At 35.9% G+C, this 144,179-nt stretch overlaps 1 pseudogene; it reads left to right on the top strand.

Moving 5' to 3' along the window:
- The first annotated feature begins 31,483 nt into the window (after positions 1–31,483).
- On the top strand, positions 31,484–138,325 carry LOC138398038 (tigger transposable element-derived protein 1-like; annotated as a pseudogene).
- The last annotated feature ends 5,854 nt before the right edge of the window (positions 138,326–144,179 follow it).

Here is a 144,179-nt window from a genome sequence, read left to right as displayed (position 1 = left end):
TAGCATTGCTTTTGAAATCATTCATGATCTTCTCTATTCAGACTGATATGAGGAAAAGAGGTAAAACCAAACTCATTCAATGTGAAGTAGAGAATTATAAACTCAGATTCTACTCTTTTCTTCTCCAATGAATAGGTCTACAGACTAGCCGTTCCAAGCCTCATTTTTCTGACTCATAAAATGTAATGAATTGATGTGAATATCAAAGAAGATGACATATACAAATGTGTACAGCATAAGAGCAAAACATTATTCCAGTGTGAAGCTTATTATCCATACATGCCTATTCATTATGAAATCTGGACCCCTAGAGAGATAGAATAAAATAAATGTTAATAAGTATTACTGATAAAGGAATATTATTCCATTCTGAACATTTTACTCTCCTCCCCTTTATTATTTCTTCAGGAAGGTCACATCAATCACTCATCTTTTTTTTTTTTTTCCTCCATCTTCCCCAACACATTTAGATCTTCTAGAGTTCCTCCCCACACACCTCCATAGCATGATACAATTGTGGTTCTCTCTTTCTACATGACCCTGAAACAAATGCACAGGAACCTTTTGTTTTGGGCTTTTACTGCTAGGTACTACCTGGAAATAAACACTAAGGACAAACATAATTCATATTGGAGAAGTCAGCAATTCTCAAGATATAGCAATACCTTTTCAGGACATATGGCCCTGGACTATATGGAAGTATTTGTGTGGCTAGCACTTCATCATTTCCCATGATCTCCTCCCTAACTTTAGAAGGTCTTGGGGGATATTATTATACCTTTAGTACTTTAGTCTCTTATCTCTGGGCCTGTGTCTCCTAAAGATCTCAATACAATTTCTCCAACTCTAGGAGAGAAGTTCCTGGTTTGAGGAACCTCCTGCTTGCTGTCCCAACATCCTTTTTGTCTCTAGTGTAGAACCTTCTCATTATAGAAGATGATCTGAAAAACCTATTAGGACAAAACTAAGACACCTCAGTGCACTCAAACAGACCATTTTCAAATTAATCAAATTCCTGGCAAGTACCTGCAACTTTTTTTTTTCTCACAGGAAAAAAAAAATCATCTTAGGTAACTTCTGACAGAAATAATTTGGGTCTCCTATATATAGCAGATGAAAAGAAACATGGATGAGTTTGTTTATACTACACTCCATATTGCAAAAAGATTATAGCTTTCCATAAACTTAACTCATAAAATGACATTCGATACAAATTATTTCTTTCTAGAGAGATTCCCATGGAATGCCTGTAGTTTTAAAATAGTACTCATTGTTTATTGAACTACTTAAAAGAAATCAAAAGTGATTATGTTTATGTTTTCTTAAAGAAGGAAAAAAGTTAGTTTTTAATCTATTCATGTTCCCTCTATGAGAATATGTTCCAACTGAGAAATGGGACAAAACAGGAAATACTTTATGATTTTTAATGTGAAAGGGGGACTACAACCATCACTTTTGTTTAGCTTATAATTTTTCAAGTTTTGCCAGCCTTTTATCCCCTCCTGATGGGGCACTTCTTAACTTTCATCATACACAGTTTTATAAATGGGTATTAACAAAGGAAAAATTACATAAATTATTTAGAAAACCCAAATGCTTTAAGCATTACTGTGAAAAGAAATATTTCAACATTATCATTATCATCCTTTGTGGATAAAAATCCAACATTTTCTTACTGTGGGAAAAAATGAAATATGTCCTTATGCCAAAGTTGTTGAAAAAGTTGTATACATATATATTTCTAATAAAGTGAATTTTTATGAAATATTATATCTCTAAATGTTATATGTGTAAGTGGTGTTTAAGGACTATTTATTTAATTCCTCCATAGTAATTCCTTTCATTTAATGTAAATTGGTTGAATCACAATTATTAAAGTGCTTTTAAATAATAAAGTTCTATAAAAGTAGGCAGTATTACTATTACTTCTGTGGTTTATTTATACCCCTGTGCACTGCTTTCTGCATTCTATGTAAGTTTTTATTTTTGAAAATCATTGACAACAGAATCAAGTTTCTAAATACCACCAACTATGAATTTCACAAGCACTCTGAGAGAATCACTTAGAGCTTATGTATAATAAAAAATGAAATTAATGTCCATTTGTACAAGACCCTAGAATGTTATGAATGCAATGCAATCTTGGTATTTGCTTATCAAAGGAATGCACTAAAATATTGCAGAAAAGGCCATGGGGCATGACAAACTCCATTTTATTATTTCATTTTCTTTTGCCTATGAATTCCACATTCCTTCCTCTTCCATTGGTCTTATTAAGACTTCAACAATGAGATAAAGTTCTTCAGTCTAGTATTTAGCAAAAAGTGGTAGCATTTCAACATGAATGAGACTTCATTTTATAGAAGATATTGTGGTTAATGAATAACCTGCATTTTGATGTTTACAGACCTTATTAGGAAAGTCTAACTCAATAAATAGTTTCCTTAGTTGGTGATTATTTTATGTTCTTAGGTACTCTTGTTGAGTATTAATTCAACAGATATTGATTAAATTCCTATATGTTTCTGAGGTAGGCCTTTAAAATGACTGTTTCTTCTCTTTTCTTCTGGGCTTGTTCTTGTATTACTCTGCTCAAGATTCAAAGTCCCTGTAAAAGGCTTCAATGCGCCAAGATTAAGTGAAGAGCTGTAATGGGATTATGAGAGAAAGGTTTTGAAAATGGAGGCTGCAGGAACCCCTGATTTTCTCATGGGTAAGACAGACACCTGGGTTTATTCCCTGAAGACTGCACTCATGAGGGAAAAAGCAATCCCTAAAAGTAAGGTAGAGTGTGGTAAGAAAAGGGGGATAGGTAGTGGGCTCTATAATTAGGAGGAAATAGAAATATGGCATAGTCTTGAAGAAAGGGTGAGTTTCAGATTGGCTTAGAAAGGGAACAAAAAGCATTTCAGTGATGAATAAATTTGGATTATTGATGGTCAGCTGTTCATTTTCTTGTAGTCTACTGGGAAAAACAGGCGTGAATCAAACAATCACAGAGACAACAACAGCATTAAGAACTATGAGAAGTGCTCTGAGTCCAGTAAGTGAAGCCACTTTGTAACATGTCTTTGCCAAAGCTCCTAGTTTACTCTACCTTTACCTGAATTTCACTTGGTCATTACTAGCTTTATTGTGAAATAGTAACATATGTACAACTTTTCACCTTCCTCACAAGGGAATTGAGACTACTATGAGTTTATTAATGACTCTGATGCCCTCAGAGGGAGGTTCAAAGTATTGCAAATAAGGAATGTGAGAAAATTATTTTCCCAATTGTTTTTCAAGTTTCAGTTGTACCCTTTACTTATTATGCGACCTTGCGCAAATGTCTTAAATTTTCTGAGTCTTCAATTCCACACATGAACATATAATATTCATATCATTGATTGATGTTTATATTGAATAAAATAGATTTAAACATATTTATAGGACTATAATATATATTGCTAATTCCGTTGCTTACATTAAACTTAAGCAGAGAAATAAATGCATTCTGGAATAAAAACCCCCAATTTTGAAAATGTTATGCCATTTTCTAGAGGAAAAAAAACAACCAAACTGTCTAATATAAAATAGCCATACATAGTATATGAATGATGTTGAAGCATGAATGTCTCAAAAAATAGCTTTTAATATTCTCTTTTTAAAACTAAAACTATATTCTTAGAACTTTGTATAAATACCATGTCTACTTTTCCCGGTGTTTTGTAAGCCAATAAAAAGACAACTCATTTTCCATCATCAATAATATCACATTTCTTAGTCTAAAAAATTAATGAGACCAAATAAATATATAGCTCTTTCTCAATTATCTGCACTAAGGAAGCAATGATGTGGATTCTCCAAAACAGATAATGTAAGCAATGCTAACATCACTGGCTTGGCAAATCTTGCCTTAAGTACATTTTAATTCAGGTATTTCTGATCTTTGGGAAATTATTGGTCAGATCCAGCCTTCCATAATTTGGATCAGTAGCTGATAGCTTGGTTATGTGATATAATTTGAGCAGGCAAATCCAAAAGTACCTCTCAAGTGTTCAAAGTACCTGAATATTTCACCAAACTCATTAAAATGCCTACCTGGTTAAGAATTAAAACCTTATCTGAAAAGAAAAGAAAATTAAATTATTAGTGGCCAGAAAATGTTTGTCTTCCACCTTCCTGGCTCCAACTCCATTTCCTTTTGCTCCTCTACAGAAGAAAGACGACTTTCATTCTTTCCCAAATATTCTTATAACTATCCAACTTTTATTTCTTCTTATTCTGGAATTGGCTCCCCTTTTCTCTCTACTTGTTATAATTCTACATCAGCCTTTAAAGTTCAGCTTCCATAAAACCTTTATTACTAATTCAAGTTGAAAGGCACTGTTCTTTCTCTGAACACGTATAAGCTTTGTGGTCTGTATGATTCATCTGGTATTTAATCATTTGGTTTTGCCTTGTGACATCTACTCCATCATATGTTTGGATTTTTTTTTTAATTATTCATTTTTTCTTTTTCTTTTAAAAATTTTCCCCTCATTTCTCATATTCAATTCATTCTTCACGCAGCTTCCCAAAGGATTCTTCTAAATATCACTCTTTTGCTTAAAACCCACTGCATACCCAATTAAGTCTAAATCCCTTACCTTGACTCATGAAGTCACATAGGTCTTCTTTCAAATCACATAACACAATGACTCTTTCCTGCCTTAGGCACATTGCCAGTACTGCTCTTTCAGCCTAGAATTTTCTCTGTCTGTTTACATGGTTGACTCCTTCTCTTTCTTTAATGTTCCACCTATGTGTTACCTCCTCCATAATTTTGCTCTGACTTTATTACCAAAATATGTTATCTGGGTTATCTTATGACCTATTCCTTTCTTTTGTATCTATGCTGGTATTTTCCATTTATCCTTCAAAATATACTCTTTGCCCTTCACTTTGCTCTCTGCCATAGAGACTTGCCCTTTGAACTATATCACTGGGTTCCCTGCCCTCCAGACTGGGGTTGGGTTTGTACCATGCGAGGGGAGATACCGAGAGTGGGGTGTGAGGGCTGGGCACTTGTTCTCCTGGCTCCTTCCCTTCCGGGTCCTCCAGTGTTGGCTTTTTCCTCTAAAGTAGTTATTGCTTATTTCCACTTTACAGATAAAAAACTGAAAACAGAATGGTTAAGAGATTTACACAATTGGACAGTTACTGAGTGATGCTGTCAGAATTTATATTTGTGCATTCTTTCCATCGCTCTGCCTCATTTAATAATTGAACAATCATACTTGATCCAAATTTTATTTCTCAGACCAGTTGAAAGCACTAGTCTGAGCTTCATTTTTCTATCTCTTTATCTTTAAATTCATTCTTTTTTACTTATGGTTACAATAAAGGATGGGAGAAAAGCCACCATAGTATTCATACTCTATGTGTTGAACTATGGAATCCTACAGAATTTGTTATCCCATGTGTTAAAAATCATCTAGATCTATCAAAAAACAATCAAAAGTTGAGCCCATTAATAAAAAAGAGTAATAACCATCTTGAAATATATCCTGAAGACAAGTATAATAGGATGTTGTAAGAGTAATAACTTATTTTTATTTTTTACTTCATGATATTACAGAGGTACAGACATTTTGATTTTTTTACATAAATAATTTACTTTTAAAAATTATTTAAACTTAGTTTTTAGATTAAGTAAAAATAAATGGTTAAAGATCTTGACAATATTGAATTACATATATTGTCTACCCAAACAATATTGACCAAACTCTTAATGAGAGATTTTTTAAATCATCATGTGACAAACTCTTAACAGTAGCATTTCTGTGTTATGTTTGTTAACTGGAAAAAAATTGCTTCTTATACTTTATTAATTCAGAGAACAAACACAAAACATAGAAGGTAAATTTAGGCAGAATGCAAAATCTTCAGAGGTTTTAAATCTCAGAAATAGTCTCATGGGGAATAATTGTTTAGGTCTTGAAAGTTTGAATCTTTTACATGTTTTGCTAAAGCATTATATGTCCAATATCTCCACTCTTCACTCAAACATGAAGAGCTGTATAAAATGGCTTTGATTCTCTTAAGGACATCCATGAGTTTCCTTCAACACAGAAAAGGCAAAAAACATGAAAGATGAGAATGAATTCCAGTGTAAATACAGATAAATATGGCGACAGCTGTAGCTGAATAGTTACAGAATTGGCTTGAGAAATGAAACCTCTGTAGTTCACACACATACAAGCACACACACACACTTTGGATTTATTTATGAAACAGCGTCTTCTAAACACAGAACCTTGCATTGCAGAAAAGGCAATTAAATAGAACAGCATGAGGTTGTCAATCACTTCAACAACTAACAAAAGCATCTACTATCAAAGCAAATAATGTAAATGTGCAAAAAGGTACCTTACTATCAAAGCAAATAATGTAAACATGCAAAGGCAAAGAATTCTCTGTATCAAATGTCACCATTTTAATGTTCACCATTTTTGTGTATGTTTTTGCATATGCATGATACTGTATCAGTTATTCTGAAATTTGATATGGAATTGGCCATTATCATTTCTTAGAAGATTTGGTCATCCTGTGATATTTTTGAAAGAGGCTGGGACTTTCTTTTTTGCTTCTTTTCTTTCTTTTTTTGTTGCTAGTGTTGTACAAATAAATGGACAGTCACAGCTTATCATCACTTAAAGATGCATGTGCATGCTGCAGTTTACTGAAACATGATTGGCTGCTACATAAATCAATCTGATAGAGATCGCTTCCATGAAGAAGAGATAAATCATTAGCCAGAGCTTTTAGAATGTAATTCATTTTAGATAGTGATTATTGATGATTTAATTTTAGTGGTACATGTACATGTCTAGACCATGATTTTATATAAAATGTTAACACAGAAGAATATATTCATTTTAAAAGTGAGTATAAAGAAACCAATTAGAGGTTTACATGCAAAACATTTTAATGAAGTGGCAGAGTTGAGAAGTCCATGAGATTCTATTTATTAAATAACTTAGAGTGCTAGAGTATTTCTCAGGAAAAATTTTTTTAAGTATTTCCTTAAGGCACAGTGGCACAGAGAAGAGTCCCCAAACTTCATTTGACATATCACACCCCCAAATGACTGAAGCTCAGGAACATTCTGAATATAGATCCTCTGCATCTTGGCTTCCAATTCTACTGTACTTCATGCCCTTAGACCCAACACTTCTATTCATTTCAATTCAACAATGTTTAGTGGGGTCCACACAAGGAAACATCTTATGCTTTGAAATGTACTTTTTGTTTTCTGTCATGTGAGTAAGCAGGGAAGAAGGGACATGTTTGAATGCTGCTAACACCAATAACTCCAGGTGGCAGGGGCATGAGACTGGCTGAGTCAAATGGACAGGTGGACAAACTGGGAGATACCCATCTCTGGGGGAAATTAGGACATTATTGGAAAATTAACAAGATGGAAGAATTACATTTATTAGAAAATTTGCAAAGAAAATTATATACCCTGTTGTGTAAAATATCTTGAAAGGCCACTTGGAGTGAGGATGAACGGGTCAAATAACGATAGCTGGTCACCAGAATATTTTCTCAGAAATGTCTTTGATTTACTAAGTAGGGTATTTGAGTTTGGGTCAGAGGTGAAAACTGCCACCAACAAGAATAATCCTTCTTAATCTTGTCCTCATGAAGTCCTGTGCTGAATAAATGTGAACAAGTATTTTAACTATACTGGTTTGGAGGGACACCAAATTATTGGCCTGGCCAAATGCCTGCATATTTAATTGCCTGCAGAATAGGGCAGGTAAAAGCATAATGACCTCAGAGAAATTTTTTATTTCACGTCTCTGGTCTTTATCCTTCAGAGTTAGCCATCCCTGGTTTTTTTAATCGACCTCCAGCTTTTAAAAAGGAAATGCCATTTCACTGAGGAGACAGAGTATGTTAAAAATCCTAGTTTCTGATCAGTTTTGCAGTTTTGTTTTCCATTTCCTGCCTCTCCATACACAGTCTAGCCTTTATTTTTCTCCCAGAAGGGTTGCCATCCTGAGTCTACACTGTCTAAGACCTGAATTGAAGGACCTGCCAGCCTCCAGCCCCCAGTTCTTGCTTTATCCTTTTACACTTGTGACTTCACTATTCACACATTTCCTTTGATTAGGACTGATCCCAAGATGCCAGGATCTCTCCTTAAATCACACTGGCTGCTTCATCTCAGACCCCAACTCACCAGTGGAACAGGGTGCCCAGGTCGACACTATTATTTGTTTGAAAATTAATGACTAGAAGCAAGGAACATCCTGTCCTTTAAATTGTACAGCTTTTCCTTCCATCTTGATTAAAGTAAAATAAAGCAAAGATTTTATTCTGAATGAGAAAGTTTGAGATATTGGAGAAAGAAGCTACCATATATAGTAATATGAATGGGTATATTCTTTGCAGATTACATCATGTTTCCTTTCACCAAAATACATTTTCCTTTCTGTGGAGATCACAAAAAATTTGAGGGTCTTGATTCCAGATGAGAGAGATGTAAGCTAGCCAGTGCAACATGAAGAAAGGTGCATGCATGTGTGTATGCATATGTATGTGTGTGTGTGTGTATGTGTGTAAAGGGGAGAAACATTTAGTAGGGAACCCCTATGGAGGTGTACACACTCTGGGGAAGTGATAAAAATTTACTATCTCATTCTATATTTCTTTTCTTGTTCTCAATTTTTTTCTTATAATTTTTTTTTCCTACTGTTACCCCTAAGCCTTCAGCAAAGTTTTAACTATCTCAGCCTGCTATTGACTGTGCTGTGGGGAACGATGAGACAGATTCATGTCCACACTTAGCACACACGGCATGAGGGGAGCAGAAATGGCTTGAGGGAAGTCACAGTCAGGCAGTGAGAGGGTGCTGGCAGAGGGTGACGTCGATAGACAGAGACAGGTGGCTGGGGAGGGGGAAAGCGACCACCGGTACAGGTTCTGGGACATACAAAGCAATCTCTGTGATTCTCAGATTTACCAGGGCACAAGAAATCCCTAAAAGACTGAAGTCCCTCAGGGTGGGGGTCTCAGACTATTGTTGTATAATCATTAAAGGGAAGGGTGACCCCTGGAGGCCAGAGCAGCCTACAGCGCGGGCTGCCTTCAGTCACAGATTCCTTCAAGATGCATTCCTTAGTAAATAATACAAATGCCCACTCTCTCCCCAAATGCCAGCTAAGCATTTTGAAAATGCATTATTTTATTAGACCACCTTATTGAATTAATGTACAGTTAGAGCTAAAGGAATAAATGCAGACTTAGCAATGTTTAGCCTCCCAGGCACCACCTGCTTCTCGATTCTCCTGAGCCAGGGATTCAAGAGACCTTGCTCTTCCTGAAGACAGCACATAACATTTCCAGTGGCACAACTGGCCTCTCACCTCCTCTTCAGCCCTTGTCCACCACCCGAAAGCCATCTGTTTACTAATGCAGTGCACTTGCTAGAGTTAAATGCTGTCGTTTTTTTCCCCCCTCTCATAGTCTAGTGAATAAGCTTCTTAACAAGATTTGAAGATATTACATACTTTGGCTTCGCCATCAAGCCTATTGGAGGGAATTCTGAGTGCAGTGGCGAGACGTTCCGTACTGAAACTGCAGAGCTAGAAAGTTATATTTTCAGCTTGATTCCAAAGTTTATAAACTGGTCTGTTCACACTGAAGCAGAGGCGTTTGCAGTAGCTCTAGTGAATATAGAGCTATATCCAGGCACAATGGATCATCTTTGAAGCTTTGACAAATGCATTAGTCTCTTTCTGATAACTTTCTCAATTTCACCAGTTCAAAAACAGCTTTTGTGGCCTTAAGTGCGAGTTATGATCCCCAACTGCCTCACAGTTCAGGTTCTGTTCAAAGGTAGATTTGTTCTATAACCTGACTACTGAAAAGGTCTGCTTTCTCTATCCTAATTCAAAACTTAAATAGTGTAAGTGTTCTGAAGGGCAAAACTCAAGAATTATTTGATTAGTTTTTAATTACAGTTGTCAAAGACATTCTAACTGAAGTAAAATAAATTATATATAGATCACAGGGACTGTTCTAATCTAATAACTTTATTTTTAACATGTTGGTCAGGGCAGTTGTTTAGGAACCAAATGATCAGGTAGTGGTGATTGTCTCAAACTTTAAAAATCAGAGCAAGAAGTTGTCATTCACTGTGTTCTGCCTTTATGGAAGTCTCTATGAATGCTACAAACTTTTTCCAAGTGATGTTTTACAGAATTGCTTCTAAAAACCCCAGAGGGTAAATAGTATTCTCAGAATAAACAGAAAAATGCTGACCTTGTCAGATTTAGCTGCTGAAAGCCAAGCTGTTTTAAGACTTGGAAGATCAAGGGTCATGGTTATAAACAACACAGATTTAAAAAAAAAAAAAAAAAAAAAGGTGGGGGAGAAAAAAAGTAGAAAGCTGGAAGGGAAAAAAAAGTAGAGTGAGTTACACCATGAACATAAGTAATAAATATGTTGACCTTGACAAGAAGGGAATGAGATATTTATGTAAAAATATAAAATCAAAAAATCAAAAAACCCGAGGCCCAAAACTACTTGAAAAAGATGTTTCTTAGAGCATATTTAGAGCCGGAGATGAGTCACTTTAACTTCATCTGTTTTTGGTTTCAGAAGGGGAGAAAGGTCAAAGCTTCTTTGTTTTAAGTAAGCTGGTCACTCCTTCTGAAGTGTAACAGGATAGGGGTCAGGAGCCCTAATGAAACAGGCATTTCCCAGGTGCCCAGAGCTGTAGAAGAGGTCCTCCGCAGTTGCAGGACAAACGCAGGGCTTCAAAACGGTGTTTTAAACAAAGGCAAGGCGGTGCTTGACCCTTTCTTGACTTTCCCATATGGATGGTAAGATGCAGAAATCGGCCACTCCTTTCTATATTTTCATAAATTATCACACATATAGCCCCACAACCAAATCATTATACTGCCATTCACACCTAGGCTCTGGACACAGAGTTATGCATGTCATATGTTGCTCTGATACAAGGGATGTTTTCTGTTAAGCCTAGATTAACTGAAAAAAGTAAGTTGGGAAGAAATTCTCAAAAACTAGACTGTCCTTAAACCTACTGGATTTAGCATCCATCTAATGGGAATGTTAAAGTACAATGTGTCCAAAACAGTGGTGGGTTAATGCTGATTGAGAAGATAGATTCTAAGAAGGGAGCCCAGTCCCTACCCTGAGCCTGAGAGGCCAAAACAAAATCCCTTCTTCAGCAGGAAAGAGAGACTATGTCCCTTTCCATGCCTGCGCCAGATTTGTCAAGTGAGGTGATCTGGACTGTGGAGAAGAGGGAGTTTGGGAGGAAGGAGACAGTTAGACACTAAGGATTTCCATAGCCCCTCCTTTGTGTTGGGGGCTGGCCTCTTCTTTGCTGGTCTCTTTTGTTCCATCCAGAATGTTCTGTTCATATATACCTCTGAACTCTAGGCTGGCTCTTCCTAACTTGGACTCGGCAACCTTTTTTCAGGCCAGCTGTATTCCTGACCTTGCTTTCCCTGTGCAATATATTTACTCTGGGTCGTCACTACCATGCCTGTCACCATTTTGCTTAATGGTTGGGGTTTGATGTTTTTGACCTTGGATTGAACCCAGTAATGAATAACTTCTCTATACTGGCTCAGTGGCTGAATTATCAGGGTCTTTCCCTGACAATGTGCATGTTTTCAATGATTAGAAATGCAGCTTCTAAATAAGGGAAGGGGATGATATTTCCACAGACTGGCCTTAGTTGCAGGTTCTGGAGCTGGAGCTAGTCCAACATAGGTACCTGCTCATAGCAGTGCTCCAAAATTGTGTTTAGTATAAGGACAGATCTTCTCTGAATCTCTGCATAACCTTCTTCCACCCACACTCTTAGGAAGGCAGACAAATATTTCTCAGCTATTATATGCAACTCTTTATAGCTTATCAAGGTTTTTCATATACATTATCTCATTGGATTTACCACAACCTTGGGAATTTAACAAAGAAATTATTGTCTCCCAAAATTACACCACTGGCAGGTAGCAGCAGGTCTGGAACAAAAAATCTATGCCATGTTGTCTCCAACACCAGCACTTTTGCTATTGTGCTGTGACTGTCTCCCATTATTATTATGAGAATAATGAACTCATAGCTGCAGAGTTATGGAGCTGTATGAAATCTCGAATGTCATCTAACTTACCCACATTATTATTACAAAAGAAAGAATTTGGATCTGAAGAAAAGAATTGACTTACCCAGAATTATTGGTTAAAAACATTACATCTTGTGACTTAAAATCTCTCTCTCTCTCTCTCTCTCACACACACACACACACACACACACACAAACACATACACACAAAGAGAAGACAAAAGGAAGGGAGATTGAGACAGAAACTAATATGGTTTAGGAAACAGTTAAGAAAATTTTCAATATGATCACTGGTTTCATGATTAGTAAAATTCAGCAAAGGCTAGATTCTGATATGAAAAACTTCAAAATAATTAGTTTAGTTTTTCTTAACTACAGGGAATATGAACAAAGGCTAAGTTTTTAATCCATTTCTTAAAAAAGTTTTTGCCTTATATCTCTTTTAAAAATGTATTTATTGACTATCTCCTGATCTATAAGACACATTGATGATGTAAATATGACCAGTCCAAAGTCTCTTCTCTCAGGGGCCTATTTATGTCATAGGGGATGATGGTGGTTTTAAACCATGGCCATAATTCTTTGATACTCCTCCCATCAAAAGGTGGGATCTATGTCCCCTATCCATGAATTTGGGTGGGCCTGTGAGTGTTTCAGCCAGTAATGGTGATGCTACACAACCCCTGAGGCTACGTCAGATAAGGCCATGCACTCGGTGACCTGAGCTGGCAGGTAAGAAGCCCAATTGTCCATACTGGATAGACAGTGCACATACTCCATGTGTGGGCACTGGCACTCTTGTTGACAGTCCCAGCTGAGTTGAATCTTCCCACTAGCCCTGCCAAAGCACAGACATGTGAGCAAAGTCTTCCTTGACTCTCCCTAGCAGTCCATCTGAATGCCACCAAATAACTCTCATTGGTGAGTGACCCAGAACAGAAGAATCACTCAGCCAAGTTCTGTCCAAATTCCTGACCCACAAAAATCATGAGACAAAATAAGATGGTGGTTGTTTTAAGTTACTAAGTTTTGGGGTAGTTTATTATGTAGCAATAATCAACTAGAAAGATGAGATAATAAATACGTTTTAAGGAATTCAGATATAATAGAAGACATGATGCTTTTTTAAAAAAGATATATAAAAGTAAAAAAAAGTTTATTTTATTGTTTTAGAGGAGGGAGAGAGAGAGAAAAAGAGACAAGGGAAAGTAGGAGAATAATGCTTGATCTCTATGAATTTAAAATTCATTTGGGGTAAGAGGTAAGAAACACTAATGAAGCAAATAGACCAAGAGAAATAGAAAGCCAAAAAAGTTAAGGAAGTCTTAGGAAAAAATCAAAATTAAAATGGATCTTACAGGTGCAACACACCTTAGTGAGGAGCATTTCAAGGGAGGAGAACTATGTGATATTCAGTGAGCTTTAAAACTGATATTGTTAATAGTAATAATCATAATAACCATTTATTTAGTGCTTATTATGAGCCAAGAACTCTGCAAAGTCCTTTATATATTATTTCAGTTATCTTCTAATGAACTTTCAAGATGTGGATTATTATGCTTTTTGTATGCAGTTTGTCTAGGTAACATAGGTAGTATGTGGCAAGACTGGCAAGTATGTGGCAAGTCAAATGGACTATGTCTGACTCTCAAGCCCATGATTTTAACCACTGTTCTACACTACGCTTCTGAAACCACCTTTTTACCAAAGTGAGAAATATAACTGTATTATACCCATAGCTTATACAGAAATTGGATTATATTAATAAAATTAAAAATAAATCCTTTAAATTTTTAGATCTTCAGTCAGTTAAAAAAAAGGCACATATTTTACCTTCTGTTGAGTCAGCAATATAAATCTGGTGAATAAAATTCTTTTATCAATATTTTTGAAACCTCATATAAACGTGATTTATTTTATAGGACTTTAAATAGTATCCAGTTTTTCAATATCATCTCTCTCTCTCAAGTGCCTCATTTTAGTTTTTTTTTGAAAAATTGTTTTGTTTTAATTGAGACATACTCATATGTCTAAAAGGTCTTCTTTTGGGGATTTTTCTGTAGGAGTTTAAGAAAATACCTTCTCTTATGTACCAGAATTGATTTTTTCATTGAAAGTATTTTAACTCTTACATACGATTCTACAAACATGAAATAAGTTGAAGGAGCTCAAACTTTAACACTCTAAACTAAAAGAATAATCAAAATCATATTCTTAGTTTTAACTAAAAGAAAATCCATGTGAAACAGTGCAAAGATCTGCAGAAAAATAGAGTTTAAGTGGTCACCTGCTCTGGAAAGGATATCAGTAGGTTGGGCAGTGTTGAGCTCTGTGATTTAAATTGTCACTAAAAACAGTCTCAGTTCTGAAGTGATAATCACAAACTTTAAATCACTTACTCTAAAATGTCTCAGAAAGTAGAAACCTCCTCTCTCAGGAGAAAAAAGGAAAGCATACAATGTGCTCACCAAAGAAGGCAGCTCTGTGCATGCAGAAGGAAGAGTAGGTGCCTGTGCATCTTCATTTTAGTGTAGACTAAAGTGCATGGCATTATTGGTGAGAAAATTTCCACGAACAGAGATAACATTTTATTCAGCAGAAATAAAGACAACTCACAACATAGCCAGCATAGAAGTGATTCAAAAGTAGAAATCTGTGATACACACACACACACACACACACACACACACTGCCAATAGTCTAGTCCTAATTAAATAATTGAATTAAAAGTATTTGAAAATAGCTGAAATGTTTGTCAAAAGAAATAAAATGGTTATAGTTGTGTTACTGTTTGACAGCATGTATATTATAAACATTTTTTTCTTTCATTATTTATTCTGTTACAAAACCTAACTGGGTCCATTTGCCCAAATGCAATAGAAGGCCAAATACCAAAATACCATGTTTTTGTAGAGAGAAAAGTATATTGCAAGGGAGTCAAGCAAGGAGACAGATGTGTACCTCAAACTTGTCTCCCTGAGCTGGGAGCTGAGGCAGGTTTTATAGTCAGAGGTGTGACCCTATTGGATCTTGCAGTGAGGTAATGCTGGGAGGCATGATCTGACTGGATCATGCCATGGGGTGCTGCCAAGGCTCAATCTGATTGGATTATGGATTTTGCCATATGGTGTCTGCTTCTTAATTCAGTCCCCCTTCATCGGTCTAAGCATTTAGGTTCCACCTGTGGTTGCAGGCTTGGTTCATCTGGGCATGTTTAGGTTATATAACTTGCAACCCAGGAGTCCATGGAAACTGAAAAATAACTCATCATTTTATGACACAAAGTCGAATCAGATTTGGCTGGTTCTGCAGTTATAATTCTATTACATGGCAATACTAAAATTTACTAATTTAATCCTGTATTAGTTGGGCATCAGATTATTTTTCTTTCTTTCATTGTTAGAAAGAACTTACTTAAATGTAAATCTTGTGTGCATTTATAATACTTTCCTTAAATACATTCTTATAAATTAACTTACTGGGTCTTTCCCTAGAGGAAACTTGTGCCGATTTATATGCCCATAGCCTAGGAGAATGCTTGTTTTGTTTTGTTTTTTCCCCCATGGAGTATAACAATTTACGTTTTCCCCCCCAAATGTGAAAAAAATATCTCATTTAAAAAAATGTGTAAATTTACTAAACCTCTTTCTTCCAAACATGTTGTTTTTTAATTTTTCAAGTGCATTTTTCTGATGTATTTTTAACCAATCATTTCAATATCTTTCTTAAATGTTCGCATTTTGTTATGAAAAGTCAGCTATAATTTCTCTAGATTTCTGTGGTTTAATTTTAAAAAAATACATTTTTAGTTTACCTAGAATTCATTTTGATGTATAGGGTGAGAAAAATAATTTCTTTCTACTTTGAAAAAAAGTATATTAAAAGCTATATATCCAAATGTAACTTTTCTTCAAAGTTATTATCTTGGGTAGTTAATCACATATTCCAGTGATACTCCAGAACATATTTGTAACTTTTATCTAAAATTGTCTTCTGTTCCAATAGAAACTTATAAAGCCACATAAACACGCCACTCTGGGGTTTATAACCACGCTTTGATTTTGATCAGAAGGGAAAAGACTCAGCTTGATCACTTATCTCATTCCGCAGACTTGGCTTTGATTGGCTTTTTGCTCTCTCTAAAAATAAAATCTGACTTCTATTGATGAAGATGGGCCTACACCAAAGATACCTAAGAACTCCCAAAAGAGGACTGAGAAAAAATATTCCCAACAGCAGAATAAAAGACTATTTTCTTAAAGTGACTAATTTGAAATTGGCAATACTCATTTTGTTGTATCAATTTTGGTCTGGTTGTGTAAACTTTGTTTTCATTACTTAATAATTTTACTCTTTGTGCTTTCTCTTAGAATTAACTTGCTACATGACCAGTCATAGGCATTAAATATCCTTGTGTGACTTTAAGATGTTAATGTGCTTGTGGGGAAAAAAAAAAAAGAAAAAATATTCATATCAAAGCAGAATAGTGTGTGTGTATGTGTGTGTGTGTTTTAACCAGACTAACTGTTGGGCATATATAGCATTGTAGCTCACAGAGAGAAATAGAATTATGAACAACATTCTTTTTTTTTTTTTTTTTTTTTTTGAGACAGAGTCTCACTTCTGTTGCCCAGGCTAGAGTGAGTGCCGTGGCATTAGCCTAGCTCACAGCAACCTCAGACTCCTGAGCTCAAGCGATCCTCCTGTCTCAGCCTCCCGAGTAGCTGGGACTACAGGCATGCGCCACCATGCCCGGCTAATTTTTTCTATATATATTTTTAGCTGTCCATATAATTTCTTTCTATTTTTAGTAGAGGTGGGGTCTCGTTCTTGCTCAGGCTGGTCTCGAACTCCTGAGCTCAAACGATCCGCCCACCTCGGCCTCCCAGAGTGCTAGGATTACAGGCGTGAGCCACCGCGCCCGGCCAATGAACAACATTCTTATAAACATATGTTCTTCTTCTGGTAGATTTAGTAATGAGAAGCAACAGCAAACTTAGGACACACATAATGCACTATGCCAGCTAATAAAATGTATATTCTTTTTTTCTTTTTTGGGTAGAGATTAGGTCTCTACCAGGTTGCCCAGGCTGGCCTCAAACTCCTCCTGGCCTTAAGTGATCTTCCTCAGCCTCCCAAACTACTAAGATTACAGGCATGACCTATCACTTCTGATCAAAATATATATTCTAATAACACTTCTTTGGGGACAGAAACTTCATTTCCAGAAATACCAAAGAAAGCATAAAGATTTATTCTAGGAATTCAAAAAAGGAGAAGAAAAGTTTTACTCAAAGGAGACAAACTAGTGCACCTAAATTCTTCCTGTTCACTTACTTTTTTTCTCTTCAATGCAAATGCCACTGGATGAGCTCTGTACCCTGAAGCCACAACAGACTCCTGTCACTCCTGGGCCCTAATGTATTTGAGTTTGCAATCCCCAAATTGGAATTTTAAAAAAACATTAAACACTAATTAAACAAGTAAATTACTTTTGAGAAATCTTTTTATTCTTTTAAGAAAGAGGCTATTATTAAAAAAGGGAGTGGGGGATTTATCCTTTAGGTATGAAGGGAAGAGTAATGTGATGATTTATGGATTCTTTACAGTCATAATCTGCTCACCTTGTGACCTATAACTGCTTAATTTCTACCTGTAGGTTCAAGGGTATCTCAGGCTTTGGGATCAATTTTCTCTCTGGTTGGGGGAGTTTCAGGTGCACCAGGCCAAGAGAACAAGTGGGATCTCCCTGGCCATCCTTTCTTCTCTTCCCAGTCCCAGCTTCATTCTGCACCTTGAGGGGCCTTGTGTACCTGTGGGAGAATATTATAGCTACATATCCAAATTCAAGTGCTGCCCATCTTTCCCTTTTCTCCAACAGCCACCTCACAGCTATAGCTCAGGATGAGTGGTGCCCGTAGAGGTGGTGCTGTCAGCTACTGACAGAACAGAGCTACTTAGGCCACAGAAGTGGGTTCATGGTGAGATTTGAGCAGAATCTAGAAGGATGGGTGCAGGCTATAAATGGGCATGTCTTCTTAGCACAATCTAGAAGACTAGGCACAGGCCCCAGATGACTTGTCTTGGCATAATGTACTCCTTGCTCCATGGAAAGCAGCGTGGCTGGAGGAAAGGGCCAGAAGAGTTCTCTAAAGCCCAGGAACCATAGCAGGGACCCTTCTAGACTCAGTCCAAGACTTTTTGTCATCGTGAACTAGAATCTTGATGATTCTTCTAGTCTTGGTTCTTAAATCAGCACTCTCATTCTGCCATGTTCTCCCCAAAGGCCAGGCATTACCTGGGACCTAAATTGTGAAGGTTATGTGTCCACTTCATTCTGCTGATGACTTGGGTTTAACAGGGTCTAACAGCATCTTCTGAACCCATTCTCCCTAAGTGATTAAAAGGTCATTTTAATGAGAGGCCCTTTGACCCTTAGGTTAATATGCAATTAACCTAAAAATCCAGCAAATTTACCTTCAGTATAGGCCTTACCTCTTATCTCTATTTTTGGAGGTGCCTAAATACCTCTACTGGGGATACAGTCTTTCATTTGATAATTAGTGACAAAAGGCTTAACATATATGGACCTGCCTATAGTTAGACACCCATAGAAACCCATTCACACTCAAGTGTCATTAGTCTATCAACCTGTTAAGACCTATTAATATAAATGGCAGATACTAGATCCTTTTCTGTTTTGGTTGGTTGAGAGGACAGTAGAAAGAAACTTAGAAAATTACTGTGTCTTTATGTGTAGCCAGAATAACCACTGAGATGGGGAAGGAGGAACTTAAATGGAAGGTAGGGGACCCAGAAGACAACATTGAAAACTTCACTGGGTTTTCTTACCTTGGATTGCCAGCCTGAGTGTGGATGGGCAACACAATCTCACTCTTAGGACATAGATTCAAAGAACATAATCTACAGATGATTAATCAGCGATGCAATCATGTTTGAAGAACAGAATATCACATGACAGATTCTGCAAAGCAGAGGCAATGGGGATCTTTAATTTACATTTTAAAGCCTGAATGCCAAGATGTAAAGCACCTTTCACAAGTGTAGAGTGTGTGGGTGAGTCACAAGTCAAAGCAGGGGGTCTGGACTGTGGTACGATGACTGAGGATCTTGTGGCTGCTCTTTGAATAGTTACTTTCATACACCATTATCTGATTTTATCATTACTTTGCATCTTAGGGCAAACAAGTGTCATAACAATAAAAATAATAGTACCTAACATGTTTTGAACAAAGTACTAGGTTAAACAAGCTATTTGGATTACATTATTTAATCCTTACAGCAACCCTGGGAAACCAATTTGAAGATATCAAGGGGTAGAAAGTTTACTAATTTTCAAAAGTCCTAGAGAGAGCCTGACAGTGCCAGGATTTTAAATCAGGCAATTTGATGAAAGTGCATGGAAATTTTCATTGTTCCCTGTTAAGTATCACAGTAAGATTTACACTTGGTGGTTTCTTCTGTGTATTTTTGTGTTCAGATCATTGTTTGTTTCAGGACTTTTGGGTGGGAGGGAGTATTTTGCCACAGTAAAGGGATGACTAGATAAGTGTCATTATTACCTATGTTTTAACTGTTTCCAGCATAACATGTTTTCAACTGATGTGATTTTTCAGTAAATGGAATAGAAATAAGTGGTACAAAGCTATCCTTTAAAGTAGCTAGCAATAAATGAATACAGTAAAAAGCTCAATGTTGCCTTCCCATAGGAAATCAAGCAGAACCATTTACTTGAAATGCCTACTTTGGAAGATGCAAAAACGTTTGATGTAAATCTGCTTTTTACAGGATTTCTCCATAAGATTTTATTCTTCTTGAGTAAACAAGCTGGAAAGCTTTGATTAGGAGTAGGCTGGACTTCTGATAGAATTTTGGGGGGAAGAAACGTTTTGCTACAAAATACCTCACTCTTAGAACTTCAGCTAATACTAGAGTTACAGTGGGCATTAAAAGATTATTGAAAAACAACCATCAATTCATTAATTTTGTTATTAATAAAACAAACATCTATTAAACATCAATGTGCGATAATGTACAAGGTACTATACTTTGTTCTATGGAAGACACAAATATTGGCCATATAAAAGCTAGGGTTTCTCGGTTGTATTAATAGAAACCAGCTGAAACTAACATTGAATTAAGGGGATTTATTATAAGGATATATGGAAGTCTAAGAAAGGGAGTGTACAAGACCCGAGGAAGGAATATTCTAAGAAGGCAGGGAACTTATTCTTTTATCATTGTAGCCATGGCTACCAACCCAATGCCTTGGTCCTAGATTTACAGTTGCAGAATAAATTAAGGACTGCACCAGGAACAGAAAAGTCTGCCACAGGAAACCCCATAAAATGGTCAAATTTTATGTCTCATGTCTTTGAATTTGTTGCTCACTTTGCTCACTTTACAGAGAATATGGCTGCTTTACCATCTTGCAGTTTGAAAATATGATCCACCTACACTTCTTAACTATATGTAATTCTAATAGACTCAAAGTTAATGTCCTGTCATAAGATTTGGCTTCCCTCTCATGGCCAGGAGTAAGATTATGTGGAAAAAATGTGGCTGCTGTAGGACCAGCCTAGAGAGAAGGAAGCAGTTCTGAGGGTGATGTTTATTGCAGATTTGAAAAATAACTCAGAAGTGTTTATTTCAAACTAAAAATGGACCCTGCAGTAACAGGGTCTTTATATATATATATATATATATATATATATATGTATGTGTGTGTGTATATATATATATATATATATATAGTTTCTCAGTGTTCTACACTTGAACCATTCACCTCCCTGAAAATATGCTACTTACAACTATGTTTTCAATAATTTATAAGTTGATGATTTCCAAATCTATATTTTCAGCATAGAGCTCTCTCCTGAGCTTCAGATCCATATATCCAACTTTTAAACAATTTCCTATGCAATGCTCTTAATTTCATATGCTGAAAACTGAAATCACCTTCCCACCAAAATTTGCACCTCTCCCAGTAGTCTCTCTCTTTAGCATGCAAAAATGAATATTTTTTGAACACACAGCAAAGTTGTGGTAAATGTTGGAAAGTAAATCTCATTAGAAGCAAAAATATGAGGGTATGAAAAGGGCATCTTGGAAGTTGGGACAGAAAAACTATAATTTAAAAACTGCCAGTAATATTACACATTAATAAAATGTATGTCCACACATAGTCTGATAATGGTGTGTGATTTCAGAGTTCAAATCAATTAATTTGGCCATTGGAGTAAGACTTAATAGTAGGATGACTATACATCTTAGTTTTCCTGAAACAGTTCCAATTTATTCCTGTTGGCTCAGCTTCCTGTCTTGTTTCATATTTGTTTCCAATGTTTTATTTTTAATGAAATATTATAATAGTTGAATTAAAGTAGTCTTGGATAGGCTTAATAGAACTCCACTTTTTTCTCCAAGCTTCTACTTTGGGCTTGTCCACTAATGTGAGATGTACATACAGTGAACAGAGTTCTCACTTTGATAAGATAAGCACCACGGCTAGTGATTATTCATTTCTCTTTTCTAAACTTTTTTTCAGACACTATACGGCTAAACTCCCATTTCATCCGAGGGCGCTAACTCCCATGTGATATCAAGTGGTAATGGGAGGGAGTATTCTACCCTGATGACTACAGTGACACTTGGTATATTAGCCAGTTGTGCTAGGGTCCACGCACTGGTCAGTGTCATGCAAAAATACATTAATCAGTGCAAGCAATGGGAAATGTAGGAAATTATAAGCTGAGTATACATGAAACATAGATAGGTAATAAAGGCTGAGCAGCCCAGACATGGAAGACACAAAGAATAATTTAAATTCTGTTGCTGGAATGATTTTGGTATTCATTGTATGGTGCCAATCTATAACTATTCAGTTGTTTTATTTTTGGTAATATCTTTAAATTTTGCAATATATTCCCTTTAAAGCAAAAAAATTAAATTAAAAAACAAAATTGCATGTTTATTGAATGAATGAAGTACTGGCTTTCCACATCTCATTTTGATGTTTAATATATAACTTGCACAAAATGTTTGTTGACATTTGCCATCCATTATCATCAGAGACAAAATTATTGGTTTGTACTACAAAAGTTAATAGATCTCTTTTGAAGATTGAGTCCAGAAACAAGTATCTAACACTAGCAGATGTAGTCAAGTGTGCTTATAAATTGCTCCTTGAAACATGACAATTCATTTAGGTCACATGACTGCTCATCTCAATTAATTTCACTTATTAAATATTTTGAATCCAACATTTCTTTTGTATGTAAAAATAAAGTGATATCTATTATCTTTGACCCATCAGTAGAAGAAAAATTCCATAAGCAATTAAATTATGTCAATTTTATGTCAGTGTCAGATACTTCAAATACAAAATTAATTCCAAAAGTGGTTCAATTTTTTTTCATTCAATTCATGGAATCCAAGTAAAGCTTTTGGAAGTACATTTTGTCAGAAATGAAACACACAACATTATTAGAAATGAAATTGTAAATTCTTTAAAAAGGGCAACACTGAAGACAAAATTATTTGTTTTTGCAGTGATGGTAAGTAAACACATTTTGGAACAGTGCAGTATCATGGTAAAAACCGTGTTCTTAACAAGCTAAGAAAGTTATAGAGAGAAATATACTTGGAATTGGTCACAGTGCACACATAATCCATAGCTATGTCCAAACTAGCTGATATATTCTACAACTCAAAATATAAGTGGTAGCTTTTTTAAGAATGATTTTATTTTTGAAATTCATTTTGAATAGAGCTATTTTATAATGCCACCAATAAAATAAAAAAATTATTAGTCAATGTAATATAATTTTAAAATTCTAAAATTTTTATTATGTTTAGCATTCTCTTAATCTCCCAAATCTATCTTTATTTAGATGATCAGTTACATGATTATTCTACCTATTTAGAGAGAAGGCATCACTGCCCATCCATTGAACTGGGACACAAACCTGATGGTCGTTTGAGACTCCTCCTCATCACTGAAACATCCAGTCACTAAGTGATCTTGATGAACTAAGTTCCAACATCTCTGTCACTACCTGAGTTCAATGCTTTAGCATTTCTCTCCAAAATTACTTCAAAAGACTTCTGTCTGGTCTCCTCATGCCCAATCTTTCATCCCTTCAATACATCTCCCATACTTCTGTCAAAGTGATAGTTCCTTAAAATCCTTTGAAAATTCTCAATTTCCTGCAGAATGAAGTTCAAGCTTCCTGTCATAGAAGGGTTCTGCCTACCCTCCATAGCTTATTTCTTATCTCTTCTCCATGTATCCTCTACTCCTGCTGTTGCTGTGCATCGAATACATTATCTTCCTTCAGGACACGAGGCAGATGAAATTTACTTAGCCTATATATTTTTTTCCTTTTTCTCTGCTTAGCTTTCTAAGCATAAGGCACACTCCTCTACCATAGCACTTAATATTTACTACACTTAACTCTACTACAGTTGTGAATTTGCTATCTTCCTCTCCAAACTGAGTTTCATTAGAACACAAAATCTGTCTTTCTTTCCTTCTATATTCTCAGTACTAAAAATATTCCCTTACACACCAGAGACATGAAATAAAAATATCTTGAATACAAGGTAAAAAAATGAGTGTTGTAATGAGGCACAGGTAAATTGTTATAATTGAGGAAGCAAAGGGATAAATTATTTCCAATTAGGAAGAAAGAGGGAAGCATTCACATAGAATTTTATTTTTAAAATTGATCTTGTGGTATGTATAGGATTTGGAAATGGTAGGATGGGGAGAAAGAAATCTCAGGCATAAAGTTCAACATAAGAATATAGAAAGTATTCCAGAAACAGTGAGAATACTACTGTGGGTAAGGTGAATGACATGAAGTTGAGTGGTGAGAAATATCTGAAAGATCTAGATCTAGATTCCTTAATGGCAGCTAGTCTGAAATTTAGATTTTATTTTCTTAATAATGGGAAATCTAAGTTTTTGAACAGGAATCATATGTCCATATTTAGTCTGAAAACTATATGTGGGGTGGTTTGCATAGAAGGAAAAAAAAGGTGACTAGTTAGGAAATTATTGAATAGACTAGGTGAACAATAAGCAGTACTGTCCTGGAATCAGCTTTTACTGGTTCCTGAGAGCAAACTGTTAAAATTCCTAGGAATTTTGTGTCAGTTTTTGTATACAACCATTATTAGAAATTAAGTTATGTAAACTTATGATTAAATAATTTGAATAAAAATAAAGGTAATAAATAGCCCAACTACTCACTTTATAATTATTTTACTATATTTGCTATTATCTATGTGCTTTCAGGTACATGTATCTGTATAGTGGAAATAATACAAAATGGTGTTCTATTGTGCATTTCTTCCCAACTCTGTGTTTAGTAACATTATGATGGTAGCTTGAAAGTGGTCACAATGACAGCATTTACACTACAGCAACTGGCAAATGCTACAGTCATGACTTGATTTATTGTTTTGTTGATTGTCTAGATTTAAGAAACAAATGAAGAAAATTATAATCATGCAGATTAGACTTAAAAGTGTGTCATGTTTATAGCCATTCCTTTATGGGTAGGACATTTATGAAATATTTTTCTAATATTAAAATTTATTATGCAGAAGTTGCCCAGATCCTTAATGAATAAATGAAATTTTAACATATATCTTTATTTTTTCACAACTTATGTCAGAACTGCATTTGTTGATTAATTGTAAACATAGGTTCATTAGAAATGAGTACAAGAGTTTGGCAAAAATCAACAAAAACGTGAGAGTCAATTTGATCTATTGCATTTACATTAAATAACATATTTCATTATAATTTTAAAATTGTTAGCTACATATACTTTGTATCAATAAAACAATATATATAGCTACCATTCAGAAATTTCAATCTAGATAATAAAGCAATAATGAATATATGTATTTTGTGTGTGTATGTGTGCGTGTGTGTGTGTATACACACACACACACGCACACACACAAACATGCGGAAATAGTTGTAAACATTTGCCAGCACACATGAGCTTAGCAGTAGAAATAGGGAGGAAAGGATACTTCTAAAAATATTTGGAAGTGATGTTACAGGATGTGAAAACTGATTAAATGTGAGGCGGTGAACAGTGATTCAGAGATGAATGAGGTTTTGAGGCCTGTTGAGATATATAGGTTGGAAAAATATAAAGGATAAGAACAAAGGACTCATGAGGAATAAGAGTTCAATTATTGACTGTTGAGGCTTCTAGTGGGATATGCTCAGTATATGTGGGTAAAATATTCACATCTAGAGAGGTATAGATTTGGGAGTCATTTGCATGTCCTCAAAGTCTTGTAAAAATGATAAAAGAAAGAAAATGGTCTCGAAAAATCTGTGGGAAAAAGAGAAAAGCATATGTAGAGAAGGAATCAGGAGTAGCCAGAAAAGTAGAAAAAGAAACCATGGGGTCAAAGAAGCCTGGTGATGAGAAAATGTCAAAAAGAACCTTATTGAGGAAGGAGGCAAGATGGCTGACTAGAGACATTGGTCACCAGATCATCCCCCAGAAAAGAAAAAGTTGCAGATGGAAAAGCATAGCCCAAGTGAAATAATGAGGGAAAGGTGCCAGAACCTACCCTTACTGGGGACCCCACAGAAAGAAGTTGCAAAGCGGAACAAGGAGCAAGATTTTGGCACAGACCAACCCCTGAGGGATTTGGAGTTCAGTGGAAAGGGTAGGTGGGAGTGTTTACTCTTTTTCCCCCTCACAGCTATGGCAGTCTGCCAGCTCCAAATCTGTTTGAAACCCTTCTACCCTGACAAATCCAGGCACTCCTGCCATCAGTGAAATGAGAGCTTCTTGAGAGCAGAGCATCAGGCTTCAGGCCTGCGTGAGATCACTTCCCCCCACCACAGAGCCAAGCTGAGATAGCAGGTGCTATATTACCTGTGCACATGCTGGGTGCCTCTAACCTGCTGGGGAAGTATTAGCACCACTTGGGCTGTGACAACTACAAAGGAATAGGGAGACACAGGAAAGCATCAGTATTCCCAGAGTTCTGATCTATAGGGCAGCCTGTCCCAAGGGGACTGGGAAATGCCACGGACGCCTTTTTAGGACAGAATAAGGCAGAATGTACACTCTCCTGTACCAGAGAGCCCCGGGCCTGTGATCTGAAGCTATCTGAACCTCTCCCAGTGGAGACACAAGTGCAGAGAGGAATCTGTAGGGTAGGAGAATGTCCCTAATCCAGAGCAGAAGCAGCCTGGGAAGAGATGTGCAGACAGGAACCTCCCTGCCTCCAGGCACCCAATACTGTAGAAACCTCTGCTCTGAAGCACAAGCCTTTGGCACAGGTGTGTTGCAGGATGACCAGTTCTAAGCTTGAAGGGAAAGTGCACTCCCAGTATAGTACTCAGATCACTCTGCCCAGATTCTGCACAGAGGATGTGGTTCATTTCTCTCCCTTTATGGACAGGCAATGTTTTTGCAGCTGTCCTGACCCAGTAATCTCAGCCCCTAGGTCTCCACATTGCTGGATCCACAAGCAATGCCCCCCCCACCCCCCAGAACCCAATCGTACCTCAGCAGCCTTGGGAGACCAGTGGGTCCTGGGGAAACTGTGGGTTTCCTGTCACATGGTCATTCAGGGCAGGCTGCTTCCAGTTGAGAGGAGATAGGAACATCCCAGAGGGCCCCTCAGGACAAAGGGGACCAGGGCACCAGCTCGAGGTCTTCTCTTTTTCCTCCCATCCCCTGTCCACTGCAGTGAGGCAGCTACATCTGTTTCTGCTCAGGACCAGTGAGGGTCCCACAGGCGATTAAGCCAGGGCACTTAGGAGCAGCTTCCCCACCTCTGAAAGAGGACCTATAATACTCAGCCTTCTACAGAGCTTGAAGATCACTTCTTTACCTCTAAAAGGCCACTGCAAGTGCTTTTGTGTGTCCCAAGAACAAAAGCTACCACCTCCCCTGAGACTAGCAGTCTTCTCGTGAGCCGTCTCTTTAGAGAGAGGTCACCCCACCCTCCACTATCATAGCCAGTACCTGGACTCAGGGAGGCTTGAAGGCAAATTTGTCAGCCCACTTTCAGTCTGGTTCCCTTAGGATTAAGCATATCATCCAGGGGCCTGAGAACTAGGAATTACCTAACCTAGTCCACAGCTGCTGGTACCTGAACTCTCTCCCAGGGACCTTAAGTCCAACTGACCCAAATCTCCAGCAATGTCACAGTGGGTACCTACCTGTATGAGCCAAAAGGCAGTGTACCTCTTCTTCTCTACACTGAGCAGCAGAGTTCCCAGCAGAGGAGAGCAGGTGAACCACAAAGCTATCTGTTTTGAGCTGAGGGAAGAGGTTTGGTTAGGAAGAAGCCAGCATTAGAACTCTAGCAATATGAAAAAGTAGACCATTTCAGTAACCCCAAAGGATTGCACTAGCTCTCCAGCAATGGACTGCAACCTAAAAAAATTTTTGAAATGTCAGATATGGAATTCAAAATATGGATTACAAGAAAGCTCAATGGGATCCATGAGAAAGTTGAAAACCAACACAAGGAAACTAAACAAATAATTTTGCACATGAATGAAAAATTCAGTAAAGAGATAGATATTTTAAAAAATAATAGTATGCTCAAATATACAGAGTCATTTAGGGAATTTCAAAATATAGCAGAAAGTCTTAACAACAGACTAAACCAAGAAGAAGGAATAATTTCAGAGCAGAAATACAGGCTTTTGAATTAACCCAGTCAGTCAAAAATAAAGAAAAATGAATCAAGAAAAATGAACAAAGTCTCTGAGAAATATGGAATTATGTAAAACACCCAAACATAAGAATCACAGCTATCCCTGAGGGAGAAGAAGAAAAGCAAAAAGCATGGAAAACCTATTTGAAGGAATAATAGAGAAAAACTTCCCTGGTCTTACTAGAGATTTAAGCATTCAGGTACAAGAACTTCATCAAACTCCTGGAAAATTCATTGCAAACAGGACATCAACAAGGCACATACTCATTAGTCTAGCCAAAGTCAATGCAAAAGAGAAAATCCCACAAGCTGTGAGATTAAAGCATCAATTAACTTACAAGGAAAATCTATCACAACAAGAACAGACTTTTCAGTAGAAATCTTACAAGCCAGAAGGGTCCCATCTTTAGTATTCATAAAAAATAACTGTCAGCCAAGAATTTTGTATTCTACAAAATCAAGTTTCATAAATGAAGGAGAAATAAAATATTGCCCAGACAAGCAAACACTAAAGGGATTTATCAACACTAGACCTGCCCTACCAGAAATGCTCAAAAGTGCTCTAAACACTGAAAAGAATGGTCAACACTCATCAATGTAAAAATACTCAAAATTAAAAGCACACAGCTCTTACAAAACAGTAATACAAAGCAACTAGGTAACAATCAACACGATGACTGGAATAGTACCTCACTTATCAATTTTAACATTGAATGTAAGCAGTCTATATGCCCCACTTTAAAGATATATATTGACAGAATAGATTTAAAAAAAAACAAATATATGCTGTCTCCAATAAACCTATTTAACTCATAAGAGTCTCATAGACTCAAGGGAAAGGAATGGAAAAACTATTCCATGTAAATGGAAACCAAAAATGAGCAAGAGTAGCCATAATTATATCAGATAAAACAGACTTTAAGTCAGTAACAGTAAAAAAAATCCAAAGATGATCATTATATTAATATAAAGAGATCAATTCAACAGGAAGATATAACAATCCTAAATATATAAGAACCTAACACAGGAGCTCTAAGATTCATAAAACAAATACTACCAAACCCAAGAAATGGAAAGAACAGCAGTGTAATAATAGTGGGGGACTTCACTCCACTGACAGAACTAGACGGATCATTGAGATGGAAAATAAACAAAGAAAGAAAGCCCTTAAATGAGACTCTAGAACAAATGGATCTAACAGACATTTACAGATCATTCTGCCCCCAAACTGCAGAATGTATATTCTTCTCATCAGCACATGGAACATTTTGCTAGATAGACCATATGTTAGGCCACAAACAAGTCTCAGCAAATTTTAAAAAATGAAAATCATACCATGTATCTTCTCAGACCATATTGGAATGAAACTAGAAATGAATTCCAAGTGTAACTCTCAAGACTATACAAATACATGGAAATTAAACAATCTGCTGTTGAATGATCTTTAGGTCAATGAGGAAATCAAGATGGAAATCAAAAAGTTTTTTGAATTGAATAACAATGGTTGCACAAGCTATCAAAATCTTTTGGATACAGCAAAAGCAGTGCTAAGAAGGCAGTTCATAGCAATAAATGCCCACATCAAAAGGACAGAAGGATCACTGATTTCTCAAAGAACTAAAAGTAGATCTACCATTCAGTCCAGCAATCCCAGTACTGGGTATCTACCTAAAGGAAAAGAAGTCAATATATCAAAAAGATACATGCACTAGCATGTTTATTGCAACACAATTCACAATTGCAAAGATGTGGAATCAACCTAAGTGTCCATTAGGTGATGATGTGCCAGAGTTTCCTAGAAACTGGGGAACTTGGCTGAGGTGGTCCCTCCTGAGGTTTGGGAATTTGTGTTCCACATGTTCTGAAGGTATTACCTTGATAATCTACTCTGAAGAGATTTTTCTCTACAGAATTAGATTACTAGAGTTCATTGGCATTGTATTAGTATTGCTGTTAATATTATAATTTTATACTGTCTCCCCTAGATTTATCAAGGTCACCTTATATATAAAGTAATACATTTCTCTGGCCAACCTATAAGAGTATGAACAGAATGTATAGTAATTTTTTTAAAAGAACATCCATAAAAATTTTCCCTGTGTGAGTTCAAAGGCAAGAACAATGTTATATAAAGTGAGGGGGTGGAGAAAATCAGATACTATTGTATTGTTGGTCATTTCTTCCCAAATATATTGAGATCTCTCTCTCTCTCTCTCTCACTCTTTCTCAACCTTGTTGAAAGTTTGCTTATTCTATACCAAAAAAGAAAAAAAAAAAAAACACAAATAAAAAACAAAAAAACATAGACAAACAAATTGGTACTTAACACAAACCCTGCTGATCTCTAGCTGGGGAAAGTAGACAACGTGCTCCAAGGCAAGTTTTCCCTATGAACAGACTATATTTATAGCCTGGTAGGTATAATGAGTGGTATGACCCTCACCAAATAGGTTCACATGGGATATGAAGAGTTCTTTTTTCCAGCTTAACTATGAAACTTTTCTTAAAACAATTATATTGATAGATGTTATGAACTGAATTGTGTCCTCCAAACTTCATATGTTGAATCCCTAACTCTCAATGTTGTAATATTTGTAAATGAGGCCTTTGGAAGAGAATTAGGTTTAGATGAGGTCATGAGGGTACAGCCCCCATGATGGAATTAGTGCTCCTATAAGAAGAGGAGAAGAGAACAGAGCTCTCTCTCTTTCAACCTTGTGAGGGCACAGTGAGAAGGGTGCTGTCTGTAAGCCATGAAGAGAAATGTCACCAGATAAATGAATTGGCTTGCACCTTAATCTTGGACTTCCCATCCTCCAGAACTGTAGGAGATAAATTCCTATTGTTTAAGTCATCCAGTCTATGGTATTTTGTTATGGCAGACCAAGCTGACTAATACAATAGAATATTTGTTAATTGAGATGACTCTGATAGTTTTCAAAGAGCTCATAAGGCTGCTGCAATCAATTACAACAAACTGGGTGGCTTAAAACAATGGACATTTATTCTCTCACAGTTCTAGAGATTAGATGCCCAAAATCAAGGTGTTGGCAGAGACATGATCCATCTAAGTGCTCTAGGGAAGAATTCTTCCTTGCCCCTCTCCAAGCTTCTGGTGGCTTCCAATAATCCTTGATGTTCCTTGGTTTGTAGCTGCACCACTCCAATCTCTGTCTTTATCTTCACATGGCCTTCTTTTCTGTGCATGTCTCTGTGTGTCTATTTTATAGGGACACCAGCCATTGGATTTAGGGCTCATCCTAATCCAGGATGACCTCATTTTGACTGAATGACATCTACAAAACCATATTTCTAAATAAGGTCACATTCTGACATTCTGGGTGGACATGAATTTTGGGTGGATACCATTGCATAATTTATTATATTACAGCTCATAATTGAGTTCAAAATTTCGGTAAATATTAAAATGCTTATAAAATTTACAAATATGGGTTTCCTAAGTAGTAAGGATTATATTCTGATTTATTTTGTGTCACATCTTATTTTTTTCGTTTAGCTTAATTTCTTTCCCTAGTTGCTCCCGTCTCAGAAGGCTATGGCTTATCTATGAGATAGGATAAACTCTCTCCTGTGGTTGATATTTATGAGAATGCAAGCTGACAGGTAAGCTGACACACTCTTTCTTAAATATTTGACCCACAAATGTAGCCAGACACTTAAAAAAATCTGTATTTCCTAGCTGTTGTGGTTAGAGCAGTATCAGACAAAGTAGACCTCAAGACAGGAGCATTTCCAGAAATAAAGAGGGCATTTCATAATGATAAAAGGGTCAGTTCATCAGGAAGACATATCTTAAATGTGTATGTGTGTAATAAAAAAGTTTCAAAATCCGTGAAGAAAACAAGATATCATCAAATCCACAATCCCAGTTGGGCATTTTTAACACTCCATGCTCAGTAATTGAAAGAACATCCAGACAAAAAATATCAATAAAGATATAGAAAATTTGAACAGTACTATCAACATATCGGGCCTAAATAACATTTATAGAACATTTTACCCAACACTGCAAAATATACATTCTTTTCAAGTATATGGAAGATTCACCATGATAGGCAATAAGATAGACCAAAAAATGTCAGAACAAATTTAAAAAAGAAAAGGAAATCTTACTGAGTGTATTCTCTAACCACAATAGAATTACATTAGAAATCAATACAATATATAAAATGTCTCCAAATATTTCAAAATGAAAAAAAAATATGTTTTATGATCTCAACTTTTAAAAAGAATGACTGTGAAATATCCTCCTCAACTCTATGAGAATCCCTGGTGGGAAAAGGAAAATCTCCACTAAAATGGTCAAGAAAATTAACCCTTAAAACCAATTAATCTTTTTGAAATTTACCATTTGTTGGGTAAAGTTATCTTATGTGTTACCATTGACCACTGGCCGTCTACATCAAGAAAGACATAAATCCATATTTAGCAATGTAAATAATGCTTTCAGATATCCTAAGATTATTTACATAAATAGCCTATGTTACTTTTCATGCTCTCATTTTTTTAAAACCCCTAGGATCTCAAAGTCCTCCTGGAACAGGCTGGGGGATTGCTAATTGTCTTGGAAATGTAAAACGAACACTTTTTCTACATATGTTAATGCCACTGTTTATTGACTATTTACTCAGCTCTGTTGTAATTGGGGTCATTAGGGAAGCAAAAGCGGCTCAGATCCTGTCAATACCTGACCTTTAAAACAGTTGTACATTCTGTGTTCCTGGATGTTAAACAAGCTAGCCCTTTCAGGGAATGATAGCTGTTGTTACAATGCGAGCAGGAGCAGAGAGGTGCCATTCCTTGTTGGAAACTTTTTTTGGAAAAAAAAAAAAAGTCTTCTGCTGCAGACATGGTGTTTCAAAAATCAGACAAAATATATTTCATGGAAAATCTATTTTGAGTTCGACATTCATTTGAAAAGCTAAAACTAGCATCCGGATAAAAAAAGGAAGGGATGAAACATCAAACTGAAAATATCTTCCTATATTGTGACATTTTAGCAAATGTAAATGAAACCACCTTTAAGGCTGTCACAAGCAAAGAAATCCAACTGGGGTCTTGATGACTGAAGGGATGTTAAAGAATCTCTCATCAGCAGACCATAAAGAATAAAGCAAAAGCTATCAGTAATGTGCAGATGTTATCAGGATGTGACTTCAGCACAACCCTGCATCTTGATGGAGAGACAAAACTGCAGATGTTTAACATATTACAGGAACTAACCGCAAATTCTGTTTTGCTTCTCCTACTTTATGTTTAATTTTTTTTTTTTTTTTAAGATACATGAATTGCACTTTGGAAGAACTTCCTCCAACCTCAATCACTTTGTAAGTCTAAATGCTTCCTACTAGGATGCAGAGAGATCTGGGTGAAGTGGCATATAAATTACTACATGGGTGTGGGCAGTAGGAAATATCTAGGGGAGGGATGTGTTTAAGCATTTATATGTAGGTGGTGGGAAGAGAGTTCTCATTATTGTGTGATAATGGAACCCTAGGTGTGAGATAGAGACCCATACACTGATTTGACAACAAACCTACTTTAAATCTGCTTAAGTCCTGGCAAACCAAAAGAACTCACAGAAACCCAAATTTGTTAGACAAAGTAGAACACATTTGGAGATGTGAAGCATATAGTTCTGCCCAGATGACTTTTCTTTTCTTTTTTTTTTTTAAAGTTATACATAGAGTAACAATTTAATAAAAGATTTACATAGTTTTAAAAGAAATTATGTATCTTTCAATCATTGCCCCTCCTTGGCAAGAATTCTTTTGGGAGGATTGCCGGGTTTTTATTGTGTTCTTGAAAACAGCCAATTATAAAATCATGACAAGGTGTAGTGAGACATTTATTTCTTTCATTTTGATTGGTTAGTTTAGACATACTTATTTTCCAGGGACATTTTGTTTTCGAAAGAAAACCCTAGCCCATCTATTCAGCTCAGATGCTGGTTTGATCCCATCTCCAAGGGGGTGCCAGCGGTTGGAGTGGAGTAGGTCAGTTTGCTGGTGCCCTCTCCTGCCTGACTCAGGTCGCTGCTGCCCTCGGTCCCCTCTGTTCTCTACCAGCAGCTCCATTCTGTCCCTCAGGGAGCCAGCGGGACCTTGCCCTTTGGGGCCTTTATTCCGAACAAGCCAACATTGGCTGGATCACATGGACTGAAGATTACAGAACAAAAACGGAAAAAGGAGAAAGAAGGTAATTTTTTTAAAAAAGAACAGGATGATCTCTTTGAGATTAATAACATAAAGCACACTAATTTGGGGGAGGGTCTTTTACTTGAGGAAAAAAATGTAATTTATGTTTGAAAGAGTACTAAAAACCATACCAAAGAATTATACTCTACTTTTGGTGGAAATGATTACGTCTGATGTTTACGAAGGTGAAAAATTATAGACAGATATCACCTGGAATGAAAGCTGGCTTAATATGTATTCTCAAAATAATTTTCTTTGAGATTCAGGAAAGAATGCGTCCAGAAAATGGGAGTTGTATTTCACTTTCCAAAGGAAAGAGGCAGAAGAGGAATAAAGAAGATAGTCCTGCTTTATGTTATACGGCTCGAGTAAGCAAAGTAATTCTAATCTGATGTTTTAAAAACAAACTAAATCAAAGACAAAACAATTCCTGGTTTTTAAGCATATTTACCTGTTTTTGTCCGTATGGACTAAATACAGTAGAAAAGTAATCACAGTTTAAAGATTGGTTCAAAGTGGGTCCAATGTGTTCCCATCACACTTCTATTTCTAGTGCCTAGAACAGTGCTTGCCACAGTGAGAGCGTCCAACAATGCTGGTTGAATTGAATCATTGAACGAGAGCACAAAACCCTGTTCTGGGTATTGAATAAAGTAAAAGATTCAAACATTTGAAAATTTCAACACTCCCTGTCTAAAGGGCCATCTCAGCTTTTAAGAAAATTTCATGTAATTTTTATGCCAGGGTAGGCAACTACAGAAGAGATGAAAAGAAATTTTTCAATGTAAGGTGGTTCCACCTTTTGCCAAGATGTGACCAGATGAAAAACTCAAAACATTTTGAGGAGATGCTCTGTGCCATAGGGATTACGGCAATACATGTAGGATCAAAGAAAAGTCCACATTTTACCCTGGTGATTAGCTGTAATTAAATAAAGTAAGTCTTTTTAAACTTCATTAGCAGCAAGACGTTTGCTACAGCAGAGTGGGCACAAATCATCCATTCTTAATTAAAAGATAATCCACAGGATGGCCATAATCTTCTTCTAAAAATACACCATTTCCCCCTGAAAGATTTTCTCATCAAATAAGGATAAATAACAGTTTCTATGAGTTGAAGTCATGAAGGAATGGATGCTCCTCCTGTTTGCTTGAGTGAGTGCTGAATGTGGCTGATAACATCACTTTGGCATGCTATTATCTAAAATGGTAGAATACCTCACTTCAGCAAAGTCTGACATAAATCTTTGAAAACAAAGACATTGCATATGTATGAGCTGAAATAGATATGACAGTGTTGGCACATTAATATTCCTGTCACTAGGGGGTTTCAAACTTTTAAGGAGAGGATGGGAATGAATTCAGACTATAGCTGGTGAAATAGGGCAACGTATAGTAGGACAATTAGGCATTGCTAACTGTAATGAAATATGTACAGAGAAAGGGTTCTCCTGCTCCCTGCCTTTGGTAAAAAATGACTGTAGGATCGTCTCTTGGGAATGCCAAGAATAATTAATTTGGCTTAGAGATTTGCATGGTTGTTCTAAGCATACTAATAAGAATATTCCGTAAAGACCAGTCGCAATCAATAGAAGAGAGAACTGCTTTTTCTTGTGTAGCCACTGTGGTGGTTCATGGGTAACAGATGTTTCCACTTATTCCACAACAACCCTCATTAAACGTAACTGTGGGTCCTAATTGAATAGTTCTCCACATAGTTGGATCTGTGCAGAAAATAGTTCTATTATCATATGTTTTACAATTATTTCTTTTCCTGATTTTGGTTGCTAATATGAAAAGCTTTACCATACACTTTTTACTTAACTTCTCTGAAAGAAGTAAATAAATGAAAAATAAACTTCTTTTTACTCTGTCTTACTCTGTACAGACTTTCGCTGTGCTAGAAAGCATCTACTTAGAAATGCCAACCATTTTTATAAAAGCCTTATAAATCATCAAATTCTAGAAAATCAACACTTACCAAAGAAGATGACATAATAGTTGTATTAGATTTCGTTCTGTATGGGAGTGGGCAAGAGTTATTCAACTCTAGGTCTTAATGAAAAATAGTCACTAAGCTGCAGTTCTGTTGTTTGAAACTTATGTTGAAATGTTAGAATTTTTCCTTTGGTAAAACATATGTGTTGATCTGGTGAGTAGGGATGAGGGACTGCTTAAACGGCTTTTACCAAAAGCTTTTTGGACACATTGCTGTAGCCCTGAAAGGCTTGGTCTGAGCCCTGACAGCAGTCGCCCAGATGGAGAAAAAAAGGCTTCAAAACCTCCCCTTTGACAAAAAGACATGAAATAATATCTGACAAAGGCATCTCAAGCAAACATGATGGCAAATCAGCAATTATATAGGCTACAAAGGCGAGCACATCTCACTTCCAAATGTCTTTTTCCTTCTTCAGATTTTACGTGTAACATCTCAAAGAGGTGCTTAGGTCAGTATTTTTTAAAACAATTTAATATATGACTGAGCTTTGGGTTTGGTTTAACTCCTTTATTACACTAATGCTATTTGTCATTTCATGCATGTGTCAGCATTGTTTTTAAATGGCAAAAAAAAGGTTGGGAATAAACCAAGCACAAAGAACAGCTCTTGCAGCTTGCTATATGCAACTTTATTTTAGAAAGAAAAACATATTCCACAATAATAGGTTATGTGGCACTTGCAAAATATTACGATCTCTTAAATGGAGTCATATGTTGAAAGAAAAAGACCTATAATAAATTAAATAATATTGGCAGCAAAATGGCAGCAAAATTGACCAGGTCGAAGTTGCATAGCTTCACTCTTTAATCTCATACTGTCTGAAAATATTAATATATTGTTCTCGATCTTGGAAAATGGGTAAAAGCAAGGTTTTCCCAAAGGACTTAAAACATTAAATTTAAATGTGAAAATATTTGTTTTGTTAATAAAATACTATACCATGAAGAATTTACATGTGCAAAATGAATTTTATAAATAAATCATTAAGTACATAATGTATTGAAGCCCAAGTTTCAACCAGGATGAATAACAATAATAATAAATGGGATAGAACATATATTCACAAATAACTGCAACATATATTTCCTCAAAATGTTTAGCTTTTTATTTTATAATAATATTTTACCGATAAAAAGTGTACTATATTTCAAATAAATAAAGTGGTTATGGTATGAAATCATTGATATGAACTGTAAATGAAAACAAATCTACTTGGTCCTTTAAAATGTTCTATTTCTTTTGGATTTATTGGAGGAAAATAATGAATTGCAGCCTCTTCATTTTCCCCTAACATATTTGGGATACTTTACATGACTTTGAAATGGCTTAAATATTTTACCACCCACTATAGAATATTCTGAAGAGGGGAAGAAAAATGTGCATGTACTTGGCCTGTCATCATTTCTTACTGTCTCATCTAGTACTTGGGAATGTCAGAGAAGTACTGTTTAATGGGAAAGGAAAAAAAATTAATCAAATGTATTAAAGTTATTAAAAAATATATTAGAAAGTACTTGATAAAAAGTTATTAATCCATTTACCACATGGTCTGTATATGAAGACACTGCAAGTTCTCTGATACCCACATGTGCTAATCAAGTCACCTGTAAAGTGGGTATAGATAAGATGCTCTTAAAATTATGTCTATAAATACCAGTTACCATTTTAAATAGCAATAGAAAAATATAGTCTTTTCTCAACCACATTTACACAACGAAGTTTATTTGTACCCTCCCCTCATTATTGCTTTCTTAGGATAACCTCTTTTGTTCTATCAGGTTGTATAGATTGAATTTGGAATATTATGTTTTCTGGTAACTATGAAACAGCCAGAATTTCAGTTTACCACCAAGAAAGCCATTGTTTTCCCTTATTTATTACATATGATGCACCTATAATAGATACTTAGAAAATCTAGTGTTTATTAAAACATTTCAGGTATATAAATACATTTGATCTTAAAGATAAAATGTATCATATCTTGTTTATTTGAATGAAACATGTGTTTCACTTTTTGCTATCCCATATGCATTTCCTTGTTTGACTTGAATGAAAATGGCCATGGGTCTGATTTTATATGGAGTTGAAACATTTAGTAAAATAGTCATTTTTATATAAAATGCAGAACACAAATATCTACAAACAAATGTGAATTTAGTATTACGAATGAAGAATACACCGTAAGTCACTGATATCATTTAATTTTACATGTTATGGCATTTCATTATCTAGCAAAACAAGTCCTCTATCTTCTGCTACCATTTTATATAAAATAAATAAAAGACTCTTCTTTTCTTATCCATCCATTGCTTACTCCTCAAAAAAAAAACAGATATGTTTTATAAAAGAAGTTGTTATATTAAGATGTATGTCTGCTTTTCTTCAGAAGACAGATTAGAGCGCTTCAGCTGCCACTAAAGTTGTCGCTCTTTGTAACAAAATGTAATGCTGCATATATAAAAATGCAAAGTGCAATGTAGAGTCAAATGTCTCTCAGCACAAGAGTTGTTCGTTTTAGCACCCATTTTGTTGGTATTTATCAACTTACTAATTATAGGCAAATTGCTTCCAACACGAAAACTGTGATGATTAGCAGTTTTTTCTGCTAACTCTAGTCTACTGTAGTTCCGGTAAAGAATGTCAATAATCCAGATTCCTTTCTTTTTCCTGGCTTAGAATGTGTAAAAATAAATTCATCAGGCTTGCATTTCTCAACTTTTGGGAAACGTGGTTTGGAAGGATGGGGGTGGGAAGAGGAAAAGGGATGGATATCAAATCGAGAAGGTCTAGTTGCCACCTCCCATCACTTGGGCAATCTTGAAGGCTTTCCAGAGATTGATCTATTTATTACAAAATAGAATTAGGCAATCCCAGTCTCACTAACAGAGTAAATGAATTTGAGCATTGCAAGGAAAATGCATCAATTGCTAGAACCCAGCATAAAATATCTATATTAAAGAAGAGAGGAAGAAGACTCTTAAAAACTAGCTCACATACCATTATTGATGAACCACAAAATGGCTGGCATATATTGCTTTAAACCTCTTAGCTAACTATGCAGCAGAACTACATGATTTTGCTTGGTCAGACATAAAACCGTTTGTAACCTTCAGCCCTCAGTTACAATCCTTTAAAGTGAGCTCAAATGAAAATGGGAGTAACATGCCAATCGAGAAAATGTTTCCATAACATGCAATACAATAAAAGGTTGAATTTTCTACCACCATTGCTAATTTCACCCATTTGTTTCTCATTACAATAAGTAAACAAGATTAAATGGAAAATCTTACAGTTCACTGAGTACATTACACAGCAGAAATGTCTGTAGCAAATACTGACTTAGTGTCTTAACCAACTTATGTGCCTCTAAGTGACTATTTCTCCCTGCTATGAAGGTTTTACAATTTTAAAGTTATATTGGCAGGTTCCAGTCAACAATGATGTCTGCAATGGCCTTCTATCTCCAATACATTGCTTTTAGTCTAATTGCTTATTTGCAGTCTCAGCAAGCAGAGAGAAGAATTTTATCCTCTTTGCCTCGTCTCTGAATACTAACTAGCTGGCCCAGCCAAGGCTCTCTAAAGAGAGAAACTGCATGAGAGACACACTGCATTTGACACAGTCAAGAGGTAAAAGAAAGAGCAAAACAAAAGTCTATTCAGGACTGAATCCTCTGATATTCTTCCCCATCCCCCAGCCCCTTTAAAAATAAAGTGAAAGGGGGGAAATACCCATAAATCCATGCCTGAATGCCTGAGGTTGTCAGAATAAAGGACAATGAATGACAGGTGACTGTCAGTCTAATTCTTAGTCTCCAAGTTATCACTTTTTGGCATTGTTGAACAAAAAACGTGTATACATAACCAGGAAATGTGTCATAAGTTCTCTATGAATGCACAGACAAGTTCAATATAGGGGAAAAAAACCTAAGTATTTCCACATGGGCATATGGGTTTCCTTCCAGTTTTGTGTATTTTCCTTGGAAAATGTTCTCAAATTAAGTTTTTTTCCTAGTGAGAACAATGCTAAGTAACTTTGGGGAAACTGCTGAAGGATTATGAACCTGCTTGCCTCTTAATTTTTTCTTCTTTTTTTTTTTTTAGAATCTAAAATGTAACTTGATGTATAAAACTCCTTGTCCATGTTGCTAAAATTTTTTTAAAAAAGGAGTAAGAACCAATGAGGAAAGTTTTTCTGTTCGATTTTTAAAAGGCTCCTCTCAAGCTATTTTCCCCCAAGATCTCTTTATACTTTCAACTCTGCAGACTGCCTTAATCCTCCTGTCTTTGTTGTTCCAATGTCTGATCAGCTTGTTCTACTCCACATTTGCTAGAACTGAAACTTGACTTCAGGCACTTGCAGTTATAAATCCCTACAAACGTACAGGCTTTCCAGAGAAAGGTGGAGAGTGCTAAAGCAGGAAAGGTTTTGATGGTTGTTTAAACAATGTATATTAAGTTGTCTGTTGTATGAATTACAGGTACAAAGAGATAAATGTGGATTGATAGAGAAATTTGTAATTGAAATAAGTTTGGCCTCTTCTCAGATTACTGGCACACTCCGGTCTGTTGACCATCTGTAGTAGAAGGACAAAGATTCTATTCTCAGTCCCACTGGGCGAAGAGACACTACCCAGAGCCCCAAGTTTCCAGGGCTTGCCATGGTGGACATGAAGACAGCTCATTGTGGCCCACCTGCTAATGCCAGGTGTAACCAGGTGAGAAGCAGGAGTGTAGCGACAGTAATCTGTGTCACTCCAAGACCTCATGGGGCTCCATTAAGGCAAAGCCCCACTGCTGTTGCCACCCAGCAGGTGTTGCTAAAAATTCTAAATCTTCTGAAAGAATTGAAGAAAGAGGGAGGAGAGTGTAACTGAAATAAAACAAGAATAACAAGAGGAAATTAATTTCCTGGTTATGTCTTTTCTGTTTTCCCTGCTATAAAAGAAAAAAATCTTAAAAAACATGAAAGAATTTTGTATATTTTTCTATTAAATACAGACAATAATTTGCTTCACTTTTAAAGTTTGGACATTGAAAGTGCTTGAGAGGAAATAATCCTCTTACTCAGTTTTCAAGAAATTAATTTGTTGATTATTTGACAAACATCATATAAGAACTTTTCTTGATAGCATATGAAATTTATTTTTGCCCCCAAAAATGAACCAGATGGCTGGATTCTGTTTTTCTTTTTTTCCCACTTACAGTAGATATAACTTTAAACTGCAACATCTGAGTATTTATGCCAGAAGCGTAAGCAGAAATGATTCTATCTGGTACCTGAAAATGTTTACATACAGTCCTTATTTGTAATAATTCTATTGCTACTCCTTACTTATGATGGTTCTCACAAAAAACTCCTAGGGAAAACAATAATTTAATAAACCCCGCTGTCATAATTGATATTGACAGGTTTACATATATTAAACTTGAAAATCACAGACAATTTTTTTAAACTTCATGATTAGAGTCTGTTATTATTTTTGGTTATCAGAAAATACATGGATATGAAAGTTACATATGACGGTGATAGGAGGAAAGGATTTAATTTGAGAGAAAATTGGAGGCTAACTTTTAACTTCTAACCAATGAAATTAAATCTCTACAAATTTAAAGGATGTTTTTTGGGGGGCTCAAATGATCAAAAATTAGTTTACTACTGAATAGTTTCATAAAATTGCTTCTTAATGATAGTAGAATACTATTTTAAACTAAAGGTTTTTTTGTGGCATGTATGTGTATGTCAGGGTGTGTGTGTGTGTGTGTGTGTGTGTATGTGTGTGTGTGTGGTGAGATGATAGTGAGAAAGTAGGAAGACTCATGTTGGGAATAGTAACTGCTTCATACCAGAGACTTTTCAAAATGAAGATATATAATTCTGCATTTCATTTATATTTAACAAGACCTATACAGTTGAGGGAATTCCAATTATTTTGAAAAATAATGACCTATGGGTCAGTCATATCTTGACAACTCCTGATGAGGGTTCAAGGAAAAATTCAGGGTCTTAAAAATACAGAAATCTAAGAAGATCACCATCATCAGGAAATGACAGAAAGGTTTATATATTTTCTGAATAAGATAATTATTTTATGAGCTAGTTATATCTACGAAGACTGATCATTTCTTTTTCTAATGACAAAGAACAATGTGGTCAGGAGAAGGGAAGAAATACTCCACTGACTGTCATTCGTAAATGATAGATAATAAATGCTTTCCTTCTGAAAGCAATTAAGCCTAAATGCATTAGTAACTTTATTTTAGCCAATGTTTATCCTCTAGGTTATAACAATGCAGTGTTAGGGCTGAGGAGTGGAGTGAATGATTACTGTGAGCCAGGGAGTCAGAAAGGCAACATGGCAATGGTGAGGTTTGTCCTCTATGTTGAAGGAAAGGAGGTTTAGAAATTTAGAAATTTAGGTCTAGAGCTTGCTGAAAGAGAAATGAAGTGAGCAAAGACACAGATAGGAGGATGATTATAGGAGCAAAATGTCTAAACCCTAACTTTTCCTTTGTATGGCTAGCTGGACAGACAGGCAGATTGATGATAAATAGTGATAACAGATAAACACTGAATGAGGAGCCTAATGGTGGGAAGTGAAATTCTGTGATATTTTAGGACAGTCTATTTTTCTCTATTGATTTAAGTTAAATTTTATAAAAGATAGAGAGACATCAGCAAGTTGGCCAACTAGGATTACCTTGGGCTTGTACTCTCCACAAAAAGGGACCAAAAAATGAATAAACAACTATACTTTGACTAGAATTACAGAGAAAGTATGCTGTATAACACCAGGGGAATGGCAAAACCCCAGGGAGCATGGAAGACCAGGATAGCAACATAGGGAGGGGAATGAGCCATTCTGCCTCAACCACACTGTCTCTCCCACTGGGATGAACTTGGAGTCGGGGGGGACTTTTACTTTTCTTATAGGGAAAGGTAAGCTGAAGATCCCCAGAGTTCCCCACTGTAGCCACAAAAGCCAGTAATCTTCGCTACAGAAGAGTCCCCCAGTCCTCACAGGCCCTGGATCAAGTTTGTACAGTATCCAGAGGTTCACGTACTCTATTGCCTCATAGTGGGAGCCCACCTTGAGTATCCCAACCCCATGACCTAAGCTGCTATGGCTCAGTGCCCTTTTGAAACTGGACCCCACTACTAGATAGCATCCTGTCCTGGGGGCTAGTAGCAACTAAGCCTTTCCATCCCTGAAGCCCCAGTATCATTTCACCACATTCACATGGGTGTCAGCAGCACCATGACCCCAGCTGCCCAGAACCTAGGCCAGATGGAATGATTGAGACCCTAGCATCCAAACCCACATGGCACACCACCTCCCCAGGGAACATATGGAAGCCAACAAACAGCCAGCTGATCACCTTGCCTACACACACCCCTACTGCTCCACTGGCTGGCCCACTGACTCTGTGCATGCCCAGCCTGACAGCTGGTCCTGTGGTGGCCCTGCCCCCATGGAAAGACAGACTCAAGGCCACCCAGCACCTCTGTTCCCACAAGTGCCTACATCTGACCTGATAGGTGGTCTGGTGGTGGCTCCATCCCCCTGACAGGCCACCACAGAGCCACTTGACCCTATCACACTCATGCATCCCTGAGCTTGGCTTGATAGTCAGTCTAGTGGTGACCCCACCTCTCTAGAAAGACTGCCACAGGACTGCTCAGCCCCACTGCACCAGCATGCACCAGGTCCTGGCCTGACAGAAAGTTCTTCAGTGGCCTGGAACCACAGAAAGCATGCTTCAAGGTCACATGGCACTGCCATGCTCATGCATGCATGCCCACACCCAGCCCAACAGCTGCTCTGGCAGAGGACCCATTCCCCTCAACAGACCTCTGCAGAGCTAACTGGCTCTGCCATGCTGATGTGCATGTGACTCAACATCTAGTCTGGTGACATCTCTGCCTCGCCAATAAGACAACCACACAGCTGTCCTGTTGACTGTGCTCAATCTGACTGCCAATCCAATGGCAGCCACTACCTTCACGGCAAGTCCATAGGACAGCCTGTTGGCCCTCTGTGCCTGCATATTCCTGGGTTGACAACCCAGTGCCCCTGCCCCCAGCAAAACTGCACCAACACTATCACAACATCCTGCAGCCTAGACCACTGAGTCAATTGCAAATAATCCTGATGATGTTTGCAACTGAAGAAACTGAACACAGACCATGTTATTGAGTCTATGCAGAACCAAAGCCAATGTACCATTCTCAGCTGACACCTAGGATCTATCTACAGAAAAACTTCTCTCTCTGCAAAATCTGCTCCATAAAATTGGAAAAAGTGACCATTCCACTAGATGTGCAGATATCAATGTAGGGACACAAGAAACATAAAAATGGAAGGAAAAGCAACACTCTCAACGGAACGTAATAAATCTTCAGAAGCAGACACCTAGAAAAATATATTTACAAAATGCCTGAAAAGAAATTCAAAGTAATGATCTTAAGAAAACTCAGCAAAGTATAAGAGTACACAGACAAAAGATAATTCAATGAAATCAAAACAACAGTTTATGATCTGAATGAGAAATTCAACAATAATATAGATATCATAAAAAGGATCTAAACAAAAATCTTGGAGCTGAAGAATTCAATGAATGAAATACAATTGAAATCTTCAGCAACAGACTAGATCAAGCATTAGAAAGAGTTTCTGAATTTGAAGAGAGGTCTTTTTAAATAATCTCTTTAGAAGGGGAAAAAAAAAGAATAAAGAAAGCTTATGGGACACCATTAATGGAAAAAATTTGCATTATAGAAGTACCAGAAGGAGAAGAGGTGGACAAATGTGCAGAACACCTATCTAACAAAATATTAGCTGAAAACTTCCCAAGCATTGAAGAGATATGCACATCCAGATTTGGGAATCTCAAGAGTCCTGAATTAGATTAAACCCAGCAAGATCGTCTCTGAGGCACATTGTAATCAAACTGTCAAAAGCCAAAGACAAAGAGAGAATTCTAAAAGCTGCAAGAGAAAAGTATCAAGCCACATATAATGGAATCACTATTAGATCATCAGCAGATTTTTCAACAGAAACCTTGCAGGCCAGGAGAGAACAGGATGACACATTCAAAGTGCTGAAGAAAAACCAATCAGCCAAGAATACTATATCTAGCAGAGTTATTCTTCAAAAATGAAGAAGAAATAAAGATCTTCTAAGAGAAGCAAAGTCTGAGGGAATTTATCACCACTAGACCAGCCTTACAAGAAATGCTTAAGGGATTGCTATAGCTGGAAACAAACAAACAAACTCAAAAACAAACAAACAAACAAACACAAAACCCATAATTACTATTATGAAAACACATGAAAGTATAAAACTCACCAGTAGAAGTAAATTCATAAATCAAACTCAAAATACCCCAGTGATGTTATGGTGCTATGGAAATTTCTCAATCCTCAAATATAAAGATTTAAAATAAAAATGGTGAAAAACAACAATAGATACAATTAGGAGCTAAGGAACACATAATAGATAAAGATGTAAATTAAGACAGTTAAGACAACAAAAATATAAACTGTGGGAAGGGGAAGGGAAAATGTCTATAGTATTTTTGTGCAAACAAAATTAAGTTGCTAGCCACTTAAAATAGTCTATTAAAATAACGAGAATTTGTATGTTAACACCCTGGTAATCACAAAGGAAGAAATTACAGTACATATGCAAATGAGAAAGCATAAGGAAACAAAGCTCAGCAACAGCAACAGAAAACCACCAAGCCAGAGTTAAACAATTAGTGAGAAAGAAAGGAACAAGTATCCAGGAATATTATTAGATCTAAAGGGAGAGATAAACTGCAATAAAATAATACTAGGGGAATTCAACACTCCACTTTCAAAATGGGCAGATTAAGTAGACAAAAAAATCAACAAAGAAACATGGAACCTAAATTACACTATAGACTAAATGGATCTAACAGACATTTACAAACAACCATAAAACAATTAACAAAATGGTAGGAGTAAGTCCGTATCTATCAATAAGAACCCTGAATGTAAGTAGACCACTATATGCTGCCCACAAGAGACTCACCTCACTGCTAAAGACAAACAGACTGACAGCAAAGGAATGCAAAAGGATATTCACACAAAAAGAAACCAAAGTTTGAAGGGGTAACAATACTTATATAGATAAAATAAACTTTATGTCAAAAACTGTAAAAAGAGACAAAGAAGGTCATTATATAATGATAAAGGGATTAATTCAACAAAACGATATAACCATGGTAAGTATATATGCACCCAATACCAGAAGAGCACCCATATTTGTAAAGCAAATATTATTAGACTTAAAGAGAGAGAAAACAGCAATATAATAATAGTAGGGGACTCCAATACCCCACTTTCAACAATGGAGAGATTTTCTAGGCAAAAAAAAGTCAACACAAAAACATGGAACTTAAACTATACCATAGACAAAATGGATCTAACAGACATTTGCAAAATATTCCATCTAACAGCAGCAGGAGACACATTTCTCTCAACTGCACATGGAACATTCTCCAGCATACATCACATGTTAGACAACAAAACTAGTCTTAAGAAATTTAAGAAGATAGAGATCATATCAAGTATCTTTTCTAACCAACATGGTATAAAACTAGTAATCGAAAACAAGAAAAACTTCAGAAACTATAAATACATGGAAATTCAATAACATGCTCCTGAAGAAAACCAGTGGATCAATGAAGAAATTAAAAAAATAAATTTTATTGTGACAAATGAGAATGGAAACCCATCATACCAAACCTATGGGAGATGGAACTGGAGACTATCATCTTAAATGAAACAACTCAGACACAAAAAGACAAATGCTGCATATTCTTGTAGGTGGGAGCTAAATAATATGAACAGATGGAAGCAGAGTGTGAAATGATGAACAACGGAGACTTGGAAGGGTGGGTGTGGGGGGAAGCAGGGTAGATAATGGGAGGTTGCTTGGTGGGTACAATATGCACTGTCTCAGTGATGGATGCACTGAAAGCCCTGAATTCACCACAATGCAATATATCCATGTAGCAAAGCTGCACTTGTATCCTATGAATATACACAAATAAAAAATAAATGGGGGGGGGGAAACTATGGGATAGAGCAAAAGCAGTTCTAAGAGGAAAGTTTATAGCAATAAATGCCTACATCAAAAAAGAAGCAAGGTCTCTAATAAATAATCTAATGATACACCTCAAGGAACTAGAAACTAAATTCAAAATTGGTAGAAGGAAGAAAATAATAAAAAAACTCAGAGCAGAAATAAACAAAACAGAGACTAGTAAAACAATTCAAAAGATCAATAAAATGAAGAGTGGTGTTTTGAAAAGATAAACAAAATTACCAAACCTTTAGGTAGACTAAAAAAAAAACAGAGAGAGAAGACTCAAATAAAATTGAAGATGAAAAAGGAAATATTACAACTAATACCACAGACTATTATGAACAACTATATTCTAACATATTTGATACATAAATTCCTGGGCACATAAAACCTACCAAGATTAAATTATGAAGAAATAGAAAATCTAAACAGAACAATAAAGTGTGAGGAAATAGAATCAGTAGTAAACTGTCTTCCATCCAAAAACAAACAAACAAAAAACCCAAAAGTCCAGGATCTGAGGTCTTCACTAATTCTACCAAACATTTAAAGAACACCAGTTCTCCTCAAACTGTTCCAAAAAATTTGGGAAGAGGGAATACTTCCAAATTCATTCGCAAGACCACGATTACTCGGATTCCAAAATCAGACAAGGACACACACACACACACACACACACACACACAAACTACAGGCCAATATGCCTGCTGAACATAGATGCAAAAAGATACTAGCAATCCTACAGGTTTGGGTATGATATATTAATATTTTTATTCTCATTTGCCTCAAGGAAAATTTTAATTTCCCTTTTCATTTCTTCATTGATCCATTGGTTTTTTAGGACTATGTTGTTGGATATAAAAAATTTACCTATTAATAAATTTAACCAAAGAAGTGAAAAATCTCAAGAAAAACTATAAAAAACTGATGAAATAAATTGAAAAGGACATAAATAAGTGGAAAGATATTTTATCTCACAAATAGGAGTAATTACTATTGTTAAAATGTCTCTACTACCCAAAGTGATCTATAGATTGAATGAAATCTCTACCAAAATACCAAAGACATTCTTCACAGAAATAGAAAAAACAACCCTAAAATTTCTGTGGAACCACAAAAGACCCTGAATATCTAAAGCACTCCTGAGCAAAAGGAATAAACCTCGAGGCAGTACACTACATGATTTCAAGTTATACTATGAAGCTATGGTAATCAAAACAGCATGGCATTGATAGGAAAACAGACACATAGACCAATGGAAAAGAGTAGAGAACCCAGAAATAAATCCACATGTTTACAGCAAAGGCACCAAAAATAAACACTGGGGAAATGACAGTCTTTTTAATAAATGGTGCTAGGAAAACTGAATATTCATATGAAGAAGAATGAAACTAGATTTCCATCTTTAACCGTATTAAAAAATCACTACAAAATAAATTAAAGACTTAAATGTAAGACCTGAAATTGTAAAACTACTAAAAAAATTGGTGAAACACTACAGGACATTGGTCTGAACAAAGATTTTTGGGGTAAGATCTCAAAAGCACAAGCAGCAAAATCAAAAATAAACAAATGGGATTACATCAAGCTAAAAAGCTTTTGCACACTAAAAGAAAATCAACAATCAAATATTTTCTCCCTATAAAGTGGGAGAAAATATTTTCAAACTATCCATCTGACAAGGGATTAATAACTGGAAAAAGGAACTCAAACAACCCAATAGCAAAATAATAATAAAAATAAAAATAAATTTAATTATAAAATGAGTAAAAGACCTGAATCGGTATTTCTCAAAAGAATATGTATAAATGGTTAACAGATCTATGAAAAAATGCTCAACATCACTAATCATCAGGGAAATGAAAATCAAAACCACAATGAAATACCACCTCACTCTAGTTAGAATGGCTAGTATCAAAAAGACAAAACTAAATAAGTGTTGGCAAGAAAACACTTATTTAGCTTTGTCTGAACACTTAGTTTTGGACAAAAGGTAACATTTACAGACTGTTATTGGATTGTAAACTAGTACAGCTATTATTGAAAACAGTATGGAGCTTCCCTCAAAAACTAGAATCAGAAGGGCCATATGATCCAGCAATCCTACTACTATGTATATATCCAAAGAAAATGAAATCAGTGTGTTGAAAAGATATCAACATGGTTATTGCAGCACTATTTGCAATAACCACTATATGGAATCAACCTAAGTGTCCAACAAGGGAGGAATGGATAAAGAAAATGTGGTATATACACAATGGAATACTATTTGGCCATCAAAAGAATGAAACCCTGACATTTGTGACAACATGGATAAAACTGGAGGGCATCATGCTAAGTGAAATAAGCCAGACACAGAAAGACAAATGCTACATTATCTTACATGTGGAATCTAAAAAACAGTTGATATCATAGAAGCAGAGAATAGAACAGTGGTTTCTAGGGACTAGGGGATAGAGGGGTGATGGGGAGAGGTTGGTCAATGGATACAAAGTTACCATTAGATAGAAGGAATAAATTTTGGTGTTTTCTTGCACAGTGGGGTGACCATGGTTAACAGTAAAATATTATATAGTATATTATGAAATATCTAAAAGAGAGGCTTTTAAAGGTTCTCACCCCAAATGATAAATGCATGAATTGATAGTCTAACCACTGACTAGATCATTATACGACACAGATATGTATTGAAACACCAAATTGTACCCCATAAATATGTATAATTACAATGTGTCAATTCAAAATAAATAATTAAAATAAATAAATTTTATGAATGAGTGGTTTTATCTTATAACAAGTACTAAGAAATAAAGAGAGATTTGAAAACTTCACCATTTAAGTTTAAAATTGCTTTTCTGATTAAGAATGGAAATTCAGATTAAACCTTCAGGCAACAGCCTAAAATGATCCATTCATGTTCTTCCTCCCCCTGGGCACCAGGACTTAAGTTCAAAAGACAAGGTAGCAGTGACTTACTTACACAGCACAGTTTTGAATATAAATTTGTACAAATTTTCCAGAATAAAACCCAACAACAACAACAACAACAACAAAAACCCCCTAAGAAATGCCCTACAGGTTAGAAGCCTTGAAAATGTGTATGTACTATACTAGCAATTCTACTGCTTGTAATTTATTCAAAATAAATAATTAGATAATCCAGGTAATTAAAATGAGATCAACCTAAATGTGAAATGTAAAAGAGTGATTAAAAAAATTATGTTATATCCAGAAGGCCATCATTGTTGCTTTATCTCAACCACGCGCGCGCGCGCGCACACACACACACACACACAAATAATCACCATGTACAGTTAGTTGTTCTAAGGTGAAATGGAGCAGTTATTCCTGACCATCACCCTTCGGACTGTGCATGTGAGTACTCTATGCTTCACGATGAGATGCTTAAACAAGTACACCTCCCTGGCTATGTCAGACAAGAAAGCTGCTTCATTATGCTACCTATGACTTTTCCATGTTCCTCCAGTGGCAAGATTCAGTTTGGTTATAAATTAGAAAATTACTCTTTACACCTAGAGGAGTTTTAAATACCAACAGTATAGCAAAATATAAAAAGAAGATATTATCTTAATGTGTTAACATTAAGATGACTTGTAGAAATCACCTTTGCTTTACCTGAGCCCTAAAGAGAAAAAAACGATAAACAAACAAACAAAAACCTCTGGCTAACATCTGTCAAAAAGAAGCAGAGTTATGAGTAAGGATTTTTCGGAGAAGTATGTAAAAGCAATCACAATTGTAAGATTAAGTTTTCCTTCACATATAGGTTATATATATTTTTTTACGAATGCTTTTACACTTACAGTGTTAAAGTGAGAATCAATTGAAGCTAGAAATTCTCACAATTTTCATGGAGTGCTACCCTTGAAGGTTTCAAATGTCTGCTCATTACAATTTTAAATGCATTTATTTCAGTCTAGCATTATTTTCCTTTTTTCTACCTGTAAATAATACTTTGGTAACACCAAAAATTTACTTTGGAAAAGATACTATTTCCCCACAGAACAGATTTGGAGCAGTGGTCAAATACCTTTTTTAACCCTCTCTAAGTGTAACCCTCTCTACTTGAAGAGTCTTTGTGCTCCCCAGGGCAGTGTGCTCCCCACACTGATCTTACCAGTCTCCGTGTCCCTGCAGTGTCCAACAGTTTGAAGATATTAAGCAAATGTCTGTGGCAGGAAGGCCACTCTGAGATAATCCCCACTCCATTTAAGTTGATCCATTCATTATGCCCCTTCTCTCTGCTTAAAAGGTTTTCTTCCATCCTACTGCCTCTGTTGAAACCCTGTTCTTCCCCTCTTCCCTCAGTGTCATTTCTCTAGTGTCCTTTCTTGATTAGCTGAGACCACCATTTCCCCTTTCTTTAAACACTTTGGAATTTTTGTCTGCTCCACTCCCAGTATTGCTCATGTTATCTTGAATTATAAGCTATCTTTCATAATTACATACTTTATACATCAGCAAGGTTTCTTTCTTGCAGGCAACAGAAGTCAACTCTGGTTAGCAAATGTGAAAGGGAATTTATTGGAAAAATATCAGGATGGTGGTGGGAGCTCATAGAATTAACATGAAGCTGGCAAACCAGGCTTCAGACTGTGATCCAAGAAAATTCAGGAAAGACAGGGTTTAGGAAGTAGGAACCACAGTAACTTTCCAATAGCCAGAACAGAGCGGCCAGAATATCATCATGATGGTGGCTGTTTTTGAGTCACTCAAATCCCTTTGACTGTCTTAGAAGTGAGGACATAAATGACAGATTTAGGCCATAAATAAAACCTCTAAAAGTGGGCTGGGGAAAGAATGATTTGACCCCCTTGCTTTTCTGGACGAGAGAAAGAGGCATGGAATTCACACACATAAGAAGAGAGGGGGCCGGGCGTGGTGGCTCACGCTTGTAATCCTAGCACTCTGGGAGGCCGAGGTGGGCGGATCGTTTGAGCTCAGAAGTTCGAGACCAGCCTGAGCAAGAGCGAGACCCCATCTCTACTAAAAATAGAAAGAAATTATATGGACAGCTAAAAATATATATAGAAAAAAAATTAGCCGGGCATGGTGGTGCATGCCTGTAGTCCCAGCTACTCGGGAGGCTGAGACAGGAGGATCGCTTGAGCTCAGGAGTTTGAGGTTGCTGTGAGCTAGGCTGACGCCACGGCACTCACTCTAGCCTGGGCAACAGAGTGAGACTCTGTCTCAAAAAAAAAATAAATAAATAAATAAATAAGAAGAGAGGGGATTTCCAAAAAGAAAACTGGAGAAGGGCAATGACTGGGAAGAAGAATGAATGAAGAGCAGCCATGAATTTATTGAACTCTAATTAGCTGATTAGTTCCTGAGGCACAAGGAATAGCCTTTCTACCACTTCATCTGCCAAAAATGGTTCACTAATGTCTTGGATAAGTAGAAGGTTTGGGTATTAGCTGGAGGGAAAGAGGGATGGAGAAAGACATGGTATTAGTATATATTGAAATCATACAACTGAGCTCCATGTGTCCACGAATGCAGCCCTTATTCTGATGCCCACCCTAGTCAAAGTCAAATCCACGTAAGAAGTACCTATTCTAGAAGGCTGCCTTAATGAGACTTGTGATTCATGTGCACTGAGGTTGTGTACACGCTGGAAAGCCCATCTATTATGAGAAAGTGCATATAATAATGCTCCTAGTATAGTACACCATTAAAGGTATTCAGTAAATTACATTAACTTTTAGTATCATAGTTAAGACTCCTCCACTGGAGTTTGCCGTTGTTTTTGTTTGTTTGTTTGTTTGTTTTTTAATTTCCCCTTTGCTGATCATCCAGCTTCTCCAAGAACTCCACAGAAGAGAGATGAAGCCCTAATATTTGAATTTCTCTTCCCACTGGTAAAGTAAGAATTCTTGGTGATTCTTGGGTGATCTAGCAGATATCAAACAGGCCAAATCAAGTATTAGTACCATTTTTTAAATGAGGCAATGAATAATCCTCTGCAGCTGCTAAGTTTGCAAAACAAATAAATTGCTAATAAGATAAATTAATAGTAACAACAAAAATCCAGTCTTCTCCCAAATCCAAAAACTTGGATGGGAAGTAAAAGCATTCACCAGACTCACATTGTGTAAGGAATATATTCTGTGTGCTGGGTTTATTTAGTAATTTCCTCATTTCAGAGTTAAGCCAAACAAACATAAGGAAGACACAGTGCCAGGAAACTTGCCTCCATCCTCCTTTCCTGCGACTGCACCAGCTGTCAGGGTGCTGTCTGAAGTTGAAAGGTCAGCAGTCACCTGTGGCAGATGTGCCTCAGTATGATAAACACTTGGATGCTGAGAATGGTTCTGTTCACAGATAGTTTATGATTTAGGTGAGAAATAGAAATGTGAGAGAGCTTCACTGCTGGGAATCTTATTTCATATTTGAGTGCAATTAACCAGCTGATAAACAGGCTTTTGTTTTCCATCTGAATGGCCAATGCCCATTCGTTTGGGATACTATCTTGTCAAATGGGCAACAATAACAATAAAGTTTATGTATTTTGGCTCTCATCTGCTCTGAAACCTGTAGTAACCTCCTGCATTGGAATCAAGAACCTGAACTGTGCATGCAAATAATTATCTTCCAGAATCCACCTGATGGTGAGGACATGGAAGATTATTTTGTTTTGAACTGGAAATAAAGATTAAATAATGCCTTTTTATTTCAATGGCTCTTTATTTTAGTGCAATCAGGTTGTGCTCGAAAATCATAGTGTTCTATATTCCACATGCTTATATAGCTTAAACAAGAAAATATACATTATCACACTTCAAAAGATATTCGAATTTTAAAAATCCTTTATCTAAGCACTTATTATTGATAATGCTTAGGACATTTTGTCATCACTTAATGTTTGATCACAAACTGTAAATTTTGCATCTTCACTTTATTTTTCCTCCTCATTCATATATTTTCAAACATATCATATTCATCTCCTTTTTAAAAAAAATTAAATTGTAAACAATAAGGTCCTCTGTTCCTGTTTTGGATTAATGTAATGTTTTCATAAATAAAGATGACACATGATTTCATTGTTTTTTTTCCTCACAGTGGTGACTGAAAAGAAAAGCCACCTATATCCTCTTGCTTAGTTTCCCTTGAGAAAAATGCTGAAAGTGAACTGTGTAGTCCTGTAACCATGGGACAGATTTCCTGTATAATGTTCACAACTTTGGCAAAGTAATTATTATTGCCATGCAACTTCTGGTAAAATCTGTGAAAGAATGGAAATTATGTTATCCACTGTTATGTGTTGACTCAGATATAACTGGCTCAGTGTAAGAAGGCAAATCAATGTAGATTTTCATTTATCCCCCAATAACTATTTACTGAGCACTACTATATTCCATTTACTTGAGGATAGAAACATGAATAATATGTGGCTTCAGTTCTCAAGGATTTAACAGTCTGGTGTGTTTGGTTGTACAACCAGCACTGGTGGTAGATGGTGGTGATGATTGGTGATGATTTTGGTTTGCATTGGGAAGAATTGTTGGGAAGCAGAGACCTGTATATACATCACCTGGGAAATCCATGCTAGCTTGATTTCTGAACCTATTTCATCTATTACCACAGTTTTGCTTAAATGTGATATTGCTTAATTATTGATGCTTATACTCTTAAATCTCATTTATATCTTCATGAGCATCAAGTTTTTAAAAGATTTCAAAGGACAGACATAGAATGGTGGGATCAAACTTTAATCAAATGTAGAAAACTTTCCTCAGCTCCTCCTCTCTCTGGAAAAGTGCTACATTCTCTGTAAGAACTATGCTTATTATCATAGATTTTCTTGTGGGGTTGGGACGTACATATATTAGTTCTAGATAATATACAGTACACACACCCACATATATATACATATATATATATATACACATTGCTTGTGCACTTTCATGCTTATTTAGATGTGAATCAATGTGGCACAGACTATATATAAACAGTGCTACCTCAATTCTAAATAGGTCTTTGTGGAGTGGTGTTAGTCATAGAGAAAGACGATAAAAATTCGATGTAAAATGAAGGACTAAATTTGCTTTAGTAAAAAGGGAGAAGGAGGATATGTATGTCCTCAATAACAAAAATAGGGAAAAAGAAGAGAAACAATACAGAGGACTTAATTTGGTTGATAATTTTAGGAATTGTAAAATCCACCCAGCACTTTCACTACAATCAAAGAATTGGCAAATGGTACTGTTTTCCATGGCTTGAAATCTTTATAATGAGGAATGACTGTTCTTACCATTAATTTATTTTCCAGTAACAATTACTTTTACAGTATCAATGACTTGATTTTTCTTGTTTAGCAGTTCGACAGTTTACTTGTTAACTATATTTGATAAATAGCTATTATCAACTAAGAAGTATTTGTTAACTTTTATGTGACTAGCCCTGGGCCAATTTTTATAGAGCATAGCAGAAATCCCTTCCTGCAAGCTTATTCCAATATTATTGGGTAGACTACTCTCTGACAATACCTTTGAAAATACAATTACTCATAATATGGAAAGGGACAAATGTTGCTGTTATAGGAAGACAGAGTTTGCCTCTGAGGGCTTTCTAGAAACTTAGGAGGAAAACACAGTACTAGCAAGCAAAATATCTGCTTCTGACCTGAATCTTAGGAAGCTCTATGCTTTGGAATGCCTTTTACCAAAATTTTTAAGGTTCCCCCACACACAGGAGCCAGAAGTGCTGTCTAGACCAGGTGCCCTGAGCCCAGATCACAATGTATTTTTTTTTTTTTTTTTTTTGCAGTATCATATGACATTGGGCTACCATGACATTGTCGACATGATGATTTTGGGTGAATCTCACTCACTCTGGGCACAGAATGAGCTCAGGGCTCTGGGCTACTGATAGTCTACCTCTGGTCCCTGGGCTTGAGCTGCAAGTGGGTCATAGGGTAGGTCCTCACTTCTCTGTTCAGACCACATGCCCCTCTGATCTACAGCATCAGATGGTGGTAGGGGCAGCGGAAGGCATCCTTTCCCTTGAGTGCCTCCCACAGCTGTCAGGGCAGTCACCCTACTCCCCGTGCAGGCTCCGCACGACCTGCTAGCTAGACCAGAGGGACGGGGTTTGCCTATCTCCTCTGAGGGCTTTCCAAACCATTGCTTCAAAATGCTAACCAGGCCATCTGATCAAAAATCCTCTCTATGTCATATGGGCTCATGAATTTTGTAATGTATTTTAAATCTAATTGTTTATATAGAAAAAAGACCTACAAAAGATCTACAAAGGACCTTTGAAAGTACCCAGGGTTGGCCCTGGGTAAACATATCAAAGGGAATCATACACTATATCAAGAAGGAATTCTCAGATTCATCTGCGAAGTGAATTATTATATTTCCAATGCTGGACTTTGTGGGTTTTGTACCAACTGATTCTTGGCTTAGAATAACATCTTCTGCCAGATAAACACACATATTAGTGATTTTGAAATGGTTTCTTTCAAAAAATATACAGTCTTTTACCATCTTATCTACGATGAATGTAAACAGAGCCCAGTTAAACAACTCAAATATATGGTGGAGCTACTGAGGGCTATACCAGTTAGGTCTCCATTGTTTGTTTTGCATCAAGAAGCTCCTGAAATCCATACCTTGAAAAGAAAAATTTTGGTCAACTTGAATATTCAAGTAAACATATTTTGTACATTTTGCTTTAGGTTATAATTAAAGAATAAATAGGAAAATAGATGCACTGTAGTAAAATTCTTGGCATGATTTTGATTCAGTAGTGACTTAGATTTAGTATATTTTCCACAAATATATCTGCAGCATAGTTAATGGTAAATACTATAAATACTATAAATGATGATTTGAATCAAAGATCTGTTGAATCATAGAACATCACAGAATAATGACATTGTTTTAGAGACATTATGTATTAAGATAATACAGCATGTGAATATATTTTTGATAGATTTAGAATGATTTTTAAACTTGAAAGAAGGGAGTTATTGGATAACTAGGATACCTATAACAGTGTCCTTTGACTAGCCAAGGTTGTCCTCAGGTGAGGAGTTGCTGTTGCCAACATAGATCAGTCCCACAAATATATACACATAACCACAAGGTAGCAATCATAATTAGACTTTCAGAATGGTCATTCATCACCTACTGATTCCATGCTCCATTTGACATACTTAGACATATTTTTAAATTATTTAGAAAAAGTGGATTGTACAGCATTGATCTTGTTCATGTACCAGTTTGCTATAGAAAGTGCAACTTCTTCTTGAGTAATTGTCACTGTATACTTTAATTAATACTTGGTTCACCGCAACTGTTAAATTTTACATATCCTAAATACTATTAAGAGAACCTTTTCCCCCAAATTATTTAGATACAATTAAAATTCCACCACAAGAAGAAATCATGATTTCAGATATTATCATTCAATGTATTCAAATCTGTATGTGTTCTTTATGTTTTATAATCCTGGCCTAATAGTTAATAAATAAATACAATGATAATGTAATATTAAGAAACAAAAAAATTAGCAGTAATAGCTCTAAATTTAATACCAATTTCTTTTTTTTAATTTCAAAATATTATGTGGGTACAAATGTTTTTGGTTATATGTATTGATTTTGTAATGCTTGAGTCAGTGGTGTAAGTGTGCCCATCATCCAGATAGTGTCCATTGTACCCATTAGGTAGGTTTTTGCCCATTCCCCCCTCCTGCCTCCCCACTGCTTGATTTCCGCTGAGTTTTACTTCCCTCTACGCACACGTGTGTTCATTGGTTAGTACCAGTTTAATAGCGAGTACATGTGGTGTTTGTTTTTCTGTTCTTTAGATATTTCACTTAGGATAATGGTCTTCATTTCCATCCAAATTGTTGCAAAAGGCATTAATTCACCCTTCTTAATGGCTGCACAGTATTCCATAGAATACATATACTGCATTTTGTTAATCCACTCATGAATTGATGGATACTTGGGTTGATTTTACATCTTTGCAATTTTGAATTGTGCTGCAATAAACATTCGAGTGCAGGTGTCTTTTTGATAAAACGTTTTCTTTTCCTTTGGGTAAATACCTGCTAGTGGGATTGCTGGATCAAATGGTAGGCTGATTTTAGTTCTCCAAGAAATCTCCATACTGTTTTCCATAGAGGTTGTACTAATTTGTAGTCCCACCAACAATGTATAAGCATTCCTTTCTCTCTGCATCCATGTCAGCATCTATTGTTTTTGGACATTCTAACCAGGATAAGGTGATATATCATTGTGGTTTTAATTTGCATTTCCCTGATAATTAGTGATGTTGAGCATTTTTTAATGTGTTTATTGGACATTTGTCTATCTTCTTTTGAAAAACTTCTGTTCATGTCTTTTGCTCACTTTTTAATGGAGCTGTTTGTTTTTTCCTTGCTGATTTGCTTGAGTTTTTTTTAGATTCTGGTTATTAGCCCCTCTTATAATAATTAATTTTTCAATTTGCTAAGGAAAATTTAAAAATTTCTTGTTTTATTTTACTTCTTTTTTTTGGTTTTATTTTGAAAGAAAGCATAAGAAATTATCTGTGATTTCAGTTGGCAATTTCATGTTTTAATGGGCAATTAAATGACAAAATAAAACCGTGGATAATATAAGTGGTTCAGTCTAATGTGTCTTTCATCATAACATAAAGGATTATTTTAGGCACTCAGCTGCCCCACTAATTATTTACCATTTTAAAATGACCATTTTATATGTTTTAATTTTTGTGTCATAGGCCACATAAAAATGAATAGGCTCTTGTAAAATGCCCAAGAAAAATATCTCTGATCATACTTGATTCGTGTAATCATCAAAGAGTGTTTGCTTTCAAAAGAATTATTATACTTCCAGCTTGCTTGCCTTGGGGAATGTTAATTAAGTCCAAATTATTTTATGACAGAGATTTTGCCATTTTTAGAGACAGAGTAAGTGAACTAGAAATAACAAAAATCAAATGAGAAATGAAAAAATAAAGTTTGATATTTACCTGAAAACTGCTTATCTATCAATTAAGCATTGGTTTACCCTTGCCAAAAATGCCCCCATTTGCAGATGTCTATTAAATAATAAACTATTTTCATTTCCTGCTAGTACACATTTTAGTCTTTTTTAAATCCCCACTTGTACTCAGTGCTTTCTGAAGAGCTTTGTGTTATCTCTGGTATCTAGTACTTACAAGGAATCACTTTCAGTGTGTGTGGCCTGATTCCTAACAGTCTATCGATTCATTGAGTTTCCTGAATTTCAGAAAGAGATCAATTGATCCTTTATGCTGTCTGGCAGAGCAATTCTAAATTTTTGTCTGTTTCTTCTCAGCATCAGGCTTAAGAAGAAAAGGTTTTCCTTCTATCGCTCTGAAGGGTTTACTGAATCCTACATCATCAAGAACATTTTAAAGCTTTATTTTGTCTGCTATTTAAAGTAGAAAATGCTGTCCCTTAAGACACGGCACTCTGCCATTTGCCTCCAGGATATTTCATGGTTCACTGTCAGGACTGCTGCTTTTTCTAGAAGAACATATGGGCTATTTTGGAGACATTCTCTGCAACATTCAGATGCTGAACATGTTATCTATTTACATTTGGTCTCCAACAAATAATTTTTCTGGAATTTTAATATCTTATGAGTCTTTCTTTGGAACTTTCTGAAAAGTATATTGGAACATTACGACACCAAAGGAGGCTTGTGAGTTTGGAAGCAGAAAGGACTAAATTTAATTGAAGTAGAGTTTAGTATCATTAGAATACATTTCTGTGATGTTATTATATTTCTTACAGGAGTGTTACTCTTTTCCTCTTCACTTCTTTTTTAGTGATTTCAAATTGTTATTATGAAAAATTGAAAGTGAGAGTGAAAAATCCTCTTGCACTCTGTGATGTTGATAAATAAGTCATTGGAATAAAGTAGGAGTTAGCACACATGTGAAGATGATTGTGTTATTAAAATTGCATCCAGTCAATCTGGGAATACCTCACCTGAATTATTCTGTGGACACTCTTCTCACTGAAACACCTGCTTGGTCTGATTGTACATTTAGAGTCAAAGGAATCAAACAAAACATATTTTAAAAAACAATTAAAATTAAAGTATGACTGCATTCTAAGTGGAGGTGCTAATTCCAACTCAACTCTAAGAGAGAATAATTTCTCACTTTTGCACAGTATTTTTCATTGATGACTAGACCTGTGATGATTCTAGTACAAAGAGACTGATTCCTTATATTACTGTCCTACCAGATTGTCTCTTTACTGGTAATTTGGTGAGCCACTCATTGATTTGCTAAGTTATGGTGCTGGTTGCCTCCTAAATGAGAGCTGGTTTGCAAATGGTACTATGATGATGAAGGAAGAATGTGAAAGTAAAAGAAAACAAAACAAGAGTATAATAGCCATGTTCTAAATTAGGAAACCCATCAGTGACCCCATAGGTAGAGACCTCAGCATAGAAAGTCTTTTGCCCAAGCAAATCTGGGGTCTTTCTGGATTCTGAGAAGCTGAAGAATAGGGCAGAAAGATAGAGGTTGTGATGGTTTGAGCGAGATTACAAGGGAAAATACTAACACATGAAATAACCTCTGTGTCACCACAAAAGACACAAAATCAGAGATAGACTTTAGAGAAAGTGGGGAAACCCATGGTAATTATGGCCATGTGTCTTACAACTGCAATTATTTGATTCTTCTCATTTTGCAAATATGTATGCCATATGGTTGTCATCTTGACAAGGAAAAGGGAAGCTTAGAAAGGATCTAAGTAGAGAACAGTCTGGAGAATCAGCAGAATCTCAGCCACATGGGACGATGAAGAGCATCAAACAGATTGACTCACTCCCATGATAGGACAATAGATAAAAGAAACAAAGGAAGAAATGACTTGCTCACCTTCATCTTCTGGAGAAGAGAAAAATGTCAAGTTTTCTGAGAAAGGTTCAAAGTAGTTATTAATTGTCTGATCGACGACTAGTTGGTATATTTTAGTTTCCCACAGAGCACAATATTACTACTTATATATGACCAACACTATGTAGAAATGGCATTTGTCTTTCAGATTAGTGTGTACTTCTTCAAGTTTGGTGAATGAAAGTATAACTGTGTCTTTATTAAATCCCCAAATAGATATGTCCTAGAAAGGAACTTTGGAGGAAGAAAATATCCTGTAGCCTTTTGATACATCTCTCATTAGCTACCTTCCTAACTATCATCTTCCCAGCCCTGATTTCTCTGAGTCATTTGATGCTCTCATTTCTACTTACCCAGAGACATCATAACTTTGAGTTAGAACTTATGGTGCAACACATGGTAGTGTCTCACAAGAGTACTTACCAGATACAGACAATAATTTAAACATTTCTATTCTGGAGACACACCTTTGAATTCTGTGTTGGAATATGTGTTATAAGCAACATGTTCCACATTTATTCAAAGATTCCCAAATTATGAAATGTATTACATAACAGAACTGAACCAGTTTTAAATCCTGTCACCCTAGTAATCTGAAGATATTCATAAGATTCATGCCTGGATGTACACACTCATCTGCACTCCCTCACTCAGAAGCAGAATGATCCTTGAAATGTGTATTTTGAGAGAGAAATCATTAGACAGACAGAAAGAGACAGATGCAGACTGCTGAGAGATAGAGAGAGAAAGAGAGGCAGACTGCTGTATTCAAGTCAGTATAGCATATTGATATCTTAGATGTCCTCAAAGGGGTTTAGTTTCCAAAAATGCTATAAAGACCCTGATACCGTGAAGTCACACCTATGACATGGTCCTTTGGTATTTCAAAGGTTTTGTCCTTCACATTCAAAAGTAGTGCTTCTGATGGTATCAGTGTGTTTGTCAGATCTCCATCCATCAATAATCCTCATGCTTGGATTGTTTATACAAGCTCTGACTTGCAGGTAACATTGGCAGTCAAAGAACACAGGGAGAAGGCTGTGATAATCCCAGAGAGAGAATGTCACTTTGCCTTCTATCGTGCCCAGGACGTATGCCCTATGTTCTCACAGGGAGAGAGATTAAATGAAAAAAATAACATTCATGAAATCTTTTATAGGGTAGTAAGTCAATAAATTTTTTTTTAAAAATTCAGTGATTCTTAAGTCTTTATTCTTAAAAGAGTTTAAATGCTCTTGTTTTTATCTCCACTGGACACAGGATCCCAGATAGTCATCAATATTTCTTTTTCACACAGCTTATGATAAGAGTCATCTGCTTCTTCACCTTCACTTCATGCTAGAAAGGCACAACTAAAGCTTCTCCATTCACTATGACTTGTGAAAGAAAGGTCAAGTTGCATCCCAGGCCCAGGGTCCAGATCTTTTCCTTCGGTGACATGCATAAACCTTGGTGGTGCTGGGCTACAGGAAGAGCATGACATGTAGTATGGTATCACCATCAAGCATGTTTTCTTATGCATTGTGAAAACATGAGCTCTGGCCATTGGCAGAGAATAAACAAAGACCAACCATGTAGGTGGCTTGTTATTGGACTTCCATGTCACCTCAAGAAGTAATTCTTTTGTCTTCATAGAACAGCTTTCCTATTCTTGTTGTGCTAGTAAACTATTTGACAGGGACCCCTGTAATTTAGTGTGAATGCTAACCATATTAGAGCCAAGATTTATGCTATTACTGCAGCTTAGGGGTTTTATTCCCGCAGGAACCACTAATCTAAAGGCTATATAGTAAATCTTGGTTGAAGTTTAGGGTCCAAGTACCATAGTATGGAAGTATCATCTTTATCTCGTATCTACTTATTTGTGTCCTACTATTATTTTTTAGCTTCTAAAAGAGGAAAATTTGATTTTGTTTAATTGTTGGTAATTTAAAAAGTTAGATCAGTCCTCAGTATCCTATAAGGCACATGATTTCTATACCAACATTCACTTGACTATTTCAAATGGCTAAACTAGCTTCCTCTTTGACATGCTTAGAAGAAACCCTAGCTTTGACTTTTTATGCTTTCAAATGCACTATGAATCATTCTGCCAAACTCCTGCCCTTCATGTGAATGATATATTTTATTTACACTCTTAGAAAAAAATCTATGCATGGCCATTATTAATCACTCACACCTTTAAGAATGATCTTACCTTTTAGCTATTCATCAAGATCTGTATCCTTCCTGTTAGAAAGAGACACATCATAACTGATGTACAATCAAAGTGTAGATGGGTTCAAGTACACAGCTATTACCAGAATAGACGTCTCTTCATTTTAGGATTACGTGCACATGCAGGCACACACGCGCACACACACTCACACACACACACTCTCTCTCTCTCTCTCTCAAGTCTCTGTATGCTGTATCCATTCTGGCAACTTTCTTTAAAATACCAAACTGTTAAAACTATGTCAGCTTTTAGGTAATACATCACTATGATATTGAAGAGCAGCATATCATTTCTAAAGATTGCTCACACCTTGAACAAAGCTAATAAGACATTGGATAATGGGAATTAGCAAAGGTTCAAAGATCATAGTCTATGATTTTTACAAAAGGAAGATGGGCACATTTATATATTTGACTCAAACTGAACAAAAGCAATTCATGTCACCAAAATAGTTACACCCCAGTAATATGCTGAAATAAAAAGTAAAAATAAATTAAAAAGAGATGAAAAAAATTGGTAAATTCTCTTTGATGATGTACTAATCTCAATAGGCCACTTTATAATTGAACCACATCTCCATTTAAAAATCAAGAAAATACTTTTTCTGTCTTTAATAATAACTGCAATGCATGCTTTTTGTTAATGAAGAAATATTAAATGTGTTCACAAAACATGTTTGAAAGGTCTCATTTTTTGGTGGACAGTCTCATGTGCCTCTGAAAATGTTGGCTGAAAATTGGAAATATGATGTTCATGCCAGCTCCAGGGGTAAACCAAAGCAAAGCAAAGCAAACCAGACCAAACCGGGCTTGCCGTATCTTTGATTCTCCCTTTTTCATTAGCTACTGTTATAATTTTATACTAAGATGAGAGTCAGAAAAGGCCAGAAGTTTGGACAGCTTCTAAAAAAGTATTAAGATAACATAGCAAAATCAAGTGGAAAGTGCTTCAGAGTCAGATTCTTATTATGCAACATCTGTCTGCAAATATGCATAACCTTAGAAAATCACTAAAATAAATATATCAAGAGAGATATTTAACTACACAGGTAGTGCTTTAAAATTATAAGATCAAATAAAACATTCCAGTAAAGCTTTGACTCTTAGAAGATACTAAGTACTTTCTTTTCACCAGAATGTTTAACTCCCTGGGCATTAAGGAATTACTGAATAGAGAAGAAAATAACCCATAAAGGAAAATGTAGCTAGCAGAAAAGCTGCTTACATTTTTTCAGGGGTCCTAATATATTATAGTAGAAAGTCAAATGATTCAGTGCTCACTCTTTTTGTTAAGAGTTTCTCTTTCTTTAATTTTTCTTTCCTGACATTAAAATTGTCCAAAGAGAAAGGTTGGGATGTTGAGGCTGTCTGAGACATCTTTCTTACTGATTTCCTGACTTCAGGGAAGGCACATCTGTAAGAAAGAAAACCTAGTCCCAATTTAAACTTTTGTGAGTAATCCCCAATACAAAGAAGGTAGCCCCATGGAAGAAATTAATACAATTAACAAGGATATCTATCTATCGATCTATCTAATCTTTCTATCTCACCATTAAGTGTCTTAAACACAGAGTAGCATTTAATCTTCCTAAAGCTATATTCAGTGATAGCTTACAATTGGACTTGTGTTGTGTGGAATTTTGGTAGGAATAGAAACATGGCAAGTAAAGGTTCCTTTTTTCAAGGAGCTCATATTCTAGTGTGTGAGACTTATGTGAAAATAACAACATTGTCATGTGATATGGGCCACAGTATAGAAGAGAATACAATGCCACAGAAACAAATAATTTAAATCCACGTTGTGGATTTTAAATACAATGTGGAAAAGCCATCTTACATCTTTTTAAAATATCTTCCTGGGAATATATGTAATTTTATAGTCTCATATATTGTGCTGCCTTAAAAAGAGCACCCCACTTTTATCCTATCAATCTAGCAGTCTCATTCAATGAGGATAATACTGTAAGTCATACTGAATTCGGAACAGCTACATTCATTTTCTCCATGTTTCAGGAAGACAAAGGCAAAGACAAAAAGATACTCCTTTAGGATCTGGATCACGTTAACCTGTTACATCTCAACCATCAAACCTGCCCAAGATGCAGCCAGGTTAGTCAACAAGTGGATGATTGGAGATAAAACCTCTCATCTTGGGATAAATTTAATCCAGGCAGCATGTGCTCTTTGGTCATTTTATAAATATAGCATTTTAGAACAGCATTCTCAGAGATCCAGCAGTGCATATCCAGCATTGTAGCTAAAATATTCAAATAGAAATAAAAATAGCTCCCAGAAAGTCGCTGGCATTCATGTTTCCGTTGGAGAATAATTACAGAAGTCAGTTTAAAAGCTAGCATAAGAGATGTCGAAACACCACCTCTCACCCCCACAGAAATGCTAATGACTAGTTGTATTACAGACTTAAAGCAAAGGTTCCAAAACCTTCTCTTTCCCAGCTTTATGGTGTCACAGTTACTGGCCATTCCCATACTCTCTGGAAGGAAACAGAGATTCCTGGGACAGTGAAGAGCTCGACCCCATATACCTGCTAGTGCAACAGAAAGTATTCCTGAAGGTTTAGTATTTGTAACCCTGTTATATTCTAATCCCAATACTATAACGTTTAGGTAAATTGAATATATTTCCTCCTTTATCTTTGTGTAATCTCATTTATTTTTTGCAGTAATGACTTTTGGGTGACCCAACAAACAGTTTTGCTTCTTTAATTCTTGAAAAGAATATATACAAAATTTAGGTGAAATCTGTTTATATTAATAGTAACATGCGATCCTGTCTCCTTCTGACACCTCAGGACAAATCTAGCCCATGATTTCTTGCCTTTTATTAACTCAACTTATTATTACATCAAAAATTATGGTTTCCACTCACTACAGATTCAGCACACACATATTCACACTAATGTGTGTGTTTATATGTGTGTGAAATAGCTACACAATGAGTTATTGAATTGTATATGGAAAGAATGCTAGGCAACTGCAAATTACAAGGATTTAATGCCATCAAGGGATTTAATGGTGACATCATAAATCAAAAGAGCAAGGTATAAATGGACTGTGCTTTCCCACAACTCTAAGATTCTCCTGGAGCTATGATTTTAAAAGTCATCTACTCTCTCAACCACCATTTCCTTATACATGGATAATTTGTGTTGTAATTTCCATCTTCTCTAATTCTCTCTACTTTCCCTCATCAACTTCAAACCTTCTTTTTAAACCCAGAAAGAATCTGTTTTCCCCTTGTGCTATTAGAGCAGCTATATTTAAATATAACACCTGATTGTCCCAAGTTTAAATCTAACAATTCTAAAAATCTTGCCATTCTGGGCTAGGTGTCACACTCATGCAATATGACAGACAGGTGACAACACACTCCAGAATTAAGAGATTTTTCTCCTCTTGGATAACAGTGTGCTTCATGCACCTACCCCCTTTTCCTCTAAGACTGAGAAATCTAATTACGCATAGTACCCCTGTTATGACTGCAAACATAGAAATGATTTTACAGTTTTGCTTTTAATTCATATCTTAAGTTCAGAGAATTCAAGTAATATTCTAATTATTTCTTATGTCCTAAATGATTCCCTTTTCTCTCTGATGCTGTCTTACTGAGGCATATATTAACATAAAATAATAACTGGCCCAAACTTTTGTCCAAATTTAAATATGTCCTAGCAAAGCCAACCCCATTCTAATTGCTTTTATGTGTCACTTTAAAGCTAAGAGACCCAACCTCCTGGCAGCTTTGCTTTGGGTCTTAATTAGCCACTTAACTGCAAATTGGTTGGCACCCTAGTCCTTTCATCAGTTATTACCCAAATAGCATCACCGACTTAGGATAAAGAAAAGAGAGATCCCACATGTAGCAGGTCTTTCCATCATTATTGCCCTTTAATACAAAGAGGGGGGTTCCCAACTCTAATTAAGGCTGCGTCTCTAATAGGCAATTGGCATCTTATTTAACTCACTCTCAGTGCGATGTCTTAAAGGGAAAACAATCACAGTAATGTGTGTACAGTGCTACAGAATTTACAAAATATTTTCACCTGCTTTATTACTTTTATATAGTATCCGTCTTAGCCATATATTAATCAATAGATTTTTATTGTTTGCCATAATTTAAGACGTAGATTTTATTTCAGTCCTTATTCCATTTGTCTGCATATCCACTAAGCTATTTCAAAAAATTAACCAAGTCAATCTGCAGTATCTAAAAGGGAGTTAACATCTTTATTTTTTGTCACACTTCTAGAAAAGGGCAGACTGATAAATACACTGCACAGACAGGCACTCTTTGGCAAGGAGAGCCTAAGTGATTACTGGGAAGAAAAGTCACCACCTTCAAAGAAGACTTGAATTAGTTATGAAAGAAAATGAAAGCATGGAGAATGAGCAAGGGAGGCTTTGTTCTCTGAAGACAGAAATAAAAACATAAGGGAGGAAGAGACTACGGAGATAGGTCAGATATCAAAACTTGCCAAAGGAGGGTGAGAATTTGAAAAGATTGTGAGTAAGGAAACTCAATTTGTTTAGTGAATACCCTCAACTGATGTTTTATATACAATATTATATAATACCCTTTTTTTCTGCTAGAAAATAAATAATCATGGTGCTTTTTCAACAATCAACTGTGTATGTGTGTGTGTGTGTGTTTAACCCTGGTTCCCTTAATTTATCTTATAATACCTTTTATATATGTAAAATTCAGGCACTCTTTTCTATCTGTTGTTGTAAATTTTTAGGAATTATATTTGGTCAGGTAAACTCAAACTTCCTCTGCCCTTCTGAAAAACAGAGTAATTGAGACTTTACATATTCCAAATTTTCTCTGCTCATCACAGCTTCTGGAGCTGAGAGCTAAATCCACATGCTGACCAAGAGTAGGATCCTTTTAGGCTGTGTGTTTTTTAAGACTTGGAAATAGTGAATTATGTTTATGAGATTCATTGCTAAGCTGCACCAGAGCTTATAAAATATTAGTATTTACAATATCTCGGAACAACAAACACAGCATGGAGGCAGCTGCCTCATCAGAGACTGAGCCACAATGATCTCAGACATTTGTCTATTTATCATGGATTGGATTTCCTTGGCAAACAATTCAATAAGGAAGACAAGCACACCAGCCCAGCACTACACTTGACATTGCCCAATGCTATGCTTCCCATCACCCCGAACACTTAATACTTCTACTCAGTAAGCCTGTTGCCTTTAAGTTGAAGTGTGAAGACTCTTAGGCTGGATCTGAGATTAAATGAAGTCAGGCTTTTGATTAAATGCCAAATGAGAGGTGTTTTGAAGAAAACACAGACATTTTTCTTTTTGGCCAATATAGGCAGTATATTACAATTAATTCCCAAAAGGAGCAGATGTATGCTTACAGGAAAGATTTGAAAGAAAAATCATTAGAAATTATTTTGCTTTCACAATCTAAAAACAAACTTGTTCCTGTGAAATATATGAGTTATTAACTCTGGCAACACTGAAGCTTTTTTTCTCACATATGTGATTAGAGAGTACTCTGTTTTATGTAGATTATGCATTTGAATTTATCCAACTAGCTCTCTTCCCTAAATAAAAATGCAATAATCTCCTAGAAGAAGCTTGATGATAATGCAATTGCTGTGAATGACTCAAATAGGAAAGGATGTCATTTTTCTATATCACACAAACAAATTAAGCATTTTACCTAGTGCCTCACATGGTAGATACTGAATAAAGCATTTGAACACACAAAATGCATGAGAAGAAAAACTAGGCCTAAGAAGGGAATAAGTCTAGCTAATTCTACATGGTTTCATCTTTGATATCTAAGGAATCTTGTTTTAACCACGTCAAAAGTAAAAGCATTTTATTTTTATTTAGCGACCAGGAAAATTCCACAGTGCCGCTGCTTGCCCTCAAAGAGCCTTGGACAAAGGAGTGTCCACCTGAAATTAGTGTACAGCCAAAAGAGAAAAAAAAAAAAAAACCTTGATTGTGTCCAAGTGTTCATTAGGCCTTCCATGTGGTAGACATTACCTTGAAAAATAAAATGGACAGTCTCTTTCACTCCCTCCAGATTGAGTTTATCCTGGCCACAAAACACATTCCAGAGTTTTTCTCATTTCCTTATTGTGGGTTCTTTTGGGTGAGCAGCCATAACAGTTGGTCAAGGTCAGTAAGTCAGGACTACAATGCCTCAAGTCTCTTGGGAGTTGTAATTTTTATATCAAAATGGAAGTTATTCAGGGTGTTTTTTTTCCCCCAGCTGTTTTTAAGTAAAGAGTATCTGACCACCCAGTGAATGAGACTGGGATGGGTGGAAGTGGAAGAAACTGCTTGATATGACTTGAAAGAAAAATGGCCAGTTTTGGGGGAAAAGTCTGTTATGGCAAGAGACCATAAAATACTTGACTTGAACAACTTGTCTTTATTTTTTACTCTAGTTTCTAAAGCTACCTCCAATGAGCAGCCTTTCCTTAAAAAGTTGAACAACATAGAGGGCTGGCCCTGAGAGGTGCTGCAGGAAGGAGAAAGTACATATTCAGGTTATGTCAAGTTCAAAGAATAAAAAAATGGGTGAATCTTATCTCTTAACTATTTTTACACATTATTTTGAATGGTATTATTGAAAATGCAATGAATAATTTAATATTAATTGAATAAGCCTTATGCAAACTATTCCATCCTCATAGTTTTATAAGATTTACAGAACTAACTTGTATGAATAGACCGTCAAGTAGAGTTACTATTTCCAAAGTAATAAAATATTGAAAGAATAGTATGATTTTGTGGTTTTGTTTTAATCACTGATAAATTTGTAGGTTTTTCTTTTAAATGACTCACCCTTGGCTAATATTAGTAAACAGAAATTAGTTTGTCATGTTGCTGTTAAGAGTGGAGGCATAACCATTTTTATTATGTTACTTAGAATATAAGCTTCATGAGATTAGAAAACAAGATTTTTCACTACTGTATTTCTAGCACCTAGAACAGTCCCCTAGAACAGACAAATAGTAAGCATTAAACAATTTGCTGAGGCTGGGTGCGGTGGCTCATGCCTGTAATCCTAGCATTCTGGGAGGCCGAGGTGGGTGAATCGCTAGAGGTCAGGAGTTCGAAACCAGCCTGAGCAAGAGCAAGACCCCGTCTCTACTAAAAACAGAAAGAAATGATTTGGACAGCTAAAAATATATATAGAAAAAAAATTAGCCGGGCATGGTGGTGCATGCCTGTAGTCCCAGCTACTGGGGAGGCTGAGGCAGGAGGATTGCTTAAGCCCAGGAGTTTGAGGTTGCTGTGAGCTAGGCTGATGCCACGGCACTCTAGCCCAGGCAACAGAGGGAGACTCTGTCCCCCCCCAAAAAAAAAACAAACAAAAAAAAGACAATTCTCTGAATAAATGTACCTAAGTCAGTGATTTCCCTGACCAAAGAGACAGATAGATTACAAAACCAAACCAAACTACAACAAATCAAATAAAAACAAGAACTCAATGGTAGATCTAGATCGCAGAAATTTGAATGTTTTAGTAGCTTGCCTAGTGATTTTGGTGAGCATTTAATTTCAGTAACCACCAGCTAGCTCTATACAGCTTGGTACCATGGATTAGAAATAATAAATGAGACAGAGACATGGAGCTCAATTTTTTTCTAAAAAATAATTTGAATTTCTTTAAAAGAAACACGCTCAATCTGATTCACTAAAATTTCTGTATCACTCTCCTGCTGTCTACTAGTTCCATTTTACTTATTTTCCTTACCTGTGTGGCCACTGAAAACATCTGGGTTTCCAATTCCTGAATTATACATCCTTATAATTTAGTTTTGGCAGACTCCCAATTTATATGAAAGTTTCAATTTGATACTTACTTTTCTTGATTTTGTTTTTAAATTTCTTATAAGAAATGGAGTGTATTTTTTGTGATTTAAAAATAAAAAACAATAAGAAACTTGAAATAGATGTCCTTTGACATGCTTTCCAATCATGAAATTACATGAGGCCACTGATGATGAAAGCCTCAAGTATTTAGTATGTTTTCCAAGTCTCTAATATTGTTTTTATGGAGGGAGGTACGCAGGAGGCACAAGCAAAAGAAGAGGTTATGCCTTGAGGGGTGGAAGCAGATCCACCTTCAAATGTAGGAAACTTCATTAGTTATCTTAAAATTTAATGCTGCCTTTTTTTTTTTTTTTTGTAAAGGCACATTGAAAAATGGCATTTACCTCTTTCAGGTTACCAGACAGACTAAAATATTCCTTTGTGGTTTGAAGGTGTCTTTAAGGCTTCTTGAACTGGCCTTTGCTTCTCTCTTCAGCCTTATCTCTTTTCGGCTTTCTGACCTTTTACCCAAACTATCTTAAGGGGCTGGAAGAAACCATGAGCTCTTTTGTCTAGGCCTTCTCCCCCGTTGTTCCTACCACCTGGAATGTGTCTCTCACCTTCTGCTCCTCACTAATTCCCCTCTTAGATTCTGGTAAAGTGTAATTGCTTACCCCTGAGGGAAGAAGTTCAGTGTAATCCACCTGCCACCAAGTGGCTGGTCACTTTAAGGAATGGTGCTCTGCCTCAGGTTCAGGTTTAGTCTCTGCTGCTGGTAGACACTAAGAAATGACAGCAACTAGGCTGGGCCCAGTGGGCAACACCTATAATCCCAGCACTCTGGGAGGCCACAGTGGGAAGATTATTTGAGGGCAGAAGTTTGAGATCAGCCTGAGCAAGAGTGAGATCCTGTCTCTACAAAAAGATAGAAAAATTAGCCAGGGGTAGTGACACGTGACTATAGTCCCAGCTACTTAGGAGGCTGAGGCAGGAGGATCACTTGAGCCAAGGAGTTTGAGGTTGGAGTGAGCTATGATGATGGCACAAGAAGTAACAGTAACTAGATTAGCCTTCTTTAGCCTTCTTGGGGAGAAGGAGGCCACAATAGCCTCTGACCCTTCCACCGTGGCTACTCTGTTCATGGGCCCATTGCAGAAGCACATTTAGATGATGGGGCAGCCAAGGAAACAAGCTAGCTGACATCCACAAGACACGTCATCCTGTCCATCTGTTAACTGAGTGCTTACTCTGTACTCAATGTGGCGGCCATTTTTTGGTGAGGATTAACAGGGTACACAAAGATCTACACGCTTTATATCTGACCCCCAAATCCATCTGTATATCTCTACTCAAGACCTCCTCATCTCTGATCCCCCAATGTTACTCATCTGCCCATGACCAAGGCATTTTTTACTCTCCCTAAGTTCATGTATAACCACATCTCAGATCACTTCTCTCTATGTATTAAGTGAATGACCAAGTGTACTGCTTTTATCTCTGCCTGCTGGTAAGATCTCCCTTAACACAGTCCTTTAGGCAAATTCTGAGTGGAAATAAAATGTAATGGCAGTCCATTTTGGGCTGCCACCAACATATGTGAAAAGGCCCAACTTCTTTTCTTCTGCATTATTTGGTCGTGGTGCCCCTTCCACCCCAATAGGCCATGATGAGTTAGGGAGCAGCAATGTTTAAAGTGTTGTCAGAGTGTACACGCATGAAGCTGGTCAGAGCCCATTCTGACCTGGCTGTGTGATGGGCACTGGGGCAAGACACAGGTGAGGCAGAGAGGACCTGAAGTGGGGCATACAAGGTGCCTGATGTTTATCCTCTGTGCTCCCACCACGACTGACTCATAGGAGGTGCTGAAATGTTTGTGGTTTTTATCACCAGGAGTATGATACTATCAATACTAATGGAGAAAGAACTATTCTGAGATGTTATAGAAAGTGAACCTTTAGAAACCTTTTAAATGGAGGGAGGTGAGATCAGAATGGCTATAGTAGATTGGAAGAGAATGCTTGAGGGATGGCTTTTAGACAAAAGTGGACTCCAGAGAGTTAGGAGAAATGAGCAAGTGTGCCAGAGAAAAGAAGACCCAATGGGGGAAGAGGACAGGGAATTCTGACAACTTTTGAACCAGAGTGTAAATATCTGCATGGCTTGGAATCCCCTGGAAGACATGCAGGGTGTAGAGAGTAGGGATGCTCTTAGGACTGCTTAGTTGCTGAGGACTAATTTTCAGCAGTTCTTATGGATTCTAAGTACAAGTGGCTGCAGTAAGAGCTGTGAACTTTAAATCTAGTGATGGGTGCTTCACTTCGGTCTTTGCCACCTTGAGCATTTTTTCTTGGCTGCAAATGGGAGAGGTGAAATAGAAGGTCTCCAAGCCTCTGTCAGGCTCAACTGCTATACAATTATGATCACAAATTAGAGCCAGGGAATCCTGTGAATATCCAAGACAGGTGTCCTCAAAGACAGTTAAGGTATGAGGTGTGGGCAGTGCTATATAAAATAAAATAAAGTGATTAGATGTGCAAGAGATGAGATAGCTAAATGATTATATAGAAAAAATGTGACGGAGAAGATATTTTCCATCAGGGTACAGGATAAGAGCTATAAGAAATTGCATTTTCATAATGTCTAGTTAGCAATGTCTATGAGGTACTCTATTTGACAGGGACGAGAGAGAAGGTGAAGAACAGCAGGTAGAGTTAGGTGGTACCTGCATGCAGATGTATATGGTAGCTAGATTCATGGGCGTAGATAAGGCTGTTTAACATTTTAAGCATCTTAAGTTGGAGTCACATGAAACTTCCTTAACAAAAGAGTTGTATGATATGAAATTGAAGGACATTCTGAAAACGTGGCTGAATAGTAAAAGCATATTATGGAGCCCTTAGGTGATTGAGAGACTTAGAGCATGTTATTGAAGAGAGAAAGAGCACCAAAAGGTAACAGTTTAGCCTTGCTAAGGTTGAGGTGACCTGGTGAAACCATGGTTTCATACAGAGATTTACATTAGTGGCATATAATATGACAGGAAAAAATTTAGGCAGCTTTTCATTCAACATTGCAATATGCAAATTAAATCAAAAAAATCTAAAACATTGCTTTTACTCTTTCCCAAACTGCTATTATCCTGATGGCAGGAGGAGCTCTAACTATTCTGTCATGGAACTGACCTGATTGTGATCAGAACAAGTCTTTACCTTGCATCAAAATAGTGTGACTAGCTGTCCTTTGCCCAACATTATCTCGCTACCCACTCTGTCTTTTGTATATTTTTGGTGTAATACTGTGTGAACAATATGGTATTTGTTCATGAATTCAGGTTAGACAGCATTAAATCAGAGAAGAGTTCAGACATTGTTTTCATTCAAAAGATGTGTCAGTTATGGAATGGCAGATGACTTCAGTATGCAAATATTTTGGCTTTCATGGAGACAAGTTGAATTCCAGCATAAACTACTTCCACTTGCAAAATTTTCTTAATAAAAATATAGACATATTGTCTTTTGGCCCAAATTCTTTATAAAGATACAATTTTCTTTACTTCATTATAATGACCCTGAAAAGCATTCTCCATTACTAAGGTTAAGGTGGAGAATACAGATGTAACATGCACTATAAAACCATAGTTTCATCCATCTGGCTCAACTTCCATGCTACTGTTATCCATATGGGAAATTGCAAAGAAGCATAAATATGACTTTTGTTAGATTTGTAAAACCTGTTGAAATTAAACAGAATAGATTATCAATTAGTTTATCATTTGAAAAAGGAATGTGCCAATCATCCAACTACATATATTTCCATATACAATTAAATACCCTAGATATTTACATCTGGATATGTTGTCCTGTGTAAAAATCTTTAAAAGTGATCTATTGTTTTTATCCTGCTTTGTTCTTCCCCCAAGTATGGCATATTATAAATTGTCTCAAAGAGTCTCATACAATGTTTAGTTGTTTAATCTGATGTCAAACTGAAGGTTAGTTTGACCCTATTAAATAAGGGTAGAAAAATAGAAAAGAGGACATTGGTGATAAACAGTGTTTAATTCCATTTTGGAGAAAACAATCAACTCTCTTTCCGTAGGATAAAACTGAAGATGGCAAAAAGCTCACACAAATATACAGTGCTGTATCATTCTTGGGTTAATAAAAACAATTTATATGCAGGGTAGTGAACAAGAGGAAAGTTATGGAAAACATTTCTCACCCAAGGACAGTGTACCAGATGTGCTAAGACTTATGGGAGCAATCAGAGGTGACCAAGTCTCTGTGGCGGGCCTTATTAAGTTAGACTGTGACCCAGCACCTTCGACTTATTAAGCTGTCGAGAACTTCAGTGATTAAAACCAAAGAAAGGTCAGATACAAACCTTCAGAATGTCCCTGCTCTGATATTTTCTTATAGGCATTAGACCCTCATGGAGATCCTTCCCTTGATCCATGGAGTTTTAAAAATTAGATATTTGAACTGGATTTATCTGGAATTTGAGGATAATTTTAGTAAATGATGCTTCTTCTGTTTTTCTGATACCAGTTTCAAAACCTTAACCAGCATCTAAGGCAGTATTCTCACAAGGTAGTTTTGCATGTCATTGGGACTGAGATCAGAGGAACTGATTCATGGGGACCTCGGCATGTTCAGGCGGTCTTAGACGAGCAGTAAGAGTGTAGCTACAAGAGAGAGATTCAAGGAATAAACTTCCAAAATCTTACAACTAATATATGTGAAAGATATAATTAACACTTGTTGAAGATTTAATGCTGCACCCAAATCACATTCTAGGCTTTAAATATTGTATTAATTTAACTATAACAACTTTTCCCGGTCCTAGGTTCTTCTTCTCCTTCTCCAAATGTATCTATATCTATATTATGATAAGTAGATATACCAAACTCTGAATGCACTCATTTGTAAATGTAGATGTACGTAGATGTCAAGCACATATAACTACTATATGTGTATTTAAGACCCTTTCTGTGGTCTTGAAGTTTAAGCAGAAGTCTCAATTCATTATATATCAAAACCCTTGACATCAGAAAACAAATTGCTGTTCCACCTCTATAGCACATGGTCAAAGATTGCAACCTTTAGCCTATTGTTCATCTCTAGATTAAAAAAGAGAAGTTGAAAGGACCCATGTACTCCTAAATCCCTTCCCACCCCTTTATTGCATTTTTTGTTGCCTCCTATCAAGTGAAGAGGGTTGTCTTCAAGAGACGTTTTGCAATTTGAAACGTTTGAAGAGTTTTACAATTGCCTGGAATTGGAGGACCATAGACCCTGGCCACCGCTCTCTGCAGGAGAATTCTGAAGGCAGCACAGGGATAGAGAACAGGCAGAGTAGAGACAGTAAGCTGCAACTCCACGTGGTGAAAAAGGTCCAGTGGGGACCCCAAGGAAGGAAGCCTTCCTCTCTCATGAGGGCCTCTGCCATTTCACAGAACCACCTGTGGGTGAGGGACAGTAGAGAGGCTAAACGGCCACAAGCAGAGGTGCTAGGAAGAGGAGTCTATGGCAGCCAACTGTGCGGACACCAAAATGTTGGAAGCTGCAACCTGAAAGTGTGAGAAATTGGCACTCTGTGAAGTGAACCTTGACCAGTAGGTAAACGGAAACTCAAAGGAGTCAAGGCACATAAACTTCCTTTTTTTCCCTCTTTCTCATGGACTCTTCCAAGGCTTACTTTTTTCTTGCAATACTTAAGATAAGTTCTGAGTGCCAAGTCTCATGAGGGCTAGGTAACCTGCCATGTCTTTCTGAGGCTCTTGCACAACGGGTTCACTTGCCTGTGTCTTACTTCTCTTTTTCTCTCACCCTTACCACTAGGGTTACTACCTCACAAAAAGTGTTAGCCCTTAATCTTTGCCTTATGGTTTGCTTTCTAGAAGAACCAGTTTAAGACATTTTCCACTTGGAATGACTTCTCTTATCATATGGAGAATTGATGTGGCTTGGACCAACAGCATTTTGGGAAAAAGTTGTTCTTGCTATTGTTTTGGAAGAAAACTTGTCCTTGCTATTGTTTTGGAAGATAAACTGAAAAGAAAAATAAAATAATCTGCAGAACAGGAACTTATTTCTTCAGACACCTAAAATTGCCGTAGAAAAAATTACTCTGTCAAAGCCAATTATAAGGTTCTGGTGGTCATCACAGGACTCTCTCAAGAAGAGAGAGTTGCCTCAATCTGGCCTAGAGGAACGTTATTGCCTGCAGATTCATTATTTTTAAGTTTGCATAGCACAATCCAGAGTGCATCAGAATTGTGTTTTCCAGCTCAGCAGATAATCTTACATATGTGATCTGAAAGTCAGTGAACAATTTATGCCCTCTGTGATTAGAAGCTAGTTTAATCTGGATTCTGTACATTGGGCTATTTTGTGTCTGAATATATTGGCATTCATCCTGGTAGCTGCCGAGGAAGTATTCAGAGAGACCATGGTGACCCAAGAGTGGCTATGTGGAGTGATATGAACGTGGGCAAGAACTTTGCCATAAAATCTGAATTCAGAAATGAGAATAGATGTTGATGAAATTTGGAAGGAAGTTTGCAATTTGGTGAATGAAAGTGCTTGTAAGGTGTTAAACCTGAAAGAATACATAAACTTAGCTATTGATCTAAGTATGGCTTATCTAATTGAATCCCCATTCATAACAATTTCCAAGTTCTTCTAGTATCAATAATGAAAGTTATATGGCACTGAGAATAAAGTCTTCTGAGACTTGGTTGTGTTCTATTAATAAATGCTCAAGAATGATCTTTTGCTATTAACAGAAATCTGATATAGATATATTTTGACATCGAGAACGGTCTAAAACAACTATAACATCTGCATGTTACGATGAAGAAATGTAAGAACTCTAATGTGACTGAGCATACAGTTACCATTCATGGTCATGGGTCAGTTTACTATTTCTTCCTAAAGCAAGAATTTGGTCCCACAGTACCACAGTACACTAATAAAATGCTTGCATTTTAACCTGTAAAAAATTAATTAAACTATCATAAGTGTCCCCCAGCCCCCCAAAAAAAAGAAAAGAAAGAAAGAAGGGAAACAGTATAAAAAAGTCAAAAGATTGTATGGTTTTTCAGGTAGTCAATTCCTTCCAAAGAAAGAATTTAACTATGCATGCCAGACAACATTCCCTTTTATAGTATGTGTTTGTAGTCCTAACAGTTAAGCTCTGGGTTATTTCTGTAAATAAATAAATTGGCAATTGAAATTATTACTTTTATTGACTTTTAGAATTTAAGAAGTAATGTAATTTTTAGTGTAGATGATGTAAGGAAAGGAAATGTAAGGAAAAGCAATGTAAGGGAAAGTAAATTTGCAACACTGTGAGAGTCACTATGAATTTTGGTTCCTAATATTTTTATATGTATATACACCAATACATGCTTTCAAATTAAGATAAAATGACATAAGCAGTATTGTATTCTGTTGTGTGTTTTGATTTTTATCATCAGTTTTCTGTATATTTCCCCAAATCATTTCATATTCTTTGAAAGCTCAATTTTAATGGTCTCATATGATTAATTCATATGAGTATAGCATATTTTATTTACTCACTAGCCCATTCTTCTTCAGGTGATTTTTCTATTTTTCTACTACAGAAAACTCTGCACTGATGACAATATATATACCGTTGGTTTTTTTTTTTTTTTTTTTGTGTGTGTGTGTGTGTGTGTGTGTGTATGAATCTCCTATTCTTTCCTAAGAAATAGAATTACTGGGTCAAAAGCTTAAACAATTTAATTCTTTTCATAAATATTTACCAAATTATTTACAAAATTTTCTCATGTATTTTCCATGTATATTTTGACTACTCATTAAAGTTTAACATTTTTCATTTATTAGCCACTTATTTTTTTATTGTTTAGTCAATATCTTTACCTATTTTTCTGTAGCAAGAATTTATATTATGTATTTGGTAATAAGAACTCTTTACATATTAAGGATTCTTAGAATGGATGTGCTAGACCTGAGTAAATATGAAAGGCAAAATACCTGCTTTCAAAAGCTTATATTTGCATTTAGAGACCGAAATGAGATATCACCTAACCTCAGTGAGTTGGTCTCTATCAAAAAATCCCAAAACAACAAATGCTGGTGAGGACGTGGAGAGATGAGAACATTCTTACACTGCTGGTGGGACTGCAAATTGGTGCAACCTCTGTGGAAAAGAATCTCAACATACCTTAAAGAGCTAAAAATAGAAATACTGTTCCATCCAGCAATAGTACTATTAGGCATCTACCCAAAAGAGCAAAAGACATTCTATAATAAAGACATCTGCACCTGAATGTTTATGGCGGCACAATTCACTATTGCAAGGATGTGGAAACAACCCAAGTGCCCATAAATTCATGAGTGGATTACTAAAATTTGATATATGTATACAATGGAATATTACTCAATTATAAGAAATGACAGTGATCTAGCACCTCTTGTATTTTCCTGGATTGAACTGGAGGCCATTATCTGCAGTGAGGTATCATAAGATTGGAGGAATAGCCTCCACATGTACTTGTCCTCAAATTGGTACTAACTGATCAACACTATGGTGTTCACACGGTAGTAATATTTTCCAGGGGTTAGGGGGTTGGGGGGGGTAAACTCACAACTAAGGGTCACAGACACGGTGAGCATTGTAGAGGGGAAGGGCATGCCTCTAAACCTCGCTTGGGTGAGGCAAAGACATAAAATGTAACCAGAAGATATTTGCACTTCAGTGTTTATTGCAGCATTATTCACAATGGCTAAAATGTGGAATCAGCTTAAGTGTTTATCGAGGGACGAATGGATAAAAAACATGTGGTGTATGTACACAATGGAATATTATTTAGCCATGAAAAAGAAGGAAAATTTGTCATTGGCAGAAACATGGATGGATCTGGAGGACATTATTTTAGTGAAATAAAACAGGCACAGAAAGACAAATATTGCATTTTCACACTCATATATGGGACCTAAAAAAAATTGCTGTCAAGGAGGTCGTGAATAGAATCGTGGCTACTAGAGACTGGTAAGGGTGGTGGGAAGGGGTAATGAAGAGGTGTTGGTGAAGGGGTAACTCTGTTAAATAGAAGGAAAAAGTTCTAGTGTCCAGTAGTGCGATAGGGCAACTATAGTTAACAATAATTTATTATATTTCAGAATAGCTAGAAGTTTTCAAATGTTCCCAACATAAAGCAATGATAAATGTTTCAGGTGAATCATGTCCCAATTACCCTGATTTGATCATTATGTATTATATGCTTGTATCCAAATGTAACATGTACTCCATGAATATGTACAATTATTATGTATCAATAAAAAATTAAAAAAAAAGAAAATAAATAAGCAAACAAGCAAACAAGACATTTGTTTGTTTCTGACAAAGACATTTCTTTGCATCTGACATTTTAGATAGTGGGATAGAGAAGGATGATGCCTTAGCTAATGTGGCCAGGGCATGGTAAAGTTCTGTATAGTTTCTTAAATCTTTATTTTAAATACATATATAGTTTTATAGTTTTTCTTATTTAGGTCTTGCTCATTCCTTGTCAAATTTTTTTCTTATGGATGGAAACTCTCTTTGCATTATGTCTACTAACCAGTTATAACAGCTGACCTTTTACTTACAGTATCTATAATTTGAGCTATTATGCCAACATTAGCATCAAGGTGAGCCAATTACCACAGGATGGGACTCCAACTTTCTGTGAGCCCCCAGGATTTTCCTAAGCTCATACATAATGTGGAAGTATCAGAGTTAGAGAACCTGATGATGACCACAAAGCTTAGCCTTTTAAAAATGTCCATGTCTATTAATAGTTTATTTCTTAAAATTATACTATGAAACCCATTATTTATCAAACACCTTAATTTGAGTCTTTGGTTTCTGGTCAGAATTAATAAACTTTCAAAGGTCTTTATACCTTCTAAAAACCCACTTACTATTACCCAGGTTGTATATTTTTTCAATTTATTTTCTTATCGATTTTCATTTACAGAGGAAGAAAAGATTGGTTCATCATGACTCGGTAACAATTAACAAGACCAGGAAGATATCTCTGTTACTTTGCACTGGGCTGGGAAGGGTGTGAGTGGCTGTATGAAAGGAGTTGAGTGACTGTAACTGTAGGAACAATCCCCAGGAACCATGTATCTTCTTGTCTTGCTCAATGTCTGCCTCTGTATTTCCATGACATTAATTACCATGTGATGGCCCTGACAGCTCATATTATTTGCTCAAAGAGAATATAAGAGCCAAGGAGAAGCATTCTCTTGTGACTTCCCCAAAGGTCTGCCTAAGGATGGCAGGTAAAGTTTTGAAATTTTTTTCCTTCTGGGCATTCAAGATATTAACTATCTTATTATGTTAATATAGCACACTAATATTTCTTGATATGATTAATTTGTCCTACTAAATTTGAAGACACTGACTGTTTTGTGTTTGGAGTCAAACTTGTATGTTTATTATTATCTTCATAGGCTTAGCTGGAAAAAGTTTACATATGAGAACAAGAAAGAATATTGATGTCATTAGTTTTTTTCCTCCCTGTGCACCAGAGATCCAACACAAGGGAAGGGCAATGCTTGCCTTCCCACAGCTATCCCCAGACAATCAACAAATGTCCCTCCATACACAAATCACTTCCTTCTGTATGTTTCCATATCATTTCATATTTGACCCGATTATTGTGCGCAGTACTCTAACATAAAATTATTTTTTAGCTGACTTTTCTTTACTGAATTATCACTTACCTAAAGCTAGAAAACTGGTCTCATTTTTGTATGTGTGTGTCTTCTTCAAACCCCTGCACAGGGCAAGGTATATGGTAATCGCTTATTGAATGAATCAATAATTCATTGAATAATCATTTTATTTTGTTCTCACATTACTTCTGAACTTGATCAACATCAGAGTCTGCCAAATGTTTTTATAAACTATTTTAATTCTATATCAAGTTACTCAAATTTAAACAATTTTCTGTTAAAAAATAAAGTGGTTGTTTTCACTGTGCTTCTCTGCAATTTACAGGGTAAATTCATGTTTGCTTTGATGAGTAAGTGTGTTTAGACATTTATCTGGCAAACTTGAATAAATTCCTCTGGGATGATAGATCAGTATACTGTTTTAAAAGTAATAATATAGCATGTGGAATTTACTCTGACAGCTTCTAGCAGCAGCAATAGCTAACATTTATATAGCATTTACTATGTGCCAGGCTAATAGCTAACACAAAACTACTTTCCAGGCTTTATTTAAGGACTTAACATATATTAATTTGTTTAATCCTCTTAATAATATTATGAGGCTAGTATTATTATTCCCATTTTGCATATGAGAAGACTGAGACAGGCAGAGGTTAAATGAAGTGTCCAAGATTATTTACCTGGTACATGGGAGAATTAGCATTAGAACTCAGGCCACCTGGCCTCATAATTTATGATCCCGACCAATATGCCCAAGATTCTTTAAAGACTGCTATTTTAGATAACCTTTAGAACATGACCCTCAAGGAAAAAAATAATTAAATGGCAGAAATGTAACCTACTCTGAATTCAATAACATCAACATTAGGCTGAGAGCATTTTATTGTTGGTCATAAATCCCTAGATTATGAATCATATGCTCATATCTTAAACATTGTGAGATGAAGAGGTGGCACATATAGTGTCTGTGGCGTTCTGTAATGGCCAGACCTAATCCAAATCTTTGAACAAACACTGAAAGATCTTGAAAGATTTTTGGTGTTCTTTCACGTAGAAGTGAGGTTTTTCCGCCAAGACTAATTAATCAGTGCTAGTTAAGAAAGACTGTCCACCTGGGCTTTCACTCTTCACACCCCTAGATCTCCCTGAATCTTGGCGAAGAGAAAGGAGTACCCAAAGCTGCCAGCCCATCCTCTGTGCCTCTCAGTCTGTTCCCTGCCATCTGTCCAACCACCCTGCCACCTTCACCCAAGACCCACGCCCTCCAGCTTTCAGTTAACCTCACTGGCATGGCCATTCTTTCAAAGTTGCTTCCACTCTTGATTTTATCTGGTTAGAAATAAATGACATGTTAAAGCCTTTTGATAAATAAATTAGAACGTAAAAATAGTTGTCCTTATTGTTATAGGATGTTACACATGGAATGAAGCAAAGTATGAATTCTTGTAAAGAGTAGTAGGAAGAATCTTCTTACCTGACAGCTGTGCCCACTAGAGATTCACCTGCACTCAGGTATTATCTGCAGGCCCATGTTATTCCTGAAGAGATACAAATAGTACCAGACATTAATATAAATTGATATCAACTTGGAAGCAGCTACTATTTCTTGAATGTTCACATCGTGTGGCATGTGCCTTACATATATTATTTCATTTAATCTTTAACAGTCATGCTCAGGTAGGTGTTACCATCCCTTTTCATGGATTAAAAAACAAAAAACAAACAAAAAAAAAAACCTAAAACAACCCAAACCAAAACTATTACATTTCTCCAAAGTCTTAGAGTGAGTAGGTTGCAGAGGTTGGATTTGATCAGTGCATCCTGACTCCAAAGCCCAAATTCTTTATTAAATACCATGATGAAAAAAAAATAAATTTTAAATAGAGACTAGAGAAGTAGCAGGGGCCAATGCTTGGAGAGGGCAGGTCCGGAGGGGAGACTGGCAAGCCACAAGGTCACATAAAGTCTAAGAGAGTCCCTGAGTATTGACCAAAGAGTGAAGAATAAAAAGGTTCTAGGGATTTCAAAATGTTCTCTCTTTGCACTATTTCTGAAAGTTTGCTGTTTATGTGGCCCAGGGTATGAGACAGGAGAGGAGTTCAAGGTGAATGCTGAAGTGAGGAAACTTCAGCTTAAATGTTTGTTTGCCATATTTAGGTTCATTTGATTCCAAATGATATACTTTACAAATGTATTGTTTAAAAGGTATTTTTCACTACAAGATGACAGACAGTGAAGAGAGTACTGACAGAAACAAAGAAGTGATTGTCTGAGATATTAAGGAGGTTGAACCCACAGGATTTGGCATCTATTTGACTGTGAGAAAAGGAGAAACATTACAATCAGGGAGACCCAGAGTAGAGTTTGTGGGACTTGCAGGACATCCTCGAGGAGATAACCAGAAGGCAGTTAAGTAGGGAAAGCTGTGTTGCAGGTGATGGTTTATGTCTATAAACACATGGCTTTGCTTAGAATTGGTAACCAAAGCCAGGGGACTAGAGGTGATTTTTCAGGGAAAGAACACAGGGAGATAAGGGTACCAAGGATGGAAACTCTGTTAAGGAAGCAGGATGAGAAAGTCACAGTCCTCAAAGAAGTTCTAGAAGGAAGAATTTGAGAGAACAGCATCAGGGAAGGCACTGAAGGAAAGCTGTGATGGAAACAACGCCACAGAGCAGTTAGAGGTGAGGAGAGAAGAAAAAAATGATCAGATTTGGCGGATTATCATCACTGAGAGAGCAATTCACTAGATCAATGGAGCAAACGAAGAAAGAAAAAGTGAGGAAATGGCTCCTCTTTTGAGAATGGTCTTTTGAGAAATCTAGTAGTAAAATAGTAGAAGGGAGCACACAGATTGAGAAGTGCTGGGATGTGAGCAAGCACGTTTTCACGTTTGCAGTCTTAGGGGAGGGATGCAGAAGAGAGAGACAGAGAGACAGAGAGAGAAGGGAGAAGGAGAAGGAGAGAAGGAGAAGGAGAGGGAAGATATGTGAGGGAAGAGAAAAGGTATGTAATTATATAATTATAATTACCGGGGCAAGTTCTCAGAGGATGTGAAAGGGACGGAATGAGGTCACAAATGAATGAGCCCTGAAGTTACTTCATCTGAGATGGGAGGGAGAGAGAAGAAGATGGATGAAGAAGCTGAGCATTTTCAGGAGAAACAGGAGAGACACTGAGGAATGTTATTGACATTAGTCTTGATCTTATTTAAGTAGAAGGTGAGATTTATTTGCAGAATATTTAGTGTGGATTGGGACTCTGTTATTGAAGGAATGAAACAAGCTTATGCAAAAGCAGCCAATTTAGAGAAAAATGAAAATATTTGTTAGTAGCAGTGAATGGCTGGCTTCTGTTGAATTTATGGTAAAACTATAGTTGCTTTGGTATAGCGATCTCTCCAGCGTAACTTGAGAATCCAAGAGCAGAAAAACTGGCTGAGATGCTTACCTGGGTTAGGGAGCGTGCATACCCCTTGCTTCCTATTTCTGCTTCCAAATTTCTTTTTTAGTACCTTCAAAAACTCAGCAAATTATTTTACCTTTGTTTTTGTCCACCAACTCCAACAGATCTGCTTCTGTGATTTCAGTACATGGGTCACAATCTTTCTCTCCCTACGTCTTGACATCATCATTCCATTGTTTCATGATCCACATTAATAACATTCTGGCTTCAAAGTCTCTTGACCTCTTCAGTTCTAATCAACCGTATCTTCACTCCACTCAAGCAACCTATGAACACGTCTACATCTCACACACATTCTTCACCATAATCTTGAGTTGTTGTCTTCACATTTAAGAATCACAATTAGAAAGTACAGGTATGTTTTAATTTGAAGGTAAGATGTGACATTGAAATTTGATATCACATATTTTAAGCTGAAAATAATTATTCTGCAATAATGATCCTCTTGCATCTAAAAGTCCTATATATAAAATTAATTAAATGAAGTAATATATTCAAAATGCTTAGCACATCTGAAACATAGTAACTACTCAATACGTACCAGGTATTTATAACATTACTATTAAAAGTATTATTTTATTCCTCTAAATTTTTTTTCAAAGGGTTTTTCAATATTTCAAAGCACCAGTTAATTTCACAGGTCCTCAGAATACCCCACTGATAGAGCACATAAAGACATTCCTGACTAAAATATGTTTAATAAGATAAATGCATTAAAATATGTTTAATAAGTCACAATATATTTTAGTAGTGCTTTAGTTATCAGAGGAAGCTAATACCTTGAGAGACTAGACTCTATTTTTCCTGATGCTAAAAAATTTTTTTCCTTACATCTTTTTTCTTTCATCTATTTGGCATAAAGGAAAAAGAAAAGATTCTGATATCAAAGTCACACAGCTCCGATTCCCAGCCCGTGTGTCTCCACGACGGTCTGGTTTGCAGAGCCGTGGGTGGGAGGCTGGCTGCTTCAGTTCCCATGCGTGTGGCCCACCATGAGCGCCTTCATCCTTGTCTCCACCACCTCGTAATGAGTCTCTGGTACTGCTCCGTTAGGAACTGGGCTGTCATCCTCAAGTTGGCACTCACTGCTTTCAGCAGCGTCGCTCCTGATGATGTGTTTGTTAGGGGGGCCGTTTGCTAATACCTGATGAAGTATCACCAACATTAAGCTTCTTGAAAATGAGCTTGCTTTGCTAATATAAGGGCTGTGGAACCTCTGGGATTAGGGTGCATAGTAATGACTACATTTGGTTCCAGACCACCTGTCTGTGACAAAGGGCTGGGGAGTTGAGACTTCCCTAAGATACACTCTGCACAGGAAAAGAAGGAGGAAAGAAATGTGTCTCTCCAATGCAGATTTCCTTCTCAGGCAGTGACAGTTTACTCCCAGGGAACTTACAGCCTGGCAATTTTTTACAATAAGTATTTTTCTTGTCTCACATTATCTCCAGATTAAAACTAACACCTTAACTAATGAGTATCGTTTATCATAAAGGTTAAAACCACCATTAAGTGATAAATTGGGGTAAATTGCCTACAATTTTCTATAAAGTTTATGACTCTAAAAAGCTTCTAGATCAGTAGTTCTAAAAAAAATTATCAGATTCACTCTGGGAACTTGTTAATATCTCAGATTCTGGGCTTTGCCCTCAGAGAGTCTCATTCAGTAGTACTGACATAGAGCCTACAAATCTGTGTTTTAACACGTCACAATTCTGATTCAAGTGGTCTTAAGAAAACCCTTCAAGAAATGTTGACAGAGTTTCTCGAGGTTTGGAATTTAATCTTTAGCTGCCATCTTGGCCCTGTGAGAGTCGGACAATAAGATCCACATGAAAACTCCCTCCAACTTTCTATTCTTTTTCCACGTGTGGATTCTCATTCATGTTTCCATCGAAGTCAGTCGCTCATTTTCTTTCCATGTGTCGAATTGCTGGGGGCTTCGCATTTGCCCTCGAGATCCACTCTCCCCCTTCTCTGGGCTGCCTCATGTCCAGGAGGCCAGCCTGTACGGACTGTGCCAGCCAGTGCCCTGTGCCTTCAGGAGGCCAGTGGGGAGAGGAATCAGCATATCTATTTTCCCACTCTCCCTTCCCACAGAGCTAAAGTTTGTCAGTTGATACTAAATTCTTTAGTAGAAAACATTATAGTTATAGCTCATGCTGGATTCTGGTAACTGCTTCCTTCTATGCCCCTTCAGGCCTAGGCGACTAACAACTTCTTAATATTGTCTAACCCAGGTGCTACACTGTGCCCTGTTCATGTGACTCTCTTCATACCTTGTCCCATGGTTAAACTTTCTTCAGATACCCCTTTTCAGTGTGACATGTTTTTCCTAAGGGGACCCTGCTCAACATATTGAATAGCATTATACCAGCTTCTGAGAAGGCCTTGGAAAATAAAGAACAGTAACAAACAATTACTCTGAATTGGGAGAGGTTGTATGATAGCAGTATGAACAGAATGATTAGGGAACATAGAGGAGAAATAAGAATCTGTCTTGGGCAGCTGGGAAAGACTTACAAATGAGGCAACATTGCTAGAAGGCCCAGGAGAGTATTTAGGAAGTCTTAGGTCAAAAAGCAGAGGAAAAAGCCACAGAGCTCTCCTGAACACTCATTGCCATCACGTCCCCTCAAGCCACCATCATCTCTCATAAGGGCTAACACCATAGTTTCTCTTCGTTCCTTTTTATTTTTCTCCACTCCATGCTCCGCACAGCAGAACAGCGATCTTGAAAAAGAACACAGAGAATAACATCAATGCATATGTATTTATAAGTAAAAGAGCAACTCAAGAGTTTTTGAGTTCTCATAACTAAAACTTGGAGTACGTAGGAGGTAGCAATGGAAAGTAATGATGCACACACGCTAAATAAAAACTCAAACACTGAGAAATCATGGAAGCTTTTATCGTAGAGGAGTGACATGATCAGATCTTTTCTTCAGAAGCTCTGGAAGCAATGTGAAAAACGAACTGGAGGAAGGAGAGACTAGGGGGAGAAAAAACTTATTAGAAGCCTCTTCTCACATGATAGGTTTTCACTGATCTTATATTATAGAAGTGACTTTGTTGTCCATTGGACATATTCTTTGAAACAGATCATTTTCTACAACAGCATTACCTTCCGGTAAAGAGTATGGAAGTCCCTAGTGACAATTTGCACCCCAGATTTTAGTTACCTAGGCCTGTGGTCCTGAGATATTGGAAATTCTAAATGGCTTTAATGTTGTATTTTAGAGAAACATTTGTCATAGAAGAATACTTAAACTTCAAAATTGCCCCAGAATTCTCATAATTATAGTTTAAATCCATTTTTTTAATTTTCTTTTTCTTTTTTATGTGTGTGTATATATGCACATATACATTATTTAATTAAATTATTTTTTCAATAAATTATGATATAGGTATTAAATACATATTATAATCATGGCAATTTCAGTCACTACACCCTGAGGAAAAGCCCCAAGTGTGAAATATTGAGCCTAAATTATTTCTGAGCATGTTTGATTGTTTACTTATAAAATAAATGAGGAGAAAGTTTTTATAAATTTAGTTCCAATATAATGGAAAGTAGTGTCATATATACTGTCAAAAATCCTTAAATTAATCTGACTTTATATTACTAAAGAATCAAGTGCAAGTTAGAGAAAGAAGTAAAGGATGAAACAAAATTTAATTGGCCCCATTATAAGCTATAAAATCATATTATAAAAATCTTCTTTTCGTATTTGAAGCTGTCTGTCACCCAGGCTGGAGTGCAGTGGTGTCATCACAGCTCACTGCAACCTCCACCTCCTGGGCTCAAGCAATCTGTATGCCTTAGCTTCCTGAATAGCTGGGCCTGCAGATGCTTACCACTACACCCAGCCAATTTTTCTATTTTTTGTAGAGATGGGATCTTGCTGTGTTGCTCAGGCTGGTCTCGAACTCCTGGACTCAATCAGTCTCCCTGCTTCGGCCTCCCAAAGTGCTAGGATTATAGGCGTGAGCCATCACACCCAGCTATGTATGGTTTTTAAAAGAAGCTTTATCCATATACAGTTGGACACACAATAAACTGAACATTTTTAAAGTAAACAAGTTGAGAAGTTCTCATAAATGTGTATACTCATCAAACCATTATCATAATCAAGATGATGAACTTTTCCATCACCCTTGAAATTTTTCCTGTGCCCCCTGGTGATCCCTTCCTCCCCACTCTTCCTGACCCCACATTGTTTCCAGAAAACTGCTGATCTATTTTCTGTCACTATAGGTCAGTTTACATTTCTTAGAATTTTATATAAATGAAGTCACATAGTATATGCTATTTTTTGTCTAGCTTATTTCATTAGCATAATTATTTTGACTTATCATGTTGTAATGTGAAGGGATATTTAATTTCTTTTTATGGGTGAGTAGTATTCCATATTGACATATCATGATTTCCTCATTCATATGTAGATGAATATTTGGGTTATTTCCATTTTAGGGTTGTTACCAACAAAACCTCTACAAACATTTGTGTACAGATCTTTGTGCAGACATAAACTTTTATTTCTCTTATATAAATACCTAGGAGTGGAATACCTGGATCATATGGTAGGTAGATATTATATTTTACTTTTTACTGTGTTATCAAATTGCCTTCCAAAGCAGTGGCACCATTTTAGACTCCTACAAGCAATGGTGAGAATTCCAGTTCCTAGATATTATTGCCAACACTTGGTATAATCTGTTCCTTTCCTCTCCTGGGGAACTCTAATTACATGCATGCTAAGTAGCTTGGAGTTGTCCCATACCTTACTTATCCTTTGTTCATTTTTAAATTATTTTTTTCAATATTAATTTTTTCAAAGCATTAAGGGGGAACAAATGTTTTTGTTACATGAATAGCTTTGATAACGGTTAAGACAGGGTTGTTAGTGTGCCCATCACTCAAACGTGTTCATTGTATCTGTTAGGTAGATTTTTACCTCTCTCCGCCTCCCACTTCCACCCTTCTTGATTTCCAATTATTTTAATTCTCTGTGCCCATGTATGCCCGTTGATTAGTTCCAAATTATTGGAGAGTACGTGTAATGTTTGTTTTTGTATTCCTGAGATACTTCACTTAGGACAATGGTCTCCAGTTCCACCCCAATTGCTGCAAAAGACATTGATTCATTTCTTTATATCGCTGAATAGTACTTCATGGTGTGTGTGTATGCATGTGTGTGTGTGTGTGTGTGTGTGTGTATACCACATGTGCTTTATCAACTCATGAACTGATGGGCACTTGGGCTGATTCTTCATTATTGCAATTGTGAATTGTTCTGCAATAAACATTTGAGTGCACATGTCCTTTTGATAAAATGACTTCTTTTCCTTTGGGTAGACACTTGGTACTGGGATTGTTGGGTCAAATGGTAAGTCTATATTTATATATCTGAGGAATATCCACACTCATTTCCATAGAGGTTATGCTAATTTGCAGTCCCACCAACAGGGACTCTCTCTGCATCCACATTAGCATCTATTTTTTTTAACTTTTTAAAAATAGCCATTCTGACAGGAGTAAGGTAATATCACATTGTGCTTTTAATTTATGTTTCCCTGATGATTAGTGATATGGAGCATTTTTTCATATTTTTTTCATCCCTTCACTTTGAGTCTATGTGAGTCTTTGTGGGTTTGATATGTTTCCTGGAGCCTGCAGAAACTTGGGTTATGATTTTTCATCCATTCAGCCAGTCTATAACTTTTAAGTGGAACATTCAGACCATTTACGTTGAGTGACAGAATTGATATGTGGGATGCCATTGTGTTCATCATTTGGGGTGGTATCTTATTGCTCTGTTTTTCCTCTTGTGCTATTGTTTTATATGAGCTGTGAACTTTACCTTTTGGATGATTTTACTCTGGTGGTTATCTATTTTGCTGATCCATGTATAATGCTGTTCTGAGTATTTTCTGCAAGGCAGGTCTACTCATGACAAATTTCCCCCACTGCTTTCTTGTCTGGAAAAGTCTTTATTTTTCCATCATTAATGAAACGTAGTTTTGAAGGATACAAGATTTTCGTTTGGCTCTTGTTCTGTTTAAGAAGTAGGACCCCAATCTTTTCTGGCTTTGTAGGTCTCTGCTTAGCAGTCTGCTGTTAGCCTGATGGATTTTCTTTTGCAGGTTTTTTATTGCTTTAATCTTGCTGCTTGTAGAATTTTCTTCATCATTTTGACTTTGGCCAGGTTGATTACTATGTGTCTTAGAGATGTCCTATTGCTGTGAATCTTCCTGGTGTTCCATGACCATCTTGTATCTGGATGTCTGAATCTCTAGTGATACCAGGGAAGTTTTTCTCAATAATTCCCTTGAATAGATTTTCCATGCTTTTTGCTCCTTCTTCTTTTCCCTACCCTATAGAGGCACCTATAATTCATATGTTAGTTTGCTTCATAAAGTCCTGTATTTCTCTGAGTGATTGTTCAGTCTCATTTATTCTCTTTTCTGCATCTTTGAGTGACTGGGTTAGCTTGAGATCCTTTTCTTCAAGTTCTGAGATTCTTTCTTCTTCTTGGTTTAGCTTGTTGAAGCTTTCTGCTGTATTTTGAAATTTCCTAAATGACTGATCTTTTTCAGTTCTTTTATATCTTTCTTACACTGTCTATCTCTTTAGTGACTTTTTGTTTTTTTTAATTCATGTCCTGAAATATTTTTTTGGCTTCTTTTTGTTGTTTTTCAACTTTACCTTCAATTCTATTCATCTTGTTTGCCATCCATATTTTGAATTCCATTTCTGACATTTTGAAAATTTCCTTTTTGTTGAGCTTCACTACTGTAGATCCATTGTGATCCCTTGGGGGTGTCAAAATGTTTTGTTTCTTCATGTTGCCAGAGTTTTTTTGCTGGTTTCTTCTCATCTGAATTTTCTTTTCTCAGCTCAAGGATGATAGGGTTGTAAGGTACCTGTTTTCTTTTCTTGGGAACTCTCCTACTTAATGAGAAGCAGCAGAGGTCCCTAGGTGACACTTTTGTATCCTACTCTGGACTGCTGACCCAGCAGTGAAAGCCTGTAGCGCAGCTGTTCCGTTTGGTCCATTTCCCCTGTGATTGTCACAGTTCAAACTGGTGCTGGATGGTCTTTGTGCAGGGTAGTGGGATGTTCCCTAGATCATTGTTGGAAGCTTGAGTTGGGGGCTTGGAAAGACCTCTTCCATGGGGACTGGTATTGTGGGAGATTACTCTGCCCAGAATCTCCTCACAGAGATGGCACCGACAGCTGGGTGAGCCTACCTAGACAGTGGTTGTGGGTATCTGGCCTGTGGGCATTTGCTATAATCAGGTCCAAGTGTAATGTCAGCTCAGTGGTGGGGGTCTCTGGTGGAGTGCTGGACCTTGGGGCATTTCCATGGACCCGGGGGCAGGCCTAGGTCCTCAGGGGGGCAGAGCTGCAGTCACTGCAGCTGCAGTGGATCCTCAGGGATGGAGACTTGTACCCAGGCACAGTGGGAGCCTCAGAGCTGGAATTGCAGCCTAGAAGTAGGGCAAGAGCTGCATGGGTGGAGCCGCAGGGTCAGCCCACAGCATGGTAACCACACAGGTTGAACCAGGAGGGCAAGTTTGGCTTTGCCAGTGAGGGGACCAAAGGGGTGGAGCTGTGCAGGCAGGGGGCTGATCCCGTGGTGCTCAGACTGTGGATGCTGAGCCACATGGGCTGGGGGTGGTGGCTCTGGAAGTATGGGAACTGGGGATGTGGAGCCACGTGGGGAGGCAGTAACATGGAGGTTTTGGGAAGGTGGAACAGCTAGACTGCTGGGGGTCTCCCCTACCCCTGTCCCAAAAGGCAGTCTCTGCAAGGCTTCTCAGGTGGCGTCTGTGGCACCTGAGGTGCTCCTTCTGCTCAGATCCTGCACTGGGGGGAGATGGGGCACTCAGTACCCAAACACAGGGCATGGCATGGAGGAGTGTTCACTCGGCCTGCTCCCTCCTCAGCCTGGTAGGGGCCAAGTGAAGGCTGCTATTGCAAAGCCAAACCTCATGGCACTCTGTACCTGGGAGCTCAGAATGGCATCAGTTGCAGAAACCTGGGATCAGTAGCCACTAAATCCCTGTTGCCCTTGCTCTCTGGTGCAATGTCTCTGCACAGACCCCAAGCAGCTCTGATCAGTCCTCAGGTCTGTGGTGGTGGTGGGGGCATCCTCACAGCTTGGGCTGCAGTGTCCGTGAATTGAGCATGGAGCCCCAGAGATCTCTTCTTCTGACCTTCCCCATGTGTGGATGCCTTTCCAGAGTTCCGTTCCATCTTGCCAAATGAATCACCCTGTCACCTTCTCCTTCACTCTGAATGTCTCCCAGCGCTCCTCCAAAATTATACAATGTTCCTTCAAAGAAGAGCCCTCTGTAGGTAGGATCTGCCTGCCACTTTCCATCCTCTCCTTGAGAGCAGCATCTGCGGGCTGCTTCTAGTCTGCCATCTTCTCAACACCCCCCCCCCCCCCGCTCCATATTTTTTATAAATTTGATTCAGATCTTTAATATCTTCATGTCTCTACTTAGGTTTATGAACATATATAATATATTTGTAATAAGCTATCTTAATATCCTCATCTACTACTTTTAACATCTGTATTAGCTCTGGGTTGATTCCAATTGATAGAATTTTTTCCTCTTTATGAGTCTTATTTTCCTGCTTTCTTGCATGAATGGTATTTTTTTTTATTACATTGCAGACATAAGTAATTTTACCTTATTGGGTGCTGTGTATGTTTGTATTCGTGTAAGTATTCCTGTGCCTTCTATTATAAGGCAGTTAAGTTACTTAGAAATAGTTTGATCCTTTTGGGTCCGGCTTTTATGATTTATTAAGCAACACCCAAATAATGCTGACTTTAAGAAGTCCCTTCACCAAGGCAAGATCCCTCTAATTACTCTATGCAATTGAAGTTTTCCCAGTCACCTGGTGCTGGACACTATTACCTCTATTCCTGGATGTCTCTTTCCCTGGCCTCATGTAATTTCCTCTGATGCGTATATTGCTCAGTACTCAAGAGAATACTTGAGGCACCCTCTCTGAAGGTCTCCAGGTTCTCTCTGTTTTCAATTTCCACCCTTCTGGTACTTTAGCTGCCTTAATCTCCTCCCTGGACTCTTGGTTCCATCAACTCAGGGAGTCTGCTGAGTTTCTTCTGGGCTCCCTATTCCTGCACTGCAGGCCAGTAGCTATCTCAAGCCAGAGAGCTAGGGCAATCAAAGGGCCTGGCTTATTTGTTTCCTGTCTTTTAAACTTCACTGTTCTTTTTTGCCCAGTGTCCAGTGTCTTGAAAACTGTTGTCTGTTTTACTGGTTATATTGTGTGAATGGGTAAATCTAGCCCTGTTATTTTACCTTGGCAAGAAGATAAAGTTCCCTATTATATTATAATGGATGATTTTTCTTATTTAAGTATATTACTAGCATTTTGGTTTTGGTTTCCTTGAAAAATTACTTCACATGTCAGGAAAAGGAATTTAATTGTAAGGAGTATCTATGACTCCAAGCTCAATTTCACAAAATAACATTTTGATATAATAAAACACCAGTTTTTCTAAGATATTAAAGAAAACTACCTTAATTTAATGAAACTTTCAGATCTGTTATCTGAAATATTCTATTTTTTCTTTTTAAAACTCTGCCAATAATATAATGAGTAAAATATATTTAAAAACTATCTTTGCTATAACCACCTATATGACTATGTTGAATTTAAATATAAAATATTTATTATTTGAATACACACTTGGCCTTGATACTGCTATATTTTATAGCATATTATAACAGATTCACCATTTCCCACTCTGGAAAAGCCATCTGTATCTCTTGACACGTCCATATAGTTATGCTCATAAGGACAGGTTTTTAGGGACATCAAATAGTCCAGATAAGCACAATGCACTAGTCTACGTGAAGCACTTTATGTCTTTGAGGCCATTTGGGTAAATTTGATGAATGGCATCTTCTTAAGGTCCTCATTACTCTGGTGTGGTTAATATACTTTATGTGACTCACTCTTACCATTCATCAGTATTAACTGCTGAGGTTCAAATTCTAGCTCTCTGCTTACTAGTTGTATGATTCTGGGCAGGTGACTTAGCATCTCTTTGGCTCATATCCTCATCTGTGAAATGGTGTTAATAATAGTAGTATTTCTTAGAACAGTGTTGGACAAATGATGAGTGCTACACAAACTTTTGTTAAAATAAATAGTTAATGAATACTGAGCAAGGCTTGATGGAAGAGGAACATCTGATAATAATAATACTTAGTGCATATGCTGGATTTAGTAAACCCATAGGAAACTCATAGTTTGTTTTTTAGAGGAAGTCTGGGGTAGCGGCAAGCCTGTGTCGAGGTTCTCTACAGCAGTGTGGAACAGCAATGGGGTACATTTTGAGAAGACAGCCTGGGACAACTCTCAAGTCTCCTGCAGCCCTGAGCAGCATGAGAGAATACCCTATAATTTTGTTGCTCCCGAGAAGTCCAGAAAAGTGGCTAAAAGTTGAATGGGGACCAAAGGGATGCAATAGGTACAGGATGGACTGTGTGGCTGGAAGCCAAGGAAGAGCCCAGGAATCAGCTGTAGATGCAGTGGGGACTGAGGTCAGTGTCCAAAGCCCAGAATGGCTAAGTCACATCTCCCTGATGCAATGTAAGCAGGAGCCAATGTAGACCAAGCACCTACATCTCTTGTCAGGAGAGCACATAGGCTGTCAGGCCAAGGAATAAAAGTAAAAGAAAAAGGCCCAGAGAAAAAAGAAAGACAGTAAGAAGGTGTTTACTCCTAAAGTATGGTTGAATAATCAGGAATTTGACTACATTTTCCTGGATGTGGCTAGGCTGTTTTCTACACTCAGGCAGAAATGCGGTTTCAATGAAAAAATTAAGTTCAATTATGACAAAACTAAGTTAGACTTTTGAACCTTTAAATTTTTAACTAAAATTATACTAATACCTTTTAAACTATTATTGTGGATATGCATAATAGTACATTATACTTTAAGTTTTAGAGCTCTGAAGGTATGGTCAGGAGATGACGTGTAGGCATGATTTTGCTGCACACAATTGTGATAGCTTGTGCAAATCCTTTAACCTGAAGACTTGGTGTTTTTAATGGGAAGATGTGTGTTTTAACACCTGTCCAGTATTCCTCAGGTTTCCCATGAGTATTAAATGTAATTATTATGTAAAAGTGGTTTGAGAAATCATAAAGCATAATGTGATCACAAGAAATTATAATGAATTAGAATATGAACAATGGTGAGGCATCATAGAAAGCCGATTTATATCAAAATAAGTTTCCCCCAAATGGGGTTATGGAAGTCAATATGTAGTGAAGGAAGTCAATAGACTGAGCTGCGAAAGAATATATGAGTCTTCAGAGTCAGAAGAAAATTATTTAACCTTTCTGAATCTCATCTACAAAATTAGTTTGCGGAAAAGATTGGAAATCATGTTAAGAGCCTGGGTCATAGTAGGCCTTCACCCATAAATGATAGGTCCTTTCTTCCTTCCTTCCTTTCTTTTTTTTTTAATTTTTTGTCTGTGTGTGTGTGTGTGTGTGTGTGTGTGTGTTGTTCTCAAAGGTTGTTAACTTGTTTACCTTAACAAGGAGAGGTGGAGGTTGATGAGAATGGGAGAAGTCAGGAATGTAAGCATAGATAAGTCACATATAGGATTGTAGTGTTCAGTAAACACCCTATATGATCTATGCAATTGCCTTTTGAGGACAGAGAAAAGTCACAAGAATCATTTGTGTAGGAGGATTGAATTAACTCCTCTCTAATTAGAAAATGAAATTTGTAGTGATCTTTAAATTGGCTGTAAATCCAAAGACTATATAGATTCTGTGATGATAAGGCTAGAATGGTTCATCATGGTATCTGTGGTATCAAGCTCAGTACCTGAACAGGAAACACTTTTCCCCTTTTAAGCTTAAAATCTAGAGGAACAGAATAAAAAAATAAATTAAAAAAAAACTTAAAAAAATAACCTGTATTATTCTAAATATTATTAGCAAAAATGGCAATTTTTGTTTTGTTACTGTGAAATAAAAGGAAGGATTCAGACTGAAAATAAGCTAGACGTGAAGAATTTGGGATGGGGTAGAGATCATAGAGTGACTAATAAAAATAAAACAAACAAAAAACCCAATGAGCAGACTTTTTACTCAAAGGGAAGAATATGGGCTCTCCCTCATCAACTAGGTAATTGTGAAGGGTGGCATTGTAGCCATTTGGAGATGAAGCCCCATGGAAGGTGAAGCTTGGATCAAAGGACCAAGGGGGATTAACCTGACCTTGGGAATCATCTAATTTAAGATGGTGTTTACATCCTGTACAAAAATATGTTTTTCAGAAACTTGCAATAGAGGAAAAGGCAAAGGGGATCTAGGAAGCATGACTGGCCCAAAGGTTAACAAGGAGGATATTGTTTATCTTGAGCAGATTAGGTTTTAGATAGCAAACTGATAATAATAGTAACATAGGCTATCATTCATCTATCTAGCTATCATCTTCACAGCTTCCCTATAACTTTCAGATAAATTAGGTCATTTTAATCTCAGACCAACCCTGAGATGTGGTCAAAGCACATGTCATGAGCATCAATTTGCAAGTTAAAATAAAAAGTTCAAAGAAAGGGAGTGGCTTGCTCAAGTTCACACTATACACAATGAAGTTGGGACTACAACTCAGGGCTTCTGATAAACAATCCAAGTCTTCCTATACAACATATAGTTTGCAGCTTTACTCAGATAAAAAACAGCATTTTAAATAACAGAATTCCCTAAAATCTGTGGATAAAAACTAAATACATCAGGCCCAATTCAAATACTAGGACTAGATCTTATATTTAGATGTTAGAGTATATTCCAGTTTCAGACCTATTGTTGCTATTTTAATCTGCAGGCCTGATATGATCTAGATACACCCTGCCTGCCTCACTCTAAGTTTCCCTATAATGGAGTTTCCTGAAGCCTAAGAAATGTTTTTATGAGCAAATTATGAAACTTTCAGTTCCTGAAAATTTCAGTTTCTGCCCTACCCTTTTAAAGAGAAAATGGAGCTCATTGCATCATCGTTTTAAATCCAGAAATGCTTAATTAAGCAGAAAGCCTTCTACTTTGGTGAAGCATATTCTTTGCATAGACCTGTGGGAGCAAACACAGCATATCAATAGGTCAAGAATATCTCCCATCACTGAGATGTGAGGCTGATCCATTTGGGATGTTGCAGAAATTTCCTCTTTCCAAATTTCATTTATGAGCTAACCTTAAAATGAGCTGCATTATGAGATTGAGAAATCATGTCATTTTTTTTTAGGTCATTTTGTCCTCAAGCAACCTACATAAGCAAGGGAAAAAAAGTGTTTTATCAGTTGATTCTAGTGATGTGTACAGTTCCTCTACCATTCCGGTAATTAAAAGCCCCCCCAAAAGTTCATGTTTACATTATAGACTATGCACTTTTTTAGTTTCTTTTCTTTTTTCTTTTTTGGTCCCAAACTATAAGATTAATTATTTTAAGCTTATAGATACAGCCAGAGAGTGTGAGAAAGATGTAGGGTTTCCAGATTTACACAGGCTGAGTCAGTAGTTATTACCAGTTCTGAAAATTAAAAGGAGAGAATGATATCCTACTTCAGAGATACATTTCTAGAGACACAGGATCCGATGAAATTCTGGCTGAAGTGTTTACCCTGGATTTGTGGAGTTTTGACCAAGCCTGACTACATCTGGCTGGATTGTGGATGATGCTGTATATCCAAAAGGGAGGGTCACGTCCCCTTTTTATTTATGCTCCATTTCATTTAGTATGCGTAGTGGGCATGGTGCCACTCTGACTTTTAACCCTAATGGAGAGAGCACACAAGTTGACTGGGAACCTCTAGGGAAAAACGAGCTTTAATGACAATTTGAGTGTAAAATCTGGTCTCTGGAAGAAAGGTCACCACATCTGCATAGCCCCTGGAGTCAAGCTTAGAGCCCTGTCTGCCTTCAAATAAAAAAGCATTTTCCTGTGTTTTAAGGCTGCTTTAGTTTGAGGTACAAGGAGCACATGACAGAATCAGGGGAACTGAGTGATGTTTGTGCATGTTTGACTGCACTCTGCATCCTAAGAGAAGACTTTGGAGAAACCTAATCAATACTACAAGCATGTCCTGGACGGCAGCAATGCTGTTTTCATTCTGTTACAATAATGAATTGAAGTCTCCCAACAGCAGGTATAATAAGCACTACTCAACCCTTGATATTCAATCACCTTTAACTGGTTATATCTATCTAAAATTCACTGTTAACTGTGGTTTTACAATACCCCATTGGCAACCTTTTATGGCTCTCTCTGCACAAAAATGCAAAAACATCAAAAATGCCTCTCAGTGCCATATACTCAGTGCCTCCCTATATTTGCTAAAATGTTTTCCATATTTTATTTAAAGTCCAGTGGAAGATGTTCAGACATTGTGCACAAAATGAAGTGGTTTTCCCTTCAGTTTAAAATTATTTTTGCCATTACTGTTAGCCTAGAGTTCATATTTTCATCGTTCCTGGTTGTGAAGTGATTTCATGTTATCTAGATGCCCTAAAGCAAGCTAATCTTTTACAAATAAAAATGAAGAAACCAATTTTTTTTTCCCCCACAAGGCTCACTTGCATTTTGGGAGATATCTGATTACTTTTTTATTTATTTAAAGAATTTTCTTTTTATGCTATAGAATGAAAAGCAGATTAACAAATGCAGTTTATGCACAGTAGGAATGAGCAACTGTTTCTAACTTAGTCTATTAATGCAGATGAAACAAGAAATTAAGGGCTCATGAAAAATCCTGGTAAAATCCACATCCTGGAGAGAATCCAGGTTTAGAATTCACAGTCTGAATATGAATAACCACTTCTCCTTATTTTACTAGCTTTCACTTGGTTTTCAACTTAATTTTAAATACCAAGAATACATTGTTTTGGGGTTAATTCAACATTTGAACTAAAACATATAGTCAATTCAAGCTATGTTACAAGGTTTTATTAAGTTATATTGTTAAACTTTAAGATTTCAATTTGATCAGTTCGAAGTACTTCATGTGAGGAAAATTTGACCAAAATCAGATCTTGGATAGGCAGCTAGTGACCTAATATAAGTAACTTTGGTTTACTGACCAAATTAGCTAATAACCATTTTATTTTCATTTCCAATTTGATCCATAGGCTTTGTGGTTGATTTCGTTGGATTCTTTGAAACATTCATTTTACTATGTAAAATGCAAAACAAGGCAACAATAACAGAAGCCTAAACTGGTTATCATAATATAACAAACATGCTTTAAAATTATTTTTAGTTTCTTTACACAGAACCAGCAAAAGTATAATCTACTTTGATGTAAAAATCAGAAAAAAACATATAATATGTAAGAAAGATAATAGTGGAAGCTATTCTTGCAATAAAATTCATAAATTTTAATATTACTGAAAATATTAATATATGGATAGTTTAATAATAGGATAAAATATTGTATACATATTAGATTTTGCAGATGAGACTTAAGATAATGGGCTTCAAATTTTTGGCTTGAATTCAGAATTTCAGAACAAATAAAAGCTAAAGTTTCCATCAAAGGAAAGGTGGTAAAACTAAACTTAGCTTTTATAATAAAAATAGTGTCAAATTCAATTTCCCTTTCTACTACCAACTAGTTCTGAAATGTTTTGAAGTAGCACCAGGCTATAGAGTAATGCAATCTGCAAAATATCACCAATATTTTCAAACATGTGGTAATGATTTTCCTTACACTTAAAAGTGGCCCCCAATTCTAACAATAAGCATGGTGCTTTAAAAAAAATGTTAACTTTGACAGATTTGCAAGCCATTTTTTATAATGCATAATGAGAGATCACTAACTTTTTCTAATACTTCAAAAGATCGATGCATTTTGGTGGTGGGGGTAACGGTAATCACTATAAATCCTTATTGTCCAAGCAAATAAAAAAGACACTAGGCTAATACGGTAATGAATTAGTCTACCTATATATAAGATATTTAAAATTTTAACAACTTTTAATTCCCAAATTGTGGAACCCATTTGATCTACTTTATGAGACTTACTAAAAAATATCCTTTTCTCACAATATCTACAATGTAAAATGTAGACTTTATATAAAATAAACGCCAAATTATGAGCATTCATATTACTGATAAAGCACAAATTATTTGTCTTAAATTCTAAAGAAATCTAAATTCTATTGAAATTTGAAAATGCATTACAATTAATCTCAAAGTTTTATAAAAATAGATGAATTGATGCAATGACATTTGTAGTAGTGAAATAAAAGGATTTAGGAGGAAAAAACCTGAGGTTCGGTATCATGACTATATTCTTTGTTTTAGTAGAAACACAAAATAATATGTATTTTATGTGATGAATTAATGACTAGAAGCATAAGAAACTTGTGAAAAATCTTTGTTTTGAAAGGACAAATATTTGTCTTTTTGTTATGCCTTCATTCAAGATGTGAAGTAAAATTCATTGAAGTTCAGCCACTGTAGAAAAATGTTTCATAGCTAGAATGCAGAAATGATTTAATAAGTTCTATGAAAAGTCAATTTGCATGAGATCAGCACCTAGCCTATAACGGGTGGTAATGGATTGTTGGCTTGATTTTATACCACTTGACATCAGATTACAATACACTGAATAAATGTTAACCTATAATCCCTTTAGTAAAAGCGAGCATTGTTTGTCTTCCCTTGTAGAGACCACATTGATTTTCTTTTATTGGATGCTCAACCACTGCACCTTAGATTGATTACTTTGAATTAAATGTGCAGAGAACATTTTTATTATTCTAAAACAGCAATCTTAACATTAAGGAGATGCACTCCCTCCCCTATCCTTTTTGTACTACAGAATGTATATTCAGCCATATCATTTGGATTTCTTTAGTTGTCACATTTTGTTTCAAGGCTGCTGTGGTGCTGACCCCGGTTCTGCCCCTATGACCCCTGACCCAGACGCATCTGACCAGTCAAGGCTCTGGGGGTGGCAAATTAATAGAAGCCCTGCTTGTTAATTGCATAAAAGAAAAGCCAAAGAATTCATCACCTCAGTCATGGCCATTTCTTCCCTTTGACCTCCTTCTCCCACAAGGCTTTTGCTGGTGGTCACATCTGTGGTTTTCCTATAGCCTACATATTTGCCATATAATTATTCAGCATCAAACCTTATTAATCAAATCGATGCTGTGTTTTAAATGGAAATTGCAGGATTAATACAAGCATTCATTTCATCCTGAAAATCTTGATGGCTTTAGCACATGGAATCCAATTGGAATATAAAAGAAGGGATGTAGAGACCTGATTGAATTAGGGGAGGCATGGTGCACATTAAATTACATATGCCAGCAGGGTTCCATGCTTTTATAGTAAAATACTGCTTTGGAGTCCATACGTCATATACCTCTTGTGATTTTCTGTTACTCACTAGCTCTCTCAAGAAAAGCAAGTACATAAAAGATTTCCATATTTTTAAAAGATGTTTTTAAAATATCCACTATATCTTCAGTGGAAAAAATAATGTCCTATGACTATCCCATTGAATGTAAGAGATTATCTCAAGAAGATATAGCTGAACCTGAGTATATTTTTCTATTAAGTGGTGCTAGATAGCTATTCATGTGATGGGAGAAGACAGATAAATCTATAAAATCAACTTTCGATGTACCCTTTTTTGCTCTAAATGCCTTTACATAGGAGGTAAATAAATAGATTAATAAGTAAAAAGTATTTTATACAGGACCTAGGAAAATATTCATATTAATTTCATTGTATTTATTGTAGAAAACATTCCTTGAGATTGAGACTTGGAAAGCAGAGCCACAGCCAGAATGTTATTGACAAGTACCACAAAGATATTAGCAAAGCTCAACAGCTTATTCTTTGGGGTTAACCCTGACCTAGTGCAAGATTAGCATTAGCACATCAATAACCTAAGGAGATAAGGTCAAGTTATATTTTTTAGAAGAATTTGAAAATTCTGGTACATTCTAGAAATTCTCTTCTCCCACAGAGATTTCTTTAGCTCAGCTTTTGTTTTAATTTTTGTGAACATGAGGGAAAAAGTGAGTATTTTTATTTTAACAGCCCTATTATGGATGTGTATAAACTGTTCACACATTTATACATGACTATTTGAAAGAGTTTTAAATATAATAGAATTATAATATTCACAAAAAGACAAATAGTTGCAAAACAGTAAAGCAATTTGGTTAAGAGTGTTAGTAAGAGGGAAATGATGTTCCCTCACTCAGAAGTTAGATATCATGGAAAGGATTCCTTTCAAAATTTCCTAGTTTTATGGAATTTAAAGATCAGGCTCTGTCTCACCTAAAACAAGTTAATACTCACATTTGAGATTGGTTTTAATTTCGGGTTTTTGTCTGTTTGTTTTGCTTTAACAGATGAAACAAAGATCTTTCGACAAATGACTCTGATAATAAGCATGTACCTTTATGTGAATTAGGAAAAGACATGCCCTTTAGACAAACACGACCTCTTGCGTGTCCAGCTTGGTCAGCTTTTGTCTTTATCTAATATAGAAAAAGGCACACTTTGCCTGGGTGCATGGAGTGGGAGCTGCATCTCATGTTCCCTTACGCTCACGGTTAGGTGTCCTCGAATGGTGAACAACTTGTACTAGAGTCTGTGGCAGACCTGCTTTCTATGAATATACAAAGCTGTATGGAAATCCTGGCTTGCTTTCCATCAGTTACCAATAGACCACATTTAGTATGTTTTTAAAAATCTGCTTGAATTTAAATAAAATTTAGAAACACAATATGGAGAAAGTTCTGATAAAGAAGACTTTTTCTTTGGAATACATCTGAATGCTGATTATCTGCCAGATTTGACTTTGTTAGTCTGAGAGAATGGGAGTGTCCCGCACTTGGTTTACTTGGGTACCTGCATAGGAAGAATGCCTTTGAAGGACCCTTGCTGATGATGGTAGCTCCTGTTAACCTGCACTGTCATTCTGGTGTCGTAGTTTAATAGGGGTCTTTTCTCACCCCTACACACATTTTTGAAATTTTGAGTGATGCATTCTTCTATAAATCCTATCTTACTATAGAAAAAAGTTACTCAGAATATCTTTATAGCAATGTATTTATGAAATTGCATTTGACAATCATGAAAACAAGCTGTTGTAGTGTATTTTATGACACAAGTGCTTTCATTTTAATATGTCCCTTGCCAAATTAGATGATTTTACTTACCAAACTTTATATATACTTCATGCTTAGTTGTAGAAGACAATTAGTTGTAAAATAAGTTAGCATCGAGACAGAGGATTTTAATAATAATTTGATATACAATATTGTCAGGGGTATCGTATCAGTTAGAAATAAATAACGCCACAGGTCCTTCACTGTAATTACCATCATTCACAACTTATATATAACCTGGAGTTTAGTTCATCTTGGAATAGACTCAGAGTTTACATTTTTTCATCAGGCTTCTAACAGAAGCTTGGATTAAAATGAAATTCTTCAGGAAGAATTAAAATTTTTATGCACACTGTAATTTGACCTGAGCTTGGTATAATTTTGTATATGAATCAACATGGGCATGTATAGGTGTGTGTATATGCAAGAATGTGTTCCACAAAGAGGTGGTAGTAGTGGTTCTGTATGAGGTAGACTCTCTAAGTAGTTTGGTCAATCTTTTCTTTCTAATGGGTTAGAAGGCAAAATTCTTTAGAATCAATCCTTCAGTCAACAAAAGTAATGAATCAATTTGATGCTACTCTTTATTAATAAAAGGGCAATTTTTTCATCTTTTACCAGGAAAACATTTTGTCAACTTATGAGTAATTTTATTTTTGTTAATAGGAAAAAAAGATATGATAAGAGTATATTTGATATAAATGTTTACAAGATAGGTGAATGGAGAAAACTGAAAATTGCACACTTGGAAGTCTAAGATAACTTTTTCTAGACCAATCATGGAAGTGATCTCTGCATGCCAAACGTTTTGTGTCTAACTGAGGATATATATTCTCTTTTCTGGAGCAAGTTAAAGTTCATTATTTCTGTTTTTGTCGTGTAAGTAATTATTTAGTATATCAAAATCAGGAGAATTAAGACAGACCAGGAAATATATAGCTCTTTTCACCACAGCACATAGTTAGAAGCTGAAGAAAAATAATGCCTGCCTAATTCTATCATGTATAGATCAGATCAAAGCAAAGACTTGTAAGTGCTCAGTGAGAAAAAAACTTTCTGGGTTTGGTTTTCTTTTTTTGCGGAGAGCAGGGGAGACAGATGTGCAGCAAAGAGGTAAGAGAAGAGAAGGTTGAGTAGGCAAAGTTATATAAATAACTTCTCTTCCTTGAGAACATTCTCCATAGAGTATAGTGAGAGACACCATGAAACCACATAATAATATATTGAACATTTCTTAAAGTTGTTCAATAGTCTAAAAATTCATAGCAATGTTCCTTTAGGTTTGCCAAGAAATCCAAAGAACTGAGGTACAATTCACAATGAACTGGAATTCATTGTCTAATTACATCAAGCTCATCTATGGTTTGCTGTATTGTTATAATTATGTTGCCACCATTTTAAGTCTGAGAAAAAAGAATTCCTTCTTTATAATGAGAACCAATCCTATTTGAAAGAAGAATAGTGTTCAAACTCACTTATATTGTCAATATATCTTGTTGAATAAAAGGAAAAAAATATCTAATACTGTATCAACTTAGATTATTTTCACCAAACTACTTTTTTGTAAAAAGAAAACAAAAACCTTTGTTGTTATGTAGAGTTTATATAAAAATAGGTAATAAATACCTATAAGAGATAGTTTTAGTAATCTGTATCTACACTCATCCCTGACATTTTTTCCTTCTAATTCAGTTTAAAGCTAAAGGATTAAATTATCCAAGTTGTTGAATAATTGATTTTATTTGATGTCATTCAATTTAGTTCTTGTCCTGGGATTTTGTAGCAATAATTTAATTTGGTCCACTTTGGATATAGGTAAAGAAACTGCATTTTGTGTTAAAATCTGGAAAACTATATTTTTTTTGGCTAAAGTATCTCAATAGTATGAAAAATGCTTTCTTAAAATATGCAGTACACAGTTGAAGATGACGTGCTTTTCCATAACTGAAGAAAAAATATCCTTTTGCTAGTTGTCTTATAAAACAAAGAAAGCTCTTTAATTTATTAATGTGTTGACCTATTAAGGGAGAAATGATCTACATATTATTCTTATATGTATATATGTATATATGTTTGTAATATAGAAATACTATTAAATAAATATCAGTTAAAGAATAATGTTTTCTTTCCTTAACAGTAAAGTACAATGCTAGTGAAAAGCATGTTCTAAGAACAGTCACATAGATAACAAGCCATAAAACAGAATGATCCAGTGAAATCATTCTGAAACAAAAAACTGATAAAAGCTAGACATTTTTCAAAGAATACATTTCCAACGTACAGATGATGTTTTATGTTTAACAAGAGCCTTTAAAAAGTGTAAGTGGTAGGTTTGCTTAAACTGTACACACTGTTCAAGTCTCGATTGACACCGTACAACCCGCAAACTCAAACCGTGCCAATGGACTCTGATGCTTTCTTTTACAGTCATTGAATGACCACAGGATTTCACAAGTACAGAGGAGGGGTTCTTTATTTTAATTTGAGGTTTTAAAATTAGGTTTAAAAAAACTTAAGAAACAGAATTAAAGACAAATCCACCCATTCAATAATTTCTTTCTGAAGTCTACATTTAATGAGGAGCCAGGCATTCTTTAGGGAAGGCCCATCACACTAATAATGCACTCTAGAATGCTTTTACCAACCAAATAATGCCATCAACTAAAAATTCTATCCAGGATGATATCCAAGCTTGCACCAGCCCCTCAGGTAGTCCGGGACATCTCAAAAAACACTTGAAATGCTACCAAACCCAAGCCGCCACTTCACATGATTTATGATGTCATTAATGTCAAGCTATCAGTGGACAAGAGTAAAAGAGACAACAGCAAAGCTGACTAAAAACAAATAGTTTTGATTAAACTCAAGGACGTTCAGTACAGCTTTCAGCAAAAAGGCATTCATCATTTCCGAAGCTGACCTTGTTTTTGTTTTTTTTTCTCCTCCCCTTCGTTTTTAAAAATCCTAAATGCAAACATAATGCATGTTGGTATTCCTGCAGGCTCTGAACCATGTTGTAGCTGTGTCCACTCTTCAAGGCAAAATGAATGAAGTAAAAGCTACAGCACCTTTTTCTATGGGGCTGATTGAGTAGCTAATTGACCCTTTTCCTTAAACACTCCCTTCCCTTCTTTTATTTCCCAGAAGACTTCTGTCACTCTCCTTCTAAATCATTTCAAAAGAGTAGTAGGCTTCTCTCTCTCCCACCTTTTCTGATATTGATGCCATTTTTATGTTCAAAAGCAAAAAAGAGACTAAAAATTAGAAATAACTAGAAAGATAAAAAATATATGTGAATAAAATGAGAGAGGCAAATTATTGTCAATGTAAACAATTCTATCTGCAAACAATTCTAGCTACAAACCTTGTTTTCTAGAAACAGTCAAATTATTCCTCAGAGCATCAGTGTGTTTACATCTCTTGTAGTAAATGAGCACAATGCTCCTTTATCTAACAGGGGCTCTATATAGAACATAGTGGTTCTTTTTAAAGCAAGAAATAAAATATAAAAGTGTAAAGGAGAAACAAATGATATTTCAGAGATTTTGCTCTTTGTCAACATCCAATTGGACCAAGTAACCTCAGGAAATCTTATTTCATACCTTTGTAAAAGCTGCCATAACTCATTCAAACAACAGAAGAAAACTAATAGTTCGGGCTTTAAAATGTATTTTAAAAACCTGTCAGTGCCTCTTTTTTTTTTTGTTTTTTTAGATAATAGGTTTTTCACTCAAGTACAAATTTTAAATAGTGGTGTCCTCCCCACACATTTCTTATATTTTTAGGAGTATTTAGGTTCACATTCTTTTGCTCCAATAATTCTTTTAATTTATTAATGTGTTGCACACTTCAAAACCAGGAGGTTTTATCTGCAGATATGGCTTTCGCAGGCATCAATATAAATTAAAATATATGTCAATATTAGAATAAAATTATTTAATATGCCACTTAAATATTAACTGTACATGTACTTAAATAAATCTTTTAAAAATTAGTATCTCATGAGGCTTAAGATAAAAGTATAGTACTGTCTTTTTAAACGATGATAACACTTTCTAAAATATTGCCCATTTTTAGCTGTAATCATTTGTTCATACACACTTAAAACACTCCTCTCAAATTAGGTATATTTACTCTGATTAAAAAAACTTTCTGCTGAGTTTTTTTTTTTATGGGAAATAAGACAGACTGTTTTATAAGTATTAACTGTGCATGAGAACATTTGTAATATCACCCTTGGAGAATAATAAACAGATACTAGAGATTGAAATTCTGACATAGTTTACAGAACAATAATCCAAACATCTGTTATAATGACAAGGGATTTGAGCAGAATAGAGAGTACATGGGAAAGCTATGCTACTTTTAGTACAGTTATAACGTTAAATCAAAGCGTTGCAGCTCAAGGCAGTTTGCTGCTAATATAAACAATTTTCTACATATTCCTGGGCCACAAGCCAGATCTCAGGATTCAGTTACAAGCACAAGGTCAAGAGGGAATCAACAGTATGAAATTACTGCCTATGAATCAAAAAAATAAATGGATAATTAAATATGAAAACAAATTAGAAGATATACTCTCATTTAACTCATCAGATGAATTTGTCAAGCAACTTTATGTATGGAATTTGTTTCAGGAGCAGGATCAGTAGAAGCTTTAATGTACTTATTGATTAAACCTGAGCTATTAGCATTTTCCCTGAATCAGGCTTACCATATTATTTTTTTCCTACATAGATATTTGATTTCTTATGATTAGGTATATATTTGATTTCTTATACACCTAATAATAATCATAAATATAAATATTTAGACATTTTTTCTTCATAGAAGAAAAGAAATGATGCTGAAAAGCTATATACTAATGATATAAGCCAATTTTCTTAAACTTGAGTTTCTAAGAAATACAATGTTATATGGAGAGATTTGCATTTCAGATGTTAAATGATCTAAAATCTAGTTTGCTTTTGTTAATATTTATATGATCTTGACTACATCGCTTAGCCCTTCTAAAATTAAGTTTCCTATAAAATTCAGATTAGACAGTCTAAAATATTTTTTGGCATTAAAAATTATATATATACACAAAAACAAAAACTATGGCATATGAACTTGCTATATAGTCATGCATTGCTTGACAGGGATGTATTCTGAGAAATGCATAGTTCAGTGATTTTGTCTTAATATAAACATTGTAGAGTGTTACACAAACCTAGATAGTATAGCCTACTACACTACAGCCAACATACCGTAGGCTGTATGGTATAGAATATTGCTCCTAGGCTACAAACCTGAACATCATGTTACTGCGCTGAATACTGAATACTGTAGGCAATTATAACACAATGGTAAGTATTTGTGTCTCTACACATATATAAACATATGAAAGACATGTAAAACTAGGGTATTATAATATTATGGGACAACTATTATATATGCAGTCCATCATTGATCAAAATGTACTTATGTGGCACATGACTGTATATAAAAAGGGTGACAATGGGTCAAATATTTGGAATTATAGTTTCTAATGAGTTTCTCAGTCTAATCATATGGCTGTTTTCATATATGAGTAAAAACAAGTAGAACTTTTGGTTAGTGGCTACCTGAATTCTCTCTTATGGAGAGAAACATTTTGAAAATCTACTTCGAATTTGAAAGAAAGGAAAATAGTTAAAAATAAATAATTGTAAAAGCTGGGGGTGGGAAAAATTGATTTTTTTTTTAGTCTTTTAAAAAGAAGACAAGTGTTCTGGGATCAAACGTATGAAGTCTCCTCTTCCCAGCAGACATTTTTGAAGGCTACATCTCAAAAATGTATATGGAAATGAGCTTGTATGACGGAGGAGCAGCCTTGGGGGACTGAAATAGGAAATTGAGAAGACAGAATTTATTATAGAAAATATTCCATATTTGTTTGGAAAGAGTTCATAGATTGATGTATAGTTTCCACTATATCAGCAAGTAGAATCTCATCCTAAATTATTCTGTTCCAAATGAAGTCAATCTAAAGTCCCTTTCCCTCCAAAGAATTTTTAAAAAATGTAAAAAACAAATAGCTAAGGTGTTTAAATGATAGCTTAAAATTGTTTTGAAATGTCAAAAAGTATTAATTATAAAAAAGGATGATTTTCCAGTTCTAGTAAAGTCAACACATTCTCTCTCATTGAATGCAACTATCAAAGCTAAACGAATTACATGAATAGTATTTGAGAATACTGAAAAGTAAATACCAGCAGGGAGGAAATAGAACATTAGAATTTGAAGTACCACTGAATGGACTGTGAGTTTATCATTTATTTCTTCCAGTATCTCTTGATCTGAGCACAGTGTAATTCCAAACTTGTAAGTGAGCACTGTGGTTCAGACACAGATAGATCAAAGAGAAACCCTCTAGTTCTGGCTTGAGGAGCAGAAAAGGAAACTCTTAAATCTCAGAGAGAGTGAGGGAAATCTCTAGAGTTTTTGTCTCTCCTTTTTCTATGTTCTACTGAACCCTACACCCAAATGGCCCCACAGTCAAAATTCTAAGGAAGAAGAAATTTTCTTTCCCTTAGGGGGAGCTGCATCTCCAAGTGAGTGGGGCTAGAACCTGTTGAGTTTTTTTCCTCTCTTTCTGTCCTCCTGCCACCTGGTCCTAGAAGCAGTGCAATCACAGGAGAGGACAATTTCCGATCAGAAGACTAAACCAGTGAAACCCATCGTACTGAAAAGTACCAGTGAGATTACAGAGAGAAAAGAAGTAGGGAATGCAATAATTTTGTTCATTAATTCTTGGGTTAACATTAATCCCTGGCTTATTTAAGCATATTTAATTAAGCATATATCTCATCCTAATTAGCATACTCAAAACTTTGAGAACTGACCTATGGTCAGGTCTCAGGCAGACCACTGGCACATGCAGGACAAATAAAAGAGCACTGAAAAGTCTTCAAAAACTGGACTGACACTGGAACCACAGCCTATAGAAAAGTAAAAAAAAATTATCACAATTCTTTATAGAATATAAATAGAAATGAAAATCCTGTAGTATTCAAAATGACTACAATCAAGCAAAAATCACTTGGGATATGAAGAACCACAGAAATCTCAACTCATATAAGAAAATGAAGTCAAGAGACAACCATAACAACATAACAGAGATGTTGGATTAGCTGGCAGGAACTTTAAAGCAGTATTATATAAATTCTCCAGTGGACAATTTCAAGCACTCTTAAATTGAATATTAAAATGGAAAATTTCAGCAAGTAAAGATATTAAGAACACATATAAAAATATATACACCGAATTTATATGCACCTAAATAAATGAATAAAAATGAACAGACTCCAAAGGAGAAATAGACAATTCAACAATAATAACAGGAGATTTTAATACTCTACTTTCATTTTTAAAAAAAGTTTTTCATGATACATAATAATTTTAAATATTTGTGGGTACATGCGATATTTTGATACATGCATACAATGTATAATGATCAAATCAGAGTACTTAGACTATTCATCACCTCAAATATTTATTATTTTTATCTGTTGGGAACATTTAAAATCTTCTCTCCTAGCTATTTTGAAATATAAAATATATTGTTGTTAACTATGGTCACCCTACTGTGCTGTCAAACACTAGAACTTATTCCTTCTATCTAATTGATTGAATGTTTGAATCCATTAAACAACTTCTCTTCATCACCTCCCTTCCCAGCCTCTAATAACTATCATTTTATTTTCTATTCCATGAGATTAATGTTTTTAGCTCCTTCATGTGAATGTAACACTCCACTTTCAATAATGGAAAAGCTAAGCAGAAGTCCACAAGGAAAAAGAATACATGAACATATAAAACAACTAGATCTACCATATCTGAATATCTATAGAACATTCCACCAAACAGCAGAAGCGGAATACATAAGCTTGTTAAGTACACAAGGAATGTTGTCCAGGACAGACTGCATGCTGACCCATAAATTAAGCCTCAATAAATGTAAAATGATTGATATAATACAAAGGTGTGTTCTCCAACCATAATGAAATAAAATTAGAAATTGATAAAATAAGGAAATTTAGAACCAAAAATATATGGAAAATAAATACATTGCTAAAAAAAACCTATGGATAAATTAAGAAATTGCAAGGGAAATTAGAAAATACTATGAAAAAAATTAAAAAAAAAAACCATGACAGACCAAAACTTATGGAAATCAGCTAAAACAGTGCTTAGAGGTGTACCTACAGCTATAAATGACTATTTTTAAAAGGAAAGATCTCAAATCAATATACTAATCTTTCACCTTAAGAACCTACCAAAAAAAAAAAAAAAAAAACCACTTAAATGCAAAGCAAGAAAAAGAAAAGACACTAATAATGATTAATGGAAATAAATGAAACAGAGGATATAAAAACAATAGAGAAAAACAACAAAAAAAAGATGACTGTGAAAAAAATCGACAAAATTGACAGACCACTAACTAGACTGGCTAAGAAAGAAAAGAGAGACTAATAAAATTACTAAATTCAGGAATGAAATGAAGGAGGGCACATCATTTCCAACCTTGCAGAAAATTTTTAAAAAATTATAAGGAAATAATATCAATAAGTATTTGCCAATAAATTAGATAATTTAGTTGAAATGGACAATTCTAAGAATGACACAAATCTAAAATGATTTAGCAATAGACTAGATCAAGCAGAAGAAAGAATTTCAGGGGTTCAAGACAAGTCTTTTGATTTAACTCAGTCAGACAAAAATAAATAAAAAAGAATTAAAAAATAATAAACAAAGTCTTCAAGAAATAGAGATTTTGTAAAATGCCCAAACCTAAGAATTATAGGCATCCCTGAAGGAGAAGAAATATCAAAATGTTTGGAAAGCCTATTGGAATAATGAAGGAAAACTTCCATGGCCTGGTTGAAATTTATATATATACAGAAACAAGAAGCTCAAAAAAATCCTTTGGAGATTTTTGCAAAAAGGACATTACCAAAGAATATAGTCATCAGACTAGCCAAAGTCAACATGAAGGGGAAACTCCTATGAGAAGTAAAATGAAAGCATCAAATAACTTAGAAAGGAAAACACATCAGACTAACAGCAGATCCCAATCCCTTAGAAAGCAGAGGAATTCGGGTCCTATCTGTAGTCTTTTTAAACAGAATAACCATCAGTCAAAAATTTTGTATCCTGCTAAACTAAGTTTCATAAATGAAAGAGAAATAAAGTCTTTCATAGGCAAGCAAATGGTAGGGGAATTTGTCACCACTAGACCAGTCCTACAAGAAATGCTAACAAAAAAAAAAAAAAAGTTCTAAACATTGAAATGAAAGGTCAATACTCACCAGTATAAAAATACTCAAAAGTAAAAAACCCATAGCTCTTATAAGAAGGTAACACAATGGAGAATACAAAGCAATTAGGTAACAATCAACATAATGATTGGAATAGTATCTGACATATCAATATTAACTTTAAATGTAAATAATCTAAATGCCCCACTTAAAATATATAGATTGGCAGAATGAATTAATAAAACAACCCAAATATCTGCTGCCTTCAGAAGACCCACTTAATTTGTAAAGATTCTTATAGACTCAAAGTAGAGGTGTGAAAAAAATATTGCACACAAATGGAAACCAAAAGTGATCAGGACTAGCTATTCTTATAACAGACAAAACAGACTTTAAATTAAAAACAGTAAAAAGACAAAGAAAGTCATTATATAATGATAAAGAGATAAATTCACAATATAGAACAATCTTAAATATATATGCACCTAACATCAGACCTCCCACATTTATATAATAAATACTACTAGACCTAAAAAAAGAAATAGACCACAAAAAAATTTCTATATACCAATAATGACCAAGCTGAGAATCAAATCAAAAAATAAATATCATTTACAACAGCTAAAAAAGCAAAGAAACAAAAAAAAATCCTGGGTGTATACTTAACCAAGGAAGTGAAAAATCCTTACAACTACAAAACACTGATTAAAGAAATCATAGATGACAAAAATAAATAGAAATATATCCCAAGCTTTGGGATTGGAAGAAACAATATTGTTAAAATGACTGTATTGCCCAAAGTAATCTACAGATTCAATGAAATTTCTATTAAAATACCAATGTCATTTTTCACAGTATTAAAAAAAAAAACCTAAATTTTATACAGAACCAAAAAAGGGCCCAAATACCCATAGTAATCCTAAGCAAAAATAGGAAATATGGAAGCATCACATTACTCAACTTCAAATTATACTACAATGGTATAATAACCAAAACTTCATGGTAGTGGTATGAAAGTAGACACATAGACCAATGGAACAGAAAAGAGAAACCAGAAATATATATCTACAACCAATTGATCTTCAACAAAACAGACAAAATATCCACTGGGGAAAAACATTCTATTCAATAAATGGTGCTGGAAAAATTGGATTGCCACATACAGAAGAATGAAACTAGATCCTTATCTCTCACTGTACACAAAAATTGACTCAAGATGGATTAAAGACTTAAATGTAAGACCTGAAGCCATAAAAATAGTAGAAGAAAAGCTAGGAAAAACTCTTCTGGAAATTGGCCTAGGCAAAGATTTTATTACTAATACCCCAAAAGCAAATGCAACAAAAACAAAAATATACAAATGGGACTTAATTTGGCTAAAAATCTTCTGCTCAGCAACAGAAATAATCAACAGAGGAAATAAACAACCTACTGAATGAGAGAAAACATTCACAAACTATACATCTGAGAAATGACTAATATCCAGAATCTACAAGGAACTCAAATAAATCAGAACAAAATAAATTACCCTATTAAAAAGTGGACAAAAGACATGAACAGACATTTTTCAAAAGAAGATACACAAATGGCCAATAAACATATGTAGAAATGTCCAATATCATTCATCATCAGGGAAATACAAATTAAAACCACAATGAGATAATACTTTACCCCTGTCAGAATGGCTTTTATTAAAAAGTCAAAAAACAATAGATACTGGCTTGGATGCAGAGAGAAAGGAACGCTTTTACACTGTTGGTGGGACTACAAATTAGTATAACCTTCATGGAAATAGTATGGGATTTCTGAAAGAACTAAAAGTAGATCTGCTATTAGATCCAGCAATGCCACTACTGGGCATCTACCCAAAGGAAAATAAGTCATTATATCAAAAAGAAAACTGCAGTTGTGCATTTATTACAGCACAATCTGCAATTGCAAAGATAGGCAATCAATCTCAGTGCCCATCAGCCAATGAATGGATAAAGAAAATATGGTATATGGATACACCAAGGAATAATACTCAACTACAAAAAAGAGTGAAATAATGTCTTTTGCAGTAACATGGATGAAACTGGAAGCTATTACCCTAAGTGAAGTATCTCAGGAATGGAAAACCAAATACAATACATTCTCATCTATAAGTGGGAGCTAATCTAAGGGTATACATGGTCATACAGAGTGATGTAATGGACATTTGAGACTCAGAAGGAGGGTGAAAAGGAGGTGAGGAATGAAAAATTACCTATTGGTTATGATGTACACTATTTGGATGATGGGTACCCTAAAGCGCAGATGTCACCATTATACAATTCATCCATGTACCAAAAAGTACTTGTACCCTTTGAATATTTGGTCCTGGGAAAACTGGATATCCATATGTAAATAATAAATTTGGACCCCTACCACACAAAATGCACAAAAATTAACTTAGAATGGATTAAAGACCTAAGTATAAGAGCTAAATCTATAAAAATCCTAAAGCAAAACATAGGAGTAAATCTTTGTGAACTTGAGTTAGGCAATTTTTCTTAGATATGACACAAAAAGCACATGAGACAAAAGAAAAACTAAATTGAATTACATCAAAATTAAAACATTTGTGTTACAAATGACACCATTGAGAAAATGAAAGACAATCAACATAAAGAAAATATTGGCAAATCACGTGTCTTATAAGGAATTTTGTCTTAGTCTGTGTTTTGTTACTTAGAATACATGGAACTGGATCATTTATAAAGAAAAATTTATTTCTTATAGTTATGTAGGCCAGGAAATCCAAGGTTAAGGGGGCATGTCTAGTGAGAGCCCTCTCGTTAGTGGGATTCTGTGCAGAGTCCTGAGGCAGAACAAAGTATCACATGATGAGAGTATTGAACATGGTAACATAATAGCTCAGGTCTCTTCCTCTTCTTATGAAGCCATCTATTCCATTCCCATGGTAACCATTAGCCCATGAATGCATTATTCCATTTATAAGGGGAACCTTCATGATCCAATCACCTCTAAAAAGTCCCACCTCTAAACACTGCTGCACTGAAGAAATTTCACATGAATTTTGGAGGGGGATATTCAAACCATAGCATTCTGCCCCTGCACCCTCAAAACTCATGTCCTTCTCAAATACGAATACATTCATTCCACCCCCATAGCCCCAAAGTCTTAAACTCATTCCAGCACCAACTCAAAAGTCCAAAGTCTCATCTGTAAGCCTGTGAAATGAAAATCTGTTATCTTATTCCGAGATCAATGGTGGGACAAATACAGGGTACACATTAGCATTTCAAAGGGGAGAAAAAAGCAGGAAGAAAGGGGTAACAGGCCCCAAGCAAATTAGAAATGCAAGAGAACAGACATTGGGTCATAAGAGTCCAGAACAATCTCCTTTGAGTCCATGTACAGCATCCTCAACACAGTGGTGTGAAGGTTGAGCCCCAAAGCCTCGGTAGCCCTGCTGCTGTAGCTTTGCTGGGCTCAGTCCACCCAACCCTCTTAGCTTAGTGTTGAAAGCTGGTAGCTCCAAAGTTCCGGAGTCTCAGTGACAGTCTCACCCCCACCAAGCATTGCCCTGGTGGGGACCCTCTGCAGACGTTCCAAACCCAAATTTCCACTCAGCACTGCCCTAGTAGGGCTCTCCGTAGGGTCTCAGCCCCTGCCACCAGTCTCTGTCTGGGCTCTTGGCAACATTCTTTGAAATCTGGGTGGAAGTTGCCAAATCTCCACATCTCTTGCTTTCTGAAAGTCTGAAGAATTAGCACTACATAGACACCACCAAAGTCTATGACTTGTAATTGCAGATCTGTGGCACTTTGGGCTGCGTGAGCCAGGGCTACTTCAGCTGGAGTGGCAGGCATGGGGGAAGCAGCGAGCAGTGTCCAGAGGTGGCACGTGGCAGCAATGCCCAGGCCCTTTCCCCAGAAACCATTCTGCTCTCCTAGACCTCTGGACCTGTGATGAGATGGAGAGCCTCAAAGATTTCTGAAATGCCCTTGGGGTTTTTTCCCATTGTCTTGACTTAGCACCTGGCTCCCTTTTAGCCACTAGCTAATCTCTTTAGATAGTTGTGGCTCCACCTTACACTTGGATTTCTCTTCTGAAAATGCTGTTTCATTCTTCATCTCATGGCCAGGTTGTGAAGTTGCCAATTTTTGTCCCCTGTGTTTCCTTTTTCTCTAGCAATTTACCTTAAGCAGTTAAAAGAAGCCACAAGGCAGACTGATAGCTTTGCTGCTTAGAAATTTCTTCTGCCAGATATCCTAGTTCATCACTCTCAAGTTCAGCCTTCCACAAAGATCTCAGGCATGGACGCAGTTTAGCCAAATTCTTTGTCAATTTATAACAAGGATGGCCTTTACTCCAGTTTTTAAACCCTTTCCTCGGTTTCATTGGAAACATTTCAGAATGGCCTTTGCTGTCCGTATTTCTTTTAGAATTCTGGTCATGATCACTTAACCAATCTCTAAGGAATCCCCAACTTTTCTTAGTCTTCTTGTCTTCTAAGCCTGCATCAAAATCTAGGCTTTTCCTAGCCTGCTCCTCCAAATTCTTCCAGCCTCTGCCCATTACCCAGTTCCAAAGCCACTTTCACATTTTCTCAGTACCAATTTTGTCATCGTCCCTTTAATCCATAAATCCATGAATAGATAGGAGTTTTTGGGAGTCTGGATGGGCGATGAGCTGAAGTGTGGGAATCACCAGTTAGTCAAGAGGTGAAAAGTGAGGTCATGGGACAGGGAGATGAAGAAACTGCATTCTGGTGCTGAGTTTGTGCCCTCAGGGGTCGTTAGACTAGTTAAATCAGTCATTCCTCTGGAATTCAAGGTCTTAAAAACAACTTTGGCAATGTTTGAGCAAAAGTCTTATTCTTCTTACGTAGCACTAGGTACCATTTGCATCCCCATTGTTTCTATAGATAGGATCTCTGATGTTAGAATCATAAGGCTGTTGCTTAAGATGTTTTTCAGATCCCAAATTCCAGGGGAACAGCTGAGTCCTGATCAGTTTGAAAACTCTCACAGGGGTACTGAATCAGCATGAGAACGAAGTTTCGTCATCTCTCCTTCCCATGACTTCACCCTGCACTCTTCAACCAATCAACGATCCCCCCTCTTTGGCACACTCCAAACCTCTTAAAATTTCTAGCCCCCAAATCCTCCAGGAGTGGGATTTGAGGTTTCATCCCATCTCCTTGTTCAGTGGCCCTATGATTAAACCTCTTTTTTTGTGACAACCTGATGATCTCCGCATATTGACTTGAATTCATGCATTGGGTGACAAACCTATCACAGTTACACCCCAACCCCTATGTTCCTTCAAGATTTTCGCTTTTGAGTTTTCTGAAGATTGATTATATTACATTTCATCTCTAGGTGGGGAAGTTTGGGTGTTTTTATTTATTTTTTTATTTTTTATTTATTTATTTTTTCTCTGCTTGGTTTTATCTAAGCTTACTGGACCTGTGGTTTTGTGTCTGTCATGAATTTTGGAAAGTTCTCAGCTGTCATCACTTCAAATATTTCCTCTGCTCCATTTTCTTTTTCTTTTCCTCTGTTTTTTCAATTATAATTATGTTTTACCTTTTGAAATTGTAACATAGTTATTGGCTTAAAACAATTTTTTTTCTCTTGCCTTTAGTTTGGGAAGTTTGTTCTCTTTGTTTCAGTTTGAGAATTTTCTATTGACTTATCCTCAGGTTCACTGATTTTTTTCCTTCAGCCATATCATGTCCATCAAAAGCATTTGTTATTTCTGTTATTGTAGGGTTTTATCTAGCATTTCTTTTCCTTTCTTCCTTAAAGTGTTCACCTCTCTAGTTACATTACCTATCTCTTCTTGCATTGTACTATGTATTTTTCCCATTAGAGCATTTAATGTATTAATCCCAGTTATTCTAAAGAACTTGTCTGATAATTCCAACATCTCTGTTATATCTGAGTCTTGTTCTGATAATTGCTTTTTTTAGACTTTCTTGTCTTTTAGTGTAGAGGCCAAGAGGGAAAGCTTCCTTCCCCTTTTACCCTCTGAAGGTTTGTTGAAAATCAACTGATAAAAGGCAGATTAATAGGCAAAAAAAAGAAAGCCATACAAAATTTATTTTAACATGCATAGCATGGGGGAATCACAGGAGAATGATTACCCAGTATCCCAATGGGGTAGAGAAGCTTATATTCCCTTTTTCATAGGAGAGGGTGGAAATTCAGAATGTAGACAATTCTTTTGAGGGATAATAAATGATTATTAAGGAGAATGAACGGAGCCAGGAGACAGAAATTAACTTGTAAATGATTCTCTTTGGAATTTAAATGATCCAAGAGGCAGACACTAATTGTTTGAAAAAGTCCAACCAGGTATGGTTGCATTCGTTAGTCTTCTTTTCTGTGATACATGACGAGATTTCAGGGAGGGAAGGGAAAGCAAGTGTTTTCCTCTTTGGAGGTCCAGTTTTTTGGTAGATAGGGAACTTCAGAGAATAGCCTTATCCTGCATTGTGAGAGAGACAAAAATTTGACAGATAGAAATAGGGAAAGTCAGAAAGACCTTGAGACTGCTTCTTTAGCTCAACATGTCAAAGTGCCATATTTTGAGACATTGTTTTCTGTGCCTCAACATTCCCCTGTATGAAATTTCCCTAAAAGTTTGCATACTAAAAGCTGAGTTGGTGGCAATGGAAAAAAAAACATCAAGGTAGTAGCTGAGTGGCAACAGATCCCAATAAGCCAGTATCCTTTTTCTGAGTAAGTTCAATTAAATAACTGTATCTCATTTAAGGAGATGGCATTGAAGATGGGCTCTCAAAGCCAGGCCTCTATATATAATGTAGGCAAACAGATCTTTAATCAGAGGCATTTTCATAAAAACAGAAGAAAAACAAACGTTAATGTCCAGAGTTGTCTGTTATCTGGTTTCTTTAGAGTTTGGAGGGAAGTTAGTTGAGAAGATTAGTGGTAATCTGACAGATATTTTTGGTTTGTAGTTTGCATGTGAAAAATCTGTCCAAATATAAGCTATTGCAGTGATTTCTCCTTAAAGCCAGGTTGACTAGCCTCAGTTTTTAGGTCCTCAGGAAAAAAAGGCAGTTTTAATTTTTAGTGATTCTGAGCCAGAAGGGTGGGATAAAAATTAGAAATGTTAGTCTGAAGAGTTGCAGCCAGAAATATAATTATAGTCTCATGTAATTAATTCTTGTTCTGCTTGATGTTAGGTTAGCAATTTTATGAGTCTAGTTTTTTTTTTTATTAGAGTTTCAGAATTTTTACCCAGTTCAATGGTATGATATGAAAATTGTTAGAAATCTATAATTGTCAGAGTTCTTTCCATCCTTCCGTAAGCCTCCTTGAAGACACAAGACCTTAGGGTCTGCAAAGAGCTTTCAGAAAAAAACCATCAAAATAAAGCAACTAACTATGGACAAGACTTAAAACGGCCATGGTTAAAAATTCAATTGACAAAGAAATTCAGTTATTTTCTGTGGCTTTCAACAATTTAACATAATAGTCATAATTATGACTGATAACACGTACCAGACCAGAGAGGAACCTGTCCACAACTCTTGAGGTTACATGAGGAAGATACAAGGCCCCCAAATAAGGGGATCAGTGGCATCTGTTTTGTGTGTTTCTTGAAGGGTCTCAGGGTTACTAGAAGTCTCCTCCAGATCCCTTCATGTATCAAAAGTGGTAAAAGGAAGGAGGATACACAAATGGAAGAACAAGTCTCAGAGGAGTCAATTTGGGGAGTTTTGAAGTTTTTCAAAAGGCCAACGAAATTCTATGTAGCAGGGGTTTGAATGTGTTCTAATCTACTAAGAAATTTCCATGGGAGAAATAGGATATAGAAAAGAATAGAGAAAAATATCAGCTTTTAATTAAGCTTACTTGAACATAGAGTTTTGTGTAAAAAAAAAAAATCAGAACAAAACAAAACAATTGAATATATAAGCAGCAAAGTTTCTGTCCCATAAGCAGCTGGCCTTTTAATGGAGCCATGAGAATGTGGTGGTTGCAGGAGCCCCACTTTTTGCCCCTCTGCCTGGGAGGGGCCTGCCACGCTTGCTTATTGCTTTGTTTCTCAGTGGTGGTGGGAGGCATGTCTCTTCAGCCTAGTAAAGATTAAATGGGAAAAAATACTTACTATCACACTGTAAATACAAACCAAAGTTGTTGTTGTTGTTTTGCTTATTTCAGAATATTATGGTGCTACAAATGTTTAGGTTACATATATTGCCTTTGCCCAGCCCAAGTCAGAGCTATAAGCATGCCCATCCCCCAGACAGTGTGTACCATGCTCATTAGGTGTGAATACACCCATCCCCTGAAACCAAAGTTTTAAACTAGAGGTATACCTAAAGAAATAATTCAAAACCAAAACAAGCACACATGAGACTAATATCAAGAACCTCTTAATGACCTTAACTAAGGTTTGCAAAGAGGAAGCACAAGTTGTAACCCTTCCAAGATTGAGACTACTACCAATGACAGCTTAAAGAAAGGAAAATTTCCCTAGCCAAAAGTGGGGCACAACTCATTTCTCTGGCCATATTATGTAGAGTCCCAACTTCTTAGCTGGCCATTTGTACACAAAGACCCAACAACCCATGTGCCCCATAGACAGAGAGAGAAAAACAGTTGTATAATGGGAAATTTAAAAGCTGTCTATGGGAGAAGAAAGAATTATAAACAAATGGGTACATCAAAGATCAAGTGTTATACAAATATAAATTCAAAACTAATTAATTTTTATAAATGTTTTTCTTTTCCTGAGTCAAAGAATTTACATTTCTAAGGGGCTGGTTCCATGACCTGGAATTGAACCTGGGTCACAGCAGTGAAAGTGCTGACTCCTAGCCACTAGACTACAGGGTAAGGCACCTTTTTTATGAATCACACAGAAAACCCAAAGAGGGCAGTTTGAATGCTCAAAGGATTTTAACTTTTGTTATAGGTCAGATTTCTGCTCTTTAATTTTGTGTCTTCAATGTGATCTTTCCATAAATATAAATAAGGCAATTGTTTAGAATGAGATATCTCTAAATTTTTTCAAATACAGGAGTCTTTAATTTAAAAGATCCATTGTCTGACCACTGACAATCTGAATTTCTAATGATGTACTTATTTCAATAGTGACTCAATCCAATAAGGCTCTTTATGGAAATAAATCAATAAACAAAATAAATAAAAATTATGGCTCTTTATGGAGGTAATTTCCAGGCTTAGATTAAGTTTTATCATATAGGCAAGAGGAGTTACTGGAAAGGGTGTAGAAGAGACAGTACCTAGAATCCCTATAAATAGACTAAGAAAGTAAAAAGCCTCTTGCTGTTACAGATGGTTAAGAACGCTGTTTTTGGGTATAGTGTTTCCAGTATGCCACAAATGTGGGAATGGCCCCAGTCACAGACCTGTTAATTCATGATACTGGGTAGGCACTCTTTTGTAACTGGACCTTCCCGGTACTAACCAGGCAACAACCCCCTTATTAATGGGACTTTTATTAAGACAAACTTTCGTAAGAACTTGGTACATACGGAACCAAGAGAGTGTTGCTTAAAATTTTATGTGACTTGAAGTTTCCAGTCCTTTTAGACTGTCCTTCAGACATAACCCAAAAATCATGTCTCCCAGATGACAGAGACTGACAGAGTGCTCCCACTTGGTCATAAGTCAAGCTTTCAAGAATATTATAAGAAGACAAGAGAGGAACCTCATCCAGTTTTTATTCTGGGGACCCATAGCACAGTTTGTTTTCAACAGGAGCCGGTGTGATGAGAATCATAAAACTCACTAGTCTGTAGAAGCCGGTTCTAAAGTGTGGGAGAAGAGAGTGTTCTATACTCTTTAGAATAAATCTCAGTCTGTGTCTTGGAGCTGTAACTGTCACAGGTGTTTCTCTGGTGATATAATTTTTCTTCCCTTGTCTTCTATTCCTTTCATTGGCTGCAGTGTTCACCGTCTATTTCCTTGAAGCCCTGGTCCCTGTGACCATGTTTCTCTCTTCTTGGGTTAGACAAGAAGACGAGAGAGCTGTAGTGGGGATGAATTCCATTTCTGTTGCTGGGGTAAGGTTTTGGAGTTGAGCTCTGGCAATGTCCTTCCCCTGGATGGAAGGCGTTTGTTAAGGGGAAGGCTCTGAATATATTCCACAATGGTTACTCTTCTCCCTTGCAGGAGCTGTGAGTGATCTTTCTTGGATCCTCACTTTGAAAACCTGGTACGGTTTTCAGAGGAAAAGCCCACTAAATTGTGGGGTTCCTCATCAGACTGAAGCCCTCAGAAGTTTTTCACTCTCTTGCTAGTAGTTTACCTTCCGCCTCCAGCCATTCATCAGAATTACCTTTGTGTTTTTACCAGCTCATGGCTTAATTGGCTTTTGCTCCACTTTACCACATTTAAGCTGCTGGGTCTCTCTGGATGTGACTGTCCCCCCAGATTTCAAGGTGGCAGTTTGCCTTGTGACATAAGTTCTTAGATGGATCAAACAAGGATTCATTTTCATTTGGGGGGATCCTGGCCACTGTCTTCTACACCCTTTCCAGTAACTCCTCTTGCTTATATGGTAAAAGTTAGTCTAAGCCTGGAAATTACCTCCTGATCTTTCCATAAAGAGCCTTATTAGATTGAATCACTATTGAAATAAGTACATTATTAGAAATTCAAATTTCCAGTGGCCAGACAATGGATTTTTTAAATTAAAAAGACTCTTATATTTGAAAAAATTTAGAGATATCTCATTCTAAACAGTTGCCTTGTTTGTATTTGTGGACAATGGGAAATTAAAAAGCTGTCTCTAGGAGAAGAAAGACTTATAAACAAATGGGTACATCAAAGGTCAAGAGTCACACAAATATAAATTCAAAACAAACAAATTAATTTTTATAAATGTTTTTCTTTTCCTGAGCCAAAGAATTTACATTTCCAAGGGACTAATTCCATGATCTGGAATCAAACCTGGACGACAGGTTTACAACAGCGTTATCTTGATGTAAAGATTAGAGTGATAACCTCCAAACTCTAACTGTTTGTCAGAGATGAAACTGAATGTTTCTTCTCTGCTTTTTCTCCCTTGTATTTATCACAATCTAACATGACGGATTGATTGAATGAGTGAGTGATTGTTTTTCTCCCCAATTCTACATGAAAAGCTTCATGCAGGCAGGACTTTTTCTTTTTAAAATATTTTTATTGATGTATAATTAAAGTTTAGAGTAGTGTCTGTTTCACAGTATTACTAAATAAGGGTTTATTGATTTAATGAGGCCACATCAATTATTTTAAAACTCTGTTTGTCAAAGAACCCTGTTTTTTAATCTCCTTTTCATATCTTCTTTTTTATATCTGCTTCATATGCCTTTTTGTCTCTATAATATTCTACTTATTGGCAGTAATCCAAAGTGGATACCTGATAATTTATAGAAAAAATAAATGGGTGGATGGTGATTGCTTTGGTAATTTGACCATTTCTGGAAGAAATAATTTCAGGAATAAGAAATAAGTCTCATCTCATATACCAATTCTAATAGATTAGCGGTAGTTGCTTAGAAAGCTGTGCTGTGAAGTGTATTGAAACTAGATTTTAGGCTCAGTGGAAAAAAATTCCATAATCAATGAGGTTTGTTATTCTACTTGGTAGGAAGAGAGAGTTATATCACTCTTGTTCTGTATGCACTATTTCTGGCCACTGGCATATAGCGTAAGTTCATTATTTTTAAATAGGTTGTGACATGATTTCCATAGGCCTGCCTTAGGTGTGCATTTTCTAAATTTGTCAACAATGCCTACAAATATGTGTGTATAATTTTAATAATATATTAACTAATATAATTGTATAATTAATTATGCTTTATGTAATTACTTATTCACACAAATAATTTCAACTTAATTTTAGTTCCTCTAGTGAAAGAAGACAACTTTACTTTCCAGTAAATAATGATCTTTCTACAAATGTGAGTAATCTTAGTTCAGCCTACCTATATTTAACTTGTATTCTCAGCCAGTTTATATATGTTGGACATTCCATTTGTATCCTATTTCCATTAGTCTTACAATATTACATTCAGTAGGGTTAAATGCAATCAATTTAAAAATTATTTGGATAGATTTGATTTCTGGGAATACAGATTCAGATTAAGTGGTTGGAATTCAACATCTTTATTTTAGATGGTAAGAACTTTCAACAACTGGTACTCTGAAGTTATGAATGTAACCACTTAAATTCCTAGGAAAGCCTGCCAGATTAGCATATCCAACCCAAAATAACAAGGTGGGTTTTTCTATCTTCTACAGGATAAATATTGAGTGGAAATATTTTAAACATTTTCCTTTTTCATATTGGTATAGCACTATCAGTAAAATCATTTGAATAAAGAGCTGCTAAATTTCATTTTCATGTATAAAAAGTACTGGGAAAATTTTCTTCATTTTAATTGCAGAATAAAATATGATGGCTAATTTTTCTCTTTGTAAAAGCCTTGACACAATACAGTCTGGCTTCTTCTCACTGAGACATTTATTATTATCATATTTTGATAATTTTATCTTTTTGAATTAAATGAAATTAATTCAAATTACTGGTAATATTTTCAAAAATTAACAACCCTAAAATAACCTTAAAAAAGTTATATTCTGGGAAATAAACCTGCAATGTCTGAAAGCAATGTAGGTTTGATTTGCTGAAAGATACAGACGAAGCACAGTGAAGTACAATAGGACGTATACCATTGATGTTTTTGGATGGAATCCAGGTCTGCTCTAGAAATTCCATTATTTTTATCCCATGGAGTAGTTCAATATAATTGTTTGATATACTGCCCTTACTGACCTTCTCCTACATCATGCCCTTTTTTGGTTCCTTGGGCTGGCATTTAAGGCTTGAGAATAAAGCATGAAGTAAAATTAGATCTGGTTATATGTTCTAAAATGCTTTAATGCAATGGGATATATTAAATCCTAGCTTAAGAAAATTAAAAGAATCTTTCAATTTTAAAAGTCACTAAACTAGAGCCAATCTCTCTAACTTATCTATGGACAAGAAAGACCTTTCTTTTTTCACCTCTTGATTTGCTTTGATTTGGTGCTATGGAGGTATTAGTTTTGTTTTACCCAGTTTTTAAATATTAATTGTACATGTCAAAACAAAATTTCCTCCTGGAACTAGATGTCATATAAAAAATGTCATATTGAAAGAAACTGAAGCATGAATTCTAAAAGCTTTGGTTAGCTAAATGGATATTGACTGGCTAATACTACATATAATTTAAAAAGCTTTATAGGGTCTCAATTGATAATATAAAGACTGAATCTCAGTTACCAATGTTTTACCACATCTTAAAGATCTAAAGTTTAACTTTATTAAGATGGTCAGACTGATCTCAAAGTATCTGTGACTTCCTATTTAGTCTATCAGATGTGCAATGACTAGAATAGAATTAAACAGGCAATTCCCTTTACTGTATGGAATTTGTCATGTTGGCTAAAGTGCTAGAGCTTAAGCTTTCTAAGCTATTTCCTATGCTGTATAATTAAGAACCAAAAGAAGTTGCATCATCAAATGATTAAGTCCAAAAGTAGCCTCTTTGGCAAGTTCATTCATACAATATTTATTTAATAGCAGTTTATGGAATATGTGACATATAAGGAACAGTTCCAAGAAAGATAAGAGGCAACATTTATTGTGTTTCCAGGATTGTACTAAACACTTTGCATGGAATATAGCATTTCATCTTCAGGAGAATCCCTTGAGATAGCATATTTTTATCATCTCTTTCCAGGTGCAAAACAGAGTGCTTATATGACTTGCCCTCTAGAGACACATAATTAATAAGGATAGGCAGGATTTGCCTGAATCCAGGCATAATTTACCCTCCACCCTGCTTCCAGCCACAATATACTGTATTTCTAGAAACATGACTAGAGGCAAAGATAGTTAAGGAGATATTTGAAACATAGTTCCTCACAATGAATATTAACTCTTCTTGCCTTGATTTATTTCTTTTGTTGTTGCTGTGTAGATGCAGAATGGTAGGCAGAGTAGTGGCTCCCCAGAGATGCCCTAATTACCAGACCAGTGAATATGTTACCTTGCATGGGAAAAAGGACTTTGCAAATGTGATTAAGTTAAGAATTTTGAGATGGGGAGATTATCTTAGGTTATTATTGGAGTCCAATACAATCACAAGCATCTTCATAAAAGAAAGAGGGAGGCAAGAGAGTCATTGATTGGATGTGAGAAGAATTCAACCCATCTTTGCTGGCTTTGAAGATGGAGGAAAAGGGTTATAAGTCAAGGAATTCAGGCAGTCTGTAGAACAGGGGTGGGGAGCCTGAAGCCTTAAGGGCACATGTGGCCTTCTAGGTCCTTCAGGGCAGACTTTTGACTGAATCCCAATTTTACAGAACAAATCTTTTTATTTTTATTCATACTATTTTGTTCATCTTTTATATTTCCATTTGATTTTTTAAATGAATGTATTCAAAATGCCAAAGGATAAAATAAGTTTCAACAAATAATCTTCTCAAATTAACTGGCACAATTAGAACATTAGTAAGCCATAAGGGCTTAATTGACGTCTGCTATGCTCCTTACTTAGTTCTAACTTCCCCCACCTGATGGGCACCACTACCACACCAGGCTGGTTGATGAGAGTTTATGGGGTTAAAGTGCACCAGTCTGTTATGAGCTTTTGACAACGCTGCACTGTGATTCTGTTTGAAGTGGAATTTGTGAATAGTTGCACAGCTCAATAGTATTTTTTAATTCTGTCTTTTTAACAGCCAATCATGTTAAAGAAGACCAAGAGAACACTGAAGGAAGAAAACAGATTTTTAATGAGAATTGGGAATTGCAGTATTATTTTGTTTCTGCTAAGGATAAGGTGATTTGCTTGCTTTGTGATACTGCAATATCAACATTAAAGAAATTCAATGCTCATTAGCATTATAACACTCATAAGGACCACAAATATTTTAAATTAGTGGGAGAGGCTCAAAAGATTCTATTTCAGAAATTTAAAAATGAAAAGCAAAAGCCAAGACAATTCTTTCAAGCAACAATATATCTACTGAGGAAAAAAGGGAAGCCATTCAGTGATGTAGAAATTGTGAAAGGATTCATTGTCAAAGTTGTAGGATGTTTAGATCTCCATAATGTTTTAAAGTATAAAAAACTGCCTCTTTCGAGGACAACCATTACTGATTGGCAGCATGAATTAGTCTTCAATTTAACAAAACAACTTCATGTAATACTTCAAAAGGAAAATTATGTATTATTCAATCACTTTGGATAAGTCAACTGATACTACTGACTCGGTACAGGTTTTATACTTCATGCAGGTCATAACAGAAGATTTTCTTTGCTAAGAAGAATTCCTCACTTTGGGCACTCTTGCAAACAGAATACAAGGAATAGGTATCATCAACAACTTTCAAGATAAATGTTGTGAAGTCGGACTGAATTGGTAAATTTAGTAAGTGTATGTACAGATGGTGCACCTTCCATGACAGGAAAACATAAAGGGTTTATTGCAGAGATAGAAAAAGTATTAACAGATCCAGATGCTCTCATTTCTTTTCATTGTATCTTGCATCAGCAAAACCTCTCTGCTAAAGGTACCATTTTAAGTGACACTTTGCAACAGGTATAAGTATTGTTAACTATATTCAGTGCAGATGCAACATGGCATCAGCAGTTTTCTAACATGTTAAAGTTGAATGATGAGGTATTCAGTGTGGATTTATCATATCATTCTAAATTGTGTTTTCTATCATAGGGAAAGGTGTTAGCCAAAATTTTATCTCTGCAAGAACAGATAGTTAAATTTTATGAAGAATAGAATCAGCAATGTGAATTATTGAAAGAAAATTTTTATATACATTTCTGTGTGACATAATGTCAAGTCAGAAGGACTTGAATGTTACTTTACAAGGTAAAACTAAGTTTATATATGATATGTGGCAAAAAGTCCAAGCATTTTGAAAGAAGCTATCTTTTTTGAAAATAATTCTTCAAAGGAAATGTCGGATGAACATTTTCCCCAGTTAGTAAAGGTCATTGATGAGTAGGATGATATATGTGAATCATCTTAAGAATATGGAACTGTTATAGACCTATTAATTGGAGAATACAATGAAAGGTTCACTGACTTTGAGAATCATGACACCACACTCAAATTAGCATTTCAGCCTCACCTAGTTGATATTAGCAAGGTACCTAAATAACTACAGATGGAATTGATTGAGCTCTCAGCAGATGACATTTTAAAGTTATTGTTTGATGATAAGAAATATCCATTTGAAATGTGGAAAAATGCAGTAGAATATGCACATCTTTGGCAACATGCCTCAAAAATGCTGTCTTGCTTTTGAACCAAATGCTTATTGGTGTGAATCTACATTTTCCTATCTAACCAAAATCAAGATGCATTTAAGGTAATAAATGACTTATATCCATCAAGAGGATCAACTGAAACTGTGGACCTCCATGCTGCAACCAAATATTCAAATGTTTTCTGACAAAAAGCAGACACAACAAAGTCACTAAAAGGTTAACGTTACAATTAACAAATAGTTTTCATTTTTTTGAAATTATTAAGTACATAGTAGTTAGATGTTTACAAAATAATGTACATTTTTAAGTATGTCTAATTGAAGTTTCTTGAATGCAGCCTTATTTGATTACAGCTTAATAATGCGACCTTCCAACTTGAAAAGGTTCCCCACCCCTGCTCTAGAAGCTAGAAAAGGTAAGGAAACACATTCTCCCCTAGAGCCTCCATAAGGAACACAATCCTCACAGTATTTTTATTTTAGTTCAGTGGAAGCCATTTCAGACTCTTGACCTCCAAAACTGTATGAAAATTAATGTGTTGTTTTAAGTCACTAAATTTTTGGTAATTTGTTACAGCAGCAATAGGAAACTAATACATAGGCCAAAAGGTAAATATTTACAAGATATCCTTTCTTCTTTTCTTTTCTTCTTTCCTTCCTCTTTCTTTTCACCAACCATTCCATAAAAGATTTGAAATGTTTGAGCAGCACATACTTCACTGAACTTTATTATCTGACTCGGCACAGGTTTTATACTTCATTCAGGTCGTCACAGAAGATTCTCTCTGCTAAGAAGGATTCCTCACTTTGGGCACTCTTGCAAACAGAACACAAGGAATAGGTATCTTCAACAACTTACAGGATAAACGTTGTGAAGTTGGACTGAATTGGTAAACTCTTTGAGAGATAATCAAAGCATCACTGCATACTATGAGTCCACCCCCTGCCCCATCTGATAGTCCCACTATTAGTTCATTTAAGGCAAATGATGGATTTACATTTCATCTTCCATGCTGATTCTGATCAAATAATATACTGGTGTCACCTTGGAGTGCAAGTTTGAGGAAGATTCTGAGGCCATGTCGAATCTCAATAGGAAAGCACTGTGGCAAATTATCGATGTAAATATTTGCCATGAGTCCAGGAGGACAGACGCAATGCCACATCCAGAAGTGAGAGAAAGGCAAGAAGGTTCACTTTAGAGACATGAAAGAGAACTGGGTCATTGGAAACTTTTAGATTTATAAAGAAGCTTGAAAGCACTGAGTAAATGGTGAGGTAAGAGGTACCTAAAAGGAAAAAATCTTGCCTTATTTTAAATATTTTTCTTAAGGATCAGCTTAGAATGATATTTCCTGAACCTCATGATTTCCTCAAGAAGCGCATATCACAGTGAATTGGAATAACAGCCTTCTGTAGTCCTCAAATTTTCTGGCAGACTATAATCCATGCACAATAAGAGTTCCTTTGGTCCAGGGAGATTTATAGACTATTCAAAACCATAAGTTGTTTCACTCATGATTACAGTTGATAAAAATACTGTTAGCAACTTTCCGCAACTAGATAAGTATCCCAAACTTAAAAGGCACATGGCCAAGGAAAAACTGAAGGTTAAGTGTCATGATTATGAACTTTGGATTGTGTTCGAGGGGACCTAGTTAAATATCAGATTAGAGATTTTCCTCTGTATTCAAGAAAAAAAATATTTGCAGTAATGATTTGTCAGTTGTTCCATTTCCTCATTACAGAAATGTCTCAAAGGTAACTAGAAAGGAAGGTCCAAATACTAACTTTTGCTTGGAGTTCTCAATGCTTCCCATCTGTAAAAGCTGGAAAGTTCATAGCTTTAGGTAATATTATGGTCTAAAATGCATTTTTAAGCAACAGATATCTCTGCTCAAATATTTAACTCTTTAGTTTTTATTTTTATTTACATATAGCTTAGATATTTCCTTAAATCATTTTTATTCATTGTTTTTGTTAACTAAGCTAAAAATAACATTATTATCTAACCATAGGAAGAAAAACTATCTTCTCGATTCATATGTTTATCATTTTAATTGGGCATATATGTAATTATACAAACTTGATAAAGGACACATTTACGATTAAGAGTTCTCTATATTGATTATGACATTAACTTTCTATGGCCAATTCAGCATTTAAATCATATGCTAATTTAATACTAGATATATGCTGCAATTGGATACTTACAGTATCAAAATGTTAGTAGGTATTAAATAAAGTATCATTTTTTATGCAATTAAATCTACTAATTAGAAATCCATTCATGTTGAGTTTATGGCACAAGATTTGTCACCAATCAAATGAGTCTGTTTCAGGTTAAAAAGAAAAATATAATTATGTGAATGTCAAAAAAATACAGAGATTCCTAATATATAGTAATCATTTAAGACTCAATCTAAATGTCTGTGGTAAAGTGTAAGCAGGGCGTAACACATAGGGAAGTGAAAAGAGAGCTATGTTTTAGGATTGATATACAGTGAATAGCTTTGCATGAAAAATTAAGATTCTTCTGAACCTACCTTAAATAAAGCATCCGGTGTATGATAGAGATGGATCACTTGCTCTCATAAATCTGGCATTTAAACTGAACTAGTTATGAATATTCCTGACAGAAAGATTTAGCTGTACGCCTCATCCCCCCCACTGGTGACTAAATAATTAGTCTTTCAGTTAATCTTCATTACCATTGTCATATTCCACCTTGTCCTTTGAAAACAAGATTGAAATAGAAGGATATCTGGAAATTCATATTGAGAAATATGAGGGCTGTAAGCCATTCATATGACAAAGGTGCTTGGAAGAGACAGCAAAAGTTATTTCATCTAATCTATAGATACACCAATGTTAAATTGATTAAAATTTCAAAGGAGATTTCAGTGCATGGTAATGCTGATGAATAGTCCACAGACAGCAAAGGGTAAGATGAAATGCAGGCTAGGAGGAAGCACTAAATTGTCTTTCACATTCCTTGTGCCTCATTATTGTTCCTGATCCCCGCCTCCCAACACATCTAGCTATTACTTCCATCTTTTAGCACAAATTTGCTATGGGAAAGGAGCTTGTATGATATGAACTAAGGTCATAGATACGCTTTTTTGGATGCCCTCATGGGTTCTATAAGAGAGCAAGAGAGACTGATTGACACTTACCTTTAGGAGTTAAGTTCTCTATCGCTGGGAGGGCAACTTCATTTAGACACTATCGTCTGGTAAATCACCAGATCTAGAAGCCCATTAATAAAAAAGCAAACAAAAAAACAAAGACCTAGTATAATACTATTTATTTAGCACCTACAAGGCACTAGGCAATTTGCTCACATGTTCTCTAATTCTTACCACAATCCTGTCCTATAGGTATTCATTTCTTTTTTTCAGGCAAGGCAATTGAGTGCGAAGTGGTAAATTGTTGAAAGTAATTGCAAGTTTGTGGTTGGATAGAAGCTTGAAACCAATGTTTATAAGATTTCAAGCAAAAATTGTCGATGATTTTACTTGTTTGGAGCATATCTCAATGGCTTCTTTTACTTTTTTGATGAGTTGAGGAGAGAGAAGGGGTATTGAGAAAAGTTAAACTGTGTGGAAGAGATGTAAAAGTAAAGTGAGCAAAGAAATAGACTTAATAATAGGATTAGAGTGTTTTCTTAAGATTAGATTCTTAACCTGCAATTACGCTATTAACAGCCTTTTTATTCATTTAAAAAAAAACCTCTTTGGATGTTCATGTGTCTATGAATCACAAGTTTCTATATAGGCATGTTGTATTGGTTTTAGCTCTTATAAAATACAAATTGAAAATATGGGGAAATACTATCATTTCATCCATTTTTTCATATTTATAGGAAATATGGTAAACCTTTCTAGGAGGTTCTCTGAACATTTTATCTGGCCTTCATTATTTGTTTGCAAGGGGATATAAACAGAAGCCTCACTGGCATTCAGCAAGAGAGATCTTTCCAGTGAAATTTAGAGAATTCACCTTCTTGTCAATAACAGATTTAAGAAAGTTTTGTTTTCAATTGTCCTGCATAACCTGAATCACTTATTTTCAGGACCTGGTATCTAAATCAAACAAGAACATCTTGTATTGTCACCAAGTGATGAATTTATTTGTGAAAGAAAGAGTTGCTTTTTTGTTTTTCATTTAGAAATAAATAAAAGCATTTTTCTTCTTAGACATGAATTAATTAGTGCTTTTCTGTACCAGACATCTACAACATGAAAAGAATGTAAATCCAGAACTATCAAGGTGATTAACATTGGAAATATAAGAGTCAGAATAGAGAAAGTCGTCCAGCAATCAATTTATAAACTGTTAGTCCATCATAAACTAATAAAATGAGTGGTGAATTAAAAGGAAAAAGAAAACTTATTTGATTACAGCTCAGTTACTTTCCACTTATGCTGTACTATCTTCCATGTTATCTTCCTGCCACAGTAAGCTGTTAAAACCGCAGCAATTAGTTACTTCAACAGACAAAATTCTGACATTTGGATGCCCAATCTGGAAGACACTGTTGCCTTTGCTTATAGGTGCCTCTTTTTGTCTGGTCATAAAATTTCTTCTAATCAGGTTAGAACATTAGTTAAGAGCATTGTGATTCAACAGCAGAAAATCAGTTTTGGCACCTGTTTTTAAGATGCATATGCTTTGAAATGAAACAGCAACACAAAATCATAGCAATCTGTGCTCTTTTCAAAAGTCAGATTCAGGGAAGCTCTCAGTCATTGCTTCCAATACTTTTAACTCAAAACCTGGATTACTGTACACCACAAGAGGGGGGTAGATACGGGGTGCCCTATCATTCTTCCAGCTCAAGGAAGACATTGCTGTTTGAGGCCGCACTGATTGCAGAACTGTCTATAAACTCATTTTGGAGATTGTTTGCTATCTACCCTGAAATCACATTCACAAAGTTGTATTTGCATATTATGTTGTCAGGTTCTCTTAGAGGTGCTTAAGAAAACACAAAACAAAATTTATGTTACTATTCGACATAAAAGTTTTGAGGACATGAATCTCAAGAATGATCTTCACCTCTCCTTGAGAAATTTAAATACTTCATCCTTTCTAATAAGGTCACATAACTATGTGCTACGTTCTGAATGTGTCTCCTAATATTTGTGTGTTGGAAACTTACTCCCCTATCAAATTGTGTTGGGAGGAGGGGCCTATATGAAGATGTTTATGAGGGCTCCACTCTCATGAATGGATTAATGCTGTTATAAAAAGGGCTTGCGGCAGTGGCTTTGCTTTATTTTATTTTTCTGTCACCTGAGGACACAATATGTGTCTCTGCTTGTCCTTCTCTCTTCTGCCATGTGAGGATGCAGCAAGAAGGCCCTCGCTAGGCACCAGCTGCAGCACCTTGATCTTGGCCTTCCCAGCCCCCAGAACCACGAGAGATAAATTTTTGTCCTTTATAAATTACCCTGTCTTGGATATTCTATTGCAGCAGCTTAAAATGGACTTAAATACTATGCTTCCCATTGTGATTTCACTGCTGGAAACTTTAGATCCAAATTTCAAGCAAGCACTCTTTAGATATGCAGATTCTTATTTTCACTGACATATAATTCTTTTCCTTGGTTCTGATTTTCTATTTCCTTTTTACTTATTATTATTAAGTATGTCTTTTTCTAGAATTTGCTTTAAATCCTCTGTTGAAAAAAGTGAGGTTATAAATAAATAAAAATTAACAAACAAAATGTGAGGAGGCAATATACTATTGGCTAGAAAATTGCCTACTATGTTTTCCATTTTGTTTCCATTGAAAAAGAAAGACCTTCTGTTCCAAGTAAAAGTCCACATATTTAAATGCTAGGATTCTTAAGCTCATGCAACACATTAAATATCAATGATAAGAATTTGGGGTTTTGAGATTCTCAACACCTTGAGCTAAATCCATTTGTACAGACATACCTCTTTTTATTGTACATCATTTTATTGTGCTTCATAATTATTGTGTGTTTTACAAATTAAAGATTTGTGGCTACCCTGCTTTGAGTGAGTCTATTGGTACCATTTTTCCAATAGCATGTGCCCATTTTGTGTCTGTGTCACATTTTTGGAATTCTTGCATTATTTCAAACTTTTAAATTATTATTAAAACTGTTATGGTAATCTGTGATCAGTGCTCTTTGATGTTACTATTGTAATTGTTTTGGGTGCCACAAACCATACCCATATAAAATAGCAAACTTAATCAATAAATGTGTGTCTTCTATCTGCCCCACTAACCAGACATCCCTCCATCCCTCCCCCCCTCCTCAGGCCTCTCTATTCCCTGAGACACAACATATTAAAATTAAGCCAATTATTAAATAATAACCTTACAATAGCCTCTAAGTGTTCTAATGAAAGGAAGATTCTCCCATCTCTTACTTTAAATTAAATACTAGAAATGAAGCTTGGAGAGGAATACATATGGAAAGCTGAGACGGGCTAAAAACTAGCCATTTGTGCCAGTTAGCCACGTTGTGAATGCAAAGGAAAAGTTCTTGAAGGAAATCAAAAATGTTACTCCAGTTAACACATGAATGATAAGAAAGCAAAACAGCCTTATTGCTAATATGAAGAAAGTTTGAGTGCTCTGGATAAAAGACAAAACTACCCATAACATTCCCTTAAGCCAAAACCTGATCCAGAGCAAAGCCCTAACTCTCGTGAGTCTATGAAGTCTGAGAGAAATGAGGAAGCTGCAAAAGAAAGGTTGGAAGCTAGCAGAGGTTAGTTCATGAATTTTAAGGAAATGGGCCATCTCCAGAACATAAAAGAGGAAGGGGAAACAGCAAATGCTGCTGTAGAAGCTGCAGCAACTTATCCAGAAGGTCTAGCTAAGATCACTGAAGAAGGCTACAGTAAACAACAGATTTTCAATGTAGATGTAACTGCCTTCTATTGGAAGATGCCATCTAGGACTTTCATAGCTAGAGAAAAGAAGTCAATGCCTGGCTTCAAAGCTTCAAAGGAAAAGCTTACTCTTTTATTAGGGGCTAATGCAGCTGATGACCTTAAGTTGAAGCCAATGCTCTCTGATCATTTCAAAAATCCTAGGGCCGATAAGAATTATGCTAAATCTACTCTGCCTGTGTTCTATAAATGAAACAACAAAGCCTGGATGACAACACATCCGTTTACAGCATGGCTTATTGAGTATTTTAAGCCCACCATTAAGACCTACTGCTCAGAAAAGAAGATTCCATTCAAAATATAACTGCTCAGTGACAATGCACCTAGTCACTCAAGAGCTCTGATGGAGCTGTACAAAGAGATTAATGTCATTTTGTGCCTGCTAATACACATCCATTCTGTAGCCCATGGATCAAGGAATGATTTTGACTTTCAAGTCTTATCATTTGAGAAATACATTTCATAAGACTATAGCTGCCATAGATACTGCCTTCTCTGATGAATCTGGGCAAAACAAATTGAAAACTTTCTGGAAAGAATTTACTGTTCTAGTAGTCCATTGCCTTAACCACTTGGCAACCTCATCATGGCGGAGAATTCACCATTTTAGATGCCATTAAGAACATTTGTGATTCATGAGAAGAGAGTCAAAATATCAACCTAAACAGGAGTTTGGAAAAAGTTAATTCCAATCTTCATGGGTGACTTTCAGGGGTACGTGCCTTCAATAAAGAAATTAACTGTAGTTGTGGTGGAAATAGCAAGAGAAGGAGAATTAGAAGTGAAGCCTGAAGATGTTAGTGAATTGCTGCAATCTTATGATAAAACTTCAATGCATGAGGAGTTACTTCTTCTGGATGAACAAAGAAAGTTGTTTCTTGAGATGGAGCTACTTCCAGTAAAGATTCTGTGAACATTGTTGAAATGTTGATAAAGAATTTAGAATATTATATAAACTAAATTGATAAAGCAATGGCAGATTTTGAGAGGATTGATTCTGATTTTGAAAGTTCTACTGTGAGTAAAATGATATAAAACAGCATTGCATGCTACAGAGCAATGTTTTTTGAAAGTAAAAGTCAATCAATGAGCCAAACTACATTCAGAAATTGTCACAGCCATTCCAACCTTCAGCAACCACCACCCTGATCAGTCAACATCCATTAACATCAAGACAATACTCTCCACCAGCAAAAGAAAATTACAACCTACCAAAGGATCAGAAAATCATTAGCATTTATTAGCCAACAAGTATTTCTTATTTTAGGGATGAACATTTTTTTGGATATAAAGATATAACACACTTAACAGACTACAGTGTAAACATAACTTTCATGTGCACTGGAAAACCAAAAATTTCATGTTATTTCCTTTATTGTGATATTCGCTTTGTTGCAGTGGTCTGGAACTGAACCTGCAATATCTCCAAGGTATGCCTGTATATATGGATTTAGTCCTACTTACCATGCGCTGCCCAAAATTCCCATGCAGCTCAGCTTGGGTCCTATGTTTTGATTGCTTTAGTTCTTTACAACCTACCTACAACTCTTGTAGTAAAAATAAGCAAATTTTTATCATCATTTCTGTTTAAAACTGCAAATCACTTGCACTTGATAGTAGATACTCTCTAGGTTCTGTATAAATTAGATTTTTGTGGTTGATTTGAAGGCACAACACAAAACATTTGGCAGCGAATTAAATCTTGCTATTACTTATTGTTTAACCATAAGTCAGTCTTTTTGAAAGTTAAATTTTCATAAGTTTAGCTCTTTAAAGTTCTCTAGAGCAAGAACTCTGTGATCTCATCTCAAAGTAAATTTCTAGCATGTAAAAGACCCAGTAAGTATGTGAAGGATTAATATTTGGAGATGAGATATATAACTGATTTTTTAAAAACATTTTAATACATCAAAACCATTCAAACAAAACTGAATCATTGTATTTTTTCAAATTGCCACTGTTAATACAATTTCTCTATTTCAAATTTCTATTGTTATATGTTTCTATAGGATATATTGTGTTATGTGTTATATATTCTATAAATCATTACAAGAATTTTATATAGAGGTTATATCTATATTCTTTATGTATATGCATTCAGTCTATTCTCATTAAAAGACTCAAACTTTTAATAAAATAATTACAATTAAAAAGTAAAGTAATAGCCAGGTTAAAAAAAATGGTGTTTGGGTCAATCTCTCTTAAATGGCAAATTGGCCATTATGTACTATTTTTATTAATAAATGGAATTTTGGGATATTTACAAATTTCTGAATTCTTTAGCCTTCTACATAAAATCAGCAGAATATCTTGGACATTTAGGGATGGGGGGGTAGGGATGCAGAAAATAATTGTCATGTAAAACAATTCAGCTGGGATCTAAATTTCTAAACAAACCTTCTGTTTCATCATTTTATATGAAGCTCCATTAAAAATAGTGCTAATTTCTCCTCCCGAATTATTAAGAAGGTATAAGCACACAGAGAAATGTATACAGAAGAAAATGAAAAGCACTTATAATCCCAACACCCAGAGATAATTGCTATTGATGTGTTGGCATATACGTAATGGTCTCAAACAGGAAACAATCTAAATGTCCATTAACTGGTGAACCGAGAGACAAAATGTGGTATATCTATATGACGGGATACTATTCATTAATTAAAAGGAATTAACACTGACACATTTTATTAAGTCATGGATGAACTTCAAAAGCATGGTAAGTGAAAGTAGCCAGAATGAGAAATCACATGTTGCATAATTCCATTTGTACGAGATGTCCAGAGATGGCAAATTTATAAAGACAGAAAGTAGATTGGTGGTTGCCAGAGGCTGGGAATGGCAAAGGGGATTAAGGAGGCTTATTTTGGGTATGACAGTGCTCTAAAATGGATTTATAGTGATGGTTCTACTCCTTGATAAAGTTACTAAAACCATTGAATTGTACCTTGCCTTCCACGTAGTTTGCAAATGTTTTTTATGAATTTTTGATTTAAAAATTTTTATATTTATTTGCCATATAAAAGCTTTATATCTTTATGTAATCAAATCTATCAAATTTTCTCTATTGGTTTTTCTTTTTGATATTATGCTTAGGAACTCCTTCCCTCTTTAAGATTATAAAAATATTCACTTACATTTGTTTCAATACTTTTTTGGTTTTAATTTTAATCTTGGCCGGGCGCGGTGGCTCACGCCTGTAATCCTAGCACTCTGGGAGGCCGAGGCGGGTGGATTGCTCAAGGTCAGGAGTTCAAGACCAGCCTGAGCGAGACCCCGTCTCTACTAAAAATAGAAAGACATTATATGGACACCTAAAAATCTATATAGAAAAAATTAGCCGGGCATAGTGGCGCATGCCTGTAGTCCCAGCTACTCGGGAGGCTGAGGCAGTAGGATCGCTTAAGCCCGGGAGTTTGAGGTTGCTGTGAGCTAAGCTGACGCCACGGCACTCACTCTAGCCTGGGCAACAAAGTGAGACTCTGTCTCAACAAAAAAAAAAAAAAAAAAAAGAATAATTTTAATCTTAAATATTTAATAATTTGTAATTTAGTTCAATATAGAAAGTATGCTAAAAATCCAACTTTACTTTTTATCTTTATGGCTTCTCAGTCTTAGAGATAGTGACTGAATAATCTATTCCTTTTCTAACCTAGTTCGAAGTCACCATTTACCACTCTGGGGCAACAGACACGAATTTCAGTTAAGTTTGAGAAAGTATACACACACACACCCACACATAAAATAAATCTCTAACATGTTATTCTCATTTCTGACAGACAATTTTGCAGCTGTTAGTTACTATATATCACCAAAATCAATTAAAAATTAGGGCAATTTTTTTTCTATTTGGAAGATCAACTAGGAACCTTGTCCCTGCAGATGTAGATTGTTACCCTAGAGGGAACTATCTGATAGGAGAGATGCAATGCTGTTTGTTTGTTTGTTTGTTACCTCTCATAAAATTTTGTTTCATCATTGATTTGGAGTGAATTCTCTCTATTTACCACTCCTTACTGGGTAGTTTTTTACACGAAATGAAAACATACAAATCCCTATGAATCATGATGGATACAATAAAACTATAAATATAAAGAAAAGATTAAACTCACAATACTTAAATATAGCACTTAGAGTATGCACATATTGGCATACTTTAAAATGTACCATGAATATGTAATTATATTTGAAGGTAAATTATAAAGAAAATTTTTGAAGAAAGCAGTTTTTCTCTAGCCCAGGGTAGAAAGGGCCCTTGGCTAGAAATAATAAGGACTGATATCTACTGAGTGTTTACTAGTTGGTAGGCATTATTCTAAGCAATTTATAAATGTTGACTCCTTTGATCCTCACAACGACTCTATTATGAGTCCATTGAAGCACCAAGAAATTAGGCAAGTTTCTCAAGGGCTCACCCTTGTAAAAGACGGAGCCAAGATTAACTCCAAGAAGTCTGCTCTCAAGTCCAAATCTTACTCTGTCTCTCCTCAAAGACTCAGGTGATTACCAACTCTGCATCTTTAATGGTCTTGGGCTCTCCAAATGTCACCTTCTCGCACAGACTTAAGTTTCAACTTTAAAAAAGGGGGATGAAAAATAGACTGCTTTTCATGCAGAATGGTTGAGAAGATCAAATTAAAATGTTGAACATACTGTTAAGTCGAAGCACAATACAAAATATGAATTTTTATCAGTATTCCAAGAAAATTTCCCATTCATTATTATGCTATTCATAACTAAAGTCCAGAGGAATGACTTTAAACTCTATAGTTACATATATTTCACATATTTATCCATCCATTATTCATTAAAATAATAGATATATAATGAGCACTTGTCTTTTTAAATGCTGGGAATAGAGTGATGAGCAGGGTAGCAAAGGTCCCTACTCTCATGGAGCTTCCAAGGAGTTTGGGTAGGGAGGGAGGAGGGCTTTGCTAAAAAAAAAAAGCAACATTTTAGGAGATGTAGAGTTCCAAGAAGATGCTGACAAAATTAATCCAAAGGAAGCATAATTTTCTATACTTAATACCATGAAAATCAATTCAGCTGAAGAAATATTTTATGAAATTCTTTTCAGAATTAAAACCACATCATGTTAGAAGGCGGGATAATTCTTTCACATATGAAAAAAAATTATTTTAATGCTGTTGAATCTCAAATCACTATTGAAAGTAATATTATTCTAGAAAAATAGATTCTTAAGACTAAAACAAAGACTGAGCAGGGCATAATATCAAGTGCACAATTTATTTTATTTCAGTCCTGGGTAAAAAGCTAATACTAAGCTAAAAACTAAAGTTTTGAGCCTTACAATAAATTAAGGACTGTAGTAACCAAGTAAAAACTTTTGGTTTCCGATTTCTGGAGGAAGTACATAACACAATATAACCAAATAGCCAATTAAATATTTTTTCAATACCTGAGAACAAAATATTACATTCACCTAATATTACTAATTAGCCAGGAAATCAACAGAACTTCCATCAAATGAGATATATAGGATTTGTAACATCAGTAGATCTATTTTATTATAAGATCAATAAGCCAAGGTCTTAATCAAAACCTAGTCTTTGGTTTTATTTTGCAGCTGTCTACTGGGTTAGATTGTGCCCCAAAGACAGTGTGACAAGAAAAGGAGAGAAGCTGAAGTAGAAACTATGCTCCAAGTTGAATTGCAAGATGTTAGCAATCTTTTTTTTTTGAGACATGATCTTGATCTGTCATCGGCTACAGTCCAGTGGCATCATCATAGCTCACTGCAACCTCAAACTCCTGGGCTCCCATGATCTTCCTGCCTCAGCCTCTTAAGTAGCTGGAACTACAGGTGCATACCACCATGCCTGGCTAATTTTTCTATTTTTTGTAGAGACAGGGTCTCACTCTTGCTCAGGCTGGTGTCGAACTCCTTGGCTCAAGCAATCCTCCCATCTCGGCCTCCCAGAGTGCTAGGATTACAGGCGTGAGCCACTGCAGCTGGCCAATATTAATACATTGTTAAGAGATATCCTGCCCGGTGGTGAGTCTGTCCTCTTAGTCTGTGATGGGCTTTCTTATTGTAGTTTATTTATGATGCGTTTATTTATCTAGATACCCTAGCAGTAATATCTTAGCACCAGAGCCCCACGAACAAAGTTAAGATATAAGCTTCTAAATTTTAATATGAAAAACCTTCTGCCAACTCACTTAAAACCCCCCTCAAATCTCACCAGCAGCCATTATTTAAATGGGATTAGCTGAGTCAACTGCTTCCAAGATGCCCAATTCCTATATCTACCCTTTTGAGGTTTTCTGTCCCTCAAATCTGGGTAAGTTATCTCCTTAATATGATACATCAGCATTTTGTACTTTTACTGGTATTGGCTTACCTGTAGTTTTGACTAAAATGCTAATGCCCTCAGAGTATAACTAGTGTCCTTTTATTCACCATTGCATCAACATTCTATACTGGGGCTGACATGGAAGAGGTGTTCAGAAAATATTTATTTCATAAAACAAATAAAAACAATAAGATGAGTTAGAGATTTCAGGACAGGAAGAATTGGATTTAAAATGTTAGAGTTGTAGTCTGTTAATTTTTATAAAGTTTTAAGTTCACATGATGTATGGAGTGCTGTTTAATGAATTAAAGTGTTTTCATCTTTAAAGGACCAAAACCCAATTAAGGTAATACTTAGAAGAAATTTAAGGTTGTTGTCAGCACTAATAATTACCACTGTCCCTCCAACACACATACACACACATACAATGGAAACTTGGCATTCACAATTTCCAACCAATTTAATACTGCTAAAAGTTTGAGGAGGAAGCTTTCCAGAGATGGAGCATGTAGAAACTTTCTTCCTTATCTTTTAATCAAAGGAATGATTCATTTCTGAAAGCTGTCCATCTGGTTCCTTTCATGAGCTCTAAATTTACATGATAAAAAGGCAGAAATATAATTAATATATTTTTCAATAAGAGACAGTTTTAGGCATGTACTTCAGCAATGAATTGTGAAAGATTTGACACATCTAATTTTGAAATATATTCCTCCACTCTGAGAGAGGATGAAGGAGAAGGCAGGGCCTGCAGCCTTTTGCTTATGAGAAGATCTTT

Source organism: Eulemur rufifrons, chromosome 17, assembly GCF_041146395.1.
Source record: "Eulemur rufifrons isolate Redbay chromosome 17, OSU_ERuf_1, whole genome shotgun sequence".
NCBI classification, from domain to species: Eukaryota; Metazoa; Chordata; class Mammalia; order Primates; family Lemuridae; genus Eulemur; species Eulemur rufifrons.
Note: the sequence above shows the minus strand (reverse complement) of the source record. Positions and strands in the feature narration are given on the sequence as shown.